This window comes from Zingiber officinale, chromosome 2B, assembly GCF_018446385.1.
Source record: "Zingiber officinale cultivar Zhangliang chromosome 2B, Zo_v1.1, whole genome shotgun sequence".
Classification (NCBI taxonomy): domain Eukaryota; kingdom Viridiplantae; phylum Streptophyta; class Magnoliopsida; order Zingiberales; family Zingiberaceae; genus Zingiber; species Zingiber officinale.
Window position 1 is genome coordinate 104521418 of NC_055989.1, and position 143703 is coordinate 104665120.

The 143703-nt window shown below is 41.9% G+C and overlaps 9 protein-coding genes across 12 annotated transcripts; 5 read left to right on the top strand and 4 right to left on the bottom strand.

The window, feature by feature from the left end:
• Positions 1 to 9795: 9795 nt before the first annotated feature.
• Positions 9796 to 13545, top strand: LOC122046628 (probable mitochondrial adenine nucleotide transporter BTL1). Its single transcript, XM_042607412.1, has 5 exons — positions 9796 to 10004; positions 10699 to 10793; positions 11603 to 11936; positions 12698 to 12935; positions 13045 to 13545. Exons 1-5 carry the CDS (start codon positions 9837 to 9839, stop codon positions 13293 to 13295), a joined length of 1086 nt encoding a protein of 361 aa, XP_042463346.1. The 5' UTR covers positions 9796 to 9836; the 3' UTR covers positions 13296 to 13545.
• A 1824-nt stretch (positions 13546 to 15369) lies between these two features.
• LOC122048514 lies at positions 15370 to 16024 on the top strand. The gene has a single exon (XM_042610074.1). The coding sequence runs from the start codon at positions 15485 to 15487 to the stop codon at positions 16022 to 16024; it is 540 nt and encodes a 179-aa protein (XP_042466008.1). The 5' UTR covers positions 15370 to 15484.
• A 326-nt stretch (positions 16025 to 16350) lies between these two features.
• Positions 16351 to 21494, top strand: LOC122046631 (cytoplasmic 60S subunit biogenesis factor REI1 homolog 2-like). The gene is made up of 5 exons (XM_042607413.1): positions 16351 to 16510; positions 17483 to 18070; positions 18155 to 18324; positions 19409 to 19627; positions 21199 to 21494. Exons 1-5 carry the CDS (start codon positions 16406 to 16408, stop codon positions 21356 to 21358), a joined length of 1242 nt encoding a protein of 413 aa, XP_042463347.1. The 5' UTR covers positions 16351 to 16405; the 3' UTR covers positions 21359 to 21494.
• Positions 21495 to 24817: 3323 nt separating this feature from the next.
• Positions 24818 to 25680, top strand: LOC122046632 (pathogenesis-related protein PR-1-like). The gene has a single exon (XM_042607414.1). It carries the CDS (start codon positions 24897 to 24899, stop codon positions 25407 to 25409), a length of 513 nt encoding a protein of 170 aa, XP_042463348.1. The 5' UTR covers positions 24818 to 24896; the 3' UTR covers positions 25410 to 25680.
• A 29888-nt stretch (positions 25681 to 55568) lies between these two features.
• On the bottom strand, positions 55569 to 57415 carry LOC122046633 (aspartyl protease family protein At5g10770-like). The gene is made up of 2 exons (XM_042607415.1): positions 56989 to 57415; positions 55569 to 56922 (listed from the first exon to the last, which is right to left on the bottom strand). The coding sequence occupies exons 1-2, from the start codon at positions 57170 to 57172 to the stop codon at positions 55685 to 55687; spliced, it is 1422 nt and encodes a 473-aa protein (XP_042463349.1). The 5' UTR covers positions 57173 to 57415; the 3' UTR covers positions 55569 to 55684.
• A 1115-nt stretch (positions 57416 to 58530) lies between these two features.
• LOC122046634 (protein GrpE-like) lies at positions 58531 to 64055 on the top strand. Its single transcript, XM_042607417.1, has 3 exons — positions 58531 to 58813; positions 61789 to 62307; positions 63745 to 64055. Exons 1-3 carry the CDS (start codon positions 58565 to 58567, stop codon positions 63964 to 63966), a joined length of 990 nt encoding a protein of 329 aa, XP_042463351.1. The 5' UTR covers positions 58531 to 58564; the 3' UTR covers positions 63967 to 64055.
• Positions 64056 to 64813: 758 nt separating this feature from the next.
• On the bottom strand, positions 64814 to 66229 carry LOC122049371 (class V chitinase CHIT5b-like). The gene is made up of 2 exons (XM_042610762.1): positions 65082 to 66229; positions 64814 to 64985 (listed from the first exon to the last, which is right to left on the bottom strand). Exons 1-2 carry the CDS (start codon positions 66226 to 66228, stop codon positions 64963 to 64965), a joined length of 1170 nt encoding a protein of 389 aa, XP_042466696.1. The 5' UTR covers position 66229; the 3' UTR covers positions 64814 to 64962.
• A 23202-nt stretch (positions 66230 to 89431) lies between these two features.
• On the bottom strand, positions 89432 to 95165 carry LOC122046635 (transcription factor TGA4-like). 4 transcript variants are annotated; one of them, XM_042607420.1, is made up of 11 exons: positions 95021 to 95165; positions 94845 to 94926; positions 92279 to 92447; positions 92128 to 92202; positions 91304 to 91363; positions 91138 to 91215; positions 91001 to 91064; positions 90490 to 90597; positions 90326 to 90381; positions 89930 to 90166; positions 89432 to 89807 (listed from the first exon to the last, which is right to left on the bottom strand). In XM_042607420.1, exons 1-11 carry the CDS (start codon positions 95094 to 95096, stop codon positions 89655 to 89657), a joined length of 1158 nt encoding a protein of 385 aa, XP_042463354.1. In that variant the 5' UTR covers positions 95097 to 95165; the 3' UTR covers positions 89432 to 89654. The 4 variants fall into 4 exon arrangements, with proteins under 4 accessions (XP_042463354.1, XP_042463352.1, XP_042463353.1 ...); XM_042607418.1 differs by having other exon boundaries at positions 90326 to 90597; positions 95021 to 95160; XM_042607419.1 differs by lacking the exons at positions 94845 to 94926; positions 95021 to 95165 and adding exons at positions 93586 to 93790; positions 94081 to 94336 and having other exon boundaries at positions 90326 to 90597.
• Positions 95166 to 96433: 1268 nt separating this feature from the next.
• Positions 96434 to 100145, bottom strand: LOC122046636 (elongation factor 1-alpha-like). Its single transcript, XM_042607422.1, has 3 exons — positions 100034 to 100145; positions 97672 to 98142; positions 96434 to 97590 (listed from the first exon to the last, which is right to left on the bottom strand). Exons 2-3 carry the CDS (start codon positions 98131 to 98133, stop codon positions 96709 to 96711), a joined length of 1344 nt encoding a protein of 447 aa, XP_042463356.1. The 5' UTR covers positions 98134 to 98142; positions 100034 to 100145; the 3' UTR covers positions 96434 to 96708.
• Between the last annotated feature and the right edge of the window lie 43558 nt (positions 100146 to 143703).

Sequence of the window (143703 nt, forward strand, 5' to 3'; positions counted from 1 at the left end):
AGCGGTTCGCGGACTATCGAACTAAATAAATTGAGCTTGGCTCAAAACAATGTTCGAACATGTTCGATTTCGGCTCGAATTCGATAAGTTCGAATATGAATCAAATATTTATCGTGCCGGCTCAAAAAGTTCGCGAACTGGCTCGATTCGTTTACACCCCTAGTCCAGTCGAACATGCAGCACATGTTCCATAACCGTTGGCGATATGCCTGTGATTTCCTTGGGCTCCCAGGCGAAGACATCATTACTGCGTGTTAAACACGCAACGAGCTCTGCTTTAATCTCTGGGGGCAGGTCGATTGCTATTTGAGTAGTAGCCTCAGATTGGCTGGGCCGAATTTGCACTTATTCTTTCTCTTCGTAGATCAAAGTCGGGGATGCCTCCTGAATGGTGTTAATTTCTAGCCGTTGGCTTTTTCGAGCAGTGTTAACTTCAGTCTTGATAATATCAATGTAGCACTTGCGTGCTGCCAATTGGTTCCCTTTAACTTCCCCTACTTGGTTGTCCACGGGGAATTTCATTTTCTGACAGAAAGTTTAAACAATTGTCCAAAATTCATTTCAAGTCAGCCTACCTAAAATGATGTGTGTTGAAGGTGCATCGACTACAAATAAAATTCGATCGACGCCCCTCATTAAGGGCTCCTCCCCTAAGGATATGGTCAACTTAATCTAGCTGAGCGATTGAACCTCATTGCCCGTGAAATCGTACAGTGGTGTTATCATCGGCTAGAGCTCGCTCTTATCTGCAGCTACTCAAACGTCTCCTTGAAGATGATGTTGACTGAGTTGTCTACGTTAACAAAGGTACAATATATATTATAATTGGTTATAACAACCTTGATTATTAAGTGTCATCATGGGATACTTCTACTCCTTTTAAATCCTTGGGCTCGAAACCAATCTGGGGCCCTTGTGTATACTCTTGGCTGCAACCAACTGCGTGGATGTTCAGTCGGCGGGCGTGCAACTTCCTCGCCTGATTAGAGTTTCTGTCGATCATACCTCACCTTAGTAGGCATTCAACATGCATATTAATTCATAACCAGAGGTAGAATCCACTACCTAACCGATGCACAACAAGGGATAATAATTTTTTGGGTAGGCTTTATTTAGATCACAGAAGTCCATGCAGACTCGTCACTTGTTTGCTGATTTAGATACCAAGGATTACATTAGCCAGCCAGCTCGGGAACTGTACTCCACGGATGTAGCCAGCCTCCAGCAGCTTATTTACTTCCGCACAAATGATCTTATTTTGTTCGGCACCGAAATCCCGCTTTCTTTACTTGATTGGTTGAGCGTCCAATCTAGGGGTGTAAACGAATCGAATCAAGCTGAATAAGAAGAAAAATCTAAGGCTTGAATTCGGTTTGAATTAGTTATATTCGAGTTTGAGCTCGATTCAAAACTTGAAAAGTTTAAAAATTTTTGCTTGAATTCGGCTCGAATTAGAGCTCGAGTTCGAGTTTGGCTCGAAAGATTTGAACATGTTCATGAACTATTCGAACTATTGCTCAAAAATAAGTACTTGAAAGGCTCAAAATTTATTTATTTAATATATAATTATATTATATTAATAAAATATTAAAGCTCGCGAGCGGTTCGTGAACTATCGAACTAAATAATTTGAGTTTGGCTCGAAAAAATGTTCAAACATGTTTGAGTTCGGCTCGAATTTGATAAGTTCGAATACGAATCAAATATTTATTGTGTCGGCTCAAAAATCTCGCGAACCGACTCGATTCATTTACACCCCTAGTCCGGTCAGACATGCACTACATGTTCCATAACCGTTGGTGATATGCCTATGATTTCCTTGGGCTCCCAAGCGAAGACATCATTATTGCGTATTAAACACGCAATAAGATTTGATTTAAACTCCGAGGACAGATCAGGTGCTATTTGAGTAGTAGCCTCCGATTGGGCAGGTCGAATTTGCACTTCTTCTTTCTCTTCATAGATCAAAGTCGAGGGTACCTCCTGAATGGTGTTAACTTCCAGCTGCTGGCTTTTTCGGGCAGCGTTAGCTTCAATCTTGATAATATCAATGTAGCACTTGCGTGCTACCAATTGGTTCCCTTTAACTTCCTCTACTTGGTCATCCATGTGGAATTTCATTTTCTGACATAAAGTTTAAACAACTGTCCAGAATTCATTTAGGGCCAGCCTATCCAAAATGACGTATGATGAAGGTGTATCGACCACAAATAAAAGTCGATTGACGCGTCCTCATTAGGGGCTCCTCCCCTAAGGATATAACCAACTTAATCTGGCCGAGCGGATGAACCTCATTGCCCGTGAAGTCATACAGTGGTGTTATCATGGGCTAGAGCTCACTCTTATCTATTTGCAACTCTTTAAATGTCTCCTTGAAGATGATGTTGACTGAGCTGTCTGTGTCAACAAAGGCACAACATATATTTTAATTGACTATAACAACCTTGATTATTAAAGTGTCATCATGGGACACTTCTACTTCCTTTAAATCCTTGGGCTCGAAACTAATCTTAGACCCTTGTATCTACTCTTGGCTGCAGCCGACTGCGTGGATGTTCAGTTGGCGGACGTGCGACTTCCTCGCTTGATTGTGTAGGACCGTTAGATTCGATAGAGGGGGGGGGGGTGAATATCGATTCGAAAAAAACGAGTATAAACGCAGCGGAAAAGTAAATGAACACAGTTGTTTTTTACTTCGTTCGAAGCCTGTGACGACTCCTACTCGAAGGCCCGTGGTCCTTGACCACTTTCGTTGGGCAATCACTAGCAATTCGGAATAATGATTACAAAAGAACCGTACAGGGAATGCTAATGAAACTGAAAAACAAATACCGACAAAAAGGGAAAAGAACGGAGCGTAGTGTCGGAGCTTTGTTGGCGTCGCACTAAGCGTCGAGCAGCAAGACCAGCAGTAGAAGAGTTCTCAGCTTGATTGATTGTTCTGAAGCTCCTGTCTGGGGCTTCTTTTATATGCGCTGGATCCCTTCCGGCGCCTAGAATGTGACGTAGCACCCGAGATGCTCCACGTGGCGACGACTTGGTGGATAGAATTCACCTTCCGGGCGCCCCAGCCTTTCCGGCGACTACCTTGTTTCAGAAAACTCCCTTTTCCTGCAAAACAAAGTTAGTCCGAGGTAAATATGTATCCTGTAAAACAGATTGTTAGCACAGTTAAGGTTCAACAGATGGATAAAAGAGTATGACTTAGATTCCGTCTTTCCGAGACCGGAATCTAGTCACGATCTCGACTTAGACATCCGAAATGGATCTAAGCCGGATCGACGCCTAATGTCCCCTTCCCGGGAACGCGTCCTCACAGTCACTCCCTTCCAGTGACTTACCTTTCTTACCTGCCAGACGTCCGGTCAGCCCGTCGACCCGTCTGGACTTCTCGCCAAGCGTCCGGTCAGCCCGTCGACCCGCTTGGACTTCTCGCCAGCTATCCGGTCAGCCCGTCGACCTAGCTGGACTTCTCGCCAAGCGTCCGGTCAGCCCGTCGACCCGCTTGGACTTCTCGCCAGCTATCCGGTCAGCCCGTCGACCTAGCTGGACTTTTCCTGCACACTCGATCAAAGTGTCAGACAACAACAAAACTAACTTAACCTATTTGTCATTCATCAAAACCTGGGTTAAATCGTTAGTGCTAACCGCACCAACAGATTGGATTCTCTGTCGGTCAGACCTCTGACAATCATCCCAATAGCCCCCCAGCGGGATTATTACAGTTTTTCTCTTGCCATATTGAGGGATGCTCCTATTGCACCTGAGCCCGGGGGGGGGGGTTCTCTTTCTGTTGGGTCGTTCTTTGACACCTCTCGGTGCCCTGGTAATTTCTTTGGGGTAGGTCGTTCGACTGTTGATAGCGTCAATGGTTTGGAGATGGTGAACGACGATGGAACCCTTGGTTAGCTGTCTAACGTTTCTCTAGATTGTAATGATAACAATCTTGAGTATCATGTGTCTTTGATCGGTGATATGTACAGAATTTTGGTAGAGCCCATCTAGGGTGTTCAGGGAATCTTTTTTGCTCAGCCTCCACACATGCTGGACAACTTGCAACTGCGGCTCACGCTGTTATGGTTGGGGCACTGCCCGGGGACCCTTGTGAGGATGAGGGAGGGGAGCTCAGTGCTCGGGAGCAGACACTGGAGTGGGTGTGATGACCTCCTTATTTCGAGCAGATTGAGCTTCTTCTACATTAATATACTTGGTCGCCGGACCAAGTAGATGGTCGAAGTCCCTTGGAGGCTTCTGTTGGTGCAGGTTGCACTAATAATCTGGTTTTGATATATGACAAATATGTTAAACTTAGATGTATTGTTTGTCTAACATTTCTATCAAGTGTGCAGGAGTTGACTGGTCTGAAGGACCTGACACCAAGTTGAAATCCAGCTAGGTTCGCGGACTTGATAGCTGGTGGAAAGTCCAGATAAGTCCGCGGGACTCGATATCTAGCGGAAAGTCCAGTTGGATCCGTGAGACCTGACAACCAGCCGAAGTCCATTTGAGTCTGTGGACCTGACAACTGGCGGGAAGACCTGGTGCGTCAAAAACAAGTCAAGTGAGTGCAGTTGGTAAGTAAAGGTAAGCAACTAGAGGAGAGATCTAGTGAGGACATGTTCCCCGTTGAGGAAACTGTAGGCGTTGATCCAACTTAGGTCTATTTGGAAAACCTAAGTTGAGATCTTGACTAGATTCTGGTCTCGAGGAGACATGATCTAATTACTACTCCTCTTTGCTGAGTTGTACTAAATTTGTTTTGTAGGATGAACATATTTCTGTTGCCTAGGACTAACCCTTTTTTTATAGGAAAAGGAGCTGAAAAAGGGGTCCGGGCACTCGGACCAGTCTCGCCCCGGCGGGTGCCTAGGGCGCCCTGGTGATCTGAGCGCACGGACCATAAAATTCATCCACAAGTTTATGTGAAGCGCGTCGACTGGCCGAGCCACGTGGTCCAAGCACCTGGAGGGGTTCCAGGCGCTCGGAATTGACCTATTTAAAGGCATTCGACCAAGAACTTCAAAACAACTACTACAAATTTCTCTCTGCGTGCTTCTCCAAAAAGGATCCGGCAACACCAAAAGGTTGCTGCGAAGTTCATGGAACGAGAGATTGTACTTTGTTTCCTTTCTGTTTGTCGGTAACTTTTATTTCTAGTTCTTGTACTCAACTCTTGTAACACTTTTTGCGAACTGATAGTGATTGCCTAACAAAAGCACTCGACGAGTGCGGGCCTTGGAGTAGGAGTCGTCGAATGCTCCGAACCAAGCAAAACTTGGTTTGTTAGCATTGTTTTCTTTTCTTCCGCAGTGTACTTATTTTTAATTTGCTTGCAATTTTTTGACGAATGTTAGTCACCCCCCCCCCCTAGCGTCTTTCCGTTCCTACAACTTCTTAATTAGGGAGCGAAAGAACTCGTTGTCTACCAGCCCTTGTGAGAAGATGCTCACTTGAATCTCAGGGGTGGCCAAGGGGACGTCCATGGTCACCTGGTTAAATTTTTTGATGTAGTTCCTGAGCATCTCCTTGGGCTCCTGCTTGAGTGAAAATAAGCTTAATGTAGTTTTATGGTATCTGCGGTTGCTAGCGAAATGGAGAAGGAAAGCCTTGCAGAAATTCTTGAAGTTGCAGATGGACTCAGCAAGAAACCAATTAAATTATTTCTTTGTCGAGCTTGAGAGTGTAGTAAGGAACACTTGATAATTTACCTCATCTGTATACTGATGGAGGATAGCAGTGTTTTCAAACTTGAGGAGGTAGTCTTCTGGGTCAGTGATCCCTCTATATTCTCCGATCGCTAAGGGCTAGAAATGATTGGACAATTTATCCTCCAATATCTTTTGCGAGAATGACATACTGATTCGTCCAAGAGAGTCGCCGCCCATCGGGGCTTTCCCTTTGCGCCAATCCCGCACAGGCGCATCTCTAGAAGACGATACTTGGAACCTTTCTTCTCGGCCCATCTCCTCAAGAGGAGTGTGGAATAGTGCTCGATGATATGCTATCACGGATGGTGGCACATGCGATAGGTTTATTGGTTGTATGGGTGGTTGTACGAAGCTAGCCACTGGTGGAGGAGGAATTGGTTGAAACCCAGTTGAGCCTTCTACTCGAGTTCCTCGTTTAGTGTGAAAACCCATTCTCGACGTGGCCGAGTTATGCGACAATGTACCGGCGGTAGCCGCTTGTTGTTGTTGCATTAACCTTTGTGCTTGGGTGGCTACCAGCAACTCGAAATCTTCCTGAGACAGAATGACGATGGTGAATCGTTCAGCTTCTTCCATCTCTACATTTTAGATTCAGATGAAAGTTTTCATAGATGACACCAAATTTGATCATGTGTGAAAGCGGTGGAGATGGCGCGTTAGGCAGGTGGCACTGCTGTTGGCTTGGAGAAGACCTTGAACTGGAGAAAAGGTTGCAAACTAGAGCGAAAAGGGGCTTCGAGTGCCTTCTTCCTCTCTACGCACACGAAAGAGATCCAACGGAATGTTAGAGTGAGGACTAGGGAAGAGGTCTCTGACGCAGGTCCTTCGACGCTTAAGTCAATAAGGTGGCCAAGCGAAAAAATGGAGAAGGACCACAGTAAAATGCGAGTGTATGATTTAAAGTTGGTTTAGAATGTATTGCATATCTCGTCAACGGAGAGGACTTCCCCTTTTTATATCACTTCTCATAACCTCCATAATAATGAAGTAACAAGGAATATTAGCTGTCAAAAACTGTCGGGTAATGGAAGTTGTATAGTCTGGAAGGTATGCAGTCACCCTCCGAAGAATTTTCCATTAATAGTGTCTGAACCATCTTTTATAACTTACGCCATTAATGACGTAGTTAGGAGAATATATTATCATAATGTGTTAGCTAATGGAAGGTGTAGAGTCACCTTCGAGGAAGATTCCACTGAATGGGTATATTGTAATATAAGAATATTCTCTGACAAATAATCGTTATTCTTTGACGAGTTGTTGTGATTCTCTAACATTGTTGTCTCCTAAAAAAATCCGACCGGCCTTGCTTTCGACCAACTATATGATAAGGGATTTATACCCTTAGAACGTGGAGCGCTGTATTATAAGTCCAACCGTCTATGGGACCAGTCATCTGTATATGAGAGTTGTATTATAAGATTGAGTTTGTAAACTGAAAGTAATATTGCAGAAGTGGGGGGTTGGACTCCATATGGTCGATCGGTGCATTAAGATCAAACGAGTTTATTTTGATCGACATTGTAACTGATCGGCTTGTGTAGGAGATAGGGTGTTGAGCTTTATAAACCCGACCAGCTTTATGACTGATCAATCGTATGAAGGACTGATATATAAGTAGTACATTGAAGCCCATAAGTTCGTCCAACTATATACTAAGTGAATATGCTGCAGCAATGGGGAGTTGTATCTCATATGCTCAATCAACTCTGGGATCGTTTGGGTTTAGTCTGTATATCTTGACACTGAACGGAGAGATAGGTCCATTAAGTCTGCCTGGCTCTTGGGTCGTTCGACCATATATTGAGAACAAATACTAAGCTTAGATACGCCCGACTAACCTTTTAACCGGTCGGTTATATAACAGAGTTATATAGTGTTGATCGTAATTTCGATCGGTCTTTGTGCCGGCCGGTTGTTTACAAGCAGAGTACTAGATCCTTCAAGTCCGACCGGCTTTTACGTCGGTCGTCCTTGTACTGAAGGCATTGGCGCTGAGTAAGGAGTTAAGACATGATGAGAGTGATGCTTTAGCAACCACTTTATATTGACTTTGACTATCACCTTATCTTGACTTTGATTATCATATCATTTCTGGATCTACTTGTAACATTCCGTATCGCTTACATTCTCGAGCATTTGTTTCTCTTCTAAATCTGTGGCTTCTTCCAGACAATGCTTATCAGCAGTTTAAAGCTGCGTGCTGGTTATTTGCAGCATAACACTAGCAAGACCATCTCTTAGAAGGGATATTACCGATCGAACAAAAATAATTTCTTATCCAATTATATTGAATGCCACCAACCTTACTTTTAAGTGTTCTACTTTTGAATTAGTTTAGACTAAATGCTCATTTTTTTAAAAGACCCCTTAATTATCACATTCTCTCCTTGAGGTGATCTTCTTATTTGCTTCTAGTACACTCTCTTCTTTAACATTCCTCTAGTTTTTTGGCTACGGTTTCTAACATCTTCATCTTAGGGTTTTCCTTCCCGTTAATCTACATCTTTTTTTCTCAAGATTCTCTCCACTATATTTGGCAAAAGTAGGCATTTTTAAAGTTAATATTTATTTGTTGCTATTGTGAAAGAAACAAATATTTCTTTTCTTATAGCAATTAATGCAGGTTCTTTGTATTAGATCCTTCAATGGATTTTTATCCTCAAGAGAAAGATTTTAGTGATCACCTTTTGATGGTAATGCAAAGTGTAAAAAAAATAGGCTGTCATTAGTGTTATTATTATTTTAATTAAACAAATGCTCGCATTAAATAGCCAGAGGATAAAAAATTAATTAAAATACCATAAGTTTAGTTTATTACCTAAATTAGGTTACTTAACTCTCATAATACTCAAATTATTTATTATATTCCGAAATATATAAGTTTATCAATCAGTTTAGATTGAAACATCAATGTACTTTTGGAAACTTTTGATATATTTATAGATTAAATTGAAAGTATATTTCTAAATTTTTATTCTATTAATTTAAAAATTTATTGTTCATAATTTATATTAATGAATTGAGGATATAGATATATTAAGGAGATTTTATTATTTTTTAGTTTGAAATGATTCATAAATTTATAGGTTCAACCTTCAATTTCATCCTCTTGGACCATTTAAAATTTTGATATTTTTAATCAGGAGAGTTTTAGGAATTTAGTTAGTGAATATTATTATCCTAAATTTTATAATCATACATCTTATCAAGTTTTAAAAAATTTACTAATCTCATTTACGCTATTCCGAGGGTTTAAATATATTCAGGAGATTAAGGGGGTGCTTGGTTAATGGGTTTGGGAATAAGGGAGTGGAATGATAGTAAAAGATAATGTTTGGATTGTGGGTTTGGGAATGATATTTTGAGAATGATTACTAGATTTATGAGAATCAACCAAACTCATATAACTTAATGTGTTTCATTTCCATTTCTATTCATATTCCATTCTACTATTAAATTTATACACTTAGTCATTTTCATCATTTAACTAAATTCTTCTAAGTTGCGAATATTATGAAAGTTGGGATAATATCTAAACTCGCCAACTTAGTAAAGTGCGGAAAATTTTAAAGTAATTGTTTTTTAAATAAAAACATTTAAATAATAATTGATTCTGACGCGGTTCCTTTTGCCCAATTATTGCTTTCTCGGAAAAAAGTATTCCTATCGCACAAATCTCACCATTTTCAAGCCTCACTGTATACCAGTGGTAGACGAAAAATTTAACGTGGCCACTAAGTCTTTTGTCTAATCAAAAGAAGGTCTGAAAGCGGGTAAGAATAAAAGGCCAGTCCACACGCATTGGGATAAAAACATGTTTTGCATTTTAAGTAAATAAATTAAGGTATTTCATTTAAAGGATTTTGATAATTCCCTCCCTGAAAAGCATGTAACTAAGACCGTGCCTTTTTGGGCAGCCGCTGACGTTAATTTTATCAGGTTTAAGAGAAAATTTCATTTTAACCATAATATTTAAGTTTATTGTTAAAACAGAGTTCAAAATTTAGGAATTAAATTTTAACGTGGTGATTTTTACAAAGCAGATAAATCATGGGGGTAAAAAATAAACATTCCCTAGCTTTAAAAGAGGAAATAAAGAGAGAGGTGGCCGAGCCGTCGGATGCGATGAATTTGGAGGCGGAGTCACGGAAGAAGCGGGAGGTGGTCGTTCTGGGTTTAGCCGATGCATGCGGCGATGTGATGCCGGTTCCGAAGGAGGTAGGGGTTGACAAGGTCGCCCCCGCGGCCGTCGAGCTCGGTTTCCAGGGCCCCGATATTGGTGTCGCGTTCAAGGTTTGTTTTTTTCTCCGATTATTTTTGTTTTTGTTTTTGTTTTCTTCCTTTTTGATCCGATGGTTTTTGGTTCTTGCCCTTTGATTACTCTTGTTCTTCTGGTCAAAGTCGCCTTGCTTTCGATTTAAAGATCTTTTTTTTATTCTCAATCGGCTGGTGTAATGAAGGATCTCGTTCTGTTTTCAGATCCTAAGCGCAAGGTTTTGTCTTTTTGATATTTCTCTTTTCTTTGTCACTCCAGGTTGCACTTTTTTCGAGTTCATATCCTTTTATTTCCAATTAGTCATGAAAATCGCACTTTTTGTTGCCATTTGGCTCCGCGTTCAGAACGTACTGTCCTTGTTTTTTTTCATTTATTACGACTGTTCTTCATGGTAAAGTGATCAAATCCCCTTTTGCTTGGGTTTTAGTATTACCTTTTTATGCATCTCACAGTTAAAACACCTTCCTTCAAGTTATAATATACTTTTGTTCTTATTTTCTAACATCTATTTTGACACGATCTCTAACCAGAGATAGATGCTGTCTGTTCATATGCTTATATTGGCACTCCTTATTTTTGGTTGTACTCTCGAAAAAATATTTTATTATTTCGACACTCTCTGTTGTGGGAAAAATTGAATATACACGTAATCGTTTTCCACTTTAGGCTGTGGTTTAACGGATGTAATTTCGGTCGTTTGTTTTGTCCCAGAACTTCTTTAGGCGTAGAGAAGTTGGCGAATTTGTTAGCGGAGCATTAGCTGGTGCTATGACTAAAGCTGTTCTTGCTCCTCTAGAGACTATCAGGTCTGGTTCTTCTTGTTTGACTCTATTTTAGCACTTTTATCATAAACAAATAGTCGCATTTACTTAGCTGTGATAGATCTCATTACATATTTACGTGTTATTTTGGGGAAGTTGGTTCTTGCATGGGATATAGATTTGCACATTTTGATGAAACTTATTGTACCATCTATCTAATGTGGGTAATTACATCATACTAAGTAAAATTTTGTAATTAACTGATAAGGATAGTTCCATAAAGATTTAACTGTGGCCATTGATAAGGTTGACTAGTTTCAATATGTTACTGCCACTGTTAGTAGAATCAGTTTCTATTATGTTATACATTTTAGTCAAGCATGGTAGTATAAGATGGAGGAGTATAAATGTCTAAAACTACTCTGTGCGGTTCATCATTTGTATATTTTGCCTTTGAATCTTGATGCTTCTCAAATTGTGTCTATATTACTGTAAGATACATCCCAGGGGTTACTTGTCCAACTCGTTTCATCGTATCACTCTTTTTTTTTTTTGTTTCAAAACTATTCAAAGTTGGTCTAGATGCTTATGTATTATGAACTAAATTGTTTTCGTTGTGTCTAATGATTTATTTTTATTGTAACTTCTCAAGAAGCTGCTGTCTTGTATCTTCTTTTTGTTGCTATCTGATTTAATTGAATAGCAAGCATATGCAGTTTCAAAATGGGAAGCTATGTCGGTGAAAGTTGGTTTTGTTTTTCATGATTTTTTTGTGCATGTTTCAGTATGCTGGTTACTTGATTTTGTTATGAATTTCATCTGAAGTGGATTGGACACCAATGGCACTGTTGCAGGACAAGGATGGTAGTCGGAGTTGGATCCAAACATATTGCTGGTAGCTTTCTAGAAATTATTGAAGAGAATGGTTGGAGAGGGCTTTGGGCAGGAAACACTGTTAACATGCTTCGCATAATACCTACGCAAGCAATTGAGCTTGGTACATTTGAATGTGTAAAACGTTCTGTGACATCTGTACAAGAGAAATGGAAGGAGGATGGAAGCCCAAAGTTAGAGATTGGTCCAATGAATCTAGATTTGTCCTTTCTGTGTATGTCTCCAATTGCTGTTGGTGGAGCTGCTGCTGGTATTGTGAGCACAATCATCTGTCATCCTCTTGAGGTTCTAAAGGTATATTAGATCATGATGCAAAAACCAATGCTGATCCATCATTTGCTGTTTTAAAAATATTAGAAAATTTTTCCTGTGTCAGAAGCCCAGTTAAACCATTGACGACAACTACTTTTCCTACTCTTATGTTATTCACTTAGATTCGCAGTTCTTTAAGAACTCCATGTTGGATTATTACCATGCCCGGATGTCTTTGTGTTTTTGTACACACTAAAGAGTGAATGTTTTCATTTAATTATACACAATTTTGTAGATATAACTTTTTATGGCGCTGAAAATTTGTATGAATTGATGGTTTTTTTGATGTTGAGAAGGTGATTCCAACCCTGCTATTAAACCTACTTATATACTGTTTATCTTCCTTGTGATGATGATTACTTGCTGTACCTGATAGCTGAGTTTCAGATAGACGAGAAATCCGCTTGTTTGGGTTTACATTAATTGCAGAATTATAGTTTCTGAATCAATGTCTAGGTTACGAATTATATTGTTCAATCAGTTTGTTTCTTCAACAAGATATGGCTCTATACTTGTGCAAAAAAGGACAAGATATGGCTCTAAGGAAAGTTGTCAGCTGCTGTGTTTCTGTTCTCAATCCCTAATACTTATCGTGCATGATTCCTTTCTCATAAAAAAAAACAGACTTCTTTTGATGGATTTACAGCGTTCTGTTTCAGTTAATGCTTTTAATCTGTTGCTTTGATGTACTCTTTTTAACATGGATACATTTGCTTATCTTACTTTCTGTCCAACAATTACAGGATCGTTTGACTGTGAATCGAGAAGCTTACCCCAGCATCACTCTCGCTCTTACTAAGATATATAAGAATGATGGGATTGGCGGTCTGTATGCTGGTTTATCGCCAACATTAATCGGCATGCTTCCATACAGTACTTGCTACTACTTCATGTATGATACCATGAAAACTCATTACTGCAAAGCCAAGCAGAAGAAGTCGTTGAGCCGTGCAGAGCTGCTGATGGTAGGCGCTCTTTCTGGTATGTATTCAAGTGCAGCTACATAAGTAACTTAATGAGATTATAGCCGCATCTATTAGTTTGCATTGCTCAAATCATTTAGCTGACCGCAACCAATTTTTATTGTCAGGTTTTGTGGCAAGCACAATCAGCTTTCCACTAGAAGTTGCAAGAAAGCGGCTAATGGTCGGATCCCTGAGAGGAAAATGCCCACCTCACATGGCGGCTGCATTGTCTGAGGTTGTTCACGAGGAGGGCTTGCTGGGCTTGTACAGAGGTTGGGGCGCCAGCTGCTTGAAGGTGATGCCTGCATCAGGGATCACTTGGATGTTCTATGAAGCATGGAAGGAAATTCTGCTGGCCGACCGACCTCACATTTAAATTTGCAAAAAAAAAGATTCTTGCCATCGATTGCTGCTTGTTGCAATTCCATCGTGGCTACTCTGTGGAGGGTGATGCCTTTTTTTCTCACAATTTCACCTGCTGCAGATTGAGAAACAAAAGAGTACTGATAACATCATATTGTTGGAGGCTGATGATGAAAAATTTTGACTCTGGAATTCGATCTGTAGACTTTGTTTCTAATGTATCGATTGCTTGGTGAATGAAAAAAGTAGTTATTTCCTTCTCATTCATGTTCAAGCATTTGCCACTTCCATTGTGATGTGTGTTGGATGAACACCGAGCCAAAGATTAGTCACCTCCTTGGGGTCTTGCCCGATCAATGCTCGTGTACAAGAGCTCCCTCTAGGGGAGACTCCCTTGCCGAACTGGCTCTCTTCGACCTTAACCTTAGACAATTCCTTACAATTGCAGTCACCGTACAATGTTGTGCAAAACTAGCCCTTTAGAGATGGTTAAAGTCAAGTGCAACACCTGGCCAATAGCCCGACCATGCTGACTTCGTCGTTGTCCCCTCTAGTGCCCAACCTCTTTCCACTCGACCAGCCAACTCCTGGCTCTCCATTCGTGTAGTGGATTATGCGGCGTGTATGGCAGTTTGCGTGGCTAGCGTGTCAGGCCACGTGAATATTACCATCAATCGGCTATATAAGGCTCAACGATGGTATTCTTGTTTGAGATCGCTCTCGGGTAAGTCAGCAAAAAGTAACTATCATGAAGAAAGTTACAGATGACACAATGACAAAAGGGATCACAAAGTTGTTACAAACACTTAACAAGAGATTAGAACGAGTGTTAAAGTTGGACTCGGCATTACTACTGCGACGCTCAAATTAGTATGGAGGCTAAAGACAGATGCAAAACAATGGAGCCGTAGGAGAGTTTCAATGTATGTGCACGCGTACTGGCCCCTGCAGGTGCGGGCAGCTCTTTAAAAAGTTGTGAATATGCACATCTCTCCAGGACAGGCGCGGTTGTTCTCCACATGTTCTAAAACGTATGCTTCTATTACACATGTTCTCTCGATACCTGACACTGTTCTTCACATCCGTGAGAGAAAAGCTTCTATGAATGAAGCCATATAGGTTGTGAGTCTGCACTCAGGATGGATAAAAAGACGAAGCCAAGTTAAAAATGAAGTTTGAGGATATGAGTCGATCCAAAGGAGTTGTAGTGTCTGAGTCCAAGGAGCCGGGTTGATCGAGTTGGAGGAGTTTGGTGGACCGATCTTGAGGAGCCGAAGGGTCTGACTCCGAGGAGTCGAGTTGTATTGAGTTGAATGAGTCCAATGGGTTGATCTTGAGGAGTTGGGTGGACCTAGTCAGAGGAGTTTAGTGGGCCGATCCCAAGGAGTCGGAGGGTGTAAGTCCAAGGAGTCGAGTTAATTGAGGTGGAGAAGTTTGGTGAGTCAATCTTAAGGCATCTGGTGAACCAAGTCAGAGGAGTTTTGTGGCCAATTGCAAGACGTCGGGTGGACTGAGTCGGAGTCTGGTGGGCTGATCTCGAGGAGTCAAGTGAACCAAATAGGATGTGTTGGGTGGACTGATTGGGAGGAGTTGGATTTAACCAATTTGATATAGGCCACCCTATCTTCTAGATAGATGGTAAGTAAAAGTATGATTTTCGTCTCCTACGTAGAGCATTTGGCTCATCCCTCTTCTCCCTTGCGCCCACCTGTGAGCCTTTAAGTTCAGCTTAAACCTAACTTAACCGTCGGAGAGATCACAACGGCCATGCCAGCGGCCACAAACGCATGTTGACTCGTAGGACCTCGGTCTCAGCCGGCTGGACCACAGACACAACTGTGACTCGAAAGATAGGAAGGGAGAGGAGCCCGAGTCATCGGAAGGTGACACCATCAGCTACAATTATTTCGGAAATGCGCCATTAATTAGATGAGTAATTAAATACACCGGTTTCATTGATTTAAGCTTGTTCTCCAAAATAGTTTTTTTAAAAAAACTTCCAAAATAATCTTATAGAACTAGTCTTTTGCGGTCTCCCAACAATTTCGTTCCCCAATGCACCACAATCTCCCATTGATCTCCGAAAATAATCAGAAACTCAAAATCTCACACCGATAAAAGAACATTTGTTGAATTGTTCTCTTCTCTCTCTCTCTTTAATCTCAAGAACAAGAAGAAGGTTGCAACGAACGAGAATAAGCCATGGCCGGCTTCACCAACCTTGTCCTGCTCCTCCTCCTCGTCGCCGTGGCGTCCCTCGCCTTGGCGGAAGATCCTCCGTCGCCGAGCACCCTTCAGGAGACCTGCGCGCACACGCTCTTCCCCAAGTTGTGCGTGGATCACCTCTCCTTGATGCCCGAGAGCCACAGCGCCGACGCCCACCACATCGCCGAGCTCGCGATCCGCGCCGCCGCCTCGACGGCCTCCAGCACCTCGACCTACATCGACAATACCCTGGAGGCCGCCGTCAACGACTCGACGTGGCAGCAGTGCCTCAACGACTGCGCGGAGAGCTACATCGACGCGGTGGAGCAGCTGGACGACTCGACGGGCGCCATGGAGTCGAACAAGTACCCGGACGTAAAGCGCTTCGTGGCCGCGGCCGTGGCCGACGTGGAGACCTGCGAGGAAGGCTGCAAGCACGCGCTGTTCCCGGAAAAAACCAAGGTGGCGGAGATGAACGAAGTGGTCAAGAATCTGTGTGCCGTCGTTCAGGCCCTCGTCGACCGCTTGCACAATTGAGTGCTCGTCGATTACGTAGACGCCATTCGATATCTATCTAATCTACATACGTGCATGCGATCGTAATTCGTATCTTATTGCGAGCTATTAGTGATCATTGAATTCTTTTGCTCGATCTTTCAATTCCCGAAAGCTAAAGCGATTGATCTCCAAGTATCAGTGAATCGCACTTTCGATTATAGATCTTGAATTATTGGCACGTTATTCAAATTGCTCTGTAATTCAACCAATTTTGTACAACAGTTTTATTATGGTCTAGGCCACTCGATAATGGGCCCCATAATGGGCCTTTCTATCCAAACAGATTATTTAATGAAACGCGTTGCTTCGCCGCCGACTACGATTCGACAGAGCTCAGCGGAGGTGGAGAGAGAGGGAGGGATGCTGACGCTTACTTGCAACTCTTGCAACAAAGAGTTCGACGACGAGGCGCAGCAGAAGGATCACTACCGGTCCGAATGGCACCGCTACAATTTGAAGAGAAAGGTGATGGATTTTACTTGCCTCCTAGGGTTCGGCTTCCGACGATCCGGATCCTCGAGTTGATCGATTTTTTTTTTCTTACTTACATATATCGGAGTTTTCCTTTCTTGTTTATGTTTATTGGTTTGAATGATTGGGTTTTTTTTTTTTTTTGAATGATTGGGGTTGTGGATTAGTAGTCTTCCGGAATGTTATGGGGCTTCGTTCAGATTCCGATCCTTGATCTTTGGCGTTCTCAGTTTTATCGAATTCTTTCACATGAATAGGGCGTGTGGTCCGGAACAAAACGGTTTTGTGGTACTTTCCTTATTTTGTGTTGTGCGATGCCACAAATTTGATATTCTTTTGTCTTCCCCTCATCGTGGAAACAAAGCTCTCATGTTTGTTGTCGTTTTGAAAGATAAGTCTCGTAGGTGACTTTCTTGTGGAGTGTCTACCATGAATATTTTTTGGGGATACGACATTCCAAACATGACCAGTGAATTATCTCAGTGGCATAAGTCACTGGCACGTTAACGGATGCTTGGATTATGTTAGCTGTTATCCCATAAATTGGCTATTTGCTAATCTTCACTTTGAATAAATACCTTGAGCTTTTGCTTTTCTTTACTTGTCCCGTGGTCGAAGTGTAGAACATGTTAAAAAAAAAAAATATTAATGTGCTTGTCTTTCGCAGGACCTTCCAGGTTTTTGTTAAAGTTGTCAGAGAATATGGTAGCTTGAATTATTATTATAATAATATTTGATATCTTTGGTTTTGGGCATTCAAATTTAATCATATGATTTGTGTATAAAGATTCGAGTGATATAACTAAAGGATAAACTCTGAATCAGCAGAAAGTGTCCTTGCTAATAGAGTTTCAGCTCAAATCTTTGACAGTCGTATTAACCATAGTATTTGTTTTAATGAAGTTTTATTAAAACGTCCTTACATGTGAAAAAATGTTAAAATAAATTTGATGCCATATGTCTCAGGTTGCAGGAGTCCCAGGAGTAACAGAAGAGTTATTCCAAGCTAGACAGTCAGCTCTTGCTGAAGAGAATAGCAAGTTGAGTGCAACACCAATGCTCTATGGATGTGCTCTTTGTGGCAAGGAGTATAGAAGTTCAAAGGCACGAGCTCAGCATCTTAAATCACGAGCTCATGCTATGAAAACATCAGAGGAGGCAGGCTCTTCAGTTGCAGGCATCACTACAATAAAACCATATACCCTGCGAACATCAAATAAGATAACTAGTAAGGCTCAAGTTATTGGAGAAAATGAGGATGTTGAAACAGATGAGAGTGAGGATGAATGGGAGGAAGCCAATCCTAATGACATGGACGTTGCTTCTGAATCTTTGTCATATTTGCATGTTGGGGAAGTCGATGGTGCTTCTGATGATGAGCAAGTTGATGTCATTGATGAAGAATTGGATACTTCTTGTTGCTTTATTTGTGATCAAAAGTATGACAGCATAGAAAACTGTATGGTTCATATGCACAAGAAGCATGGTTTTTTCATACCTGATATTGAATATTTGAAGGATCCCGAGGGCCTTCTTACATATGTTGGTCTCAAGGTGGAAATTTCATTTGCTTTTCGTATGTTCAATATCCTACTTCCAAAATTTCTTCCACTGGAAAATCATTCTCTCTTCTGGCAGGTAAAGAGGGATTTTACATGCTTGTACTGCAGTGACAGATGTCTTCCCTTCCAAAGCTTGGAAGCTGTAAGGAAGCATATAATTTCTAAAGGTCATTGCAAATTGCGTTATGGAGATGGTGGTGATGATGAGGATGTGGATTTGGAAGATTTCTATGATTATAGCAGCAGGTTTATCTCCTGGGCTGTCTTAATGATTTTGGCTTGTTTTTTAATCATCAACAATATCATCAAACCATAATTTGTCCCAACTATTTGTGGTCAGCTATATTTTAAAATGATTGCAAATCCATATGCTCTAAAATTATTTTCTATGTCTCTAATTTAATTTTTGACCCCATTTACAAATCAATCTAGAGCCCATGAGTCCTGATTTCAAATTATATTTACACAAGACCATGGCAATCTTTTTTACATTTTAGGTTGTTTCCTTTGACATTCATCTGCGCCTTCTATAAGTGACTCCCTGAATCTGCTAAATGAATAAAATGATGCATCAACTGGACTATTAGGGAGTTGTAACCCGACTCTTTTGTTGTATTCTGAAATCAAATTTATCAGAAGCTAAAGCAAGGACTGATATAGAAATTATGTTGAGCTCATTGTTGAGCTTGCTACCAGAACAGGCAAAACATGAAGGGTGATTACCTAGAAAAAATATTTTGAACATAGTAGCATTATGAGATAAGTGACTTATTTGAGTATTTGCTTTATCACTTGAACATTTTGATTATTGTGAAAAAAATCTTCTCTATGTTTGTTCACTTTGGTCTTAAATTAAACTGACAACAATGAGCCAGGTTAGCTCTAATTTGTTCAGTTGCATGAATTTTATCCTTCAATTGAACTCTGTATAGGTGAATGTTTGACAGCAATACGCATGTCTAATAAATAATTTTTACATCAACTAAAGTTTTCATGGGTCTCCCTCTATCTCTTATGAATTCACTGTTCCATTCAAATGGTATAATAATCTGTTGATACTCTTTGAATATGCTTGTACTATATTTAATCTATTTTCTCTGACTTTATCATCTTGCTACATTTAATTCCTTTTGCATAACAACGTTTTTGCTTTGCTTTTCTATTAACCATGCACATCCATTTAGAATTCTCGTCTCCACTACACCGTTTGTTTTTTTTAGACAAGTTATAATCCTTTTGTATATTAATGTTGTTTTACATTCTATTCAATCTGAATTTGCTCCGACTGAGATTTATTTTCAACATTTGAATATTGTATCCTTTTTCCTAGTTATGCGGATACAGATGGTAAGCAATTGATGTCAGTCGAAGACATGGATAATAGTGTTGAACTTGGAAGTGGAGGTGTTGAGCTCATCATAAAACAAAAAACAGAGACTGGCGTGCTTGTTCGAACTTTGGGATCTCGAGAATTTCTTCGTTACTATCGCCAAAAACCACGGCCATCTCCTACACGTGAAATTGCATTGGCTCTTTCTTTAGCAACAAGGTACTGACACCTTTAATTTTGGATGCATTTGGAAAAATTTTGGTTGCTTGGATTGACATTCCTCTACAAAAAAGTTTTCTCTGCCAAGTTTCTTGATCTCCTTCTTGATGGCATTGTTTCTCTTGATGTTTTGAAGTTATTTGATGGATATTATTATCTTAGGATTTCATGCTATGTACATGCTTGGATTTTTGTGGCCCCTTGGATATTTGATATGTTAACAGCATGATATCTAATAAGGTATCATGGCACTCATCTTTGACTCTGACATGCTTTAAGATGATTGGATACCTTTGCTATGTGCAACATACTTGGATTCTTTTGTTGTTCATTGTGTTGGTATGCCAACAATCTATGAGATCTAATATAAAAAGGCATCATGGTGCTTATCTCTACATCTGACAATGCTTTAAAAAAGAATGAAAGATCTGTTAGTTAAGGCTTTGTCAAGTGGCGAAGCTTTGGAAACTGCTGGATGGTTATTGAATAATTAAATCTGATCTTATTCAAGTTGCCGTTTGACAGTTCTGAGTTTTTTTTTGTATAATTGTAAACATACTAAAAGCTGAAGTTTTAACCAATTGATGTCTTTTAACCTTTTAAATTTGATTCAAAATGTTGTTTTTCCCTCTTTTTTTTTTGCCTGGTTGTTAGTCATTCAATGGCTTAGACTTTATGGTTTATTTGGATCATTTTTTGTTGAATTAATTCTAGTACATTTTTTTTAAAAGCCAAGGAGCTATACAAGGAGAAACATTTTTTTTTACTGAACATAGACTAGATGGTGACTAATGTATAGTGTCTCTCCCCCTTTCGTCTCTGAATGTGAATACATATCATGCTAGAATCAATTGTTTATTGGAACTATAAAGATCCATCAGTTATGACTGATTGGCGAGTGAGCAGACATTTGGACATTTTGAATGCACATGCCTTTTGAATCTTATCTTGCCATTATACTTTATGAAGTCTATCACTATATCCAACATTTTTATTCCACTAGTAAAAATAAGATTTGAATTATTATATTATTTTTTTCTCATTTGGGAAATATCGTCCCATATTTCAAGTCTCAATCTCCTGAGCAATTGGATTGGTATATGCTTAGCTTCTTGCATTTGTGCTGATTTTAGTTCTTCAAGGCATTGACTGTTATATACTATCATTCATATTTCTACTCTCATTCTTATTATTTCTTCTCAGTTGGACATTTAACCACTACTCCTTATCTAGATCCATACTTTTTAAACTGTGGATCTGATAATTATTTTCTATTTTCAAATTTCAATTATATTCAAGTATACTGCTGTCTTTTCTGTTTAATTTAAAGGATTCCTGTCTTATTAATTCCTCTTTGTTTTTTTTACTTTGTTTTTTTAGTATATCTAGCTGACAATTGATTATTCCTATCTGGAATTGAATTCTTGAAATGAATAGTCTTTCAATTCACCATATCCACTAAGGCAGTTTGTTATCTTGGCATTCTTTATTTTCGAAGTTATATTCTGTTTCCTTATTGATGGAAAGAGGTGTTTCTATAAGAAACAACCTAACAAGAGGCATCGTTGCAGGTATCGAAGCATGGGCTTGGCAACTGTACAATCAAAGGAGCCAGTTGTTAGGATGAAAGTTATGCGGGAGATAAACCGGCGTGGGATAGAATCCATGCGCTCAAAGATTGGAATGAAGAGTAACGTCATTAGAAATCTCCCCAAGAATGTGCCATATTAAGGTAGTCGAGAGAGCCTTTCTAGTTGCTTTTTGTTCACTTCGGAATGAGGAAAACTTGAATGGAGCAAAATTTGCATTACATGTTAAGAACGTAATTCATATTTGTGTGGTTCTGTTTGATAGATTTTATTCTTTATGTTATGTGCTGTAGTATTTATGATGGTTCAAACTATAACATAATAATTAACATCAGCGCGGCCCTGCACTGTGCCCTGCATCAACTGACCGCTATTATTTTCTTTCCAACTCTTATTTCCTCTACATGCAAAGATTAGCCGCTTGGAAGGCTGGACTGGGTTTTTTAACCTTTTTTTGTCTACACACTGAATTAAGTGGAGTCAGAAAGGCATTTTGGTTTTGGTTTTGGTTTTTCTCGATCCCACTGGTGGTCCAGTTTGAGTTTTATAATTATGCTTAGCATCATATCATAGAATGCCAGATTGGGTTGGCCTGTCCGACCAGAAAAAAATCAGGCTAAATTTTGATCCTGATAGGCTATAGAATTGGCCAATAGCAATGCATCAGCACCCACTTAGCTAATAATCTGAAGTTGTATGCTTAAAAACATGCACAATTCATTCGACAATCATCAATTTGCCATTCAGTCTGAGGAAATGAACTAGGAAATCATGAATTTGAGATATTAATTTTTGTTCACCGGGCAGATATGATTATAGGAATAACTGTGAGATCAATCCGCTGAATTAGGAAAACCATTTCCTAGTCTACAATCGCAGGGCTATAGAGAGTATAAATTATAGTAAAAGGTGATTACTTAAATCCAGACGTCTCTCGTAGCTCATTCTCAGATTATTTGAAAGGAGGTAAATTATAGAGTCAATTTATAGCCGACTATAAAGAGTACAAATGATATGAATCTAGATGTTATCAGCAGGACAATAACTGTGCATAAAACCAAAGTTATGAGTAAAATTAACAACCATAACATTAATTCCTCGCTGTAGCATTAATTCTTGTAGAAGGTACGAAGAAACAAAATTGCTTTAAGAACAGAACACAAAAGCAAAGGACAAGTCTGAAACTGAGACCGGAATGTATTTGAAGTTCCACATATGTTCAACTCGGTGACCTCCGTGGAATGCTCTTGCGCCGGTGCCGCTTTTCCTTGGCATGGTTGCCTTCCTGCACGTGAGTTACCTCCGTTTCGCCTGAAGGAACCCCTTCAAACTCAGGTCTCTCTACCTTCTCCATCATTTCATTCTTCCCCTCTAAATCTTCCTTAATTATCTTCTTAGGCCTTCCTCTTCTCCTCTGTAGCTGCACAAAATCCAAACCATCCTCACTTTCCCCCGCCACTATCTTCAACTTTCTCTTCCGCTCATTACCCTCATCCATGGTATGACAGTTGCTAACATAGGTTTGTTTTTCAGTAAGATGGTTTTAGATTTGAAGGAGTTTCAGTAAGATGGTTTAAGATTTGTAGAGGAGATTTAATGACACCTCTGTTGTGAAACCCATTAATGGATCATAGTGGGTAGGGCAATTATAAAAAGGTAGGTGGTGGTTCAATGTGAAACAAACTCCAAGTGCATGAAAGTGTTCTGGTTTGGATTGTCTTGCTTCAAATTATAAATGAGTAGAATTATCTTTAAAAATTAATAAGGTAATTAAGAGAAATATGCTGAAATGGAAGCACTCAAATTCTGAACCTACAGAGAGTTCTATCTATCCCAAATAAAGTTTCTTCATTGATGTCTCAACCTGTAGCACTTAAAAGACAGTTCAAACTTGCTGATAGGTCAAGTTCTTTTCGGGTAAGATTAACTTTCATTGAATTTATGGTTGGTGCGGTGTTGAGCCTACTCACTCGTATATATACATATAGAAGCAATGAATGTGCACCACGAGGACTAAAACCAGTTGGCTAATGGCCTACATGATCATCCCACATTTCATTAGAGGGACCTTTTACTTCTGACAGATCTAGAAAAGGAGTTCATTGATGAATAGTTGAATACAAACAATGTACATAGGGAATTATATGAATCATTACATGCACAAGCACAATATTCATTTCCTGTCTTGAACAGTCCGTGACTGAGACAGGTACACTTTGGTGTTGTTTATCTAAGCACTTTGGATTCAGACATCTAGGCATTTCTTTTTTTATGGAACTCACCCGAGATCATATTATTTGATGTACCTCCTTTTTTGGGTGTTGCTCACTTTTAGATGGATTAGCTCTGAAAAACCCACAGATCAACATCCAGTGTAAAATTCATAAAGCAGGTTTGAAAGTTAAAAGGAGTTAGATAACAACGTATGAAAGCTTAACTGTTCTGATATCTTGCTCATTGAACATGTTCAGCTCCTCTCCCCTTTGTCTATTAACTTCAACCTGGAAGTGTGTCAAGGATTGGTCTTTCCATGAAATGTACCGAGTAATCATCTATATGATTTAACATTTTTTTTTAGTGTACCACACTGCACTAGAAAATGATTATCTTACATCCAGTAATCCCATCATTACGGCACATTCTCAATCAGCATCTTCGATCATTTCTGGTAAACCATGCAAATACAGCACATTGTTGCATCTCCAAAGAAAAACGAACTGGCAATCATTTACATGAAAATTACACACCAATCATGTGGATGGGAGACTAGGTTATATTTAAGTACTGAAATCAGAGTTATTGTTCGTGTCTGAAATTCCTATGCGAGAACCTGTCCATGTTTTTGGTTGTGTACAATAGAGTTGAAACAAACATCGGCCGTGCATCTCATTACCTACTTGCATGTTCCAGTCAACCAAGAACAACTGCAGGGTAGCAGCTCAGAAACCCACCTAGTGCACGAGGCACTACAACCATTATAATCCTGCACTTTAGCTCAAGTACCACAGCAACAGAGCCAATACTCCAAGTCATTGTATAGCATTGCAGTTCTATTGTGGTAATAAACCCAGTTGGACTTCAACTGTTTCAAATAATTACAAGGCGAGAATGAGTTAGTGGTGAAGTGGCATGAAAGCTTTTGAGAAGGTAGAAGCCCCGTTTGGCTACTCAGTGGGTCCATTATTGCTAAAGCCACATGCACAAATGACCTTCACTCTTCAAAGTTTGTGATTTTCATGAAGCTCAGACTCTGTCAAAGCTTGCTTGTGGCCCACCAACATAGTCCTGGTGTAACATCTCTAAATTGCTTATGAACTACATGTGATCATGACTTCAAATTGGTCCCAAATAGCCAATAAATATTCCTTCTGCCATGTTATACCTAGTGAAAGATTGCATCAAATTATCTCTCTCACCATCCTCCTAACATTTTCATCAATCGTCTACTATCCATCAAACCTCCCCCAGAACATGACATGATTAAATGGTATTCCAAGAGATTATTTTTAAGAAAAGATGGTGCTTTTTTTTTTTTTCAATCCTAGTTGGATTTTAGAATCTAAGGCTTCCATCACTGAACATGGGTGCCACCAAACCACCACTCAATCTATATCTACTCCCACTACATAGTGAGGCATTTTAACAAATAGGTACGGGGCGTTAGCTCACTCACCTCGGTCATGGTGAACTCCAAGGTTCCCTTTTCCCTGCTCCTCGTCGTGGGGTTCCTGCTCTGTTGCGGCCAGGTCCAGGTCGGTGCCAGGCGGCGTCCGCGACCGGCGGCAGCGACGCAGTTCCTGCGTTCGCAGAACGCGGCGAGGGCGGCGGTTGGGCTGCCGCCGCTGTCGTGGGACGCGCGGCTGGCGCGGTACGCGGCGGCGTACGCGGGGGCGCGGCGGCGGGACTGCGCGCTGGTGCACTCGAGCGGGCCGTACGGGGAGAACATCTTCTGGGGGAGCGGAGCGCGGTGGCGCCCGGCGCAGGCGGCGGCCGCCTGGGTCCGCGAGCGGCGCTGGTACCACTACGGCTCCAACTCCTGCTCCGGCCGCGAGTGCGGCCACTACACGCAGATCGTGTGGCGGAGCACCCGCCGCCTGGGCTGCGCCATGGTCGAGTGCTCCGCCCGGCGAGGGGTCTTCGCGGTGTGCGAATACGACCCACCGGGCAACTACATCGGCGAGAAGCCTTATTAACCGCCAAGTTTTCCCCGCTGTAAATGCCTCAAAGATCGCCTAATCCATCTCAATACTCGTTCAATTTGAGCCCTCGATTCTCGCATCGTCCATAAATTCGATCAATTGTGGAATAAAATTGGAATCCAACGGCGACAGGTGGTCGGTGATCTTCACTCGGTGGCACCAGCAATTGTAGTTGGCGTTGTAATGAAGTTACAGAGTAGCATGTGAATGTTGGGAGTTGGGACCAATAAACTTAAATTTTGGGCTTTAAATGCTTAATAATCTCACACATATTTAGCACGTCTAAATCACCCATCTCCATAACAATGTCCATCTTTTTCCCAGAATGATTCAAACTCCATTCATGATCAATTTCTTACAATTTATATGCGTACATTGATTGAACAGTAGGATCATCATATGAACCGGCCTCCTCTCTTTCAAGAAGATGGACCTTTGCTTCCCTCAATGATTCTTCAGGCTTGTCTGCCACTTGTCCTTCCCAGACACAAACAAGAGGTTCATCATCTCAAGTCTCAACCATGAATCAGTATTGGCTCGGAGACATCACGCTTTACCCGGGCTAACATTCACCGCTGATTTACCTCCTCTTAGGATCCCTGTGGGACCAGGCCTAGGGGGCCGCTGGGCGACGGGACTCACCTTTTTTGCACAATGAATCAGTATTAGCTACTCAAGAAGTGAACTTACTAATTAAGGTATCTAAACAAGTTGAGATTGTTTTATAGTCTCCAGTTACCTCTGTCAGCTATAAAGTGGAAGTTAATGTTTATGTTGGGAGGGCTGAGGACACTAGCAGACTCTGCATAGATCCTCATGAATACTGCTGTCATTTGGTCGCCGTTGGCAGTCAAAACTTTAATGCTTCCTGCTCATAGATTCCAGTAAAACTAGGGGTCAGGGGGAAACAGCAACTACAATAAACATCATCTATTTACGGTAGCAAAATGCTGGACATTTCCTTCCATGTGAAGTAGACCTAGTCACAATATATATTAGCACTTTACGATTTATCACCTCCGGATTATTCAATTCGAAAAGTGAGATATCTAAATTGTATATAAAAAAAAGGCTATTCACAGTGACAACAATATACCAAAACAGACTTAGTAACAACAATTCTTCGAGTACTATGACAACAATAAAATATGCTACAGATAATAAAAGAAAATGACACCCACTTTTAACAAATCATTAAATGAATTACCCTTCTATAAAAAGGTATTGCTAAATGGTCAAAATCTGAACAGTCATAATACATACATGCATATATATGCATGTATATTTTAGTAATATCACATGTATATATTAATTACATACATATACATGCATGTATTATAATTGGGAGATTGAGACTTCTAGCTGGTCTGACCAACAAGATTTACTCTTTATAAAAATCAACAAATGGACGGGTGCTCCATCAAGAATATCTTTACTTGTTATAACAATTAAAAATGTTCTTTATTTCCAATATTATTTCCAGGTCCAAAGAGTCAGCCCTCGCCGAGTGGGAGCGCGTCTACCTCCCAATCGACCTTGGCGTCGTCCTCCTCGACATTGCATTCGTCCCCGACGACCTAAACCACGGTAAAACCTTATGTTTACCTTAGAAACTTGATTCCTTTCCTTGTATGCTTATACCTCATTTCCATTTGTTCTGGCGCAATTCGCAGGGAATTAGAACAGAGGAATTGGTTGAAATTAAATTCCTTCCAACTATCTACTTGTAATCAAGATAAATTTATTTATTTTTTCTTTTATTTTCACTATTTCTTCCAGCCTAATAAACAAATTAGTGATCATATCGGTAAAATTAAACACTAATCTAGTTAGTATGAAACTCATATATCACTACATTTTTAATTATTTTGTTGTCCTTGGTCATCTTGTCAATGAAGGGAATATTTTTGAACTCGAATGTGATTATTATTATTATTATTTTAGTAGAAATTTTATAATATTTTATTTTAGATATAAAAATATAAATATTATTGAGTGTTATTATACTAGAATAATAGTAAAATTATTAGTTAATTTAAATTTAAACATGTAATAACGCATGTCGAGTGTTGATGATTGTATGTATATGTAAAATTATTAATCTATTTAGATACAAATAAATGCCTTTTTAGATATTTTTATAATTATTAATCATGTACCATAAAAATTCAAGATTTGTTTTTAGGATCACATGATTCTACGATCCAATCAATATCAATCTGATCCTAACCCTAAATTCATGTTGCATAGGATCATGATCCTATGAATTATGGCCCCCGTGGGGTGGCCGAGTTAGTACTCAGGTGAAGAGTTGCTCTAATGGGTCTTGGGTTTGAATCACTGTGACAGCAGTGGAGCTGCCCCGTGCAGGTGACCCCCTCACCTAGGAGATCTCTCGGCATGCCAAAAAGGTCCTCTATAATTTACATCCCTTCTACATGCTATGAAGTTGACAATAGAGGGGCGCTTAGAGTGAATGTAATTACTTTTTCTACAATGATCCTACTTAACAATGGTTACAAACATATTTTATGCATAGTAATTTTGACTAAAATGAATTAGTATTTTTTTTATATGGTAGTAAATAATGAGTAACTTACATATACTGAGTGGTTGTTACAATAACATTGAAATAAAAAATATTTTTTATATAAAATATTTAATGGCAATTTACCAAACAGCTCATGCCCAATTCAAAATTTACCAAAAGGTTCATTGTAGTTTTGTTTTTACTAAAGGGCATAGTCAAATGTATGTCATTCCCCTTCTACCCCTCCCGCCAAACTACCCTTTCCATACGCCATTTTTTAAGACATTCGAACCCCATTTTAATCATTTTGATTTGAAAATAATATTGATGGTTCGGATGTTGACGACATCAACATTTTTCTCCTTCCCTCTCTCAGTGCGTGCAGATCTTATATTTTTTCTTAACTCTCCGATTGCAAAAATCTAGCGCTCTATTTTAGTGCCGAGATCGTCCCCCCACGAAAACCTACGCAAGTGTGTTCGTGTGTTCCTTAAGCAGTGTCAAGGGTTTCTGACAAAATCCACACTAATTGCCTCTCTACAATGAATGGTTTAGGGTTTCCGTCAATACTCTCTGATGCAGTGATGAAGGGGGGCTCACCCGAGGGAAGTTAGAGTCAAGAAGGGCAGCCACGACGCAGTGGTCAAAGTCAATAGTCAAAGGACAAGCTTCTGGTGGTCGAACGGCCTGCTTGTCCACCCGATTGGACAACTTCTCCGACCGGGTGGAAGACAGTTTTCTACGCTTCCGTCAATATAGGAAGGGTAGTAGGTTCTCATGTTCGCAACAACCGCAGAAGGGATCATCTGCCCGGATTGACTGTCTGGCCGGAATGGGAAGAGCTACTCAGCCACGTGGCTGTAATAACGGATTGCCCAAGTGGTTGGCCGGTGGCCCCAAGTCTAGCGACTCCCTTGCTTGGCCAAGCAGTGGGACCCCTTGCCTCACTCAGCAAGCCTTTTTGGGAATTTGTGCCACCGACATGGGGGTATGGTCAGGCGGCGAATCATATGATAGAAGATTCTACCTTCACGTTAGGGATATGTACATCCGTTAAGGTAAGGTATCAGAGATGTTTTACTGACACGTCCTTTCATAGGACGAGTATGGAAGTGTGCAGGTGCCTTGAGGCGTGTGCCCATACATTTTTATGGCTCTATATGCCTTGGGATGCATGCTCACATGCCACCACAGCTCTTTATAAAAGGGGGTCTAACCACCAGAAGGGGTACGCGTGCGCGTTCTCATTGTTGAGAGCTTTCGTCCACTATTTTACTGTTCCCCTTTGCTGTCGATGACTGACTTGAGCGTCAAAGAGACAACGTCGGAGACCCCTTCCTGGCCAGGCACTAACATTTCTATTCTTGCAGATCGGGCGTAGTCTTCGCATAGTCAACCGAGGAGCCACATCCCCAGCCGACCATCTTCATCATGTTTGGACAGGATCATATTTGGTACTGTCTGCGGGAACTAGCCTGCACCCAAACCATGAAGATGGAGGACACTGGACAACTCACCACCATCACTTTGACGCAAGAAGATTTGGATTTGTTGGTCAGTGTCTAAGTAGCCAAGTTGTTGCAGCTGCAACAAGAAGCAACAGCTGATGGCCGAGCAACAAACGAGCTGGCTGCGTCACTAAGAGGGCCGTGAGCCGACCAGCGGAGCCAAGATGAAGAGCACGCCTGTCGGCAACCGCATTACCAACCAACCGACGTTTCCCATGATGTGTCGAACATGCCAATTCCCTTTTATCGAGCACTGTTTCGCATGCCCTCGGAAGAGCAAGGATGAGCTGAGAGGGCGGAGGGATCCTCCTCAGAGAATGCGCTCGCTCGAGATGGGTGAAAGGGAAAGGCACCCCGACTGGACGATTCCCCTGAGCGGATCAATCAGCAATTCTCCCAGGAGATTTTGGAGGACCAACTGTCTGCCAACTACCGACCATTGACAATCAGGGAGTACAACGGTATGATCGACCCCGAAGATCACTTAGTCAAATTCGATAACCAAGCTACTCTTCATCGGTACACAGACAGAGTGAAGTACTGGGTCTTCCTCACTACTCTGGTTGGATCGGGGCAACGATGGTTCCGGCGTTTGCTAGTCAGCTCTATACGCAACTTCAAAGATTTTCAAGCAACATTTTTACAACACTTCGCTAGTAGCCGTCGCTACCAGAAGACGAATGTTAATCTGTTCAGCATCAAGTAGGGGCCCAAAGAAGCATTGCGGGCCTACATCAATTGGTTCAACCAGGTGGCCATGGACATCCCTTCGGTCACCCCGGAGATACTGGTCAGTGCCTTCTTGTAGGGTCTAGCAGAGGTGAGTTTTTCTGCTCACTCATTCAAAAGCCCCTAGACACTTTGATCACCTGCTCGGACGAGCCACAGAATACATCAACGTCGAGGAGGCCCAAGCGGCGCAAAGGAAGGAGTCGATCGCCGAGCTGACCACCACTTCCGAGCAGCATCCCTCAAGCCATAACCACCCGCCAAAGGGACCCCAAGAAGGAACGTCTCAGCAGCACTAGGAGAATCGAGCATCTGCTGTATAACACGTTAAAGCAGAACGACCCAAAAGCTCAAAAGGGTGAAAATGGACGCCCCTGTTCTGCTCCTACCACCGATCAACAACGCATAACACATGAGACTATTATGATATAAAAGCAGGAGCAGACTGATCGGTCCCACAAAATTTCTAGCACAGAACTCCCTCACTCGAGCGCCAACAACATCGTCGGTCGAGCAAAAAAAGGGAGGAAGCGAGTCCTAGGGTCGAACAGCGTCGGGATCAGGCCCATCGAAGAAGAGAGACTAGTCCCTCCTGAACCTTGGTCGAACGAACCCGGCTCTCAGTGTGGGAGGAGGAAAATATAAGCAATGCCGCTCAGGGAGAAATCAGGATGATTGCCGGTGGCCCGACGGACGATGACTCCAACCGGACAAGGAAGTCACATGCTCGATGACTTGAAATTCATGCTGTTGGATGCAGTAAAGAGAGGACAGACAGACCGGAGATCAGCTTTGGTCCTCGGGACTTGGAGGGAGTAAAAGTCCCTCATGACGACACTTTGATTATCTAAGTGGTAATAGCTAATTACTGTTCGCTGAAATTTTGTAGATACAGGCAGCTCAGTGAATATTATCTTCAAAACGGCATTCGACAAGATGTAAATCGACCGCAATAAGTTGCAGCCTATGACCACTCCTCTATACAGGTTCACCGACAACGAAGTGTTGTCGATTGGTTAGGCGCGACCAACTATATCACTTAGAGAAGAGTCACTAAAGCGGACAAGGACCACGAACTTCATAGTGGTGGATGCGCCGTCGGCGTACAACGTCATACTGGGCCGACTGACCCTAAATGAATTCCGAGCGGTCGTCTCCACCTTTTGTCAAAAAATCAAATTCCCAGTGGGCAATGCTGTCGGAGAAGTCAAAGGGGACCAATTGGTTGCTCGACGATGTTATGTCAAGATGGTCAAGTCAGAGACCAAAGCCGCATGGAAGGCACAACGGTTGGAGGTGAATGTAATCCTCAAAGAACCTCCAGCACTGGTCTACAATGAGGAGGAGGTCCATATTCACTCCAGCGGACAGGAGGCAACAACCTTCGTGGCCGTCGATTTGCCTCGGGAGAAGAAGGCTGACTTGGTTGAGTGCCTTAGGCGAAACTATGACGTCTTCACCTGGTCAACCCACGAGCTTCCAGGAATATCGCCGAGTGTGGCTTAGCACAAGCTGTATGTCTAACCAGATGCCCGCCCGATCAAGTAAAGGAAGCGCGACTTCAGTTTGGAGTAGAACTAGATAATCTAGGCAGAGGTCGAGAAATTACCTGAAGCCAGCCACATTAGTGAAGTACAATTCCCAAGCTTACTTGCAAATGCTGTGTTGGTTTCCAAGCCGGGCAACAAATGGCGGGTGTGCATTGATTTCCGTAACCTGAATAAGGCTTGCCCAAAGAACTTCTTGTTAGGATCGTTGGCCGACTAGAAGGAGGCTTGAATAACCCTGCACAAATAAAACAAAATGAACCCTTCTCGGACTTTAAAAAACACTTGCATAAAACAATTAAATAAACCAAAGGATAGAGGCTCAGAGGATTTACTTGGTTACAGCGGGAGAAGTTGTTAATCCAAGGAATAGAGTAGCACTAATTTCTCCTTCAGGCGGAGAAGTCTCTTTACAGCAGTGTAAGCACAGAAAATGAGAAGCTAAATGAAAACTAAGGTGTGTACAAGTGTTGATGCAAGAATGCTTATTGTTTTTTAGCTTCTGGACCAATGCTGTATTTATAGCCTTGATCGGGGCGCTTGGAAGGGTTCCAAGTGCCTGGAGTAGGATAGAATTCTATCCCCGACACGTAGGTCAAAGTCCACGTCGAATATGATAATATTTGAGTTCCAGGTGCTCGGACCCACAAAGTCAACTTGGTTGACTTTTTCGATCGGGGCCCTCTGCTCCGACTCTGCTCGCCTCGGTCCGGGTCTTCCGCTCCGGCTCCCGCTTGCTTGGGTGATTTCGACCATCCAGAATAGGGCTCACCCGAACCCAACTTCCGGCCTTCTCGAACAACTTTCCGCTTCGGCTTCTCGTCCCTCGAAAACATCGCGCGCCTCCTTCTCGTCCGCCCGCATACTCTTCCGCAGCACTTCGTCCCTCAGATGCGCTGACCCCATTGGCTCTCTCCCGTGCCGTCCTTCTCGCTAGCTGCGTCTTTTACTCGACTTCCTGTGCTCCTAAACTCTTGCACACTTAGATACAAGGTTAAACACAACAGGACCTAACTTAACTTGTTTGATCATATCAAAATAACCTTGGGGTGCTAACAATCTCCCCCTTTTTGATGTGAGCAATGCAGGTTAAGTTAGGGTAAATAAATATAAAATAAAAGCAATAAATTTGTAATTCAAAAAATTAAAAAAATTTAATCTACCTCCCCCAGACTTAATCTTCCCTTCTCTCCCTTTGATCACATAAAAAATGGGGTACAAAAAAAAAATCTAAGGGTAACTTTTATAAAACTCTGATTTTCAATTAATTTTTTAAAAAATTTATTAAGATTTTGAAAATATTGAAAATAATTTTGATAACACTAAAAATGCAATAATTTTTAGAATTTTTTTTTAGAAACAATTAATAATTTTCTCAGTTAAATAAATTTTCAAAAACTAATTTTATAGGAATTTTGATAAAGTAAATCTGATACCAAAAAAAACTTTAAGTCTTAAAAAAAAATCTAAGAAAATTTTTCTAAATTAAGGATACTACAAAATATTTAAGTAACTATTAAAGCATTATTTTATAATTAAATGCTTTATCAGTTAGTCAATTAAACATGTTATTTCAATACTTGGCTTCCAGGCTGTGGCGAGGCACTAGACCTTCTTATTTATTGGAGCAATAATCACTTTCTAGACAAAGTCTCATAAGGAAATTAAACGTTTAATGTACTCTCTGAAAGTCCTAAATCCAATTTTAATTAAGACAAGTCTTTGAAAGCCAATATAGGTTTCTTCCAAATGGGTTAATTAGGAATTTCTTTGGAATGTATTTCTGAGAAATTTTCCTAATTTATCCTTTATGATATTTAAAATATCAGTTCAAATTATGTCTTCTAATATTTGTATTATATGTGCATCTATGATTTTTCAAGTTTTTTTATTTTTTTTTGTAAATTGTCATTTTCTAGCTTTAATTTATCAAAATCTTCTAATGGACAAGATTTTGCTAGAATTACTTTTAATTCATTAATTTCTTTTTTTTAATTTGCAACAATCTTTTGATAATAATTTAACGAATTTAAACATTTTATCAGGAGGAAGAGATCATATACCTGACTTATCTTGTCGATCTCGTTGTCCGTGGCTCCCCTTGAATTGCTGCTTTCTTCCAATATTGCTCCCCCTTCATCGATGCTCTTGATGCTCATTTCGGAAGAGCTTTCTTCGTGTTCGTCTTGATGACTTGCCATCAATGTAAGACCGGAGAAAGCCTTAACTTCCGATTCAGACGACGTTTCGTCTCACGTTGCCTTTAAAGTCTTGTACTTGCTCGTTTGGACAGACTTCTTTCCTTTGTTCTTATCCTTGTTCCTTAACTTAGGGCAGTTGTCCTTAACGTGCCCTTCTTCGTTGCAGTGGTAGCATCTGATTGTCCTTTTCTTTCTACCCTGTGGACGGTTAGTTTTCCTTGATTTAAATAACTTTTTAAAATGTCTTACCATCATTACCATTTCCTCGTCGTCGAGAGAGAATTCTAACTCATGTTTGTCTCTCGTTGCCTTGAAGGCGATGTTGTGCTTCGGCTCCTTCAGACCTGCACATCTTGATTCATGCACTTCAAAAGTTGAAAATAATTCTTCTAAGGTAATAGATTCTAAGTCCTTAGAGATATAGAAGGCATCTACGAGTGATGCCCATTTTGTATTTCTATAGAATGCATTAAGAGAGTACCTTAGCGAATCTCGGTTGCTTACCTTTTATCCGAGATTCGAAAGTCCAGTGATGAACTTCTTAATCCTCGAGTGAAGTTGTGCAATCGTTTCGTCTTCTTCAAATCGTAGGTTGGTGAGCTGGTTATGAAGTAAGTCCCGTCTCGCTAGCTTGACTTCGGACGTCCCTTCGTGTAGCTCAAGGAACTTCTCCCAAAGCTCCTTTGTTGAGTTGTAGGTGCCGATCCGGTTGACATCTTGTGGCAGAAGGACGCTCAGCAGATGGAACTCTACTTTGCCATTTGCCACGTAGTCGACCTGCTCATTTTTCGTCCACTAGTATTCTTCCTTACCCTCAAGTGCTACAAAACCGAACTTCATTATTAAAAGTAATTCAAAGTCAGTTTTAAAGAATACCTACATTCGCTTTTTCTAGCTAGTGAATTCTCCCTCGAACTTCGGTGGGTATATGCTCGGTTCGGCCATTGATTTGGTGCTTCGATCGGCAGTTTATCCTCTTAAAGTGTCCTGGCTCTGATACCACTTGTTAGGACCGTTGGTCGGCTAGAAGGGGGGTTGAATAGCGCTGCACAAATAAAACAAAACGAACCCTTCTCGGACTTTAAAGAACACTTGCATAAAATAATTAAATAAACCAAAGGATAGAGGCTCAGAGGATTTACTTAGTTACAACCGGGGAGGTTGTTAATCTAAGGAATAGAGTAGCACTAATTTCTCCTTCAGGCGGAGAAGTCTCTTTACAGTAGTGTAAGCACAGAAAATGAGAAGCTAAATGAAAACTAAGGTGTGTACAAGTGTTGATGCAAGAATGCTTATTGTTTTTTAGCTTCTGGACAAAGGCTGTATTTATAGCCTTGGTTGGGGCACCTGGAAGGGGTCCAGGCACCTGGAGTGGGATAGAATTCTATCTCTGATGCGTAGGTCGAAGTCCACGTCGAATATGATAATATTTGAGTTCCGAGTGCCCGGAAGGGTTCCGAGTGTCCGGACCCACAAAGTCAACTTGGTTGACTTTTTTGGTCCAGACCCTCTACTCCGGGTCTCGCCTCGGTCCAGGTCTTCTGCTCCGGCTCTGCTCGCTTGGATGATTTCGTCCATCCGGAATAGGACTCACCCAAACCCAACTTCCGGCCTTCTCGAGCAACCTTCCACTCCGGTTTCTCGTCCCTTAGAAACGTTGTGTGCCTCCTTCTCATCCGCTCACGTACTCTTCCATAGCACCTCGTCCCTCAAATGCACAGAGCCCTTCGGCTCTCTCCGTGTCGTCCTTCTCGCTAGCTACGTCTTTTGCTTAACATCCTGTGCTCCTAAGCTCCTGCACACTTAGACACAAGGTTAAACACAACAGGAGCTAACTTAACTTGTTTGATCACATCAAAACAACTTTGGGGTACCAACACTTCTATCCTCTACATGAGGTCTCTAGCCCATTGTACATGGAGTTTTTTCAAGAGTTTGATTGTACTACTAAATATTTAAAGAAACTCATAAGGAAGCCAAGATCAACTAACAAGCTACACTATCAGTTGTATATCTTGTATTTTTTTAAAATTGTTCTATTTTATGGTAGTAGAAGCGTTCTTAGAATACCTGTGCTATCCTTAATTGACTACATAGATGATTTTGACAAATTAGTCAGGTTTAACTGGTGCAATACGGTGTACGGTTTCATGGCTACTCAATTAGAAGCTATTAGTTTGGAGCTTACATTAAGGTCAAAACCACTTGTTACTAATTCCACGCCCAAGGCCACCTTGCTCAAGGGATTTCTGAATATTATGATTGTAACTAAGATTATATTTAGCTCACAATATTTTTTGTGAATACTATTTAATTTTATAATCACATTGTAGGTATGGGTGAATGAGCACATCAGTATCATTAACCTAGACCATCCTGAACGATTTCCTAGACTCATTCAATGGAGTTGGCCTAACTATCATGTTGACACAGTTAAAAAGATGATAGACCATGTGATTACAAAGCAAATTGTTGTAGATTTTGTTCCTACAGAGTTAGAGCTGGTTTTGGTACCACACTGCTCTCCTCCAACTCAAGAACCTAAATTGGTTGGCTAAGGGTCTTCACATAAAGCTAAAGAAGATATACTGTAGTGCCCAGAGATGGTAGACCGTAGTGAGTGTAAGGAAAAGGGAGAACAAATTGAAATGTTAAAGAAACAATTATGTACAACTGTTAAAAATTTAGAGGATGTTAAAAGGGACATGGCAACTACCATAAATGAAAAGGATAGTCTCTTAACAGCAAAGGATATTTTAATTGCTGAGATGGATTGTTAGCTTAGAGATAAAGATCTTCAAATAAGGGAACTTCTTGATTTACGGGATAGGAGTGCCAAAATTGCTGATAGTAATAATGTCGAGGTGGACGATAGAATTTTAATTGTAAAAAATAAAATCATAGCTGATGCCAAAATTAAAATAAAAGAGCTCCAAAAACTACTGCAAAGCAAGGTCTAAAAAGAGTCATGAGCAACCCCTACCATGGATAAAGAGGACATAGAACCTAATCTACCAACACATACAAAAATAAAAAGGTGTGACAATAAGAGTGTGAACCCACTACCAACAAAATTTGGACTAGACCCCCAAAGAAAGAGAACTGAGAAAAAACAAATATATGAGTTTAAAGAGAAAGACAAAGAGATTATTGAGCATATAGATCTAGAAGTTCCTATCCCATCAAAGATGGTAGACACAATTCATCAAATTGAAAAATAAAATGTGCTGAAATTAAGAAGCTCAAAACTAAAATATTGAAGGTAGGGTTGATTGTAGGTAATTCGTGTTGTTGTTAATCCTCAATGACATGTTTGTCTATGAATTTGTTCAGCAAGCGAAGATATTTTTTAAGAAGAATAAATATTGTCTGATAGTAGATGCATTATTGAAGCTTAGTTAATTAAAGCGAGTTTGTTGGTAGCATAGTTGCATAATGATGTAAAATAATGATGATTTATGGAGTTCCATGATAATAATAGTGCTAACTTTTTATTATGTTTTTGTTTGTTTATGTAGGGTTATGGCGCTCCAACAATAATTTCTCATTAGATATGTAATATTTTGTGACAATATTTGATTGGATTTAATACACCCATGGAGATTTCATAAATGCTTATTAGACAATTATACTAATGAAGCCAAAACCTCTAACTCACCATACTACCTATCCATATTTTGTGGGGTTGGGTTTAATGTAAGTATTTGAGCACCTGATCTTGTTTATTTTTTATTGGATGTAGTCACTAAAAGTTTATCTTTTTTACATAAGATTTGTTTTCAATGATGTACGTGGATGCATTGAAACAAAGTATTAAAATTGATGAAGACAAGCTCATTAGATATATTTTCTATCCTCTAAATAATCAAGATGATCATTGGCATCTAATGGTCATAGACATGGAGGAAGGTCATATAATTTATTATAACTCTCTCAACATCACATAAAATTACACTACTATATCTGAGAAAACTGTAAGTATTAAGTTCTATGTATAGAAAATTACAATAAGCATTGGATATGTATTAATTAATAATGTTATTTATGTGTAGGTGTTGTTTTTTAAGGAACTAAACTGGTCATACTATTACATATGACATCGTGGTTGAGAACCTATCTCTAGGAGAGACTTTAAATTGATTCAAGTAAATAGCTCCACACAAAGTAAATCATAGTATTTGTTTATGTTTCATAATCTTTTCCTGAAATTAGATTCTTACAAGTTAAATATTGTTTTCTTATAAGTTAGATTGTATTTTTTTTTGGTGATGCGCTATATAGAGAGTTTGATGTTTCAGAGATCAACTGAATTTATACAAGCTAAAATGAAAGCCTATAGATTTATGGTTGGACATCAAATTATGAGAGAAAAAAACTCTAAGGGGAAAGTGTGATTGTTGTACATCGACTATAAAGGCAAAAATTTAAATTGTATATTTGTATTTAAAAAAATGTAATTTGATGTTGTTGTAATGATACATTTTTCTTAATGTTGATTTTATTGTATCAAATTTGAGTTGAACAGTCCAAATTTTTGTTGAAGTTCTCTGAATATTAGGACCTGGCTCATATCAATGCCCTTATTGTAATTCTATGCAAATGGCAACCTCAAGAGAAAATATCTTTTAGACTAAAAGAATTGAAAGCATAAAAAAATTGATTCTTGTTTGAGACAACCTCAAGTTTGATTTTTAATTGTTGAAAACACAAGGTTATGCAACAGAAATTTGTTGTTATGCCGAATGTTTGTGTTATTGCTAAAATCTCAATGCTTACAATTGAAACCTAATTTACATTAGATTATATGGTGTGAAGTTTTAGATATCGAGATAGAAATCTTGGTTCTGATCACCGAACACAGTGCCCATGGTATTTGGATATCAAGACTAGAAAGGGCCTGATATTGGATCATATCAGACTCACATTCAAGCTGAAAATTATCATAACGTTGGAGTACCTCTGGAGAGCCCTAAATAAATAGTGGATGACACCATTGGAGTCTTTCCAATACCAGCAACTCATAAGACTTGAAATGGGTACAATCAGACCTACCTAGGTCCATTAGTGGATTTTGTTCAAAACCTAATGATGGACCTAGGGTATTTGGATTTATGTAAACTCGCAATCACTAGGAAGGGTTGAGCTAGGAGAAGGTAGATAGGGTGTCAAAACTTAGTTCTAACTACTAACAATGAAATTCTTATGGCGTGTCAGTTGGCACAGAATAATGCACCCTATGGATTTCAATGAACAACACTCCATATCGAGTTTTAATTTATAAAAATAACAAGAACCATTTTGTTTAAGTTATAACTTAGTAAGAGTTTAAACCAAATATACAAGACTATTTTAAATTTCCTAGTGCACCCTAAAGACTTGAAACCCACTGTTGGATTTGAATTTCTAAAAAATCACAACCGCTAGCAAGTTTTTAGTTTACAGAATAGAGATATGGTGTGAAGTTTTAGATATCATGATCAAAATCTTGATTATGATCAGTGAACAAAGCACCAAGGTCCCAACGTATTAGACCCACTTTGAGCTTGATATGGAATCATATCAGGCCCACATTAGGCCTTATACAATCCCATATCAAGCCCACATTCAAGATGAAAATTATTATAGCATTGGAGAGCCTTTAATAAGCAATGAATGATACCATTGGAGTTCTTGCAACACCAGCAACTCACAAGACTTAAAATGGATGCAATCAAACATGTCTAGGTCTATCAATGGATTTTGACTAAAATGTGCTTATGACCTAGGGTATTTGGATTTCTGCAAACTCGCAATTACTAGGAAGGGTTAAGCGAGGATAAGGTAGATATGGTGTCAAAACTTAGTTCTAACTACTACTAATGAAGTTCTTGTATTGTGCTAGTTGGCACGGAACAGTACGCCTTATGAATTTCAATGAACAACACACCTTGTCGAGTTTTACTTTATAAAAATAACAAGAATCATTTTGTTTAAGTTATAACTTAGTAAGAGTTCGAACCAAATATACATGACTATTTGAAATTTCCAAGCGCACCCTGTTGACTTGAAACACACAATTCGACCTAGCCTATTTGAATTTATGAAAAATCTCAACCATTAGGAAGTGTTTAGTTTACATAATATAGATATGGTGTGAAGTATTAGTTTTATCTTTCTGGGATTGGTTTACAGTGATATTAACTCTTTTCACTAATTAGCACCACTGTGCCAATTTAGATATTGTAATTTCTATTTTGCTAGGTAATAGTATTGTTGTTCTTGTGACCATTTAGTATACTCTTTACATATCATAGATAACACTGTATTAAACAACAAATACTATATACAAATATATAAAAGTAACAAAACTCTACACAATTATTTTTTCCAAGACTATGGATGTACTATGATCCGGCGATAAGAACAGGGGACCCTCGTTGTAAGGGGTCAACGCCACGTGGAAGTCAAAGAGTCGGGCGGTCCATCGAAGAAGGTCGGACCAGCTAGGCCGACCGGAGAAAGGGGGCTGACCGACCGGGCGGCCTCCCGGTGTTTAGCTGAGGGCAAAAGGCACCCCTATGGAAGTCGGGGTTCCGGCGCTCATTGGGCAAGATCGTAGGGCCGAGCGGACAGCACGCTCGGCCGAAGACATGAAGCATACTGCTAACAGTCGCCACACAACGCATTACCGATAATTTCCCAAGTGTACCATCAGACATGACCGGTCGGACGTAAGGCGGACGTGGGCCGGTCGGACGCACGGCAGGAGTTCGGGGAAAAAGATAAGGGACATCTTCTGACAGCTGGCATGCTTCGTGATATAGTCATACTCCAAATCACGCGACGTGGGGTTCCGCTGTCCCATCGAGGACATGCTTGGACTGTAGCAGTATGGGTCAGGTAAGCTCACTGACAAGCCCTTACTGGGGTATGGGCCACGGACACGTGTACACCTCGATATGTGTGCACTCGCTTCTCCGCTGCCCTATATAAAGGCCCTCATCCGTCGCCGGAGGTACGGGTTCTAATTCTTCGAGAGCCACTTTTCACTGCTTGCTTGCCTGACTTGAGCGTCGGAGGGTCGTCGCCGGGAACCCCTTCCCGGCCCGACTTCTGTGCAGGTTCGCCGGAGCTTCGTGCAGCTAGTCGAAGATCCACACCAGCAGCCGGGGAGCGCCACATGCCCAGCGTTCGTTGGTTCAGCATTCGGACAGGATCAAATTGGCGCCGTCTGTGGGAACGCTCCTACATCCGAACGGAAACAATGGACGAGACTGGACGACAACACACGGTAACGCTCTCCACGGAGGAACTCGACGCTCTGATCGAATTGCGGGCCGCCAAGCTTGTGGAGCAAAAACAGAAGGCAACAGCCGAGCGGCCAGAGCAGCAAGCAACCTCAGTCTCTGGTGGTCGAGCGGAAGCACCTCAAGCCACCGTTGCATTCCACCGGGCCCTATTCCGCACCCCCGAAGCTGCACCCACTCATAGAGATCGGGGATCTTCTTCGGATGAAATGCCGAGACGAGATGACAAAAAATGAAAAGCCCCTCGAGCGGACTCATCAATCGCCAATTTTCAGATGCTATTCTACGAGACCCTCTTCCCAAGCACTACGCGCCTCCGACGATCGGCGAATACAATGGAACCACCTATCCGGACGATCATTTGGGCAAGTTTGATAATACGGCAACCCTGCATCAATACACAGATGGGGTGAAGTGTAGGGTTTTCCTCACCACCTTATCTGGATCGGCTCAACGATGGTTTCAGAGGCTGCCGGACGGATCCATCACCAACTTCAAGGACTTCCGGACGGCCTTCCTCCATCATTTTGCAAGCAGTCGGCGCTATCAGAAAACCAGCGTTAGTCTGTTCGCCATCAAACAAGAAGCCCGTGAATCGCTCCGAGCTTACATCCGCGGTTCAACAAAGTGGCCATGGATATCCCAACGGTCACCTCGGAGACCATGATGAATGCCTTCACACAAGGCCTCGTGGATGGGGATTTCTTCCGATCGCTCATTCGGAAGCCGCCCCGAGACTATGACCACATGCTGCACCGGGCCAACGAATACATCAACGTGGAGGAAGCACAAGCGGCCAGGAAAAAAGAAACTCCAACCGAGCGGGCCCCTCCTGCCGAGCGAAAACAGCACGTTGCTCATCACCCGCCCAGAGGACCGAGGGCCGAAGCAATCCGCTCCCCCCATGCCAGGTCTCACGTGCAAGAAGTAGCTGCCGCTCGGCCCAAGCCAAAGAAGAAATGGACCCCGATGTTCTGCTCCTTCCACCGGACGGATACGCACAACACAAGGGATTGTCGAAGTCTTCCTTTCGTGGCTCATCCCGTTCCCCGGAATGGCGGCCGACGGTCTCCCTCAGTCGACAGGCGACAAAGAACTCATGAGGCCGATCGAACGCGAGCTGATAGGCGACAGCAACAGACTCCCGATCGGCATCGCTCTCCAAGGCAGGAGAATCGCCGAACGTCAAGAGAACGGTCTCGACCATCCGCTCGGGAGGAAGAAAATAGAAGTAATACTTCCCGAGGCGAGATCAACATTATCACTGGCGGGCTGACCGGAGGAGACTCCAACCGAGCAAGAAAGGCGAGCGTCCGACAGCTCCAGATCCATGCAGTCGGCTGTAGCCGAGAGCGGGCGAGTGGACCCGAAATCAGTTTTGGGCCTAGGGACTTGGAAGGAGTTGAAGTACCCCACGACGACGCTCTGCTCATCAAAGCGGTAATAGCCAACTACACTATTCACCGCGTTTTTGTTGACACAGGAAGCTCGGTCAACATAATATTCAAAAAGGCGTTCGATCAACTTCAAATTGACCGTGCCGAGCTGCTGCCCATGACAACCCCCCTCTACGGGTTTACGGACAATGAAGTCCTTCCGGTCGGACAAATCCGGATGGCTATTTCATTGGGAGAAGAGTCGCTCAGAAGGATGCGTACAGCAAACTTCGTGGTGGTCGACTCTCCCTCCTCATACAACGTCATTCTGGGATGACCGGCGCTCAGTGAGTTCCGAGCGACTGTCTCTACCTTCCACCAGAAGATCAAGTTCCCCGTCGAAGACAAAGTGGGAGAAGTACGGGGAGACCAACTGGCGGCTCGGCGATGCTACGTCGAAATAGTCCGAGCTGAAGCAAATTCCGCTCGGAAGTCGCCACGGATCGAGGTGAATGCTATAACTGAAAAACCTCCCTCTCTAGTTTATGAAGAAAAAGAGGAAGTGCAGATATACCCGACCCGATCGGAGGCCACGACATTCATCGCATCCGACCTGGAGGCGAATCAGAAGAAGGAGGTGATCCAATGCCTCCGGAGAAACCATGATGTCTTCGTCTGGTCGACACATGAGCTGCCCGGAATTTCACCAAGTATAGCGCAGCATGAGCTACACGTCCGACCGGACGCACGGCCAGTAAAGCAAAGAAAAAGGGACTTCAGCGCCGAGCAGAATTCCATCATCCGAGCGGAGGTGGAAAAACTCTTGGAGGCCGGCCATATCCGCGAGGTGCAGTTCCCGAGCTGGCTGGCCAACGTAGTATTAGTCTCCAAGCCGGGCAACAAGTGGAGAGTATGTATAGATTTTCGGGATCTCAACAAAGCTTGCCCGAAAGACTTTTATCCTCTGCCCCGGATAGATCAGCTAGTGGACTCTACGGCCGGTTGTGAATTAATATGTATGCTCGACGCTTACCAAGGCTATCATCAAGTGTCGCTCGCCCGTGAAGATCAAGAAAAAGTCAGCTTCGTGACGGCCGACGGCACCTACTGCTATAATGTGATGTCGTTCGGATTAAAGAACGCGGGAGCCACTTATCAACGCTTGATGAACAAAGTGTTCAAAGAGCAAATCGGGCGGAATCTGGAAGTTTATGTGGACGACATTCTCATCAAGTCCGTCTGAGCGGCCGATCTCTTCAAAGACATGGAGGAAACCTTCCAAACACTACGCAAATATGGAGTCAAGCTAAATCCCCAGAAGTGCCTGTTCGGAGCAAAAGGAGGGCGTTTCTTGGGGTACATAGTGACCGAGCGGGGCATCGAAGCAAATCCCAGCAAGGTGAAATCTCTATAAGACATGCCGCCTCCAAGAAATACAAGGGAAGTGCAGCGTTTGACCGGTCGGATAACTGCTCTGTCCAGATTCATCTCCAAAACCGCCGACCGGAGCCTTCCTTTTTTCAAAATCTTGCGCAAGGCCAATAAGTTTCATTGGGACGAAGAATGCGATCGGGCGTTCGAAGATTTGAAGACATATCTGAGCTCTCTCCCGGTATTAGCCAAGCCGACTGCGGGTGAGCCCCTTTATATGTACTTGTCTTCAACCGAGCATGCAGTTGGCTCGGCATTAGTGAGGGCGAGCGAAGAAGAACCTGTGTATTTCCTAAGTCATATTCTAAAAGATGCTGAATCTCGCTACACTGGAATCGAGAAGCTGGCTTTCGCTCTGGTTCTCGCCGCTCGGCGCCTTCGTCCATACTTCCTGGCGCATACCATCATTGTCAAAACCAATAGCCCGCTCGGCCGTGTATTATTGAATCCAGAAGCATCCGGGCGGCTCATCAAATGGACGACGGAGTTAAGCGAATTTGACATCCAGTACCAGCCCCGCTCGGCAATCAAAGCGCAGTCCTTGGCAGATTTTGTGACTGAGGTGCAGAATTCAGAGCCAGAAACTATGTGGAAAATATTTGTGGACGGATCATCCACTCGGCTCGGAAGCGGGATTGGAATACTGTTGCTCTCCCCACAAGAAGAAAAGATGCACTTATCCGTCCGGCTGAACTATAAAGCTACAAACAACGAAGCAGAGTATGAGGCCCTCATAGCCGGCTTGCAGGCAGCGCGGCACGTGGGTGTCGGTCGGGTAACGCTTCATTCGGATTCTCAGCTGGCTGCTCAGCAACTCTCTGGTACCTTCGAAATCAACAGCGCTCGTCTCAAACTCTACGCTGAAGCCTTTGAGAAGCTTAAAGCCAATTTTAGAGAAGTCATTGTTCGGAAGATACCCCGATCAGAGAACCAAGCGGCCGATGAGTTGGCCAAACTTGCGAGCTCAATAACGTCGATCGCCCTTCAGCAGCCAATTGAACAAGTATTGTTGGTGGCGCACGTCGACCGTATGGAAGGCCTTACGTTTCCAAGAGACTAGAGGACACCCATCACGGAGTTTCTGCGCTCGGGCGCCACACCGTCCGATCAGAATGAAGCTCAGCTGCTAAGGAGGAGAGCCGACCGGTTCACACTCATCGGCGATCAGCTTTACAAGAAATCTTTCTCACGACCGCTGTTGAAGTGCGTGAGCTCGGAGGACTCGGCTTACATCCTCCAAGAAGTACATCAAGGATCCTGCGGAGGACATCCGGGCGGACGATCGCTGGCTAAGAATATCCTGTTGGCCGGGTACTTCTGGCCGACCTTACAAGCAGACGCCACTCGGACCGTGTCGACGTGCCTTTGATACCAGAAATACCACAACTTCTATCACCGACCAGCAGAGGAAATGAAGGCATCAACAGTCTCACCGTTCGACCAGTGGGGAATGGATATCGTTGGTCTATTTCCTATGGTGACCGGACAGCGGAAATTCCTATTAGTGGCGGTCGATTATTTTTCCAAGTGGGTGGAGGCCGAGCCACTAGCCAGGATCACCGAACAAATGGTCAAAAAGTTCATATGGCAGCACATCATCTGTCGGTTCGGCATCCCTCGCCGACTGATTTCCGACAATGGACGGCAGTTCACAGGAAAATTGCTTGAAAATTGGTGCAAAAGCTATGACATCGATCAACACTTCACATCTGTAGCTCATCCCCAAAGCAATGGTCAAGCCGAAGTAGCCAATCGGGAAATTCTTCGCATTCTGCGCCCTCGGCTCGACCATTTGGGAGGAAGTTGGGTGGATGAAATGTCGGGCGTCCTATGGGCCATCAGAACGACTCCAAAAGAAGGAACGGGCGTCACGCCTTTTCATCTGGTATACGGCGGCGAAGCGGTGATTCCCGTCGAAGTCGGTGTCGAATCCGTCCGGATCCAGGATTACGATGAGGGCAACGCCGAGTGGAGGAACATGGAGCTGGATTTGGTTGATGAAGACCGAGCCAAGGCGTCCGTCCGGCTGATGGCGTACCGTCAACGGATGAAGCAAAACTACAACAGGCGCGTAATTCCCAGATCATTCCAGGTCGGCGACCTTGTCTAGAAGAAAGTCAAGCCGGTCGGCGACGTCGGCAAGCTTGAAGCTCCATGGGCGGGTCCCTTCAAAATCATCAAAAAGCTCCGCTCGGGCGCTTACTATTTGGAGGATGAAGACGGACGATAGCTGGACCGACCTTGGAGCGCAAATCATCTCCAGCCTTATCGAGCTGGGTGAAAGGTGCACTGATGTAATTCATTTTTGTGTATATTCTAGTCGCCCATGTCCTTGTAATGCAGGAAGCAGAAATGAATTAAAAGGATGGCTAGTATGCCCGCCGAGCGGCTGTGTTAAAGATTAGCCGTGAAGACCGTCGAGCTCCGATGTTAAATATCGAGAGACGAGCCGGCGTCTATAAATCCTCCGAGCGGAAGACCTTCGAGCTCCAACCTTAAATATCGAGAGACGAGCCGGCGTCTATAAATCATCCGAGCGGAAGACCATCGAGCTCCGACGTTAAATATCGAGAGACGAGCCGGCGTCTATAAATCCTCCGAGCGGAAGACCGTCGAGCTCCGACGTTAAAAATCGAGAGCCGGCGTCTATAAACCCTCCGAGCGAAGACCGCCGAGCTCGACGTTAAAAATCGAGACGAGCCAGGCCTATAAACCCTCCGAGCGAAAGACCGTCGAGCTCCGGCGTTAAAATCGAGACGAGTCGGTGTCTATAAATCTTCCGAGCGGAAGACCGCCGAGCTCCGACGTTAAAAATCGAGAGCGAGCCGGCGTCTATAAACCCTCCGAGCGGAAGACCGCCGAGCTCCGGCGTTAAATAGAGAGACGAGCGGCGTCTATAAATCATCCGAGCGGAAGACCGCCGAGCTCCGGCGTTAAATATCGAGAGCAGCCGCGTCTATAAACCCTCCGAGCGGAAGACCGTCGAGCTCCGACGTTAAATATCGAGAGACGAGCCGGCGTCTATAAACCCTCCGAGCGGAAGACCGTCGAGCTCCGACGTTAAAAAATCGAGAGACGAGCCGGCGTCTATAAACCCTCCGAGCGGAAGACCGTCGAGCTCCGACGTTGAAAATCGAGAGACGAGCCGGCGTCTATAAACCCTCCGAGCGGAAGACCGTCCATGTGATACATTCCGGCGGTAAGAGCCGATCGACGACAGAGCCTGTTCTTTAAGGCCAACATACGGCCGAGTGGCTCGCTTAGCAAAAATAGATGAAAAACCCCTTTTGAGGTAACGTGCTAAGCAAAAGACGGTTAATACGAATTAAAAATGGAAGCGCGTGAGCGAATAACGTCCGCACGCCGAGCGACTATGCAGTCGCATGCTGAGGCATTTTTTGAAAACAAGCGGCTTAAGCTCATGTTATAGTATTAAGCCGATCGGAGGGGTTTTAAAGAACACTTTAAAGATGACGAGAAAAATTTCTTGCCCAAATCCAAAGTTGCAAGAACAGAAAGATGATCTATTTACGCTAAACGTGAGGCAAACAAAGGAAACTACAGCAAAAATAAGTTGTGCCGAGCGGCAAGGATACAAAAAAAGATTCATTGTTTGGCCGAGCGGCCCAGTTACATGGGGATTCCTACTCTAGATATTCATAAAGCATCGAGGGGATGTTGTTGAGGAGAGCCGTTTGATCTGCGGCCGGGATAACAGCGGACTCGGGAAGATGCCCCTTCGACTTCAGATACTTGGTGGTGGAGGTCATAGCCAGGTCGAAGGTCGTGTACATCCGCTCGCAGACTTTCTCCGAGAATTCGGGCGAGCGGATGTAATTCTGTCTCAGAGCGGCAACTCGGCTCGGCTCGGCCCCTTGGTATTCTTTGAAGGCCAATTGAGACGCGGTAAGGGACTCCTGCAGAGTCTTCAGCTCGTCCTGATGCCTGCTTGCGTCGGCCGCACGGCCCGCCTTCTCCCGGTCGAACTGCTCTGTCAACTCCTTTATCTTCAGCTCCAGGCCTCGAGCCTCTACGTTCTTCTTCTCCAAGTCGGAAATGGCCGTATTTTTCCGAGTGGTGGCCAAGGTTATTTTTGTGTCGAGCGACTTGACTTGTCGCTCGGACTCAGCCAAGGCATGGGCCTGATCGGCTGTCTTCTTCTGCTCGGCCGCCAGCAGAGTTTGAGCTTTCTTCAGCTCCTTTTGCAGCTCAGCATACGAGGGGCCTTGAGAGCCGGACGGACCGCTAGCCGCCTTCAGTTGTCTCAACTCCTCGTCCACCATGGCTAGGCGATTGGAGACGGCGATCTCCTCCACCCATCTCTGGCAAAAGAAAATTGTTAGCAGCCGATCGGAATAATGCAGGCAGAGCTTCAGAGAACGATCTTACCCCCATGTCCTCCTGCATGTGGCTATTGGCCAGGTTGCGGAGGGGGATCAGCGCGACGCGCTCCCGAGCGTCGGCCCACATCTCGGCTAGAGGCCCCTTCAAGGTGATGGTGTGCTCGGGCACAGTCGGGCGGTCGGCCTCGGGCAGCAACTCTTCAGTTGGGAGATGAAGAGAGACTCGGATAGTGCGACCGTGGCCGGGGATCGTCCGACCGACGGTTGGAAGGGGATCAGAAGCAGGAGCAGAAAACTGGGAATGAATGGTTGAGGGTTGGACGGAATGACGAGCGAGCGGAAGGGTGCTGATCGGAGTAGCCTCAACTGGAGCAGCTGGCTCGTCCCAGTCAGAAGGCGTCCGGTCGGACGAAATGGTTTCGGCCTCAGGCGCCTTGCCTCGAGCGATTGCGGTGGGCCGGTCGGAGGGTTGGACCGTGGAGGTGGCAGAGCGCAGCAGAGTCTCCACCCGGCGCCTCTTTTGTAGAGGCTGCTCTTCCTCCCGAGCGAAACCTTCCTCGGGGGCAGTTGGTTCTCCGGGGGGGTGGCTCCGCTTGCCACGTTCTGTTGAGAAGCTTGAGCGGCCGACTCAGCTTGAGTCCCGCTCTCTCCTTCATGGGAGCCGACCGGCTGAATACCCAGCGCTTCCATTTCCTTGGCCGCCGCGGCCTCTAGCGTCGCCGCCTTTCTCTTCAGAACGCCGGCCATCACCGAATCCATGACGATGTCAGCTGCAGGAGAAAGAAAAGAAATCAGTTAGCAATTAAAGCAAATGCCCAAGCAAAATTCTTACCGAATCCGGTCGGAAGAGGAGTCCGTATAGGACTCAGGCCGAAGATGTACATCACTCCTTCGTGAAGAAGCTTGTTGATGTCAAGTCGCAGACCGGCTAGTATATTTGCAACGTGGAGATAGTCCGGTCGGGTCTTGAACTTCTTCAGTTCGGGAGTGGGAGGTAGGCTGACCTGCCACTGGGTCGGGAAGTTGGCCCGATCGGGCATACGGATGTTGAAAAAATAATCCTTCCAATATTTATTGGAAGTAGGTAACTTGTTGAAGAAGACTAAGCCAGGTCGAGCTTGGAACATGAAGGTGCCCGGCTCGGCTTGCTTGGGATAGTAGAAATAAAAGAAGACCTCCCGTCGGAGGGGGATGTTGTGAATTTTGAACAAAACAACAACACCGCAGAGAAGACGAAAGGTGTTGGGTACTAGACTGCCGAGCGGCACACCAAAAAAATTATAAACATCTACGATGAAAGGATGTACAGGGAACCGCAGACCGGCGGTAAATTGGTCGTGGAAGACACAGAAGGCTCCGCGCAGCGGCCTGTGCAGTCGAGCGGAAGGACCGGCTAAAAGAAGTTCGAAATCGCCGGGAATATCAAAATTATCAGTCAGGATATCAAAGTCACGCCGATCGAAGCGTGACTGCATGGTGGTGTACCATGGCCCAAGGGGCTGGTCTTCCAGATGAGAAGAACTAGCCATGGTCCGATCGGAAGGAATCGAAAAGGCAAAAAGGCAAAAGGAGGAAGACAGCGAACGAAAAGATATCCCGAGGATGAAAATATGGAAAAGGAATGTAAGGAAAGCACTGGAAACAAGGAAAGATGGCCTTACGATGAGAAGGAGCAGAAAGAAGGCGCCGGAGGTCGTCGGAAAGCAGAAGCGGAATCGCCGGAGCTCCAAAGCGCTGGGGGCAGGGGTCGAAATCGCAAAGGCAAACGCGAGAGAGAAGGAAACGAAGGATTTATAGGGTGGAGGCCGGGCGGTCTACACCGTCGGATCCAGGTCGCGGGAATCAAAGCGTGCATCGGGCCGTCCATTTCGAATCACTTCGATCACATCAAAGCACCATGCCACCGCCGCCGTGCGATGATGGCGTTGCGCCACATGGCATTCAACCATTCGAAGCATTTAATGAACGCATGCTCAGCCTTAATGTCGAAGATTGGCGCAGATTACGAGGAGATCCGAGGAAGGCCACTGGTGATTCACTCAAGGCCATCTCTGCGGTAGGCCGATCGGAGAATACTAGCCACCCGGCCAGACTCGCAGTCCAGTTAGTCGGACTAATCGCCTCCTTCTACTAGACTTGAAAGGGAGGCAAGTGATCCGGCGATAAGAACAGGGGACCCTCGTTGTAAGGGGTCAACGCCACGTGGAAGTCAAAGAGTCGGGCGGTCCATCGAAGAAGGTCGGACCAGCTAGGCCGACCGGAGAAAGGGGGCTGACCGACCGGGCGGCCTCCCGGTGTTTACTGAGGGCAAAATGCACCCCTATGGAAGTCGGGGTTCCGGCGCTCATTGGGCAAGATCGTAGGGCCGAGAGGACAGCACGCTCGGCCGAAGACATGAAGCATACTGCTAACAGTCGCCACACAACGCATTACCGATAATTTCCCAAGTGTACCATCATACATGACCGGTCGGACGTAAGGCAGACGTGGGCCGGTCGGATGCATGGCAGGAGTTCGGGGAAAAAGACAAGGGACATCTTCTGACAGCTGACATGCTTCGTGATATAGTCATACTCCAAATCACGCGACGTGGGGTTCCGCTGTCCCATCGAGGACATGCTTGGACTGTAGCAGTATGAGTCAGGTAAGCTCACTGACAAGCCCTTACTGGGGTATGGGCCACGGACACGTGTACACCTCGATATGTGTGCACTCGCTTCTCCGCTGCCCTATATAAAGGCCCTCATCCGTCGCCGGAGGTACGGGTTCTAATTCTTCGAGAGCCACTTTTCACTGCTTGCTTGCCTGACTTGAGCGTCGGAGGGTCGCCGCTGGGAACCCCTTCCCGGCCCGACTTCTGTGCAGGTTTGCCAGAACTTCGTGCAGCTAGTCGAAGATCCACACCAGCAGCCGGGGAGCGCCACGTGCCCAGCGTCCGTTGGTTCAGCATTCGGACAGGATCATACTACATACAAAATATATTGATCCACTTCTCCTTACAAAATATATAAATCAAGCAAAATATTCTTGCATACATATACCAATAAGTCACAAACTAGGGGTTGACGGCATTCTACAAGACCTTCGATTATGACCCAGTTATTTGCAGCGGCTGCATTTGATTTCTACCTTCTCGTTATGTTTAGACTCAATTCGTGTCTTCTTTCGCTTATCGGGTTGTACAAGACTACGGGGACATAGAACTATAATGTTGTATACTCCCCTAGGCCAAAATTCCTTGCTTCGACAAGAGTAAATACGATCCATGTAAGTGACATTCTAATTTTGTGAATGAAAGCAATGCTCACAATCTGGGAGTGTATCCATGTTCCAATGAATAATAACGACAATAGCATGTGAGCAAGGCAGTCCTGAATTTTGAAACTCCCGACAGTTACAATATTTTTTTTTCCAAATCAACAATGTATGAAACACCTTGTGTCTCTATTTCCATTTTAGATTAAGAGTAGGGGTGGACTTTATATGATCTAGCTTTCTCTCTCCTTGAATCCATTTCTTTGGTAGCATGAGGTGTCAAAGCAATATACTATTTCAATACTTCCTCCCTACGGTTAAAGAACCATTGTGCTACCTTTCTTCTGGTATTATCAATTAACCTGTTTATGGTAAGTTCACGTATATGCTTGAACAAAGCATTTAAACTCTCTACACAATTAGTGGTTAATATTGTGTACCTTCTCTTACTAAAGTGTGCATTAGCCCATCTTTTAGCATTAATATTCTGAAGCCACTTATGAGCATCTGGATGTTTTTCAAGCATATACTGCATTATGAGATCATATCATAGTATTGTGTTTACTCGTGTTGTTGTCCAAAACAAGTCTAAAGTTGACCAACTGTCAGTATCTGTTACCATATTGCAAGACATGTGATGATAATAGAAAGCATGATAAATTGTTGGGTAGACTTTCCTCACTACTGATATAATACCATAATGTCTATCTGATACAATGCTCATTGACTGTACATCAACACCAAAGAAGCTCTCCGTATGATCCAAAAATCACTCCCATGCAGACCTACATTCAACTTCAGCGATTCCAAAGGCAACTCGGAGAACATTGTCATTACCATCGATTTTTGTAGCCATCAACAATACACCCAGATACTTTTATCTTAGATGTGTGGCATCAATTCTGATCACTTTGCATAGATAAGACTTGAATACTCTTCAACAAGCTCCAAAACCCCAAATATAATGCTAGAATTGATTGTTACCATTCCTGTGTAGTGCCACATAGGTTTCAGAATTCCTGACTCTTAACTCACGCAGATATAGTGGAAGATCTTTATATGCATGGTCGTAATCTCCAATAACCTTTTTCATCATTTTCTCTCGGGCTATGTATGCTTTTCTGTATGATATGGTCACTTGAAACCTAGATTTTATATCTAATATAATCATACTTGATTTGTATTGTTCATTGAAACAAATTACTCTTCAACAAAAAACGCTACAAATGAGTAAAAGCATGCTTGATGATCAGCACTTTCCCTAATAGTGTCACATTAGTGTTCCTTTATATTTTCATAACAGTGAACTCTATATCCCCGACCAACTACTCTCCATGTACATGGTTAATAGAAGCAGACTGCTTTAACTCTATTTTTTCGGCTGTCAACTGGTTATATCTCATATGTTTAACCAAGACGGAAAAATTATCCAACAAAAAATTCATGCTCATCTGTTGCCTCTCCAATTGGCTTTTGTAGCAATCAAGAATTCATAATATATGAATCATCAACTATTAGTAACTCCTCTTCTAAGTTACCGTACTGCTCTGGGAAAAATTCATATTGTTCAATCTGCATATCATCAGCTAAGAATTCTTGTACATCTGTATTGCATTGTAATTCCTCTGCAATCCAGATATAATGCTCTTCCTCACTCCAAGTAGGCTCAAAGTATTCAACAAGTATCGTATAAGGATTCAAAATCTCATCTTCTTGGTTACTTGTTTCTTCATTTAGATCAAATATCAAATTGCTTGTATTTCTATTTATATTCCGCATACCACTATTCGCAAAAGATGATGGAATATTAGTTCTGGATAATTCTACTACATTAGCTCCATGTCCCACGATAGAATTTGCATCAAGCTTATTTCATATCTCAGAGAGAATTTCTTCAGTAATATGATCGTCTATGAAAAATAAATTATAAACTAAGTTAGCAAAGTTACAACTTCATAATCAAGTGTTGCTATAATTCAAAGAGCAAGTAACAATATATATGGTATATATACTAGATTTTCATAATTTATCAGTGAATTTTGACATAATCACACTAATGGACATAGGGTATTTAGATTTTTTGTAAAATCCCAATCACTATGAAGGGTTGAGCGAGGAGAATGTAGATATGTTGTCAAACCAAAGTTTTGATCAAGAATCATATCAGACCCACATTCAAGCTGAAAATTATTGTAACACTGGAGCACTTCTGGAGAACCTTAAATAAGCAATGGATAACACCATTGGAGTCCTTACAATACCAGAAACTCACAAGACTTAAAATGAGTGCAATCAGACATGTCTAGGTCAATTAGTGGATTTTGGTCAAAACCCACTAATAGACCTAGGGTATTTGGATTTCTGCAAACTCCTAATCACTACGAAGGGTTGAGCGAAGAGAAGGTAGATATAGTATCAAACCAATGTTTTGATCAAGGAACAAAGTGAGTCTGATATGGGATCATATCAGGTCCAACATGTTAATACATACCATTACCAAGGTCTAGTTAAAATTTAGCATCACAATAAAGCATCTCGCAAACTGATTAAGTAATGGAGGACACCATATTACAGGTGTTGTTCCATAATTCTCCACCACACATCCATGACCACTATAAATACAATTTTTGTAATCACCTTTTGCCACAAACGTGTACACTATTTATTTTTTACAATACAAACCAATTTACAGTGGCAAATTGATACGTGCATCGCTAAATCTTTATTTGTCTTCTTCTACCAATTTCACTCTTGCTTGAAATTTATCCTTCAACGACGATGTTCTTCAACAACGTTGTTCTTGAATGTTGTTGTCCTTTGAAGTTGCCTCTTGAACGACCTATGACAATACTCTTGCTCTAGTTACTCTTTTGCAATCCCGTCAAACTACAGGAAGGTAAGCATAAAGAGGTTCGTGATGATATCATATTTATAAGAACAAGAAGAAATATAGACAGAGAGAGAGGGTGAGACACATGATGAGGTGATGTGTATCCGAATCACAGAAATCACATTCTAATAAGAATGTGGTTTCGGATGTCTTAAAAAATAACATCTTTGGTAAATTCTAAATTCGACATGCATCTTTTGATAAATTACCCAATATTTAATGGGACATCTTTGATTATTTTTTTAAAGGATTTTTTTTAGACAATTTACATAATTTAAGACTTTTTTTATTTGTATTTCCAAGAGAGACCAGTCCAATTTGGAACCAGTAGTGTGATAAACAAAGATGGATGACAAGTGATGCCTTTTTCCCATCTTCTGACTCACTCCAAGAGCAGTAGTTTAATATCAGTTTCTTGTCCATCAGATGATTCAACAAATTAATGGTAATAATGCTAACAATAGTCTTTTTTTTTGCATTTAATTTTAATATATTTTAAGAGAGAAAAAAAGAGTGCAAACCATTACGACGATGACTGTAAAACTCAAGAAATAAACTTTTTAAATTGACTTTTCTACAAATAATTTTTAGCTTTTAACATTGCTTTTCGACCCATAAACTTAAATTAAATCGAGGATTTAACTATATTTACAGACTTTTCTCCGGTTCTTCAGTGTGCATCGATATCTGCATTTTTTAATTCATTATATCTTCCTCAAACATACTAAAAATTTCTGCAAACAGACAAAAACATTGAATCTTTCATGGAGACAAGAGGAAGAAATCAATGCATCGAAGTTGAGAACAGTGCCGTGGCCCCAGTTCTTCAAGAAGCATTTTATTTTCTTTTCTCTCTTTTTTTTATTATCATTTTTATGTCTCAAGTTTAATTATATCAGTGAGTTGATTATATGATTTACAGAGGCTTTATGCTTAATCCATAGTATGTTTGCTCAAGCAATCATTGTTCAAAGAACAGCTATAATCAAATCATCAGCAGAAATGTTTCTTGACTTCTCTTAAACTGATTCTGATGATAAATTCTGAAAGCTGATCATTAAATCAATAGAACAGTGAGTAGTTTGATGAACATACATTTACAGTCTACGACACAGTCACAAACACAGTAGAGTTTCATAACCAACAACATCTTTACAAAGTTCAAACTTTTGATCAACTATACCCACAATTCTCCTCTGCAAATCCTAACCTCGATCCCACGGTATCATACACCACCCTCAGATTCTTCTGCTGGTAGTTCCCAATGATCCCAACCTCATCCTCATAAGCGAGGCTCGCGAAGGCCAAGCATGCTTGAGATGCATCTTGCTTCACCAAGTAGAGCACACCACTGACGTCCACTTCAACCTCTGCATCCCCTTGGAACGCAAACCTAATGTTTGGGATGCTCACTTCCTTGTATCCAGCCAAGTCGAAGCAAGTGTCTAGTATTGAAAAGTCCGGCGCGGGCGGGAACCCGGAGAATTGCCTCGAGAATTCATCCTTCACCAGTTTGTAGACTGAAGGGGCAAGCCGAGTGATCACTGTCCCGGAGTCTATCAACACCTTGGTGCTGAATTGGTCTTGAAGTGCCACTCCACCGATGCTCATGCCGGTGAGGTTGAGGAAGTAGGAGGATGAGTCAGGAAGCATGTTAGTGAACACGACTGGTGTCAAATTCTTGAAGGTATCGTAGGCACTGCCCAAGATCAAGGAGCCCGATGAGTCGAATTCCTGAGTTGGGAGACAGTAGGAGAAGACACCTCCGAATCGAGGTGTTGTTTGAGAGATCAGAGAGAGCTGAGCCCTGCCGAGCCCCATGAGACCGGAAGTCCCGCCGAACATGCCTCCGTTGCTTCGCCCACACCCGAACACAAACCCTTCCACTGAGACGCTAGCCAAGCTGATGCTGTCCCTGGCCAACACGCCGTTGGTGTAGGATCCATCCCCGTAACTGAGCTCGTAGTTGCAGCTCGGCCGGTCGGAGCCGCACACGCCGGAGATTCCAGTGGCCGCCCGTAGGGAATCGCAGGTGGAAGTGTTGCACGGGATGGGCTGGTAGGAAGGTGAGGCGGCAGGGTCGAAGAGAGGGTCTTCCTGGCTGTAGCAGGACTTGCACGGCACGCACTGAACCCAGGTCAAGTCGCTCCCGGTGTCCACTATCACCGTCATCTGCTTGCCGGCGAGCTCGATTGTGACGATGTAGTTCTGAGTTTGAACCTTGGCTCCGGAGTTGAGAGGGAGTCGAGCTTCTAGTGAAGCTGCTTCTGCTCTGTTTGCCACTGTATTGCCCAAGCCCAACCGGGACTGCAAAGATCGAACTCTGGCATTGTCGCCGGCTAAAACCTTCCAAGTCGCGTCCTTTCTTCCTTGTTGCTTCACTTCTAAGATTGTTGCACCAGCTACTCTTCCTGTCACAAAGACAGTAAACCTTAAATTTGTTCAAGGCTGAGCAGGTATGAACTAATTAAACTCACTCGATCTCTGCGGAAGGCATTTCTCAGAAGTTTTAGTAACCTCGAGCTGAAATCGCGGCCGCAAAACAAGAACTTTCTTCTCTCCAAGAAAAGAAACACCACCGCCTGCAGCAACCACAAGAACAAGAGGAAGGAAGGCAAACCAGGAGGTGGCAGCTCTGATCCCGACCATCAGAACACTCATCGAAGAGTTGGGAAGGAGAGGAGGAGGAGGAAGAAGGAAGAAGGAAGAAGGAAGAAGGAAAAGGAAAGGGAATAGGGAGGATGGACGGAGAGATTCTTAATTGTAGTGGAATTTGGCATGGAAACAAAGGAGAAGGGGCTGGCAAATCGGACCTACTCCACAGTGGATGGCAAAAATTATTGGGGCTTCACGTGCATGACCTCCCACAGACACAGAGCTCAGCGCAGTGCTCTGTCCCATTAGGTTGGTTATCTGCTGCCATGGCCATGAAGAATTCCTGCAAAGTATTTGGGCACACTGCCTCGTGATGTCATCCGGGAGCTTTCTTCTTCCTCTTCCTGCAACAGTAAACCCGTGAACAGGGAATGCCGATGCTCCAAAGCACCATTGAAGCTCGTTCAAATGGATGAGGGATTGAACTACAGCCTTCATGTTTAACTCATGAGTTGATTGATTAGCCTCGAGCTTTCAATGTCGTGGTGGTGTTTCCTATGTTTCCTCATGATCGAGGAGACCAGGGCCTGAGCAATGTGGGGGCATGAGGACGGCATCGAACAGGCTCCCATGGCCTCGATCCTGAGCTGAGCTGAGCTGAGCTGGGAGATATAAATGAGATGGATAATTTACAAAATCATCCACTAAGTTTAAGAAACACTCACATTTAACTTTTTCTCTAAAATACTCAAATAAAAATTAAAAAGACATCCTAAATAATAATAATAATAATAATAATAAATCAAATGGACACTAAAATAAATTGAAAAAAAACACTTATCGTATGCTTTATTTTTATAATACCTCTTATTTTAATGCTATTACACCGCTACTGATAAACAATATAAAGTGTAAGCATTATCTACTATCTATTTTTTATTTTTAATATTATTGTAGTTACTATGAGTAGCTAATATAACATGTAACACTTGATATAATAACATTGTAGTATTATAACAACTACTTAAAAGTTTTTATGACTATTTAAAATAATTTTAATATCATTTTGATGGTAAAAAATATTGATATAATAGTATTTAAAGATTAAAATATATGATTCAATATTTTAGGATTTACAATTTAGTTATAAGTACTAGCAGCTATCGAGTATTACAATATGATAAATCATCTATTTCACTTTAATCAAATTAAAACTTAAAAATAAATTCTAAAAGAAGATTTTTTTTAAAAAAAGGACGTCCATTTCATGTATATTTTTCAATTTTGGACTCTTTAATTTGTCCCTAAAATACTCTTCCAACAATGAACCGGTTCGGCCTATATTGATTTGGATCGGACCGGAATAAATCGGTTGACTTTTCGTTAAACTTTCCAGCTAGATCGACTGCAGGATAAATCGTATGCCTCTGCTCCGTCTCCGCTCTCTTTCTGTCGCTCATGTCAATGGCTGCCGTGCTGAGAACGCCGTCGCTATTCGTCTCCTCGCCGGCGGCGGCGACCCGCGCGGCTCATGCGCAGGCACCGAGGAGTCTTACGTACCCTTTGTCGAGGCAGAAGCCGTCGTGTGCTTTGAAGCCAAAGCAGGCCTCTGCCGTTGAATCCCCTCTCCGCTTCCCTAGGTTTCGGCTCTTTACCGCGTACGGGGACCTCACGGAGGCGGAACAAAAGGATGAAACTCCGGAAAAGGTACCATCTTTTTGTTTTTCCTTTTTTCTAATTACTTGGGTGTAAATGGGAGACCTTGTTGCTGAAATTGCTGTTTGTGAATTGATTGGTACTTCTCCGTTTTTGAATATTTATAATTCATGGAGGGTTTCTTATTTCAGACGATTTGCGCATTCGGTTAGGTATATATTACTTAGTTTTGATGTTGTTTGTTTCATTGTATAATACATCTTAGTTTGATGGCCAATTTTAGAGGATTTTCGATAGGATGCCAGTGAATGATGATTTATGTTTTTTGAAAGAGGTTCTAGGAACATTTTCCCATCAGATTGGAAGATCATAAGAAGCTAGTTTACTGACTTGCCCAAGTGTGAATTTTCCCTTTGATTTGTTGTGATGAACAAGCTGAATTTTGTATTATTTGATAGGATTTGAAAAACAAATTAGGGGACATGAAACAGGACAACAATGTCTCACTGATTTGTTAGACTGGTCATAGCAATAATATGCTGATCTTATATGAGAGTGCCGCCCTGGCTTGTGGATTAAGAACTATTCCAGTTCTCTCTGTTGTGTTTTTACTCTTCTTGAATACCTAGATTCATGAATTCAATCATCGTTTGGGTGTTTGTTATTCTAAATTGCTTGTCAAAGCTTAGATTTGGAGACCATGTTCCTCTGAGCAATATTTATACTGCATGTTTGGTTTTCAAGAATAGCTAATTCTTGCGGGGTAGTCATTCCGGAGTTTGGTTACATGACCCTAGAATACCAAGTTAGATAGAATCTTTATTCCTTTGCTCTTATTGAATGCAAATCAAAGTGTGGAAAGATGGTTTGATTATATTTTTTGTAACCTTGTGTAGATTGGGTTCCTTCCTAACAGCTTAAACCTTTGGAATAAGTGTTTATGAGTTTGGTTGTACAAAGTTTATATATGTCTTGCACTCTTGCAATTTGGTCCTCAATCAAGCTTGTTGGGGCTTGATCTCAAGGGGATGCTAAACCAAAAAAATGAAACATGATCCTTTTTCTAATACCTTGTACTTTGGGATATTCATTGTTAGAATCATCATAATGACCAAGCTATTTTGGTCCCAAGTCCCAACTTAAGCTTGGGATACTGAATAGCATGGCTTATAAATTGTTCCCAGCTTTTGGCATGGGCAAAACTTATAGTATCTCCCACTGTTCGGCATTTGAAATGGTCTAGAACCACAATCCTAATCTTCCTCGCTGTTTATTTTCATTCCTTGATGAGATCAAGACCAGCACTATTTTTCCCTTCAGAGCAACACCAACAAATGACCAATGCTCATCTCCCCTTCATGTAGGGCGAGTCCTTTAACATTGATATGTGTGACTCATCTCCCTTCTTATCGAGGTCTTCCTCCTCAAATGAATCTCCAGTGCTCCTTCTCCTCTTATTAGGGTGAGACTAGATCCCCTTCTATTGCAATCAGGGCTTTCTCCTTCTTCACCTGTTATGGCTTTACACATGAACCAACATCGCATGCAGCATGGCCTGCACAACATGGGTACATCTCATTTTAGTTGGGAACTGATACCATGGCATGGAACTAGATTTAAACCTTGCTCAATGGTAGGATCATAGTTGTGAAAAGTGTGCGCCTAGGCGCGCCATTTGTGCTTGGGTAGTGACCAAGGCATAGTGCTTGAATGAAGTATGTGTGCTTAAACACACATCTTTGAGAGGTTATGATGCACTTAAGGCATGATTTTTCTCACTTTATTGAAGTTTTTTTTTTTTTTAAGAAGTCCAATCCATACCTTTAAATACCCCTTAAATTAATTTGGTTGCATTAACTTGCATGCATGCGGCACATTTTCTTGCTTGACTCTTCCTCTCCCTTGGAAAATGAACATCAACCTAACTTAGTCCCTTGAAAACTTATATCTTATCTTGCATGACTCTTCCTCTCCTCTAAAAAATCAGCATCAACCTCCCCTCTCCTCCACTCCCTTCTCAAATGTGAAGTCTTCTCTCATCTACAACATTAGCATCAATCTTCTAAATTTGGTTACACTTTTTTGCTTTGATACTTTTGTTTCGTCGTAATGGTATATTTTTTTCCTCACAGATTTAAGTTGATAAGTTTTCTTATCGGTTTTATTTTTCTCTCACAGAATCAAATTATAAATTTGTTTAGAAGTACATTCTAATGCTTCTGTTTTTTCGTTCCTCATAAATTCAACTTGTAAATTAGTCTAGAATTTTCATTCCACTAATTTTGTTTTTTCTTTAATTTGAAGTTTGATTTTGATTATGAAGATAAACTATTTCAATATTTGAATGTTAGTGAATTTTATATTTACATTATTGTTTAATAGTTTGTGAAATATTTGAATTTTGTTAGTGAAATATTTTGGCAGAAATTCCCTATATATGTTTGAGTTGTAAAAATTTATACCGTGTCTTACTTCGATAAGACGTGTGCCTCACCTTGCGCCTAGTGCCTCAGGCCCACAGCACCTATATGCTTTCAGACATCTCACACCTCAAATAATTATGAGTAGGATAATATCCATTTGGCCAACACCAAATATTTGGAATATACAATAGTGAGCTAAGGGGTTATCCAATCAAAGCTCAATAATGTCTTTAGCTCTCATGCTTTCACATGTTAGCCTGGATTCAAGAATATTTGATATAATTGAGTGCAAATATGTAGGGGAAAAGCCTTTTAAGGAAATCTAGGAACCATTTCTGAAGATTCTGACTAATATTTAAGGGTGAGATACATGGAAACTAAGAAAGAAAGGAAGTGGCTCTTGAGAATCTTTAGCAGAAGAGAAAAAGGATGAAATTACGAAATGAGGAAAAGGGAAAACTAAGGGCTATAGCAAGGAAATTGAGTTAACATGTTTTTTTAAAGCTTAAGTTTATGTTCTACTGTGAATACTGTTTATTTTTGAGTTCATGCATGTCATCGGGGAAGCTCAGTACATCCATACTAAAAGTCCTACTCTCACAGGAGCATTCCGGTGAAGAAGTTTCTTCAGATGATGAAACAACTGATGCTGAAATAAATGACGCAGAAGAGACAGTTGCTTCAACTGTAATGTTGTCTCTGCAGGCATACAAAGATGCTTTGGTTAATAGAGATCAATCTAAAGTTGCTGAAATAGAGTCCATTCTTCTGTCAATCGATGCTGAGAGGAACACTCTTTCATCTAAAGTTGCTTCTCTATTGGAAGAACTGTCAACAGAAAAGGACCGAGTTATTCGGATCAGTGCTGATTTTGACAATTTCAGGAAAAGGACAGAGAGAGAGAGACTTTCTCTGATGACCAATGTGCAAGGTGAAGTAATAGAGAGTTTATTGCCTGTGTTAGACAGCTTTGAAAGAGCTAAATCACAGATAAAGGTGGAAAGTGAGGAAGAAGAGAAAATTAACAACAGCTATCAGAGCATTTATAAGCAGTTCATGGAGATCTTGGCATCTCTTGGTGTGGAGTCCGTCAAAACTGTTGGGTGTCCATTTGATCCATTGGTAAGTATTTTTGGCTTTCTTTCTGTTGAAATAATATGTTAGACGTGATGCTCATTTGGCATAAGCTTGCTTTTCTTGCCAAATTTGAGAAAAAAAATTGGCGCCGTTAGATCATTTTAATCCCTGTGTGCATTTGTCATGGGAATTATGTAGTTCCAAAGTAGTTAAAATTTAGGGTAACTCGACCAACAGCTTCTCACAGGGGCAATTTTACCTTAATTTACATTTCTAATACTGGTTTATTATATCAAGTTTAAAAGAATATAATGAACTTTATCCTTAATTAATTGTTTATGAATGAATGATACTGATATCAAATAGAATAATTATTTGGGGGGTATGTAATTGATAGAATAAAACAAGAATACCGATTCCTTAGTTTGGTTTATGGACTGGAATAAATGGATTATTTTCATTTCTATATTTTATCTGAGTAGTGATTCAATTATACTCTTAGTCCGTGGAATCAGTTTTTGCTAAGGAACAGAGTTATTCAGAGAGAATAAAATTGACAAAGAATAAAAATGTATTCTCCTTGGATTGATGCATGGAATTGAATAGATTGATCATTTTTGTATTTGGTTGTAGTATGTACAAATAATAGATAAGAAGTAAGTCACCACAATGATAAAATATTCTTTCAAGTATAGTAGTTCACTTGACTCATTTGGTTTGTGTGTTCAGTTCTCACCTACGCATTTGTTCTGCTCAGCCCATCGATAATCTAATAGACCTCTTAACTCATCGAAATCCTGCTGACCCATTTGCCTTGTCTGGTCCTCAATCTACTCTTCCGACTTGGTCCTATTGCTTTTCTTGCCAATTTGTCCATATTGATTGTATCCACTTTCTTTTTTATAACTAAACATAGGAGTCTGTTGGAGTTTTTACAGAATAGAATAACTATTCCAATGAACCAAATGCCCCATTACTGAAAACACACTTCAAACTGAAGCCAGCAAACATCTAAGTTTGCTTTGGTTAGAAGGGGTCCTTTAGGACCATATTTATTCATATCAGTGGTAATTGTATTAATTTTTCCTATCATCCTGCCTCTTCATCTAAGCCTGGGAGAGGGTGTTGTTATAAGAAACCACTAATATTGTTCTCTTCTCACTTCTTTCATTAGCCAATCTGGCTCTTGTCTCGTATTGTGACTGCAGTGAGAGAAGTCCTCTTCACATTCTTAGTTTGTCACAGAGTTTTCAACCCAACCAACAGGTTGCACGCTTCTTTTTCATCTGTCATCACCAAAACCTTTCTTGCACACCAATTCCATGAACTATGCATCCAACAAAGGTCCATTCTATTGTCTCTATGAAATGCTTCCTATTGCATTTAGTTTCTTTATATATACTTGTGCATTTAACTTCTTTGTTTTATACTTGTGGATATTTTTTTTCCCTTTGCTTACAAGTTTGTAATTTGCTTTTGAAGCTTCACGAGGCGATAGTGCAGGAGGAATCATCGGAGTATGAGGAGGGCATCATAATCCAAGAATTCCGTAAAGGGTTCAGACTTGGGGAAAGGCTGTTGCGCCCATCAATGGTGAAGGTCTCTGCAGGTCCAGGCCCAGAAAAGGGGGGAGACGGTGTTGTCGCGGCATCAGACAATGGTGAAGAAAGTGAAAACATTGAGGATGATGAAGATTCCGAGTAAATTGCAAAATTAAATTTCTGCCCAAAAGCTAAACTTATTCAACAAACAGATGTTGTAAATTGCGGTTCCAGAATCTTGCAAGTTTTTCATTTGTTGAGAAAAAATCGGATAACTTTATGCTGCATTGTAAGTTTTGAAGTGAGCATTCAGCTAATTGTCATTTATACTCTTTAAGCAACTTCTCTTCGGATGCTTCTACAAAGGTGTGTTGTATCCAGAGTTTCTCAAAGTTGCTTGAGTTATCCTAGTCCCACATTTTGCCCTTGATTTTTATTTTGTAAGATTGATTGATAGGTCAGGTATCTAAACCTTTACAAGCCCAATTAATTTGAAAGGTGGGTGGCTTTTTCTTAGTTCGTCCATCGGATAAATTTGAAAGCACAAGCAGTTTCTTGTCCAACAGTTGATGTGTCAGATTTTTCATCCTCTTAGATGAAAATGCATCCGGGGTAATACACCCTAGTTGAAATTTGAATTGTGGGTGTTTGGTCTTACCATCTGATTAATCATAGGATAAACTGTTCGGTTTGACATTCTACCCACTAAGTCATCTCGGCTTCACTAGTAGTGAACTTGGAATACCTGGGAAACACATCCTGTCTCTTGCCATCCCACCAAACTTTGACATTGTATTGATGGGGAGATCATGAAAAAAAAATTGATAATATCGATCATTATCTAATAATTTTGAAGCCATTTGTGGTTTCAGAAGGGTTCTAATGATCATCTTGTTTATAAATTAGAAAATACTATCATAAATTTTAAAATGGAATGCTTAGTTTCATAAACCCAAGGTTGACCTCAATCCTTTGATTTAATCAGCCGGCCGAATCTAAATTTAAGAATGATAACTTCAATATAACTGTTTTATTCTTCATTTTTGCTGATTAAACACAAGCATCTGATCCAATTTTACAACACTAATCGAGGCACAACAAGAACAATTCGAGGAAGAACAATCGACAATCTGAAGACTCGCTCTGCATTTCGATCTGTTCATCGTCCCCACGCATGCCAGGCTGCCAGTAAAGACCGTGTCAATAATCAATATCCATTCAATTTGCTCATTTCTGTAATTTCTTCAGCGGAAATTAATCGATAATTCAAGTGATTACCTGATCTGGTGACGCTCTGGCGGCTGTCGTCGTATCCGATCGCCCAAAAGAAGTATCCTCCGAGGCGGCGGCGGCGCGCGAATCCGACCTTCCTGGCCACCGACCACGCGTCGTCGTAGCCAATCCAGCTCGTGCCGGCGTAGGAGTAGGCCGCCGTCAGTACTTGGTCGTGCACCACCGTCGCGTTGTTGTTCCGATTGAAATCCACCACCTCTGAGTACAATAGCACGCCGTTATCTCCTGGACCCACGGCCACAGCCGGCGCCCCCACCCCGTGCTCCGCCGCGTTCCTCAGCTCCCACGTCCGCCCGTAGAGCGGCATCCCCAGGACCACTTGTTTCGCCGGCATCCCCGCCGCCACCCACGAATCCACCCCGTAGCTGCCGCTGATGTTGCTCCTCGGGTCGTACCACGCCGCGTGCTCCCCTGTCGCGGACGTGTCCCACGAGCCGTGGAAGTCGTAGCACATCACGTTGATCCAGTCGAGCGCCGCCGCCATCTGCGGCACCGGGTAACTCCGGCCGTCGCCGAGCAAGAACCGCGAGGCGAAGTAGACGGCCGCCGTGAGCAGAAGCCGCGGGCGCCCCGTGGTCGCGGCCTCCCGCTCGGCCTCGGCTCGCCACTCGAGGAGGAGCGTCGCCAAGTCAGACATCTCCCCGGCGTCCCGCGGGAACTCCCAGTCGAGGTCGAGCCCGTCGAGGTCGTATCGCCGGGCCACGGCGATGGTGGAGTCTATGAAGGCGGCGCGTGCGGAAGCGCGGGCGGCGAGGATGGAGAAGGCAGAATCGCTGTCGCCGCCGCCGATGGAGAGCAGGGCTTTAACGGGCGGGTGGGTGAGGCCGCGGTTTCTAGGGGCGTGGGCGGCGGCGGAGAAGTTCCGGAGCATGAGGTCGTCGTCGGCGGTGACGTTTAAGCGGAAGGTGGATGACTCGACTTGGACGAAGGCGTAAAAGAGGTGGGTGAAGAGGGAGCGGTCGACGGAGGAGGGCGGCGAGTAGGAGAACGTCCACGTCGGCCAGTAGCCGGCCTTGATCGCCGGATCAGGAGCACGGTAGGCGGTAACAGAAGGCGAGAAGAAGAGAAAGAGAAGGAAGAAGGCAATGTGTTCTTTCCAAGCCGCCATGGTCGGAAGCTCGAACTCAAACATGACCGGGGAGTAGCAACACCATGGACGAACTCGCAATTTATACGTCTCAAACCGCTGGTTAAAGTCAACGTCGCTGACTAAACTAGTCAAAGAAACGCATTCAATCCCAAGGAGCCGACCATAGTGCAGCATGGACCAGTTTGAGTTTCTAGATGCCTAATATCTAGATGAGCATCCATATCTGGTGACGACGAGAGCGTTATGAAGAAAAAATAATAATAATAAATTTGAATAGTCTCGTGATTCAGTCCAATAAAATTTTTCAATTCATCATTAAAATAAATCAAAAAATAAGAGTATTATGAATCTAGATGATAATTTACATATTCTAATATAAAATTATGTAAAAATTTTCAAGTAGTACGAATGATTAAAATATGAAATATTATCAGTACATCCAAGTATAACTTTCTTCATATTTTAACTATCTATACTAATTATTAATAATTATTTATAATTTATTTTTTTCATATCAATCTTAGAACGGATTGATAGCATGAACAAATCATCTTTTATCAAATGAAATAGGGAAACTTTGCCATGTGATGAGAGAGTTGCGAAAAGAATTTTGTCCATTGACATTTTCCTAAAAACAAAAGGAAAATGTCAAAAGATTATCTCCGATGACAAGTCATCCTTTGACTCTCTGGGCAATTAACCATGCCGTTCATAACTAACACTTGGTCAACAGGACGACTCTGTAATAGAGATGGAAAGATAAGATTTGAGAAGAAGAAGATGATGAGTATCAAAGTCAACTGGGAGTTAAGTGCATGAATTGATCAGATACGTTGAGAAAAAGGAAGAGCACAATGGCGCATTGAGAATTGAGATCAAGGCGACGCGAGTGGATAAATAATGGATTGGGTAGGTTTGAATTTTATTTAATTTATTATCAAAGTAAAACCTCCTTAACACATTTTTATTTTTAAAAATATCTTTATTTTAATATTGTTATAGAAATTAGACACAATAGATATTACAATTTAATATGAACATTTCAACTATAATCAATATAAATAATATTAATTATTATTATTATTTTTAATTTAGGTAGCTTTGGGTTTAACCCCACACATTAGTATAAATTTAGAAAGTACAAGTGGGAATTTTGACATAATACTTGATTGTCACCGGTTGTTTAAACTCCTAGAGTATTTAACATAAATTTAGGAAGCAGTGAGTCATCGCCGATCTGGAATTGAAGAACCAGGAGACTCGACGGCTCGCACAAAAGCTTAAAGAAGTCGAGAACTATCTGATCACCGATCGATTGGAGAGGAGTCTTTGAATAAGAAGTTCAAGGAGATTGAGGACGCTCTGGAGGCCTCCCGCACTGCTCTGAAGACTTACCAGGAGGCCGAGCCCAGCCGCTTCAAGATGATGATGTTAGAGTGTATACTAAAAGCCTAGCTTTTGTATAAACATTTATTTTATAAATAAATAATCACATTGGTCAAATATCTACATTTATATGCTAAGTGTAGTTGTTCAATTAATTTATATTGTAGATAACATGGTGTGTGGTGTCACACACAGAAGATCATGTTATCAATTCCTTATAAATTATAAACAGTAGCTCACGACTAAGATAGAAAGGAACAAACCATTGGAATAGTCGTAGTGTACTTTGATATTAGTTTATCTTAACTATAAAAATTACACTAGTACACTCTAAGTGTATTGAGCAGGACCTTCCAATGGTTTGTTCCTTTCCATTATGGTCGTGAGTTACTGTTTATAATTTATAAGGTACTGATAACATGATCCTCTGTGTGTGACATCACACACCATGTTATCTACAATATAAATTAATTGAACAACTACATTTATCATAAATGCAGATATTTGACCAATGTGATTCTTATTTCTAGATAAATGTTTATACCAAAAGCTAGGCTTTTAGTATACACTCTAACAAAAGTAACCCTAGACAAGGACATTGGACTGCAGTAAAGCATATATTAAAGTACCTTAGAGGAACTAGAGATTATATGCTAGCTTACAAGGCAGTTAATTTGGTCCCTGTGGGTTGCATGGATTTTGACTTCCAATCGGATAGGGACAATAATAAGTCAACCTCGGGGTTTTGTGTTTACTTTAGGAGGTAAAGTCATAACTATGGAAGAGTGATAAGCATAGGTGTTTTTCTGGACTCCACCATAGAAGCTTAGTATATGGCAAGCCTCTGAGGAAACCATAAAAGCTGAATGACTTAATTACCTCAAGATAGACTTAGATATGATTTCTACTTTGTCCAAAGATTATTACAATTTATTGTAATAATAATGGTGTAGTAACAAACTCGAAGAAACCATGAGTCTATAAGGCAAGTAAACACAATAGAGCGCAAGTACTACCCAATACGAGAAATCGTATAAACGAGGAGAAGTTGTTGCCGCCTAGAATGCATCAGATGATGACCTATAGATCTTTTCACTAAGGTCCTTAAGGCGAGAGCTTTTGATGGACATGTTGAAGGGTTGGGAATCAGATGTATGGCAGCAGATATGGCAGCTTAGTCTTTTAGTATAAGTGGGAGATTGTTAGAGTGTATACTAAAAGCCTAGCTTTTGGTATAAACATTTATCTAGAAATAAGAATCACATTGGTCAAATGTCTGCATTTATGATAAATGTAGTTGATCAATTAATTTATATTGTAGATAACATGGTGTGTGGTGTCACACACAGAGGATCATGTTATCAGTACCTTATAAATTATAAACAGTAACTCACGACCATAATGGAAAGGAACAAATCATTGGAAGGTCGTAGTGTAATTAGGTATTAGTTTATCTTAACTATATAATTACACTAGTAAACTTAGAGTGTATTGAGTAGGACCATTAGAGGTCGTTTCTTTTATACTGACTTTATAAAGAAACAAAGACCTCAGTTATTATGGAAGTGTGTGCTCTTAATCCTAATATAATAACAAGCACATATATTTGATATTTATTTCTTTAATTTATCAATGGGTGAGATTTAGTTCGATGAATCAATAAGCCCGATAAGTTGGGAAATGATATCACTTATAGTGTGTATTGTTGATTATAGAAGGAAATTGTGTCCTAGTGATCTAGGTTGAGAATGTCCTCAAGAGGAGCTCATAAGGATTGTCATGTTAAACCCTGCAGGTGGACTTAGTCCGACATGACGATAAGGTTGAGTGGTACTACTCTTGGACTAAGATATTAATTAAATGAGTTGTCAGTAACTCGCTTAATTAGTGGACATTTGACATCTTAAACACAGGGAGGCTAACACACTCATAATAAGATGGAGCCCAAAATGTAATTTGGGATTGGTGTGGTAGTTCAATAATAGTTCTTTAGTGGAATGAATTATTATTGATGGAATTAAGTTGTGTGTTCGGGGCGAACACGAGAAGCTTAATTTCATCGGGAGACCAAAACCAATTCTTCCTCTCGGTCCCTATCGTAGCTGTTGGGATCTCTTCGTACGGCTAGAGAGGGGGGTGTGAATAGCCGACCCCAAATCTTTGCTCGTTTCTTTCTACAAATTAGGTTAGCAGCGGAAATAACAAAAGGAAACGAAAACAAAACAAACCAAACCTCAACTCGTCGATGTAACGAGGTTCGGAGATGAAACTCCTACTCCTCGGCGTGTCCGTAAGGTGGACGAAGCCTATCAATCCGTCGGTGGATGAGTCCCCGGAAAACCGGCTAATACAATATACTCCTTGTGGGTGGAGAAACCTCGCCACAAACGTTTGCAACAGCAAACAAAGAGTACAAGTACAAAGAATAAGCAAGAAATACAATAAGAATACACAAGCACTCTACCAATCTTGCTTTCTCGTCGACTGGAGTCCGGATGAAGCAGCTTCAAAAACTCTTTCCAGTCGGGGAAGCTCACGCGAAGCTTTCGAAGGAACTCAACAGAGCTCTTATCGCAGCCCACAAATCTTCAGCAGAAGAGAAGAGTAGTACAGCAGAAGCTCTCACCCCTTTATACTGCGAAGAAGAAACAATGAAGAAACTAGGCGTTGCGTCAGCGGCTAGAACCTGATCGATGCGTGGACCGATCAGTAACATCCTGATCGGCGGACCAATCGGGAAGAAGCCTATGCTTGTTCCATCTGATCGGTCCATGGACCGATCAGAACTCTGATCGGTCCACAGACCGATCGAGAACCTCTGATCGGTCTACGGACCGATCAGCTTCTCCGCCACCGATCTCCTTCGATCGGTCTCCAGGATCAGATAACTATCAGTAGCATACTGATCGGTCACTGATCGGTCACCAGACCGATCAGATGAGCCATGTATCATTGGATCGGTCCGCAGCCCGATCCAAACTTTTCAGCCCTAAACCTAAGGCTTCCACACCAACATCCGGTCAACCTTGACCTGTTGGTACATCATGCCTAGCATCCGGTCACTCCCTTGACCTGCTAGCACTCCCCGCTAAGTGTCCGGTCAATCCCTTTGACCCACTTAGACTTTTCAACACCAGAAGTCCGATCATCCCTGATCCATCTGGATTTTCCCTTGCCTGGTTTCACTCACCAGGACTTTCTCACTGCCTGGCTTCACTCACCAGGACTTTCCCACTGCCTAACATCCCAGTTAGGACTTTCCCACTGCCTGGTTTCACTCACCAGGACTTTCCACACTGCCTAACATCCCAGTTAGGACTTTCTCACTGCCTGGCTTCACTCACCAGGACTTTCCAACTGCCTAACATCCCAGTTAGGACTTTCCCACTGACTGGTTTCACTCACCAAGACTTTCCACACTGCCTAACATCCCAGTTAGGACTTTCTCATTGCCTAACATCCCAGTTAGGACTTTTCAACTGCCTGGTTTCACTCACCAGGACTTTTCCCGTGCCAAGTCTCCATACTTGGACTTTTCGCGTGCCAAGCTCCCTGCTTGGATTTTTCCAATGCCAAGTCTCCATACTTGGACTTTTCCAATGCCAAGCTCCCTGCTTGGACTTTTCGCGTGCCAAGCTCCCTGCTTGGACTTTTCCCGAATCAGGTCAACCAGGTCAACCTTGACCTAAGGTTGCACCTACAATCTCCCGAACACCTATTCTTGTCAAACATCAAGAATACAACTCTCTTTTCGTCAAACATCGTCAAACATCAAAACACAACTCGAGTCAGGTCAACTCGAGTCAGGTCAACCAAGTCAACCTTGACCTAAGGTTGCACCAACAATCTCCCCCTTTTTGATGTTTGACAAAACCATAATCAAGTTAGGTTAACCCGATAACCTAACTTAGGTTTTCAATCATCTTCCAATGTCCAATGTTCTTTCCTTGAACATTCTCTGGACATTCTCCCCTTAGGTTAACCCGATAACCTAACTTGGGTTCTCCAATAATTCTCCCCCTTTTTGACATACATCAAAAAGAATTCCAATGTTCTTCCTTGAACATTCCTTGACATTCTTTCCCTAGCTTAGGTTAACCCGATAACCTAACTTGGGTTCTCCAATAATTCTCCAATGAACACTCTCCCCTTTTTGACACACATCAAAAAGAAAAAGGAGAGTATCAAGGTCAAGAGTTTCTTCCTAATGAAAATCTCATACCTTTCATTGAAACTCTTAATTTCCCCCTTGATACTAAACTCAACAATCAACTTAGTGATAATCCCATATCACTAATCCTCAAAAGTCTTAAGGAGTACAAACTCCCCCTAAAAGTCAACTCCTCTTGACAATTAGGTAAAACTCCCCCTAAAGGTCAACTCCCCCTTGACCATTGCACCAACAATGTCTTTGAGAGTTCTAAACCTTTAGAAATCCACAAAACCCAACTTCCAGCTGAAATTTCAGACCAACAGCTGAAAATCAGAAACTGGCACGCACTGATCGGTCCCCAGACCGATCAGAATCCCCCTGGATCGGTCCCCAGACCGATCCACGCTTCACTGATCGCACTGGATCGGTCACCAGACCGATCAGAACTTCCCTGGATCGGTCCGGTGACCGATCCACACTCTGAAATCAGAGATTTCTGATTTCCCTTCCCGGAAATTCAGAAACTCCTAATAAATTCCAGAAAATTCCAAAAATCGTAAAATTTTGAGGATACACTCCTCATACCATATACTATCACGGAAAAATAATTTTCTATGAAAATAGTTTCCATTTTTCAATCTTGATACAAAGTTCAAAAACTTTGAAATAGTTCAAGTTTAACTCAACTTTGTATCACAATGTTCAATGATGAATGCTATCACTAGGAAAGCTTCATCAAGGTTTTTCAAATCAATTTTAAAATGCTTTTAAAACCATTTGAATTTAGGACCATAATCTTAGGGCTAAATGTACATGACTTGTACACAAGCTTTCCCTATGATCCTCCATTTCTTGAATTAGGCTCATCTAGGTACAAGAACTATGCACCTTGATCCTAACTCATGATCCTAATATCTCACACACATCTAAGGTGTATCAAACCACATCCATGTCAATTTTGATGTGAGATATGGGTTTAGGTATCTTAGACTAAGGTCTCATGCATTTTCTAAACACAACTTTGATCTCAATATCAAAATGTGTTTTTCATCCTTAAATCAATTCAATTGATTATTAATGCAAGAGATGATGACATGGCATAAAATGGTATCATAAATGAAAACATGTGCCAATGTCATGATGTCATGGCATAAAGTTTGAAACTTAAATAAACATGACATAAAAACTAGCCTAAGCATTATCATGACATTTCAAATGATCATAAATTAAATATGATGTCATGACATGGCATATGGCAAACAACCATGGTAAGTTAACACAAATAAAATACCTAGATTACCTATCTAAGTATCCTTAATCACTTAGCTAACTTAAATTCTAATCCTAGATTGCCCATATATCCCTAAGAGAAAACCAAAATCCCAATTATGGTATTTCTCTAGGTTTTCTTAAATTTTGTCAAATAAGATTAAAATCGATATTTTTCAAATATGGCACAATTTACTCTTCAAGGAGTAAACGATAATTCCTTTTCATTTTCAAAGGTTCACAAAACCTTGAAAATGCTCCTTGAGTGTCAATTTCCTCAAAGTTGGGTTAACTACCCTTCTTATTGGAGTTGACACTCTCTAACCCATCTATGGGATAGAGAAGATACTCCTAGGAACCCAATATCTATGTGAGCTCATTGGGTTCACTAAATATTCACTAGGGATGACTTCCCTAGCAACCCTCCTAATGACCCTCCTAGGCTTTGAAGCCTTGGTCATTTGGGACTCATCAAGATCAACTCTAGGGGTGACTCCCCTTGTGACCTTGGTGGTGGTCTTCCTAGCCCTAGGTTTTGTTCCATAATCGAATGGAACACTATGATAAGTGGGCTTGACCACTTGGGACTTAGGTTTGTGACTCAAACCTTTCTTGTCCTTGGACTTGGGTTTTTGACTCTTAAACCCTAGAGATGACTTCTCCATGTTCTTAAGAGTCTTTTCCAAAGTATCAAGTCTTGACTTCAAGACTTGATTCTCCTTCTCTAATACCTCAATTTTTGATTTATCACTCTTCCTTGAGGTATTCCTAGGCATATGTCTAGTTGATTTAGGATTCCTACCTAGGTTATCCTTAGCCTTAGATGGGTTGATCCTAGGGTTAGCCTTTCTAGAATTATCCTTATCTAGATTCACATGTTTAGCTCCTAAGCACATGTATTGGTTCCTAAAGTTAACATGCTTATCATTATTAACAATTACAACAAAACTACTAGCATGAGTTTTATTAGAATTGCAATAATGAACCTTAGAGATTACCTTAGGGTTTGCCTTAGCTCCCCCTATCGATGTGCTCGGTCTCTTGTCCTTGTGAGATTGCCTCCCCTCGGATATTGTCTCCTATAGTGTCCCCTTCGCTTGCATTGGAAACACACCACGTGCTCCTTGCCCTTGCGTGTCGGGACTCCGGCTTCCTTGACTTTTGGCGCCGGTGGAGTCTTTCTAACCCTCTTTGGACACTTACTCTTGTAGTGCCCAAATTCCCTACACTCAAAACACATTATATGCAATTTACTTGAACTTAAAGTGTTTGAGTTACCTAGGGTTGAGGATGAATGGATGCTCTCTTCTTCATCCCTCCCGGAGGTAGAAGCTTCTTCTTCGTGCTCCGATCTTGAAGAAGAACTCACTTCCTCTTCTTCTTTAGATGTTGAGTAACCCTCAACTTCCAATTTGCTCCCTTCATGATGTGAGCTACTTGGCTCACTAGGCTCCTCTTCATGGCTTGAAGTGGAGCTCTCTTCATGGTACTTGGCCAAGTTATCCCATAATTCCTTGGCATTGTTGTAACCTATCTTACACAAGATGTTAGTAGGCAATGAAAATTCAATTATTTTCGTTACCTCTTCGTTGATTTCGGATTTGTGAATTTGTTCTCTTGTCCACTCCTTCTTCTCAAGTGGTTTTCCTTCCTTATCCACCGGAGGAGTAAATCCTTCTTGTACACAAAACCAATTCATTATGTTAGTTATAAGAAAATACTTCATCCTTACCTTCCAATACGCGAAGTCGCCGCATTCGTAGAAGGGTGGAATGGTGACGTCTTCTCCATAGAGATCCATTCTCTAGCTTTGCTCCCACGGGTGTTGATCCGTCGAAGAGCGGCCTTGCTCTGATACCACTTGTTGGGATCTCTTCGTACGGCTAGAGAGGGGGGTGTGAATAGCCGACCCCAAATCTTTGCTCGTTTCTTTCTACAAATTAGGTTAGCAGCGGAAATAACAAAAGGAAACGAAAACAAAACAAACCAAACCTCAACTTGTCGATGTAACGAGGTTCGGAGATGAAACTCCTACTCCTCGGCGTGTCCGTAAGGTGGACGAAGCCTATCAATCCGTCGGTGGATGAGTCCCCGGAAAATCGGCTAATACAATATACTCCTTGTGGGTGGAGAAACCTCGCCACAAACGTTTGCAACAGCAAACAAAGAGTACAAGTACAAAGAATAAGCAAGAAATACAATAAGAATACACAAGCACTCTACCAATCTTGCTTTCTCGTCGACTGGAGTCCGGATGAAGCAGCAGCTTCAAAAACTCTAACCAGTCGGGGAAGCTCACGCGAAGCTTTCGGAAGGAACTCAACAGAGCTCTTATCGCAGCCCACAAATCTTCAGCAGAAGAGAAGAAGGAAGGCAGTAGTATCCCTGTAGAAGCTCTCAGCCCCTTTATACCTGCGAAGAAGAAACAGCGAAGAAACTAGCCGTTGCCACTGATCGATCGGTGGGACCGATCAGTAACATCATCTGATCGTGCGGACCAATCGGGAAGAAGCCTATGCTTCTGTTCCGTCTGATCGGTCCATGGACCGATCAGAAACGGACCAGAAGCTAGACCTCTGATCGGTCTACGGACCGATCAGCTTCTCCGTGCCCGATCTCCTTCCCGATCGGTCTCCGGACCGATCAGATAACCAACAGTAGCATAGCACGCACCGATCGGTCACCGGACCGATCGCGATGAGCCATATCATTGGATCGGTCCCCCGATCCAAACTTTTCAACCCTAAACCTAAGGCTTCCACACCAACATCCGGTCAACCTTGACTGTTGGTACATCATGTCTAGCATCCGGTCACTCCTGACCTGCTAGCACTCCCCGCTAAGTGTCCGGTCAATCCTTTGACCCACTTAGACTTTTCAACACCGTAAGTCCGATCATCCCGATCCATCCGGATTTTCCTTGCTGGTTTCACTCACCGGGACTTTCCAACCGCCTAACATCCCAGGTTAGGACTTTCCCACCGCCTAACATCCCAGTTAGGACTTTCCCACTGCCTGGTTTCACTCACGGGACTTTCCACACCGCCTAACATCCCGATTAGGACTTTCTACTCAGGCTTCACTCACCAGGACTTTCCAACTGCCTAACATCCCAGTTAGGACTTTCCCACTGACTGGTTTCACTCACCAGGACTTTCCACATTGCCTAACATCCCAGTTAGGACTTTCTCATTGCCTAACATCCCAGTTAGGACTTTTCAACTGCCTGGTTTCACTCACCAGGACTTTTCCCGTGCCAAGTCTCCATACTTGGACTTTTCGCGTGCCAAGCTCCCTGCTTGGATTTTTCCAATGCCAAGTCTCCATACTTGGACTTTTCCAATGCCAAGCTCCCTGCTTGGACTTTTCGCGTGCCAAGCTCCCTGCTTGGACTTTTCCCGAATCAGGTCAACCAGGTCAACCTTGACCTAAGGTTGCACCTACAATCTCCCGAACACCTATTCTTGTCAAACATCAAGAATACAACTCTCTTTTCGTCAAACATCGTCAAACATCAAAACACAACTCGAGTCAGGTCAACCAAGTCAACCTTGACCTAAGGTTGCACCAACAGTAGCCTCTTGTATATAGAGATTTATATCCACCACATACCCACCTTCTTACCCAACCAATAGGGGTCGGCCAAGCTAAGCTTGAAGCTCAAGCTTAGGGCCGGCCAAGCCTAAAGGTTGGCCTTAAGGTGGTCGGCCAATAGCTTGGAGCCCAAGTTTAGGTGGCCGGCCACATCATATTATAAAGGATTTTTTATTAAAATTATTTCTTATGTGGATATCATAGTTTTAAAAGAGAGTTTAAAAATTAAATCTTTCCTTTTAAAGCTTTCTACAAAAGATTAAGAAAAGATTTGAAATCTTTCCTTATTTGTAGATTGAAAGGAGATTTTATTTTTAAGAAAAACTTTCCTTTTTGACCATGATAATAATTTAAAAGAGAAGTTTAAAAATTAAATATTCTCTTTTATTAGTTTCTACAAAAGATTAAGAAAAGATTTGATATCTTTCCTTATTTGTAGATTGAAAAGAGTTTTTTAATTTTTAGAGATAACTTTCCTTTTGGAAATTATCTACATGTTTAGAAGAAGAATTTTAATTTATAAAATTTTCTTTTTATTAACCAATCATGAAGGGATAAAAATTATTGGAGAAATTTTTATAAATTTCTAGAAACAAATTATGAAGTTTTAATTCTTGTGTGAATTAAATTTTCCTTGTTTTGGGGAATTAGAAGTGGCCGGCCATTATTATTAAAAGAAGAAAATTGTTTTTTAATTAAAATAATTTTTCTTTTTTATGACAAAAGAATTAAGGAATTTTTTATTAAAATTTCCTTATTTGTCAAGACCAAGGATTATAAAAGAGGGGGTAGAGGTGCCTTCAATGGGGATTAACTCTATTATTCTTCTCTTCTCTTTTCCTCCTTGGTGGCCGGCCCTAGCTTCTTCCTCTTCTCTTCTTCTTATGGTTGGCGGCAACCTCTCTTGGAGCTCTTGATGGTGGCCGGTTCTAGCTAGGAGAAGAAGGAGAGAAAGGTGGTTTTGTTTCTTGCATCCCTTGGAGCTTGGTGGTGGTGGCCGGACCTCTACTTCTCTTGGAGAATTGTGGTGGCCGAAACTTGCAAGGAAGAAGAAGGTGCTTCGTGGTTCTCATCTCGGAAGATCGTTGCCCACACAACGTCCGAGGTTAGAAGAGGAATACGGTAGAAGATCAAGAGGTCTTTTTAGAAGGTATAACTAGTAATTTTTCCTTTCCGCATCATGCTAGTTATTTATGGAAATAATACCAAATACAAGAGGCTTACGATTATAGTATTTCGAATATGTTTTTCGAAGTTGTGTTCTTTTATTTTTCTTTTCCTTGTGATTTGATTGTTCTTTTTGGTTGACCTAAAGTTATTTTAGGAAATTAAATATTAGCTTTCCATAAAAGGTTTTGTCTAGTCGGTGGTGGTTGTTCCCATATCCAAGAAGGCCATGTGCCTCGCCACGTCAGTACTGGGAACCAATTATGGAAATTAATATTTAATGGAATTAATAACTTAGGTAATTTGGATCAAACGTGTTAAGTTCCGCAGGAGATCCAAGTCTAAACCTTAAAGAACAAATAGATTAAGTTTTGGATCAAATGTGTTAAGTTCCGCAGGCGATCCAAAATTTAATTTAAAAGAACACATGATAGCTAGGAAAAGGTTCAGACCTTTGTACAAAATTTTTGTACAGTGGAACCTCTAGGTTTTCCGAGTAGCAACCATCAACTTTGATATCTGCTAACTATGCCCTTGGCAAAACAGATTTCTGATCTCGTGTATAGCATACATTAGGTTGTCTAACTGCCGAAGCATAAAGAACTGCCTACATGTCCTCAATCTCCTTTGATGTCATCGGAGACATCTCTTTAGATAAAGACACTCCATGCTTAAAAGGTAAGAAACCTTTCTAGGAGTTTTGCATGCTTAAAATGAGCAAGGATTTTTCCGATGTATCAAGCTTGGGATAAGTAAAATATATTTTTTCTTGCGATCCCTTATTACTTTGATCTCAAGAATATATACATTCTCCCAAGTCCTTTATATCGAATTGTTTGGACAACCATACCCTTACTTCTGACAACATTTTGATATTGTTTCCAACTACCAAAAGTGTTATCTACGTATAGTACAAGAAATATCACCACGCTTCCATCACACCTTTTGTATACACAAGACTTATCCGGTTACTAAATCCATAGATCTGGATTACTTTGATAAACCGGATGTTCCAAGACCTTGAAGCTTTGCCTCAGTCCATAGACTGATTGAGCTTGCACATAAGATGCTCTTAGCCCTTTGCAATGAACCCTTCTGGCTACTTTATATGGATGCTTTCTTCAAGACTTCCATTAAGGAATGCTGTCTTGACATCTTCTTGCCAAATAGATAAAAGAATCCGGATAGACTTAAGCATGACTACCAGTGAAAAAGTTTCCTTTTTCATCAAGCCTTGCTTTGAAAGTTACAACCTTCCTGTCTATCCCTCTTTTCCTATTATAGACCTTTTTACACCCAACGGCTTTTACACCATTTGGTGATTCTACAAGCTTCCAGATTTTATTAGAATACATATATTCTAATTCTTTAATTCATTACTCTTTGCCAAGATGCTGCATCTTTATCTTGGAGTGCTTCATCATATGACCGGAGATCAGGTTCATGTCCTCCAGGGATCGAGTCCAAAAACTCTCCCAAAACATGAACCTATTTAGGTTGCATAACAACCCTCCCACTACAACAAGACACTTTCTGTAATTGTGTATCAATTTGTGATACGTGTTGCAGTTTTCTTGTGGTATCTCATCTTGTACAGTTGGTACTAGGTTAGACATGTCCTTTATTATTTCCTTAAGAACAAATTTACTTATGAGCACGTGGTTCATTATATAGTCCTTTTCTAAAAAATCAGTCATTGATGCTAACAATGACCTTCTGATTTTTAAGACTATAAACCTACTTTTGTTTATCTAGGATAACTTACAAACAAGTGAACTCCTATCCAACTTATCATTGTCTCTCTTTAACATATGTGCTGGATTACCCGAATCCGAATATGCTTCAAAATAGGTTTTCACCTATTCAACAATTTTATATGAGTAGAGAGTTCTAACTTGGAAGGTACTATGTTCACTTTCGTTTTCAGAGTTTATCCTTAAAACAAATTTGGTAATTTTCTGAATAACTCATCATCTATCTAATTATTTCATAAGAGTCCTTTACCTTCTTTCTACTACACCATTCTGTTGGGGTGTACCAGGTGCAGTTAGTTGGGATTGAATCCCTACTTTTGATAAGTGACTCCTAAATTCTCCCAAGAGGTACTTGCCACTACGATCTTACCATAGTGACATTTACTTTAACATTTCTCCGCATCAGCCTTGTACTCTTTGAACTAATCAAAGTACTTAGTCTTGCGGTACATTAAGTAAATTTATTTGTATCTTGAATAGTTTTCTATAAAATAGACGAAATATTCAATACTACCTCTTGTTTGGATAGTCATAGGATCACACAAATCAGAATGAACCGATTTCAACATATCTTTGACTTCATACCCCTTGGACTTAAAAGCTTCTTGGTTATTTTCCTTTCAAGTAAGACTCGCAGGTTGGAAAGATTTCCACTACCAATGAATCCTACTTAAGTATAACCTAGCTTTAGGTGCCAAAGATATAATTGGTTCATTTCCGAAGGTTGCTTTCTCTTAAAATTAGAAGATGTGTTACTAATTTCCATTTGTTGCATCGTGAGAGTTATTGGATTATAAATTGTCAACCATCATACCAGAATAGATAACTTCCCTATTTTTCTTGATAACAACTTTGTTATCAAAATAGACACAATATCTATAATAGTTTAGAAACTGAAATCAGTTTCTTTATAAACTTGGTACGTAAAGACAATTACTTAAAATCCATATTTTATTCTTATCAAAGGATAAACATCTCCCACTGCAACAGCTACCACTTTTACAGTAGTGCCCATGTGGACGGTGATTTACCTTTCATTTAGTTGTCGGGTTTCCTGGAACCCTGCAATGAATTGCAGACATGATTAATGGCATCTTGTATCTACACTCCAGGTTCTGGTAGATAACACCACTAGACATGTTTCAACTAATGAATTAAATACACCTAAATTGTTCTTAGTTCTAAGACAGTCTACCTTAATGTCCAAGTCCTATTTTCAATCATTACAATTGAGACTACTAAGTCTTTTCTATAGTATGACTACTAGGGATTGACAAACATCCTAAGAATCTCAAAAATATTTGGTCAAGATCAACTCCTTAAAATCTCCATGAATTTTGTGTATACAAAATCGAAGAGGAGATTTTATTCATTAATTTTATTATCTCGTCAACTTTACTTTATAACGAATAAAATTAATAGTTGATCTGTCTTTGATCAAATATTTGGTCAAAACTCTTTGAATTTAAAATAACATTGATTCCTCAAACAATATTATTTAAATTTACCAACACCTCAAACACCGTGAATTTTGCATGCCACGTTAGTGTGGACGTATACAAATTCATCATTTGTAAGAGGAGGGTTTTACCCATTGACTATCTTGTCAATATAACTTTTTGACAAATAAAATTACCTCAAACACCATGAATCTTGTATGCCACGTTAGTGTGGACGTATACAAATTCAAACATTTGTAAGAAGGTTTTATTAATTTTATTATATTGCCAATCTAGTTTTATGACAAATCAATAGTTGGTTTCCCTTTGGTCACACAAGTGATAGTAGTGACTCTGTTGGGGAGGATACTATTAAATGTGTCTAAGTGTATACCATTTCTTGACACTAAGTCCATTAATAAGATTATGCCCCTTCCGTTGGGGAAGATCACACGCCTTTAATTCCCATCATCCAAAAATGGAAGTCTGTTCTAGTGATCCACAAACAAGCTCATCCGTTATGGAGGAAGGCACTCAGAGCCAACGCGCAAGCTTGTTTGCATCACTTACAAACCAGTAATGGAGACCATGGGATTTACTTAAAAATCCCTCTCTACTTAGTTATTTGTAAATGAGGAATTTTAACTATGCTAGCCTACTAAATATGTAAACCAACATGCACACACAGCACAATATAAAAGCAATAAATAGAAAATCTAATTTTCAACTATTATGACTTTTATCTCTAGTTGTCCTCCGTGTGTTGTCATCCCAAGCTGCTGCCATATTTGGCCACCGCCACCGGGACTAGCTGTCGCATCCATCTTGCTCCTAGTTCCGCTGCGCCTCTGGTCCTTAGAAGGTTCCACGCTTTGCAAGATTCGATCCGCGACATAAATAGAATTTTACATTTTTGATCCTATATTCCATAAAAGGAATGTACATGTATCTAGATCAAAAATAAAATCCTAATAAAACTAAATACAGCTCCTGCTGTATTTTATAATACAATCATGTACACACATATAAATGCCCTTGACATGTCCAAGGGTCCAATCACACACATAATAACTAAAAGTCATAATAGTTGGATCCTGCATCCACAAAGTTAGCACATCCTACTATTAACCTGCCTAAATTATGTATGACATGTGCATAATTAAACTAATACCAAATACACAGAGGCAAAACCCTAGCTCTGATACCAATTGATGGTTGCTACTCGGAAAACCTAGAGGTTCCACTGTACAAAAATTTTGTACAAAGGTCTGAACCTTTTCCTAGCTACCATGTGTTCTTTTAAATTAAATTTTGGATCGTCTGCGGAACTTAACACATTTGATCCAAAACTTAATCTATTTGTTCTTTAAGGTTTAGACTTGGATCTCCTGCGGAACTTAACACGTTTGATCCAAATCACCTAAGTTATTAATTCCATTAAATATTAATTTCCATAATTGGTTCCCAGTACTGACGTGGCGAGGCACATGGCCTTCTTGGATATGGGAACAACCACCACCGACTAGACAAAACCTTTTATGGAAAGCTAATATTTAATTTCCTAAAATAACTTTGGGTCAACCAAAAAGAACAATCAAATCACAAGGAAAAGAAAAATAAAAGAACACAACTTCGAAAAACATATTCGAAATACTATAATCGTAAGCCTCTTGTATTTGGTATTATTTCCATAAATAACTAGCATGATGCGGAAAGGAAAAATTACTAGTTATACCTTCTAAAAAGACCTCTTGATCTTCTACCGTATTCCTCTTCTAACCTCGGACGTTGTGTGGGCAACGATCTTCCGAGATGAGAACCACCAAGCACCTTCTTCTTCCTTGCAAGTTTCGGCCACCACAATTCTCCAAGAGAAGTAGAGGTCCGGCCACTACCACCAAGCTTCAAGGGATGCAAGAAACAAAACCACCTTTCTCTCCTTCTCCTAGCTAGAACCGGCCACCATCAAGAGCTCCAAGAGAGGTTGCCGCCGGCCATAAGAAGAAGAGAAGAGGAAGAAGCTAGGGCCGGCCACCAAGGAGGAAAAGAGAGGAGAAGAATAATAGAGCTGATCACCCGTGAAGGCACCTCTACCCCCTCTTTTATAATCCTTTGTCTTGACTAATAAGGAAATTTTAATAAAAAATTCCTTAATTCTTTTTTCATAAAAAAGAAAAATTATTTTAATTAAAAAACAATTTTCTTCTTTTAATAATAATGGCCGGCCACTTCCAATTCCCCAAAACAAGAAATTTATAAAAATTTCTCCAATAATTTTTATCCCTTCATGATTGGTTAATAAAAAGGAAATTTTATAAATTAAAATTCTTCTTCTAAACATGTGGATAATTTCCAAAAGGAAAGTTATCTCTAAAAATTAAAATCTCTTTTCAATCTACAAATAAGGAAAGATATCAAATCTTTTCTTAATCTTTTGTAGAAACTAATAAAAGAGAATATTTAATTTTTAAACTTCTCTTTTAAATTATTATCATGGTCAAAAAGGAAAGTTTTTCTTAAAAATAAAATCTCCTTTCAATCTACAAATAAGGAAAGATTTCAAATCTTTTCTTAATCTTTTGTAGAAAGCTTTAAAAGGAAAGATTTAATTTTTAAACTCTCTTTTAAAACTATGATATCCACATAAGAAATAATTTTAATAAAAAAATCCTTTTTAATATGATGTGGCCGACCACCTAAACTTGGGCTCCAAGCTATTGGTCGGCCACCTTAAGGCCAACCTTTAGGCTTGGCCGGCCCTAAGCTTGAGCTTCAAGCTTAGCTTGGCCGACCCCTATTGGTTGGGTAAGAAGGTGGGTATAAATCTCTATATACAAGAGGCTACGATAGGGACCGAGAGGAGGAATTGGTTTTGGTCTCCCGATGAAATTAAGCTTCCCGTGTTCGCCCCGAACACACAACTTAATTCCATCAATAATAATTCATTCCACTAAAGAACTATTATTGAACTACCGCACCAATCCCAAATTACATTTTGGGCTCCTTCTTATTATGAGTGTGTTAGTCTCCCTGTGTTTAAGATGTCAAATGTCCACTAATTAAGCGAGTTACTGACAACTCATTTAATTAATATCTTAGTCCAAGAGTAGTACCACTCAACCTTATCGTCATGTCGGACTAAGTCTACCTGCAGGGTTTAACATGACAATCCTTATGAGCTCCTCTTGAGGACATTCTCAACCTAGATCACTAGGACACAGTTTCCTTCTATAATCAACAATACACACTATAAGTGATATCATTTCCCAACTTATCGGGTTTATTGATTCATCGAACTAAATCTCACCCATTGATAAATTAAAGAAATAAATATCAAATATATGTGCTTGTTATTATATTAGGATTAAGAGCACACACTTCCATAATAACTGAGGTCTTTGTTTATTTATAAAGTCAGTATAAAAGAAACGACCTCTAATGGTCCTACTCAATACACTCTAAGTGTACTAGTGTAATTATATAGTTAAGATAAACTAATACCTAATTACACTACGACCTTCCAATGATTTGTTCCTTTCCATTATGGTCGTTAGTTACTGTTTATAATTTATAAGGTACTGATAACATGATCCTCTGTGTGTGACACCACACACCATGTTATCTACAATATAAATTAATTGAACTACATTTATCATAAATGTAGACATTTGACCAATGTGATTCTTATTTCTAGATAAATGTTTATACCAAAAGCTAGGCTTTTAGTATACACTCTAACAAATCTCACAGTCCCTAATAATGATCCATTGCTAGGGATGTCGCTGCTGGAATAGGATTAACTGCTGGAACCCAATAAATAACCTACACTTCACTGTCCGTATCAAAATGAAACTCAAGAAATCATTTTCAATTCAATAACTAAATTTCCAAAATAACCTGAGCACCTTACCTTCTTTTCACCAAACTACTACTGTGATCCACAGCCGAAGAAGTAAGAGCAGCACATCCCTCTTTTGGTCAGAACAGAACCACAACTTGGTTGCTTAGAAGAACCACCCAATCAATAACGTTCAACTTGGAGGACCAACAATTGTTCTCCAACGTGTTGATGCTTGGTCAACAACATGATCATCAAGGTTGAATCAGCTTCTTGAGTTGGCTTCACGTTCCAATCAGCAACTCTCCAATCAGCAACGCTCTTCATGGTCAGAAATCCAACGTGAATTACTTCACGTTGCTGTTCACAGGCGGCGTGGAGTGCTTCTTGGGCGATGGCAGCAAGAAGAGAAGAGAGAGAACCGTGTCGGCCGAGACTAGGGCTCAGCTTGGAGGGCTTCGGCAGATCTAGGGCAGAGGAACTTGGTCGGCAGTCGACGCTCAGAAAAGGAGAAGAAGGGTCGGGGCTAGGGCTCTTGTGGCCGACGATGTCTCGGAAGGGTGAGGGAGTCGCTGGTCGGCCGGGGCAGAGGAAGCCGCGGCGGCGCTGGGTCGGACCTGGTGGCCGGCAGAGGTGGATGGGCCGAGAGGAGGCACTAGCGTCGCAGGATAGAAGGGAGGCGACACCACTGCTTCGGCTCACGAGGGCTTCACTAGCCGAGAAGAATTGCTCCGGTGTCGAAAAGGAATCGGACGGAGCGGCTCACAGAGAAGATAAGAGGAGAAGAGGCGAGGGGGAACGACGGTTTTGCGTCGCCAGTTGGGGAGAGGGCAATTAAGGCACGGCTCGCGTGGGAAAGAAGAGAGGCGGAAGAGTTCGACGAAAACAAGAAAAGAAAAAGAAAAAGAATAATTAAATTCAACTTTTCCTCGCTTAAATTGGGTAGCCTAAACATGTTTTCCTGGCCCTGTTTTTATCCCCGTAAACTCATCCATACGAGCTCCGAAAAATTCTCGAAAAATTTCTAAAAATTCCAGAAAATTCCCCTTATTATTATCTGCTCTTTTCCGGTATTTTACAGAAGATCAAGAGGTTGTTGCTTACAAAGAAAGGTATAACTAGTAATTCTATTCCGCATCATACTAGTTTTCTTTGTATGGATTTTGAAATACCAAACACAAGAGGCTAGTGATTCTAGATTTTCGGATTTGTGATTCGAAGTTGTGTTTCTTTTGTGTTTTTTTTTCGATCTTGTGATTCGATTGTTCTTTTTGGTTAAACCTAGGGTTACTATAAGGAAATTAAATATCGAATTTCGTTGAAAAGCTTTGTTGAGGCAGTGGTGGATGTTCCTATACCCAAGAAGGCCAAGTGTCTCACCATATATGATCTGGGAGCCGATCTCTGAAATAAATATTTAATTGAATTTGTAACATGGGTGGATTTGGTTCTATCATGTTAAGTATCGTTTGCGATCCAAGTCTAAACCTCTAAGAACAGATAAATTAAATTTGGAATCAATAATGTTAAGTTCTGTTTACGATTCCAAATTTAATTTCTAAAGAACACAATAGGTTGTTCAGGACTTATACAAAATTTTTGTACAAGGGAACCGGTACGATATTCCTAGTTGCAACCAACAGATGAAACAGGAGTATCTCCGCTCGGACCATTTTACTGACAAAGTTGTCCGGCGGATCGTCCGAGTGTTCGAGCTAGCTGTTGATGGGACCCTCCAGCAGCTCAAGGCGGGCGATCATCTCCCCAAAGCCCTGACAGACGACATTATCAACCGTAGTCAGCTAAACGAGTCCATGCCTAATGATGTATTTGGCTATAAAGAGTGAGCTGGAGTCCTATAAAAGTTTTGAGTCTTAAATGTAATCCTGCCGCTCGATAGTACCCTTTTGTGAAATGAACGGTTCGCCGCTCAGCGGGGCTTTTCCTTATGATTTGTTTGCTTTCATGTTTGGCATCGATTTTTCCGCTCAGCTATAATCATGGCCTGTCTTCGATCTATCCCGACGACTCACGGGTCGTCGATCGGTCATTTGCCAAAGTCAAATGAGGTTCATACCTGCTCCTGGGTTTAAGGTCGTCGCTCGACCATTTATGAGGACTCGCGCTCGATCATCGCCATTTGACGATTTGATGAAGTCGTGGGTTTAGGGTTGCTGCTAGATTACTGATGGAGACAGGGGTTTAACGTCGTCGCTTGACGATTTGTTGAAGACAAGGGTTTAACGTCGCCGCTCAATGGTTCGGTGAAGACAGGGGTTTAACGTTGCCGCTCGACGATTGGTGAAGACAGAGGTTTAACGTCGCCGCTCGACGGTTGGTGAAGACAGGAGTTTAACGTCGCCGCTCGACGGTTGGTGAAAACAGGAGCGGAACGTCGCCGGAGCACCAACTACACAGGAATTTCTAACAGCCTTCGCAGAAAACACGAGAGGGAGAAGCCGACACCGCAACTTTATAAAGCTTGAGCTCGGTCGACCGAGGTCGTTCGATCCAGGTCACGGAAGTCGGAGCGCAAATCCATCAATTGAATTCAAACCACCAAACATCACATCAACATCTGTCGCTTCGGGCGTGCGATGACGGGGGCAGTGTTACTTGGCACACGCCTACAGGGTAGCATTTAATGAATGCCATTAATAGGCATGGGCGCGTGCTCGGCTTTAATGGAGATGATTTGCACGAATTCCGAAGGGATTCGGATGATGTCAGCATTGACCGCTCTCAGCCAAGGACAGAAACTGCAAATTTCTCTAAGGGCGAATGAGAGAAGTACCGATTGGCCTCGAGGAGCAATCTTAGGGTTGTTCGACACCCTCGAGCAGGTCGGTCGAGGTCGAACTAGTATCACGGCCTATCGGCCAACCGATCTTCAGATTAGATCATCCAATCAGTCGGACTTGCAGCCTCCTTCGACTAGACTTGAGGGGGAGGTATGTGATCCAGGGATAAGGAGGGCCTCGGGCAGCAGGGTGGTCAATGACATGGTGGAGGTCAAAGTCAAGCTGGTCAACGCCCTGGTATCATCGTCCGATCGGGTATCCCCCTTTTTCCGACCGGGAGGAAGAACCACCGAGCCTACAATAAGCAGATGTTAGCACAGCTTGGTCATGTACTGAGCTTCCGACACTCAAGCAGACGAGGTATGTGCCGAGCGACGAGTCCGCTCGGACTCACATCGACAAAACATTGACGACCGAGCAGACTACACTCAGACACAGCTCTGGCCTACATAACATGGAGTCGGGACAGTTTGATGTTGGTCGAGCGGTCATTCCGCTCGGCCCGGGGATAAGACCCGTTGAACGACCAAGGGCTGGTCGAGCGGCCATTCCGCTCGACCCACTAACAGACAAAGGGAGGATTAGTCGATATCCTCATAGGGACTCGTGCCACCAACAGACGGCATGTTGGTGGCATGAATAGGCAGATGATCATACGGCGGAAGCTTCCACTATCTTGTCAGAGATATGCTCGGGTTGTTAAGGTATGGTGTGAGGGACACTTTTCTGACACACCTTCTCAAGGTATGCTTGAAGGAGCGTGCATGCCTCGAGGAGTGTGCACGCGCTTCCCCGGAGCCCTATATAAAGGGCTTCAAGTTTTGACGGAGGTATGCATAATTTCTACTGTAGCTACAGTTACTCTGTCATTTTGCTTCCTCGTTTCTTCTACATCTTCGGTGTTTGACTTGAGCGTCAAAGGGTTATCGCCGGGGAACCCCTCCCGGCTCGGCACTGACGTTGCTGTGATTGCAAGCTTCATTGACGAGGAGTCCACCAACGATCAACTGGAGCGCCACGTCTCCAGCATCTATTATCTCGACTCTTAGACAGGATCATTATAGATAATTTTTTTTTATAAATACCGACAAATATTATATTGTCTTTACAAGATTATAATTATTATAATTATGGTAACTTTACAACAAAAATAGGTGGAGAAGGAATGAGATATTTTTTATAATAAATGAAAAAAAGGATATTTTTTACCACTTCTAAAAAAAATGCTTCTTTTATTTTATTTTAAACTTATTTTATTTTATTTTATTTTTAACCTTAATTTGCCGTGTAGAAGGGTAGGTAGTACTGACCGGTAGGTTTGATTTGAAATGTAGTTATGTCCATCCATTTATAATTACACTAATTAATTAGCTCCAGCCACCGGCTGCCTTCAGCAACTGGTACGGTAAGATGCACGTGCGTCCTCCCAATCCCGACCCTCACGGCGGTCATCCGCCGCCACCGCCGCATGAGCCGCCTCCAGGCCCAGGAGGGCCGCCTCCAGGCCCAGGAGTCACATCCCGGTCCGACACCACTGCCTCCCGGCCCAGGAGCGCCGCCACCGCGAGGCGGTGGTGCCGTTCCTCCTCCTCCCCGTCCGAGGCGTCCTTGATATTTAGGCATTACGTGTATAATTTGCCTGATCTCATGCATGTATCAATCTCATCAATAAATAAATAAATAAATAATATAAGCAGGATTTGTTGTACTGGATTGTATATGCGTATGATTTTCCCTGTGTAGAAAATTAATTGCAGAGGAAGTGGGATCATATATTTGTACAATATACATAGAAAAAATAAGAGGGAAAAAATAAGATAAAATACGAAATTTACGATCATAACTAAAAGAAATGGTGATCTTGGAGCGATTTAGCAGCTGCCTGAAAAAGCAATTTTGAGGACAAATGTCTTGGAGATGCCATAGATATTTACATATTGACGCTACTTGGTCTGTATGTTTCAAATTAGTCAATACCTTATGTTTACAAAATGGTAGGCTCGACGAGCCCACAGCGACAGAAGGGCAGGGAAAACCTGTTACAATGAACCGGTTCGATAGATCACACTAAGCTGGTTCGCGGGGACGAGCAGCCCACAGCGAGCTAAGGGCACGAAGGCGTTGGTAGTAGTCGCCGAGGGCAAGTAGACCTCTTGCTGCTTGTCGGATTGTGAGAATCTTGTACATCTGCTGCAAGGCTTGTTGCCGAAGGTTATCCGCCTGAACCAAGATCAACATTAGACATAGATAATCATTCTTGAGAAACAAGGACTAACCGGGAAAAAAACAAAAAAACAAAAAAACAAAAAAACAAAAAAACAAAAAACAAAAAGGCTTCGGACCTGGCTCACGAAATTTACAAGAGCCTCCAGGTTCCCCATAGCATTCACCATCTGTCCCATGTAATTCGCAACACCATCGGAACCAGAGGCATCGGATGCTAAAATCTCAGCTAGAGTTTGTTGAAGTTTCTCCATCCCTTGCGAAAGAGCATCCTCGGCTTGCTGAGAAGATTGCTGCAAGTTATATACCGCGTGCATTTGCTGCTCGGTCAGAGGATCTAGCTGTGGTAAGAGAACCTAAAACCAAGAACCAAATCCATGTTAAACTGCACCAATTGAAATTTCATCTTTAAGTTTTGAAGCCTAATGTTTGTTAATATGCTAGACTATGTCACTGAAACATGCTCTAAATGGCATAGCATTGATAATTGATTATTAATCCACAAAAAGCAGTACCTTCAGAAGTTCTGAAGGGCGAAAACCGCCAATCCATAGGAAAAATCGTTCAGCAGCTGTCTTCCACATGCCAGACATAAGATAGAAGACATCAGATTTCGCAGCAATTGCTTTAATTCGAAAGAGATTGTCATAGTGACTCAATCCAGTCTCAACGAGCATACGAAGCTCTATATCGGATACATGTGCTTGTAGTGCAGCTCTAAGTTCATTGGTTTGTCGGCTCTGTTCGTCTACCCAGTGTGAATATTCCATCTCAAATGCAGTAACACCTGATACAGATCGAAAGTAAAATTCATTTAGGTGTATATTAAGCTAATGCATGTTTCTTCCAGTTTCGTATTCATGCTACAAGGTGCTATAGTTCAACAGCTAATGCATTTATTTACTAATTATCTAATTGTTACTCGTGTCATATGTTTGAGTCTTTTATTTTGTGTATGGCTTACTAATGCAAGCAATTGTTGGTGTTGATGCAAGTAATTGTCGGTGTTGATTTGTAGAATGATTCACAAGATAAAAGGAAAAGGGCAAATTATCTATCCTTATTCTATCGGGTTCTTGCTGTTAGAAATACGTTCAATTGAAACTCTTCCAACTGGCACTATGTTACAGAAATTGTTTTGACATTAATAAAGATATTAGAGAGGTGAATAAATATAATGAGTACTTCACCTGAGTTAACACTGGCTGATAGGCTAAGAGTTGATTCTCCTAAACTCCCACCTACGTATGCACCCTGCAATTGAGCAATAACTAAATTGTTTTTTTGGAATAAACACCTGTATGTTTCCTGTAGAGCATCCTTATACCTGCTGCCTAGCTCGACCAAGCCCCTGCTCCAGCTGAGCTAGTTTCAAACGACTTGATTCCAATTGTTGAACATAAGCCTAAAAGGGCATAATATAAGATTGACATATTAGGTGCCACCATGTGAGACTTTAGTAATCAGAATCAGACAATCACAATAAAAGGTACCTTTTTTCTTAGACGACTTTTTCGAGCAGCCTCTCTGTTCTGTGCCAGTCGTCTTGATACCTATACAAATAGTAGTCATATCCATGAACATTACAGTTCTACATAGCCAATATCTCACAGGTTGAAATATATAAGTTACTAAATTACTCTGAGTTCACATCTCTATAGATAAACCTTGTTGAAGTTTTTAATCAATGGAAGGGCTTTATCACATGTGTGATAATGAATACGAGTGATTATTGACTAGGAATTGAGAACTAAGACATAAGTCGTAGTAGCAACCTCCTTAGGAGTAAAGGTAACGGCTCAAAACTGGACAAAGCCCTATTCAGTGAACCATCCTTTTAAGGTAAAAACCAACAAATTTAAGAAAAAATATTGTCAGCAAAATTGAATGAGAAAGAAGCTTGTGGGTACACAAGAACCTTCCTCTACTAGAAAATGAAGCTATATGTGTATCCATTAGTTTGAGTCTGAGAACAACTAAGAAGTGATCCCAATAATTCTTCTTCAAATCAAAACATTCTTTTCAGATTCAGCCATAAAACTATATTATTAAAAAAAAACATAAATGATAATGAAAGATTTCAAATGAATTTCAAGTGTTGCTTTCTGCGAATCAAGTTAGTTTCCAGTGTAATTTCCTTTACTCATTTTTAAGATGTTCTGCTAATTTAAAAAAAAAAACATCTGACTCTTCCAAAAATTCAATGAAATATGTTCTTCATTACTAGAACACAATGAATAAAAAAAATTTGTCACCGCAGAACAGGTATTAACTTTTTCATATTGTGTGGATAAATATGGTATGGTAAGTTAGCTACCTTATCTGCAGGCTTCCTGGCTTCCTGGTCATATTTTTTCGATTGTCGTACTGTGGTATGTGGACCATCTTCTAACTGTAATGCCAATATAAAAGTCAAGTAAATCAACTAACAGTGTTGCCGCCAGATAAACTGATTTCACATCTCTTACCCTACTATCGAGTTTGACATTGGTCTCCACCATCGATGATGATGCTGTATTTTGGCTGTTGTCAGCATTTAAGGAATTTTCCCACATGATTATCTGGTGATTTGGTTCATATCTTACCATCTTTCTAGGGGACACAAATTGAGACAATGCAGAGCTCATCCTACTTGAACTGCGAGTGAAAGAAATGACACAGTTTACCCTAAAAGGTGAATACTCTGTGGAAATTTCAGAAAAAAAAAAAGGCCATGGCATCATAAACTAAACTTAGAACATCTGTAAAATTGATGATTGAGGAATAAATGGATACATAGATGTGTGCACAAAACCTAGACAATGTCTTAATTCCAGACAATAAGCTAAGATACAGTTGATTGAACAAACATATAACTTCACATGATCGAAATATTGTGCAAAGACAATGCCCAACATTATATTTTTGCTCCTAGTAAATTTGTTAGCATTTGAAATGTCATAGAGAAGAAAAGATGAATATATGTAATGCAATTTTAGTACCATGAAGGAACAGTTAAGATGAATGGACATAAAATTCGAATTTTAGATATCGTGGATCCATTATGCAATAGGAAAGGGATATCAAAGATGCATAAATAGGATAAAAATGAGTTGTCAAAATGGAAAGAAAAGTTTATCTTATATGATTGTCATATTTCTCTTATGCTAAATGGAAAATTTTAATAAACTATGGAATGACCTGCCATATTCTATGAATTAAGTGTTGAGTTGTTAAGAAGCAAGGTGTACAAAAAATTAATGTAGCATAGATTAGAATACTGAAGTGGATATGTGGAGAAAATACTAATATTTTAAAGCATGATATAGTTAAGTTGAATTTTCAAGTGATCTAAGATGCAAATGGAGCTCATAGAAAATATTACTCAATGTGACACCCAAATAATTTAATTAATTCGAATATTACGAATGATATATCTTTGCACGGAGCTAAATAAAGGGATAAGATTCATATAACTGATTTCTGATGATGATAGAAGGGGGAAAAAAGAGAAGCCTATTGCAATATCTGGCAAGCCCCAATTCACCTTCCCTAATTAGGCTACTATATTAATTAAAAACAAAGATATTCATCTGGCCTAGAAAAATTTCTTCATCATAGGCTTAACTACTTTGCCAATTTGAGCAATGAAAAATCACAGGCAATCTCAAGGAATGAGAATCACCAGCGAAAAACCAGATAATCATCGACCTAAAGTAATTAGAGAATATATATATAGGAGGCCAACTAGTCAACAACAAGAAAAAAAAATAAATGTCATCGTCTTTCTTTCTACCTATGCATGAAATCACCATGCAGACAAACATGCTGTGATTTGAGGTCCCAACAATTCATGGTCGAGTACATCCAGAAATCTCAAAATTGCCTCAAGCTATTTATCAGCTTCTTAACGCGCAACATGTGAACCCTGCTGAGCTTCCTGCTTTTGTCCAAATCTTATCCCAAGGAAACGAATATGATCCTCTTGTTGATCTTCAACACTAGACAAACGACAGTAAGTAGGTAGTATCTGCTAAGCCCAAAGATCCCAGCTTTGCTAGAATCGGTAACCCAAAAAGCAAGAAAGAAGCAAAAAAAATTAAATGATTTTTTTCCAAATCAAACTCAAACCAACCGTCCACCACTGGATCCAATTAGAACAAAGAAAAGTTGCAAATATTCTACCCTCACCAACGACTATCTTTCTGTGTCATAAATGTCCAAACATCCAAACACGGGCAAGAACATCAATTAAAAGACCGAAAAGGGGAAAGGTGGGGAATTTTGATACCTAAATGCGGCGAGAGCTTCTCTCAGCGAGGCTAAAAGCATCGAGGCCAGAGCCGGCGCTGTGGAACCCTACCTCCGAGCCCTCATAGCCGACTGCGATTGCTTGCTTGCCGGAGAAGGAGAGAAGTAAAAAACAAAAAAAAAAAGAAGCGAGAGCGGAGGACAAAGGCACGAGCTCGAAGCGGAGGTCGAAACCTTCGAAAACGACCGCCGCCTCTTTTCCTCCGTTCTCCTTCGCCATTTCCATTTTATTTTATTCTATTGGACAAATTATGACACGATAATTAATACTCCGCCTTAACGTCCAAGTCAACGTTAGTTCGTGAAGTCGGGAACGAAGGAGAACTGGCCTCCGTTGCGCTTCGCCGTCGGCGCACGTTAGTCTGCCACTTCATCGTGATGTCAGTGCTCATCCCATTTGTTAGGTAAGTGTCGTCCGACCGATCAGTCAGCTTACCGCCCCCACTCTTTATCTCGAAACATTTTCATTTTACCCCACACAGCATTAAAATTACCAATTTACTACCTGAATATTTTCATATTTCTTTTTAAACTTCACTTGGATGCAATATAACTACTATGCGCGATCTTGATCCACTTCATTTTTTTAAAATTTTTTCTTATTATTAAATTACAATTATGAAAAACGATTGAGAAAAACAGAGGTTCAGTTTTCATCATACAAGTAAATATACAATATGGTTTATGAAAGTATTTCTGTACTGAAAAAACACACCATCAACAATCAACACACACAACTCTTACCTAAGAGTGAGTTGATGGAAGGTGTCTTCAAGACAGTCCTGGTAAAGCTCCATCACACTCCAGATTGCTTCTACAGCTTCATCTGTTATTAAAAGAAAATTTTATAACTTTCAGATATGATTCATATCTTCTTAATCTAAAAGAAGAAAAGAAAATACAAAAGAACAGAGATTTACCAGAGCTAAAACTTAAGTGTAAGTTGGACTGAGAGAAGCTTACGAGGAGTTTACTATTGCAGCAATTGCCAGGCATAAATAGTGGAGAAAGGAAAGGAAAAAGACACTTTGTTATTTGTTTGTAGGTAAAGCTTGATGCAAATGGCTGGTGCTTTCATTCCATGAATCATTAGTATTTTGTTCAGCAGTCATAAAATCTTTGAGACAAGTGCTTCCCAACGCTGTGGCACCAATGAAAATATGTAGGACAATTGTCCAACTTAGGCTTAAAGAAGGAGCATAAGAGGTAAGAAAGAGAGGTGTTCATGGAGAAATCCTTTGTTTTTTTTTCACCTTTGGCTTTTGTGAGTGCCAGGGAAATTGCTCCACCTTTACAACTCTTTATCCAATTGCGTGCCGACCAAGTGTGCCTTCTTTAGTGGCAAAGTTGCACCGGCTTTGTGAAAGATCCTACATGGATATCTATTAGTTAATCAAAAGAAGATAAGGTTAGTTGAAGTATTATTTAGACAATTATTGGAATTCCTTACAAGGTATCCAGTCCATAACACAAACACCTTGGCAACCAAGCTAAGTACATTGAAGTCCGTTAACAAGCCAAGCTCAACACCTTGGCAACCACATTTGCCTCGAACTACCTCAGGCTCGTTAGCCTCTTCCTTAAGAAACTACATCCACCTCAACCAAAGTGCACTCCACGGTCGAATTCAACAACTTTGCGAAATGCCATAAACCCCCCACTCAGTCTCAACCTAATTTAGACAGCACATTTATCTGATTGTATTTCGATAGATCATCGCTTTCACTCTATTATAAAAATGACCACAGCACTCTCATCCAGTACCTTTGAGGGGTAAATTATAGTGCTTGATCCTTTTGAACCATTTGTAGATAATTCCTGTTCTCTTTTGTAATTTATACGTCGATCATGATCGACATCCAGATTCTTTAGTTCATAATTTCTGATCTCTTATGTAATTTACACGTCAAATTGGGATTATAATCCAGCTAAAATTGACCATAAACTTCTCTTGATTTATCTTTCCACTAGGTTATTATGTTAGATCGAACCAAACGGCCTCCGTAAGCCTCCGTAATAGATAGACTGTATGGTATCGAGCAAGGAGCAATCCGTCCACCGCCGTTTGACCCAAAACTATAATTTAAGTGAAAAAATTAATTCAGAGGAGATCCCAACCAATTTTAACTGAATTCCGACCGCAATTCTCCTATGTACAAATTACGAAAGGGATCAAGAATTACGCATAAGAGGATACTAGCTCCTAATAGACACCCAATAATATACTGATTAATGGAATCTGCTTGACCTTTTATCAGATCCATAGCCAATCAGATTCATAAACTATGCAACTAATTCAAAACACAAACAAGATTAACACACTAAGACACGCATATATAAATGTCAATTTATTCATGCAGAAATTAAACAGAGACCAGTACCGTTTTGCAAAGCACAGGAACAGAAGACACTCAGAGACTTGTAAAAATCCGATTGGTTTTTACAAATAGAAAACATAAATAGAGCTTAAAGCCCGCCACCGCCTATCGAGCACCCAGTTCTGCATCCAGACACCGGATAGCATGCCCGCAAACTCATTAAGCCGATGGAAGGGAATGACACGACAAATACCGACGACTCCAGACAACTCTGACTTGCAATCCTCAGTTCATTTCTTCTTCAGGGCTGCTTTGGTGACCTTGGCACCAGTTGGATCCTTCTTCTCCACGCTCTTGATGACACCAACTGCAACTGTCTGCCTCATGTCCCTGACAGCAAACCTACCGAGAGGAGGATACTCGGCGAATGTTTCAACTACCATTGGCTTGGTGGGAATCATCTTCACAAAACCAGCATCACCGTTCTTGAGGAACTTAGGCTCCTTCTCAATCTCCTTGCCAGATCGCCTATCAATCTTGGTAAGCAACTCGGCAAATTTGACAGCAATGTGAGAGGTGTGACAATCCAAGACTGGAGCATAACCATTGCCAATTTGTCCAGGATGGTTCATGATGATAACTTGTGAGGTGAAGTTAGCAGCCTCCTTTGCAGGGTCATCCTTGGAGTTAGAGGCAACAAAACCTCTCTTCAAATCCTTCACAGCAACATTCTTAACGTTGAAGCCAACATTATCACCTGGTAGAGCCTCCTGGAGTGCCTCATGGTGCATCTCCACGGACTTGACTTCAGTTGTGAGTCCTGAAGGACCAAAAGTCACAAGAATACCAGGCTTCAAGATTCCAGTCTCAACCCGACCAACAGGGACAGTTCCAATGCCACCAATCTTGTAAACATCCTGCAAAGGAAGACGGAGGGGCTTGTCTGTTGGACGCTTGGGCTCATTGATCAAGTCAAGGGCTTCAAGAAGTGTTGGGCCCTTGTACCAGTCAAGATTTGTGGATCTCTCAATCATGTTATCCCCTTCAAAGCCAGAGATTGGAACAAAAGGAATCTTATCAGGGTTGTAACCAACTTTCTTCAAGTAAGAAGAGACTTCCTTCACAATTTCATCATATCGTGCCTTTGAGTATTTTGGAGTAGTGGCATCCATCTATTAGAAATGAAAATGATAAGTTGTTAGTTAGCAACTTAAAAAGCTTTTCTACTATGTAACATAGCATCTCAACGTTACCTTGTTGCAGCAACAAATCATTTGCTTGACACCAAGAGTGAAAGCAAGGAGTGCATGTTCACGAGTCTGCCCATCCTTTGAAATACCAGCCTCAAAACCACCAGTTGTCGAATCAATGATGAGAACAGCACAGTCAGCCTGAGAAGTTCCAGTGATCATGTTCTTGATGAAATCACGATGGCCTGGGGCATCAATAACTGTGCAGTAGTACTTTGTTGTCTCAAATTTCCACAGAGCAATATCAATGGTGATACCACGCTCTCTCTCAGCTTTCAGCTTGTCAAGCACCCAGGCATACTTAAATGAACGCTTGTTCATCTCAGCTGCTTCCTTCTCAAATCTCTCAATAACACGCTTATCAATACCCCCCAGCTTGTAGATGAGATGTCCAGTGGTTGTAGATTTCCCAGAATCAACATGGCCAATGACCACAATGCTAATGTGAACCTTCTCCTTACCCATGGCTTATTTCTAGCAGAAGATCAAAAAAAGGCAAGTAAAATCAAATTAATAGCACAGTTATACACACAAATTAAACAAATAGAAAAAAAAAACTAGAATCAAACTAGGACATTGAAAAAATCATTTAAATCAAACTATGGCAACAAGGACGTGAAAAAAAAATCCAATGAAAAGCAATAACAATCAACATCAATACAATAATAATTTAAGTTTATTCAATTAAAAAAGTGAGAGAATTAAAGATGATCAATTATATTAAATATTTTTCTAAATTTTTTCATTCTAATTCTAATAGACTTGCAGATAACTTTCAAACTGTTTGAACAAGGAATTGGAAGTAGAAATTGCTTCATATAAAAAATAAACAAGCACTTAATCGACAATACTTTCAAGATATATAAGAAAACACTTGCGTCAGAATATTAAGCCCACTACACAATAGAATCCAAGAGAAGCAATATTTTAGTGTTAACACTAAATTGATTGCAAGCTTACAAATTTGAGTAAATTATCATGAAGAATTCATCTAAAAATATTCACAATGTACATAATTTGCATTAATTAAAGGCACAAAACAAATGAAATGCATAGGATAACTATAATCATTGCTACTACTCTTTAAAATCAGATTTTAAATCACCCACTAAACATTAAAAATGATATTTGATTATTTCGTGAGATAATAAAGAACCCTTTTAAAGCTAATCCACTCACTGACAACATTCCTAAAACTAATAACAGCTAGTAAGTGAGCAAAGAAACAAAAGAACTAGATTCTAAAAATGCCCAAAACACCTCTCACTCTAGTGAATATTTCTAACCAGAAAACAAGGCTAAACAGATATTTCACAGTAATCATCTAAAGATTCTTGTTTGGATGTGATAAACAAAATCAATGAAACAGCATACTGATGAGAAATCTACTCATTACTAGGTGTTTAGATGTGTTATAATTTTGCAGGATCATTGTTATGGTCAACTAAATGCAAAAAAAACACATTTATCATTAAAAATTATAGGCTGATTTAATAGCTAACAACATAGCATAAACCTTCGAGTAGTTTTACTTACATGTCAAACCAAAAAACCAAACTTTGATATTCAGAAAGATATATGGTGGCATTGATTTACGACTATGACTAGAAAGTGTAGTGATATAATCTATCAACATATTACTAGCACAAGATATCACTTGAAGTGTCTGAAACTAACAGATAAATCTTCAATGTTTTAAATTAATATTTTAGGTAAAATAAGATGATTCTTAATTGAAAGATATTTAAAAAAAAACAATTAGCTTTAATTTCATCCTTATAAGGTGATGTCAGCTCAAAAAAAAAGAAATACAGAAATTTAGATCAGATGATTACAAGGACAAAAAAAACACTTCAATAGTCAAGAAACACAAAAAAAAGTAACGCAGAAGAACTACGATTTAATTGCAAAATAGAGGATCCAAAAGTATATAAAGGGGCAAGGGTATCAGAAAAAGATTTTGCTAGCACGAGTAAAGATCAAATCAATCGTCTGACAATTAAGATGATCCTCATTAGGTTTATCCAAATGATCCAACTAAATCCAAAGATGTCAACGCACGATCTAGTATCGAGAGGCATAACACAGTTAATTGTTGCAATCAGATGTTTCAGGAGGCAAACTAACAAACAGCAACGCAATAACGACAAACTAACTATCTGAATTAAGGAAATTCGTAGATCGAACAAACTCATTATCTAAGTTACGAATACTTACAGATCGAATAACATTGACCGCATCCATAAAACCGGAAACAAAAAGGCCATCCAGAAAACCGAATACATCAACTCCAATAGCTCAATCATCAACAGAACTAGGAATGAAACACACAATCGAAGGCGATCAAGGATAAGAAATCTCATACCGAAAACGAGAAGCAAGGAGAGCGGCTACTTCCTGGCCTCTTCGACTCGATGAAGAAAGAGCACGAAACCCTAGCGGAATAATTTATAGAGTCAGTATCACGATTATAACCTTAGGGCGTAGGCAATACGGAGGGTAAAATAGGCATTTCGTGATGGCAGCATTGCTGTGCTTAAAAAATTTGAAGCGCACGTCTTTAGCATTCCCTCTCTCATACCCGCAAATAGCAAGTCAGAATCTTTGGGACCCAAGTGGTATTTGTTAAATCTCTTGAATTCTTGTATACAGTATATAATGCGTATGCCACGGATATCCAGCGAGCGGGTGAAACAGAGACCGTTTATTTTTGATCGGAAGGCTGTGAGAAGAACCAGATTTTCGTGACGGAATGCTGCGTTGGCAATGTGTCATCGCCACGTCAGTGTTGCATGGACACGTAGACATTTTTCTTTGGCAGCGTTTCATTGATGAGATAAAATCAAAGGGGAATAAAATAATTTATAAGGAAAGTATTCTTCCTAAGTAAAGCGCAGGTATAATTTCTTTTTATAAAAATTGCTCATTTAAAAGTAATTTATCATTAATTCTTCATAAAATAAACTCATATCATAAAAATATTTTTTAAAAATTATGCCTAAAATTTGTCTAATTGTTGTACGTCTCTAATAAAACTTCCTCCAATAGCATAAACGAATCTGTATGGATCAATAACAAAACTTTCTCTTAAGTGATTCTGAGTAAACTAGAAAACTTGCCTTACTTTTTAATGCGACTAAGGTAGGAAACTCTAAGACTATGGGGCATTGATCAATAATAGTCAGGGGCTCTCCAAATTAAATCCTACCACAGTCCTATCTTACTGGGTGAGTATATATGCTTGACCCATGTCTAGTCGTGGCCCAATCTAAATGTATTAGGAATTCGAGCAGGACCGACTTTTAAAGGTAAGGTGAAAAAAAAAATCTTGTATTCCTATAAAAAATTAATAAAATTAATACTATAAAAATAATTTCGTTAGAGAATATATAATTTGAGATTTATAATAATGAAAAATATTATATTTCATATTACAAATAATCAGTATTATTTTCGTTTGAGATCATCAACTGATGAACCATCGGTAAGTTGTCGCTACACGCTGAGGAAGATAAAGAGAGTGAGAGCCAAACTACTAGAGGCGCCTGTAAAGTTTAAGAGAATGAGAGTTAGAATGGAAGTGAGGAGGTCCCCTGGCTCAGTCACTTTGACGTTCAAGTCAATTTTCGACGATAGATAAATAGAAGAGATGAATAGTAGAAGAAAATATATGTATTAATTCATGCATATGTAAAATATACCTTCACCCACATACACGGGCGGAGCCAAGTGATGGAATACCCGGGCTATAGCCCGGGGTCCAAGGCAAGAGAAAAAGAGAAAAACCTTAGGTTTACTATAGAAAAATGAAAAAAAAATTGGACAATAGTAGAAATCAGCCCGGGTGTCCGTGTCGGCATAGCCCGCAGCCCAGGTGAATCATCCGGGCTGGCTCCGCCATTGCCCACATATGTGGGCTCCTTGTATAACACCGAAATAATATTCTCTCTTTATTAATTAGATGTCATGTCACAATAAAGAAAATGTCTTATCACTCTCCGTTGTATGTGAACATCCAAGCTCCATAACTTGTATAATCATACCGCTCCATGTGCGCTGACAATCCACATATTGTAGCATTTATGGCATCAACCCATGCATAGGAGTCCATTGGGCCTAATGACCTGACCCATTAACGGAAGATTAACTAGGGTGTTGCAGGTTGTCAGGAGAGCTAAGCCCCTTGAAGTCGGATGAATTGACTGGAAGAATTGGAGGAGAGCTACACTAGGTGGACAGATGAGTCTGGGGAGTTGAGCCTCTTGGAGTCAGGTGGGATGACAGCAAGAGTCAAAGGAGAATTGGCTGAGCGGAGCGATGAGTCTAGGGGAGCTGAGTCCCTTGGAGTCAGGTAAACCGACTAGAAGAATCGGATGAGAACTAATTAAGCGGAGTGATGAGTCTGGGGTAGCTGAACCCCTAAATCGTAATAGAAGGGTGTTAAGCTGAATGGAGTGCACCTCAACCTAACTAAACCATCGAGTTGGGGGCTGTTGAGTTGGTGGATATAAGTTGAATGGAGATGATCATAATGATCCCCTTAACTCAGACTTCCACCTCAGCAAGATTGTTAACTTTCCCCCTGACTTCCTCAGTACACGTAGAAGTCCCCTATTACTCCCCTTATCAAGTATCATTACATCATAGAAAATGGAAAACAAAAAACTATTATAATAACTACAAAATAATGATCTTCTTCCATTTTTATCTGCAAAGTCATCAATCAATCTTTCACAATTAATTTTTTCTAGAAATTCACTTTCAATTGAAATCATGCGAAGGCATTCAATTCTGTCTGGGTCATGGTTAATCTCAAATAATATTTCAACAATTTGAATTTAGAAAAACTTCTTTCTACAGATGCAATAGTCACCGGAATAGTCAATAATATCTTATATGTAATGAATAAATTTAGGAAAAAATCATTCTTTGCAAAAAAAAAAACAAAGTATTTCACTGTTGTTTTTGTTTTCTTTGGTAAAATATGTTGTATGATTTTCAATCCTTAATATAGGTTGATCCGGTAGTAAGAGCGGGGCCCCCCCCTTGTGAAGTCAACGCCAAGTGGAAGTCACCGGGACAGCCGCCCATCCGGGTCCGACCGGACGGACGGCCGGCCGGTGTAATTGAATACCCGGATGGGTCCGGTCGGCTTGCCGACCGGACGATATACACTGATGGTTGGAAGGCATCCTGTCAAATCAGGGTTCCGGCGCTCAGTTGAAAAGGTCATGGGCCGAGCTGACCTCTAGGCCGACCAAAGCCATAAGGCACCACTGCTTATTAGTCTCCACAAAGCACAAGTAAACCCCTGCGGATGTCCAGCCGGATGTTGAGGGAGCTGTCCGCCCGGGCGACAGGTTTGGAGCTAAGGGGAAAAGGACAAGGGACTTCTTTTTCTGACAACTGGTAGTTTTCACGTGTGGGCCATGCTCCAAATTTTGTGACAGGGGATTCTGCTGTCCCATCGAGGACATGCTTTGACTATAGCGGTATGGGTCAGGTGAGCTTTCTGACAACCGCATACCGAGGAAAGGACAGAGAACATATATGCACCTCGGTATGCGTGCCCTAACCCTTCACAACTCTATATAAAGAGCCTCAGACTTCACCGGAGGTACGCATTCTGAGACTTTGGGAGCCACCTTTTTCATCGTCGCTTGCCTGACTTGAGCGTCGGAGGGTCGTCGCCGGGGATCTCCCTATCCCGACTTCTGTGCAGGTTCGCCGGAGATTCGTGCAACCAGGAGGAGACCTACATCATCGACTAGGAGAGCGCCATGTGCCCAGCGTCCGTTGGTTCAGCGATTCGGACAGGATCAATTTGGCGCCGTCTGTGGGAACGCTCCTGCATCCGATCAGAAACAATGGACGAGGCTGGACGACCGCACACGAGAATGCTCTCCACGAAGGAGCCCGACGCTCTAATCAAGGCAAGAGCAGCTAAGCTCATGAAGCAACGGAAAGAGAATGCGCAAGCCGAGCGGCTGAGCAACAAGCGGCATCAGCCTCCGAGGGCCGAGCGGAAGCATCGACTGCCACAGTCCCGTTTCCCTCAAAAGCAGATATTTCGTCTCCCGAATTCAACTTATAGCAAACCCCTCTTCGAAAACCTCAAGAGCGGGAGTTTGATGTCAAGCGATGAATTGACCACATAGGAGGAAGATGGGTGGACGGGCCGTCGAGCGGCTTGGGATTTGGATCAACCATGAAGCGCACATTATCTCCAGCCTTTCCAGGGTAGGGTGAAAGGTGCGCCAATATAATGTATGCTGTGTATTTTCTGTTTGGCTGTATATTCTAAATGTAGGAAGCAAAATGTTAAAAAACGCAATTGGCATTATCGGCCGAGCGGCCTATCTTCATGGTGTATAAGATCCGAGCCACCGACTCAATAAAGAAGGCCCCGAGCCGTTCGGCTGGAGGTAAATTATCCGAGCCAAGCGCTCGGAGAAAGAAGGCCCCCAAGCCGATCGGCCGGGAGGTTTGTATCCGAGCTGGGAGCTCGAGAGCGAAGGCCCCCCAGCCGATCGGCCGGGAGGTTTGTATCCGAGCTAGGAGCTCGAGAGCGAAGGCCCCCGAGCCGATCGACCGGGAGGTTTGTATCCGAGCTGGGAGCTCGAGAGCGAAGGCCCCCGAGCCGATCGGCCGGGAGGTTTGTATCCGAGCTGGGAGCTCGAGAGCGAAGGCCCCCGAGCCGATCGGCCGGGAGGTTTGTATCCGAGCTAGGAGCTCGAGAGCGAAGGCCCCCGAGCCGATCGGCCGGGAGGTTTGTATCCGAGCTGGGAGCTCGAGAGCGAAGGCCCCCGAGCCGATCGGCCGGGAGGTTTGTATCCGAGCTGGGAGCTCGAGAGCGAAGGCCCCCGAGCCGATCGCCCGGGAGGTTTGTATCCGAGCTGGGAGCTCGAGAGCGAAGGCCCCCGAGCCGATCGGCCGGGAGGTTTGTATCAGAGCTGGGAGCTCGAGAACGAAGGCCCCCGAGCCGATCGGTCGGGAGGGTTATATATTTAAACTCGTAAGCGAATGACCCGTGCTGTTCGGCCGGGCATAAATATTGTTCGAGCGCGGGATATGATACGAAGGCTAAGGTCGCTCGGCCTGGTAAGGAGTTAGCCTTAAAAGGTCGTCAAGCTCCGACGTTAAATATCGAGAGACGAGCCGGCGTTTATAAATAATCCGAGCGGAAGACCGTCGAGCTCCGACGTTAAATATCGAGAGACGAGCCGGCGTCTATAAATAATCCGAGCGGAAGACCGTCGAGCTCCGACGATAAATATCGAGAGACGAGCCGACGTCTATAAATAATCCGAGCGGAATACCGTCGAGCTTCGACGTTAAATATCGAGAGACGAGCCTAAATCGGCAGGAAGACCGCCGAGCTCCGACGTTAAATATCGAGAGACGAGCCAGCTCTATAAATAATCCGAGCGGAAGACCGCCGAGCTCGGCGTTAAATATCGAGGAGGGGCGCTCATAAATAATCCGAAGCGAAGACCGTCGAGCTCGGCGTTAAATATCGAGAGACGAGCTGGCGTCTATAAATAATCAGCGGAAGACCGTCGAGCTCCGACGTTAAATATCGAGAGACGAGCCGACGTCTATAAATAATCCGGCGGAAGACCGCCGAGCTCCGACGATAAATATCGAGGGAGGGCGTCATAAATAATCGGCGGAATACCGCCGAGTCCGGCGTTAAATATCGAGGCGCCGCTATAAATAATCGAGCGGAAGACCGTCGAGCTCGACGTTAAATATCGAGAGACGAGCCGCCTATAAATAATCCGAGCGGAAGATCGTCGAGCTCCGACGTTAAATATCGAGAGACGCGTCTATAAATAATCCGAGCGGAAGACCGCCGAGCTCCGACGTTAAATATCGAGAGACGAGCCGGCGTCAATAAGCGGAAGACCGTTGAGCTCCGGCGTTAAATATCGAGGGACGATAAATAATCCGGCGGAAGACCGTCGAGCTCCGGCGTTAAATATCGAGAGCCGAGCTGTCTATAAACGTCCGAGCGGAAGACCGTCGAGCTCCGACGTTAAATATCGAGAGACGAGCCGGCGTCTATAAATAATCCGAGCGGAAGACCGTCGAGCTCCGACGTTAAATATCGAGAGACGAGCCGGCGTCTATAAATAATCCGAGCGGAAGACCGTCGAGCTCCGACGTTAAATATCGAGAGACGAGCCGGCGTCTATAAATAATCTGAGCGGAAGACCGACGAGCTCCGTCGTTAAAAATCGAGAGCCGCACCGACCGGCTATAAATATCCGCGCCGACGAGCTCCGTCATTAAAGATCGAGAGTCGCGCCGACCGGCTATAAATAATCCGAGCGGAAGACCGTCGAGCTCCGACGTTAAATATCGAGAGACGAGCCGGCGTCTATAAATAATCCGAGCGGAAGACCGTCGAGCTCCGACGTTAAATATGGCGTCTATAAATAATCCGAGCGGAAGACCGTCGAGCTCCGACGTTAAATATCGAGAGACGAGCCGGCGTCTATAAATAATCCGAGCGGAAGACCGTCGAGCTCCGACGTTAAATATCGAGAGACGAGCCGGCGTCTATAAATAATCCGAGCGGAATATCGTCGAAATTGCGATTATCCGTATTCTCCGCCGATATCGTTCGACCGATTCCAAGTTCCGCTCGGACTCAGGGCACAAAGGTTCTGGTCGGTTTATAGCGAGCGACTCTTGATAGCAACACAGAATGATAGTCGTCCGATCGGAAGGGCTTGGCAAAGTACTTGCAAGAATGCCTCTCAAATGCCGAAGGTGTGATAATAGGCGAGCGGGTAACACACATATTAGCAAAGGGACAAAGTGCAAGAAGATAGAGTGCACGAAAGGAAAGCATTTCATTGAAATTAAAACCTTGGGCCGAGTGGCCTAAGTACAAAAAGGTTCATATTCAGCCGAGCGGCGCACCAAAATAATTACAGACATCTACTATGAAAGGATGTACAGGAAACCGTAGACCGGCGGTAAATTGGTCGCGAAAGACACAGAAAGCGCCGCGCGGCGGTCTGTTTGGCCGAGCGGAGGGACCAGCTAGGCGAACTTCGAAATCCTCGGGGATTTCGAAATTGTCTGTCAAAATATCGAAATCCCGTTGTTCGAATCGGGACCGCATGGTAGTGTACCATGGGCCAAGGGATTGTTCTTCGGGATGAGAAGAACTGGCCATGATCCGGACGGAAGAAATCAAAAAAGGAGCGGAAAGGCCAGAGGAAAACAACCGACGAAGAAAAGAAGTTTCAAAGATTGGAGCTAGGGAAAGAAATGCGAATGAGACACCGGAAAAGAGGGAGGAAAGATATAAAACCTTACTGCGGGGAGAGGGATTAAGGAAAGGCGCCGGAGAGCGTCGGAGGGCAGAAACAGGATCGTCGGAGCTCCAAAGCGTAGAGGGCAGTAGCAGAAGTCGCGGAGGCGAGTGAGGGAGAGAAGGAAACGAAGAATTTATAGGGTAAAGGCCGGGCGGCCTCAACCGTCGGATCCAGGTCACGGGAATCAAAGCATGCATCTAGCCGTCCATTTCGAATTGCTTCGATCACATCAAAATATCATGCTACCGCCGCCGTACTCTGATGGCATTGCTCCACGTGGCATTCAATCATTCGGAGCATTTAATGAGAGCATGATCAACCTTGATGTCAAAGATTGGCGCAGAACACGAGGAGATCTGATGAAGGCCATCATTGATTCGTTCAAGGATATCTCTACGGCTGACCGGGCGAAGAGTACTAGCACGGAGGGGCCGTTCGGCTAGATTCACAGTCCAGTCAGTCGGACTATTCGCCTCCTTCGACTAGACTTGAAGAGGAGGCAAGTGATCCAGTAGTAAGAGCGGGCCCCCCCCTTGTGAAGTCAACGCTAAGTGGAAGTCACCGGGACAGCCGCTCATCCGGGTCCGACCGGACGGACGACCGGCTGGTGTAATTGAATACCCGGATGGGTCTGGTCGGCTTGCCGACCGGACGATATACACTGATGGTTGGAAGGCACCCTGTCAAATCAGGGTTCCGGCGCTCAGTTGAAAAGGTCATGGGCCGAGCTGACCTCTAGGCCGACCAAAGCCATAAGGCACCACTGCTTATTAGTCTCCACAAAGCACAAGTAAACCCCTGCGGATGTCCAGCCGGATGTTGAGGGAGTTGTCCGCCCGGGCGACAGGTTTGGAGCTAAGGGGAAAAGGACAAGGGACTTCTTTTTCTGACAACTGGTAGGTTTCACGTGTGGGCCATGCTCCAAATTTTGTGACAGGGGATTCTGCTGTCCCATCGAGGACATGCTTTGACTATAGCGGTATGGGTCAGGTGAGCTTTCTGACAACCGCATACCGAGGAAAGGACAGAGGACACATATGCACCTCGGTATGCGTGCCCTAACCCTTCACAACTCTATATAAAGAGCCTCAGATTTCGCCGGAGGTACATATTCTGAGACTTTGGGAGCCACCTTTTTCATCGTCGCTTGCCTGACTTGAGCGTCGGAGGGTCATCGCCGGGGATCTCCCCGGCCCGACTTCTGTGCAGGTTCGCCGGAGATTCGTGCGACCAGGAGGAGACCTACGTCATCGACTAGGAGAGCGCCATGTGCCCAGCGTCCGTTGGTTCAGCGATTCGGACAGGATCATAGGTCATCTCTATCCAAATCTAAAATATCTTATCTTGTATCCTCCTTTCTTTGTAGTTTCCTTTTAAAATTCTTGCAATACGTTTTCAAGGCCTCATCAATCAATGAACTCAACTCTTTAACTATGAAAAGGAATCTAAAAGGATCTTCATATTTCTCGTATTACTCAAATATTTTTCTTTAATGACCCAATTATATGATCTACTATGTACAAGAAATAATGAAATCTAAAAGCTACCTCAGCAGATTCTTAAGGTATTTTAGAAGTTTCACATGTAACTTCATCAAAATATCTTTTTCTATATATTCATTTATTTTCAAGAAAAACATAATTAATCTTCATTATTGAAGTAAGTTCTTTTGTTGTATTGATAGCTTATCTAAATCTAGATTCTTTGTACTCTCCCAAAAAAAGCAATTAGCCCCTTAGTCATAACAATGTCAATAAGCATGTTTTTGTTATATCTTAGAGATGTTCTAAGACAATCACCTTATAGTATATATTATTTATTGAATAAATAAAGATTCACTATTTGAGTGTACATATTATATATATATAATTGAATCTTAAACTCACTTACTGAATGTCTACAATATGATTCATAGCATGAGAGAATTTGTTATTAGATCACGACTAGTGAGCATCTCTATATGTGCAATTATGAATATATTGAAATCTTCCCTAATCAACGAATTGATGTGTTCAGACATCATTAATTCTATGAGACCAACACAGGTTATACTCCTTGGTCTAACCAAACAGCTGTTCCTCACTGACTAAGATATTGGAATGTTGAGAGTTAAACGTGGATGTTACTTATCGTAACTAGTCATTGGAGTGATCTGTTGTAAAACTCTATATGGTTCTCTACATATATGAATATGCCAATGAAGTTTTGACTGCAGTTCGAGTGCAAGTTTCCTTCGAATTGAGGTATTCGAGTTATCTTAGTCATGGAGACTTATGTTAGGATCTCTTCGTACGGCTAGAGAGGGGGGGTGTGAATAGCCGCCCCAAATCGCTCGTTTCTTCCTACAATTCGTTAGCGCAGCGGAAAAATAAACTAGAAACGAAAGGAAGAATGTCAAACCTTAACACAGCGATGTACGAGGTTCGGAGATGATGCTCCTACTCCTCGGCGTGTCCGTAAGGTGGACGAACCCAATCAATCCGTCGGTGGATGAGTCCCCGGAAAATCGGCTAATAAAAACTCCTTCTGGGTGGAGAAACCTCGCCACACTTGTTTGCAACAGCAAACAGGAGTACAAGTACAAAGAATAAGCAAGAAATACAATAAAAATACACAAGCACTCTACCAATCTTGATTTCTCGTCATTGAGTCCGGATGAAACAATGAAATTAAAACCCTAATGAAGGATTCGATCCGAGGGAAAGCTCACGCAAGCTTTGGAAGGAACTCAAACGAGCTCTTATCACGACCCACAAATCTTCAGAAGAGAAGAAAGAAGAGAGAAGTAGTTGCACCAAAGCCTTGATCTCCTTTTATAACTGCGAACCTGCACAGTGAAGATAGAAGCTAGCGGAGAAGGCGAGCGACCGTTGTGACTCAAGCGGTCGATCGTGGACCGATCAGCTCCACCCGATCGGTCCAGAACCTCCGACGGTCGGGGACCGATCAGGCCCTCGATCGGTCCCAGACCGTCGATCGCTCCACGAAAGTGCCCAACTTTACATTGCGTTTCTGATCGGCGTGGACCGATCGCACAACCTGATCGGTCCACGCACGATCCCACCTCTCTCATTGCGTCTCGATCGGCCGTGGAGACCGATCAGGCTTCATGCTGATCGGTCCCCAGACCGATCAGTAAGCTCAACTGCGCTTTGCCTTCTGTTTGTTATCTGATCGGTCACCAGATCGATCAGATACACAAACGTATCGCTGGATCGGTCTGCAGACCGATCCAGAGCTTGGTTTTTCCCAAACCAAGTCCCAAACCTTCAAACCAATATCCGGTCAACCTTGACCTATTGGTACATCATGCTTAGCATCCGGTCACTCCCTTGACCTGCTAAGACTCCCCACCAAGTGTCCGGTCAATCCCTTTGACCCACTTGGACTTTCCTCTTCGTGCCAAGTATCCGGTCACTCCTATGACCTACTTGGACTTCCCATCACCAGATGTCCGATCACCCTTGATCCATCTGGATTTTCCCTTGCTCGGCTCACCAGGACTTTCACCTAGCTTCACTCACTAGGGTTTTCACACCGCCTAACATCCCAGTTAGGACTTTCACCGCCGGCTTCACTCACTGTGACTTTCCAACCGCCTAACATCCTTAGGACTTTCCCACGCTGCTTCACTCACCGGGACTTTCAACCGCCTAACATCCCGTTAGGACTTTCCCCCGCTCGGCTTCACTCACCGGGACTTTCCACACCGCCAACATCCAGTTAGGACTTTTCCGTGCCAAGTCTCCATACTTAGACTTTTCGGTGCCAAGTCTCCATACTTGGACTTTTCCTGCAAGTCTCCATACTTGGACTTTTCGCGTGCCAAGCTCCCTGCTTGGACTTTTCCAGTGCCAAGTCTCCATACTTGGACTTTTCTAGTGCCAAGCTCCCTGCTTGGACTTTTCCGTTGCCAAGTCTCCATACTTGGACTTTTTCCCGAATCAGGTCAACCAGGTCAACCTTGACCTACGGTTGCCCCAATAATCTCCCAAACATCTATTCTTGTCCCATATCAAGAATACAACTCTTCCACGAGTGTCAAACATCAACATGCAACTCAACTAGGTCAACCTTGACCTAAAGTTGCACCGACAATCTTCCTAAGTCAAACATCAAAATACAACTCGAGTCAGGTCAACTCGAGTTAGGTCAATCAGGTCAACCTTGACCTAAGGTTGCACCAACAACTTATACTTTGACATCTTAAGTAAACATCTCTTTTAGGAGGTGTAGATCTGGGATGATTAGGTATAAGTTGAAGTGCTCAAAGGTGTTTGGATAATCTACAGAGGATTCATCGTTCCTTGATAAGAGACGTATACCCTATGACCACTTGTCAAAATTGTTATTCAAAGTCAGAACAATACATGTTAAGAGTATTGTACTTTTGAACACATGTCTAAGTAATTTGAATTCAAAGGAAGAAAAAGTATTATAACTTGGGCTAGATGTGATGTAGTCAACCTAGTGGAAATTGGCATATAGACCATATTCTGAACAAAGTGAGTATAAGATAAGTGAAAGAAATAAGACATAATTCACTATAGTTGCTGAAAGATTTTAGAGGTGATTTTGGAATCAACCATTAATTTTTCAGTCAATTGAGGATCGTAATGTATTACTATTTGTCATTCATGATCTATTCATAATTAAATGGTTAATTATGAATGATCAACATAATCAAGAACCTATTGGGTCACATGCACTATGAGTTTATCTGAAAAACTTAAAATGAGTTTGAGAATTGGATTCTTAGATCGAGAGAGATTGAGTCTGATTGGACCAAAAGAAGGGAAAATATGAAAAAAAAAAAAAAAAGGCTTGGCACAATTAGTAGCTCAAATGGGCCATGTCTTTTAAAGACAAGCTAGATCCTTTTTGGTGTAATTATATATAAAATTGGTTTAATTTAAATTAAAAGAGAGTTTGGTTATTGAACCAAAGGTTTTGATTTTGAACCAAACCTTGTTTGGTCTTAAACTAAACTTAAGGCTATTGATATGGGTTACAGGTTAATGGATATGGGTTTTGAACTTGCTCATTTAACCCGATAAGAGATCTATAAGTAAGATTAGCGAGGAGAGAAAATTAACTCGCTTTTGATTAAAACTTAATTATTAGGTTTTATTCCCTCTCTCTTTTCTCACTTTGTCGTCGACCAAATAAAGGAGATAGCCCCTTTGTTTTGTCGTCGCCTAGCCCTGATGCCGACAACCCTACCGTTGGGTCTCTCGGCTACCACCATCCATCTGGTGAGGTTGTGACCCCACTGGAAGCCACTGCAGCCGCCCAAGGGGCTACTGCTCTTGCTATCTGTGTGCGTCACTGCTCAACAGCTGACTCCGTTGGATGTGGTTGTGTCGCCAACCCTTTTTCTGGCCCAACGCACTTGTTGTCGGTCAAGAGGTCGCCGATAGTAGCGCCACACTAATCGAACAACAAAGGTTATTGCTGGTACTAGGTGTCATCTTTGGCGTCTCTTTTGTCGGGGCCTCTCTCTGTTTGGTGTCAACTGGTTGCGTATGCCACCGAGCACCAAACTTCATCTTCACACCCAAGGCTAGCACCTTTCACGAAGATAGAACTTATGACTTCTAAAGTCGTCTCAAAAATTGTTTGGTGTGGACACGAATAGAGGCAAGGCTTCGATAGCATTGCTTGGTTGATGCTCTTTCCACTCCACATCATCAATCAAGTATAACTAGTTTAAATTTATTTTCATAAAATTTTATTTTATGATCATATTTGCATAGATGTATTCTCATACGCGTGTGGTGCGTGTAATGTAATAATTTAGAATTATTATACTATTTTTATCTTTCACTGTGTAGGTTTGCAAAACATATTTTAGTACGCACCCCATCGGGCTACCCAACAGTGGTATCAGAGTCTAATCGTACTTCGACATGATCGTAAAATAATTTTACGAGTCATAGTCATCGTTAATTATTTTTGAAATATTTTCTATTTTGTCTAAAATTTTAATTTTGAAAAGTTTCCTAAATTATTAAAAAAAAAAAAAAATTTCAGAGTTTCCAAAATTATTGAGAAAATCTAATTTTGGGAAAAAAATTCTAATTTGTTAGGAAATTCTAAATTTTTAAAAATTTATTAATTTATTAGGAGATTCCAATTTTAAAAGATTTCTTAAATTGTTAAAGAAATTAGATTTAGAATTGGTTCCTAATTTAATTAAGAATTAATTTTTTATTATAATTAATTTTTAATAAGATATGTGATTAGATTTGGAAATTGTTTCCTAATCTAATTAGAGGTTTTTTATTTATGAAAATCAAATCTTTAAAACATTTTATTTTCAATAAAATTATGACAACTATGACATTATTAATGTCATGTTCATGTCACAATATATGTCATGTAGATGCATTTATTATACCATAAATTATATCATGCATGCGATATATCATGTTATCATTTATGTCATGGGTAGGATGTCATATAGATAGTATATTTACATGATAATGATGAGACCTAAATCTCTTAATTAGGTCAAAAATTAAAGTATACATCTTCCGTTAATATGATAAGAACCATAGTTTAATTTCTTATTTGGGTTGTTGAACTCACTACAAGATCAACCTAGAATTAGATATCCTCGAACCATTAAGATATAATCTCGTGATTATCAGGCCAGATTTAACTTGAAGTATTAGCTTGTTGGACTCACTCCAAAGTTAATATGGATATGGGGTAAAGTTGGGTGATATAGATATGATGTGTACTTGTTGATGAGTTAACAACTCAATATTTATGCGAATATCAATTAGTTGATAGCATAATATGATATAACACATAATTGGTATATGTGATATCTACCACTATAACTAAGAATGACTTGTTAGATTCACTCCAAGGTTGTTCTTATCTATGGTGGATATTAATCTCCTTGAAAAATCTACGATCTCCTAAATTTAAAGTAAGGTCTTTTGAATTCAATAAATAACTAGAATTCCTGCATATATGTAAATTATTTACATTATAAAATGATTTCCCTCATATTTTCTTGATTTTGTATTTTCTAGGTTACTAGATTACACAAAACATTTTTGAATTTACGCTCAATTTTGGACATGAATAAACTGACTGGACCGAAATTTTTGAACTAGTTTTGAAACCTAAGAATTGTTTTCAAAGCTGAAAAACTAACATATGTCCTCGAAGAGCCACTTCCCACGAGTCTAGCGGATGATGCAACATTGGACCAAATGTTAGCTCATCAAAAGTATACAACTGATTCCAAGTTTGCTAGTTATATCATGCTAACCTTGATGCCTCCTAAACTAAAAAACCAACATGAGCATATGAATGCTTATATGATTGTTTTTCATCTTCATGAGATGTTTAATGAGCAAGCTAGATTCGAAAGGTTTGAGGTCACTAAGCTTCTCTTTAGCTCAAAGATGAGGAGCGTTCATTCACAATGCAACATATACTGAAGATGAACGACTACATTGAGCACTTGAGATTACTTAGATTTGCGATTGTTCATGAATTAAGTATTAACTTAATTCTATATAGTTTACCATAGTTTATGATGGTTATTCACAGTTTGTTATAAACTATCTAATGAACCATATTGAATCCACAATTCTAGAGTTGATCAACATGCTCAAAGAAGTAGAGTCATTTGTTAAGAAGGATCATAAGGCAGTGATGTTAGTTGACTTCTTGAAGAAATGTTCCAAGAGGAAGTCAAAGCATCAAACCAAAAGGAAGAAGAAGGCCAATATAGTTGAATTGGCTATAAAGGACCCATGTCACCATTATAGCAAGACGCGACACTAGCGAAGAAACTGCAAGATCTATCTTGAGTCCACAAAGAAGAAGAAGTCATCTGATGCTCATATGCTTCAGGTATCTTTGTTATTGAGTGTCATATTATTTCTCTGATACCTAGATATTGGATAGAGGATGTGATTCACATATATGTAATGACATGCAGAGGCTAAGGAATAGTAGAAGACTGATCAAGGAAGAATTAAATTTGTGAGTTGACAATGGAGTAAAAATTGTAGCTATAGAGTCGATGTCTTTTTCTTCTATAAATTGAAGTAAAACTTCTCTAATTTATTGAGTTTGAAGTACCACTTCTTTCACACTTTCAATACATCTTTCCCATTGAGTGATTAACAATAGCTTGAGAGTTAAACCTTTTACTGTCACATGATCCATCAAAACCTTTCACCTTTTTGTAGAATGAAAAAATATTATGATCCTGTTTGAAATCGGGGGAGATGACCCACTGGGCAAGTAGCTTTAATGTTGTCTGGGAGAAGAATTTGAGCTGGAAGATAGTGTTGGGCGATCCTCTCTGCACACACTAAAGAGAGAAAAAAGGGGAATGTTAGAGTGAGAACTAATGAAGGGGTCCTTGGCGCGGGCACTTCGACGCTCAAATCAGGACAGTAGCACCAACAAAAAGGGTCAAAAAAGATGAACAATAGAGTAGTATGGATGTGTATATGCGCACATGTAAGTGAGCGTACCTAGCCAGTGAATTTTTATACTGTCTCTTATAACCTCCATAATTAATTAGGCGACAAAGAATATCTAAGAATATCTTGTGTCAAAATGTGTTCGGGGATTAAAGATATACAGTCATCCTCCAAAGAAGCTTATGTAATATGTATATAAACCATCTTTTATAACCTCTACAATAATGTGGCTAAGTATGCCTGATGTCTGGTAATAGAAGATGTATAGTCACCTCCATAAGAAGGTTCCATTGCATGTATATGTCAGAGTATCGAAATATTCCTTAGTGGGTAGCTGTTATTTTTTGATAGGTTATTGTTGTTGGAACCTCAAGGTTATTTTGGTGTGATCAACAAGTTAAGTTAGGTCCTGTGTATTTTTAACCTTATGTCTAAGGTTGCGTTTGGTAGGATGTAATCTGCCTTGTAATGTAATCCAGATTACATTACAAGGTTGATTATTTTGTTTGGTTTCATTTTTAACTTGTAATGTAATATAATCTGGATTACAAAATGTAATGAAGTTTTGTAATCTGGATTACAAAACAAACACATTGTAATCCGATTACATTATGAGGTCACCTTTTAACAAAAATTTGAATGTCAAATATACCCCTAATCTGTCGCCGCCCATCTTCGCCCGCCGCCACTGCCACCGCCCCCCGGCGGTTGACGACCGGCGGGCGCCGACGACCATTATCGACAGGTGGCAGCCTACGACCGGCGACGGTCGGTGACCGCCGATGGCCAACGACCGACGACCGACGACCGCCGGCGACCGACGACCGCCGGCGACCGACGACCGCCGGCGACCGACGACCGCCGGCCGGCGACCGACGACCGCAGCGACCGACGAACGCCGGCGATCGACCGGCGGCCAGCGACCGACAACCGGTCGGCGGCCGACGACGCCCGGCGATGGCCAGCAACCGACGACAGCGGCCACCGCAAGCTCCGACAAAGATGTAATGTCCGCCGATAGAAGTCGTAGGATATTTTTGTCATTTTATAATAATACGGATTACATTCCTTATAAAAATAATGGACACCAAACAAAAGAATGTAATCACCTTTGTAATCAAAGATTACATACATTTCATTACCAAACGTAGTAATGTAATCAAGATTACATTACATTACATTACAAATTTGATTACATTACAAGCTCAATTACATTACGCCCAACCAAACGTAGCCTAAGTGTGCAGGAGCTTAGGAGCATAGGTAGTCGAGCGGAAGATGCAGCTAGTGAGAAGCACGACACGTGGTATGTCCGAGGGGCGAGGCGCTGCGGAAGACTGCTCGAGGAGCAGAAGGAAGCGTGTGGTGGTTCCGAGGGACAAGAAGCCGGAGCGGAAGACTGCTTGAGGAGCAAGAGACACAGCTAGCGAGAAGGTCGGCATGGGATGCGGCCGAGGGACGTAGACTGCGGATGAATATGCTGGCGGACGAGAAGGAAGCACGCGGCGATTCCGAGGGACGAGAAGCCGGAGCGGAAGCCTGCTCAAGAAGACCGGAAGTTGGGTTCGGGTGAGCCCTATTCCGGATGGCAGAGATCACCCAAGCGAGCGGAAGACTCGGTTTGAGGCGAACGGAGCCGGAGCAGAAGACTCGGGTTGAAAAAAGTCAACGGGGTTGACTTTCCCAACCGGGGCACCCGGAACCCTTTCGGGCGTCTGGAGTTGACTTTTTGACCTGAACGAGTCAAACGCGGTCTGAACGTTGGGGGATAAAGTTTTATCCCCCCCAGGGCGCTCAGAACCCCTTCGGGGCACCCCGACCAAGGCTATAAATGCAGCCTTGGTCCAGAAGCTTTTCAACAATTCCAAGCAATTCATTTCAGCCACTTGTGCGCTTCTTTTTAGAGTTAAGCTTCTGTTTTTTGTACGTCAACGCTGTAAGAGGCTTCTCCGCCTAGAGGAGATTTGTTAGTACACATTTCATCTGCCTTGGATTAACAACCTCCCTGATTGTAACCAAGTAAATTGTGAGCCTCGTCCTTTCTGTTTTATTTACTTACTCTTTATATGTAAGTGTTAGTTTAAGAAGTCAAGAAGGGTTGTATTTATTTTTCAGACTATTCAACCCCCCTTCTAGCCGGCCGTTGTGATCCAACAAGTGGTATCAGAGCAAAGATGCTTCAGGAGGACTAACTATTAATCGAAACAAAGATAATGGTCAGACCAAGTATCTACCTGCCGAAATTTGAAGGGGATTTCGCTACCTAGAAAAAGCGAATGCAGGTATTTTTTACAACAGATTTTGAGTTAATTCTAATAATGGAATTTGGTTTTGTAGCTCCAGAGGGCAAAGAAAAATACCAATGGACGAAAAAGGAGCAGGCCGACTACGTGGCGAACAGAAAAGCAGAATACCATCTGCTGAGCGTTCTTCTGCCACAAGAAGTCAACCTAATCGGCAACTACAACTCCGCGAAGGAACTTTGGGAGAAGTTCCTCGAGCTGCACGAAGGGACGTCCAAAGCCAAACTTGCTAGATGAGATCTACTTCGCAATCAGCTCACCAGCCTGCGACTTGGGGAAGACGAGACAGTTGCACATCTGCACTCGAGAATTAAAGAAATCGTCACCGGACTTTTGAATCTCAGAGAAAAGGTAAGTAACCGAGATTCACTCAGGTACGCGTTAAATTCTTTCCCGAGAAGTTCAAAATGAGCGTCACTAGTAGATGCCTTTTACATTTTGAAAGATTTAGAAAAAATTACATTAGAAGAACTCTTTTCGACATTTGAAGTGCATGAATCAAGATGTATAGGTATGAAGGAGCCTAAGCACAACGTCGCCCTCAAAGCATCGAGAGATGAACCTGAGTCGGAGTCTTCTCTCGACGACGAGGAAATGGTAATGATGGTAAGATGGTTTAAGAATCTTTGTAAATGTAGGAAATCTAACCATCCGCAGGGGAAAAAGAAAAGGACCATCTGCTGCTACCACTACGACGAAGAAGGGCATGTCAAGGACAACTATCCCAAGCTAAAAAACAAGGACAAGGACAAAGGTAAGAAGCATGTTCAAAAGCACAAGGCCCTAAAGGCGACGTGGGATGATACGTCGTCCAAATCGGAAGTCGAGGCATTCTCCGGGCTTGCATTAATGGCGAGTCATCAAGACGACAACTGTGATTCAAGCTCTTCCGAAATGAGCATCGATGAAGGGGGAGCTACGTTGAAAGAAAGCAACACTTCAGGGGGAAACACAGACAACGAGATCGATAAGGTAAGTCAGGTACGATCTCTTCCTCCCGATAAACTCTTTAAATTTGTTAAATTATTAACAAAATATTGCTGCAAATTATAAAAAAAAAATAAAAGTTTAAAAGTAATACTAGCTAAATCTTGCCCTCTAGAATGTTAGGATCTTGGATGGCTAGAGGGGGGTGAATAGCCTCTTCAAAAGCTAAAACTTAAAGATAAAACTCACACGAGTGGTTAGCGCAGCGGAAAACAAGTTAAGAACAGAATAAGAATAAGAGAAGAAACAAAGCAAACCACAGTGACTCAAGTGTTTACGAGGTTCGGGGATAACTTGCCCCTACTCCTCGGTGTCCGTAAGGTGGACAAGCCGATCTTCGGTAGATCAACCCCGGTGAACACCCGGCTATGAACTTTCTCCTTCTCGGTGGAGTGACCTCTCAACAAAATCTCAACAGGTATGTAGAATATAGCACAAGACTTACTGAGCTTGGTGACTTAGGAGAATGAAAATTAAGCTTACAGTCACGCGAAGGTCAGTGAAACAGAGAGCAAGTCGAGACAGCCGCTTCTCAGCCCCGAGCGTCAAAGCTTTTGCACCGATCGACAGAGGTTTTTTTTCTTCCCAAAAAAACTTCTTCTTAACCCTCTCTTCAACCAGCCTTTTATGTCTCTGCCATCTCTGCCTTTCGCCCGCAACGGATCCCTGCCAAACTGCAGCAAATCTCTGCATCCAGCCATAGCATCGCCAATCACGCTTCTTTCTCATCTGATCATCTGAGCTCACACCAATGGAATTCTGGTCTTCACTGGTGTCTCTGAGCTCCACCCAATCACCATGAGTTGAGCTGATCGATGCCAGATCACCGCCAGATCGCAGCCACGACTTTGCTGCTTTAACAGGTTTACAGTGGAACATAGCAAAAGTCTCTCTGGTATCCTCTACTAATGAAGCTCAATTTGAAATCAACCAATTGCAAATTACCAGTAACCTGCACCTCAAAATCTTGCAGCAGATGGTTAGAAATATTTAGGCAAAAGCAACTTTGAATCAGAAAGAATCAGAGAAAGTGCATGCAAAACAGACTATAATATGGATCGGTCTGCAGACCGATCCATACGTTCAAATCTCTTTTTCGATCGTTACTGATCGGTCTGCGGACCGATCAGAACTAACTGATCGGTCCTCGGACATCGATCGGATGTCAGTGAAGCCCGATCGGTCTCGGGACCGATCAGCATCAACCGACCGGTCCCGAGACCGGTCGATGTCATCTGATAGCATCACGGTATTCGCAGATGCTATCGAGTTCTCACCGATCGGTCGGCGGACCGATCGACTGATACCCACGCGAACACTGGATGGATCGGTCTGCCGAACCGATCCACTGCTTAGTGTCACCGGATCGATCTGCCGACCGATCACCCGTGCTCCTTGTGCATCTGGATCGGTCATCGACCGATCCAAGGTCAGTATTTAAGAGGCAAGCTTCCAAGCTTGCTACCCTTAATCTGACGGTCGAGACCGAGCTACCGAGCTCTTCTCCGACTATACATGCCAAGTTTCCATACTTGACTTTTCCCAAGATGTCCGATCACCCTTGATCCATCCGGATTTTCCCGCCCGGCTTCACTCACGGGACTTTCCAATTGCCTGGTTTCACTCACGGACTTTCCAATTGCCTGGTTTCACTCACCAGACTTTCCAATTGCCCAGCTTCACTCACAGGACTTTCCAATTGCCTGGCTTCACTCACCAGACTTCTCCAATTGCTCGCTTCACTCACTCAGGGACTTCTCTAATTGCACGGCTTCACTCACTGTGACTTCTCCGTGCCAAGCTCCTTGCTCGGACTTTTCCCAATCCAATCAGTCAACCAAGTCAACCCCTATTTGTAGTTAATTCAATATCGATTGAAATTAAATGTCAACATCAAAACAACATCCGTGTCAGATCAACAATCTCCCCTTTTGTTGTTTGACAACACGATTTAAGTTTAGATCGAAAATGCTTTCATATCCATAATTTTAGGGAAATCGGGACCCTCCCTAAGACGGATATATCTCAAATATCTTCTCCCCTTTTCATATTGAGTTTACAATTCGTCTCTAAACTTCAAATACTCTCTCCCCCTTTGTCAAACACCGAAAAGGTATATATATAAAAAAAAATATGAGGACTGACAAACACCTCCCCCTTAAACCCATATCATAATCCACAAAAAGAAGTAAGATATGATAGAACTCAAGCAATGTCATATACATAGCATGAAAAAGATATCATAGGAGTACAAAACGCATGAAAATAAACATAATGTCTAAAATAGCAACCATCCAGGACAGGCAATCAACATCGTATCTAGAACAAAGTAGCACAATCAACAATCAATCACATAATCAAAATCAACTCGCATCCTCATCATGAGGAGCAGTGTCATCAGCAACAGGATAAGAGAATCCCTGAGGGGGCACGCCGCTGCCTGAAGATGGATCGTCTGTAGAAGGCTGAGGTGGTGGGTGGCTGGCCATCCATCCCATAAACGCCTGATGAGTAGCCAACTGATGTCTCTGTAGGGTCTCAAAGCGTCGGTCAATGTGGAGACGTAGACCAACGAACTCAGCAGCCACCATCTCCTCGTGGCGATCAAATCGGTCCTCCAACTCCGCGATCTGCCAGCGCAGATCAGGGTCCGCCTCGCCAATGTCAGCAGGAGGAGCAGCTGCAACCTGTCGTGGTAACTCACCTAAAGCTCTCCCATCCTTCCACTGAACCTCCCCATTTCGCCCTATGATTCCAGACTTGGAAAATGCTCGTTTCCCAAGTCGGCAATCCTGCCTGATCATTTTGATTATTCTACCCTTAGAGACATCAACCTGAAGGGTCTCAAGCCAATCAGTAATTATATGCCCATAAGGCATATAAATAGTGAAGCCGCTAGGCTGAGAATATGATATGATCGAGGAGTAGATGCTTGACATGATATCAAAATCGAGACGCCGACGCAAACCATAAAGCATAAGACAATGATATGGTCGGATCTCAGATAGTGGTTTAGATGTGATAGGTAGAAGACAGTTCGTGACAATTTTAAAAAGAATGTAGTCTTGAGGAGATAATCTCAAGGCTGCAAAAGTAGGGAAGTCAACATCTAGCTCATCTAGCCCTAGTCTAGGCTGTCTGAAGAAGTACTCATAGATTTCGTCAGATGAGATATCAAACGGTGGAGGTAACTCTTCTGGTAAGTCAGGAAATATCGAAAAGACATCACCGGAACACCTCCCACAATCGAGATACTCAAAGAAGGATGAGACACTGAAATCAAGAGTCCGCTTAGCAACTCTTGTTTTATAACCTAGATCATTAGTCTGATGAAGGTTATTATAGAACTCAGCGACCAAGTCCTAGTTGATATCCCGTTCCAAGTAGACTAGTGAATTGAGTTTGTAGTAGGCTATGACTTCTGAAACTTGTGGGCAAAATTCGTCCATGAATTTTCGATCCACGGCCCTACAAGGGAGTAATTTGAATGTCCTTTGTTGAAAAGCTTCCTCATCCGGCGGTTTGGGAATCTACTGGAGCTAGCTGGTTGGGGTCGGGAAGAAGCAGCAGGAGTTTTGGATTTGGATGTCTTGGTTGGTTCCTTAGAGGTTCCCTCACCATCAGTGGGTTTCTTCCTAAGGGGACACAATGGGGTGAAATGGGGAGCACCGGAGCCACCGACAATTAAGAACCGAGACAACAAAACACCAAATTCAGTGAGAAACATAATGCTGCCAAATTCTAGAAAGGTAAGAAGTTACCTTGGTGCCATTTGAACCTTAGTATAGGGCGAGGGCTGGAGCTTCGGCGTGCAAAGAGAAGAGAAGGAGTGAACTGGTGGGAAGAGTCGGCTAGGGTTCGTGTGAATGAGGGAAAGAAGAATCGGGGGTTTTAAGGGTTAAGATGGGTGTACAGTGAAGAAAAGATCGGACGGTTGTCCGATCAGAAGGTTTCGGAAGCCCACAGATCGGTCACCAGACCGATCAGGGAACCTCCTGATCGGTCAGTAGACCGATCAGGAAGTGCGAAGCTGATCGATCCTCGGACCGATCAGGGAACTACCTGATCGGTCCGTAGACCGATCAGAGATCGATCAGTAAGCCCAAGTTACAGACTTAACCAATGGAACCACTGATCGGTCCATGGACCGATCAGAAGAACCCTATGCGTATCAGATTATCCTGATCGGTCCCTGGACCGATCAGTGAGCCGCACAAACATACCCTGATCGGTCCCTGGACCGATCAGATTACAGACAGTAAGGTTGGGAAGTTTTTGGATCGGTCGATCCATCTTCTCCTGATCGGGCTGTAGCCCGATCAGTGTCTGATACTGAAATTTTCAGTGATTTCAGTAACCGAAATCCTTAGATATGTTTGATAGGTCGTAGAAGTTTCTCCAGTAAAACTGTCAAACTCAATATCTAGAACCCTGAGAATCTACAATCATAACTATGTCCTAACGATGGGCTCTTATGGTGTGAATTTGTTTATAATTTGAGACTTTCATATTCGACTACAAACACTGAGATTTCAGACAAGTTTCAAGTTTGTCAAAATAGACAACTTGTCCTAATTTGCAATCAAGGCATGAAAGCTGAAATTCTTGATTCTTGTTATGTTTAGTTTCAAGTTTGTCAAAATATATCCAATTTGTTATTATTTCCTTTAATAACCTAGCGTTTTATCAATCAAGGTCATGACATGAACCAAGCAACAATACCAATCAACACATCAACCATCAACCATGATTAGAGAATTTCTAGGCAAATGTCCAACCAAGATTCCTTGGTTGGAATATATGAGTAAGATCTAGGAACCAAATACACATGAATTGTGTAATGGTGTTCCCCAAACTCAATTAATGTCTCTTCAACCTAAATATTCAAGGGATGCATGATACATTTTGAATAATTTGGTTGATCCTAGCATCTCACCCCATTTCTAGCAAACAAAAACATTTTGTTAAACCTTATAGTGTATGTGAGATGTTCCCAAGTTGCCCAAATTTTTGTCCCAATTACTCTTGTCATTTTAATAGTCCTTATTGATTATGGTGAAACTCTAATGACCTAAGGAGCCAAACACATTCCCAACTCCCTCCTTAAATGACTAAATTCATTTTCCGGAAGGGGTTTGGTGAAAATATAGGTTTGACTTTGACTCAACATATGTGAGTGCAATGTCTCCCCTAGCTACATGATCTCTTATGAAGTGATGACGCACTTCAATGTGTTTAGTCCTCGAATGATGGACTGGATTTTTAGTTAGGTTGATCGTGCTAATGTTGTCACATAGCACTTGTACACCCTTATAAGAAAGTCCATAATCCTCTAGGGTGTGTATCATCCACAACAATTGTGATACACTCTCTCCCATGGCAATATATTCAGCCTCGGTCGTGGAGAGAGCAACACAATGTTACTTCCGACTTGACCAACTAACTAAAGATGACCCTAAAAATTGGCAACCCCCACTCGTACTTTTCCGATCCAATTTGCACCCAGCATAATCGGAATCGGTATAACCTATCAAGTCAAAAGACTCGGTACGAGGATACCAAAGACCTACTCTTATTGTGCCCTTAAGATATCTCAAAATTCTTTTAACTGCAATTAAATGAGATTCCTTTGCACAGACTTGATACCTAGCGCACATGCCCACAGCAAAAAGTATATCGGGTCTACTGGCCGTGAGATATAGAAGACTACCGATCATGCTTCTATATTGCGTTAGATCAACTGGTTTTCCACTCTCATCATTGTCAAGGCGAGTGTTTGTCGCCATTGGAGTGGACACTTCCTTAGAGTCACTCATATTGAATTTTCTGAGCATCTCTTGAGTGTATTTTGCTTGATGGACATAAATACCATCTCTAGTTTGTTTGATTTCGAGTCCAAGGAAGAAAGTCAATTCTCCCACTAGACTCATCTCAAACTCACTCTCCATGTGAGTGATGAACTCATTTAAATAGCCCTTGTTGTTTGAGCCACAAATTATGTCATCGACATATACTTGGGCTACAAAAATATTTTCACCATCTCTACGTAGAAATAGTGTTGGGTCTATTTGTCCTCTAACAAAGCCCTTCTCTAGTAGATATGTTGACAACCTTTCGTACCAAGCTCGTGGTGCTTGTTTAAGCCCATAAAGTGCTTTCTTGAGCTTGTACACGTGATTTGGAGATTCGGTATTCACAAATCCCGGTGGTTGTTCAACATAAACTTCTTCCTTAATGAGACCATTTAAGAAGGCCGATTTTACATCCATTTGATAGAGCTTGAAACCTCTATGTGCAGCAAAAGCTAGCATTAAGCGAATGGACTCTAATCGGGCCACTGGAGCATATGTCTCATCATAATCAAGGCCTTCAACTTGACTATAGCCCTTGGCTACAAGTCTTGCCTTGTTTCTAACTACATCTCCCTTTTGGTTCAATTTGTTCTTGAAGACCCATTTGGTTCCAATAATGGTGGTCTTCTTAGGTCTGGGAACCAAGTCCCATACTTGGCTCCTTTCAAATTGACCTAATTCGTCTTGCATAGCTATGATCCACTCAGGATCATGCAATGCCTCATCAATTAATCTAGGTTCAATTTCTGAGATCAAAGCGACCTCATTGGACTCATTTCTAAAGAATGACCTAGTCCTAACCCCTTGATGGATGTCTCCCACAATCTGGTCTTGGGGGTGACTAGTGTCTAACCTAGACTGCCTTGGTGCTGATGGTGCCTCATGAGTGGTCTCACTTGGCACAGACAAGGACTCAATATCAGGCAATGGATCCACCTGAGTTCTTTGTTGTCCTTGCTCATCATTATCAGAGTCAATTTCGACTCTTTCGATGTTTTGGTCATTCAAACTTAGCCTTCTAAGTTTGAATTGAATTTGTTCTACATCCCTTGATTGATCATTTAAATTAGGGATTTCTTCAAAAGCTACATCAGAGGACTCTTCAATCAATTTAGTCCTACTGTTGTAGACTCGATAGGCTTTGCTGGTGAGTGAATACCCGACCAGTATCCCTTCATCAGCCTTAGCCGTGAACTTCCCAAGATGATCCTTTGTGTTTAAGATAAACACCTTACAACCAAACACCCTAAGATGTTTAATTGTAGGTGGTTTCCCAAACCAAAGTTCATGAGGGGTCTTTCCTAAGAATCTGTGTATTAGGACTCGATTTTGCACATAGCAAGCTGTACTCACAGCTTCGGCCCATAAGTAGCTCGGCAAAGAGTACTCATTGAGCATGCTTCGTGCAGCTTCCTGTAGGACTCGGTTCTTTCTCTCCACAACCCCATTTTGCTGTGGGGTCCTTGGAGTAGAGAACTCATGTCTATAACCCTTCTCTTGACAAAACTCTAAAAACCTATGGTTTTGGAATTCACCACCATGATCACTCCTGATGGTTTTAATTGTGGTTGATTTTTCATTTTCCGTTCTTCTACAAAAAGAAATGAAAATATCTATGGTTTGGTCCTTATGTTTCAAAAAGAAGGTCCAAGTATATCTAGTGAAATCATCAATAATCACAAGACAATATCTACTTCCATTCAAAGATATTACACTACTGCAATCAAATAGGTCCATGTGCAATAAGTCTAACGGAGTAGAAGTACTTACAATGCTTTTACCTTTATGAACCGCTTTTGTTTGCTTACCCTTTTGACATGCATCACATAGTTTGTTCTTTTGATATTTGATGCTTGGTAAGCCTCGCACTAATCCTTTGTTTGCTAGCTTCCGGATGTTCTTCATGTTTACATGTGCCAACCTTCTATGTCATAGCCAAGACTCTTCTTCTTTTGACATGAAACACTTAATCAAAGCATTAGTAGCACTTTTAAATGATACTTGATAAATATTGTCTACCCTTGTGCCTACTAGTACTGTGTCAAGTGTGTCAATGTTTTTAACCAAACATTGACTTGAATGAAATTCAATTGTGTAACCCGTATCACACAATTGACTGACACTTAGGAGATTAAAAGTCATTCCCTTGACTAGAAGGACATTCTTGATATGAAGACATTCGGATATATGAATGTCTCCAACTCCTATTACCTTAAGACTACCATTGTTACCAAAGGACACATTACCTCTACTTTTGTTTTGAAGAGAAGCAAATAGAGATTTGTCCCCGGTCATGTGCTTGGAGCATCCACTATCAACAAACCAAGTTGATAGGTGCTCCCCCTCGATCAATGCCTACAAGATACGAAAGATAGATGTTTTAGGTACCCAAATCTTGGGACCTAATGCATCTACAAGAAGTGACCTAGGAACCCATGCTTTGGTCATACCCTTCCTAGTTCCATGAACCCTAGAATCATTTGATCTATGGTATTGGGTCCTAGACACTAATGAGATAAAACTCGATTCTTTGGGTTGATAACCTATCCCGGCTTTGTTGTAGACTGCCCTTTGGGCATTTAAGATCATGTCTAATGTCTTAGAGCTAGTTGAGAATTTCTCAAGCATTTTCTTGAGCTTCTCAACCTCACTCTTCAAAGCCTTGTTCTCATCTTCAAGAAGCTCTAGATGGAGGTCATCAACCTCATCTTCCCTAAGAGCCTTTAGCATTTCTACTTCTTCTTTTAACAATTTATTTTCTGTTTTCGACTTTTTAAGCAATGTAGATAAATGAGTAATAGTCTTATAACATTTTTCTACATGAGAAGAGGTTACCTCTTCATCATCCGAGGATGATGAGGCCGCGTTTGAAGCATCACTTGAGTTGCCATCGCTTCCGGAGTCCTCCCTTGCCATGAGTGCTAAATGGCGAGTGCTCTTCTCCTTCTTCTCTTCTTCCTCGGATGAGCTTGAAGATGACTCATCCCAAGTGGCCTTAAGGGCCTTCTTCTTTTTGCTTCTTTCTTCTTTCTTCTTGGCTCGTTCTTCCTTCTTCTTGGCTCGTTCTTCCTTCTTGAGCTTAGGACACTCACTTCGGTAGTGCCCTTTCTTACTACATTCATAGCACGTAACGTTAGATTTATCAATGTTCGGATCATTAGGTTTACCTTTGTATCTTCGGCTTCTTCTCATGATCCTCCTCACGAAATTCGCCATTTCGCTTGATGACGATGATTCGCCTTCGTCATCGGACTCGGAGGAAGAGGTGGATGAGGAGATCTCCTTTTCTTTCTTCTTTTCCTTCTTTCTTCTCCCATCCTTGCTCCTTTCTCCTGCAACAAGAGCAATACCTTTCTCCTTTTGGCCTTTGTTAGCAAGTTCATGTAATTCCATTTCACAGAAAAATTCATCTAACTTGACAATTGAAAGATCCTTGGATACCTTGTAGGCATCTACCATAGATGACCACAAGGCATTCCTAGGAAAAGCTTTAAGTGCATACCTTACAAGATCGCGGTTTTCTACATTTTCATCTATGGAATGGAGACCGTTAATGATCTCTTTAAACCTACCATGAAGTTCACTTACATTCTCATTTTCCTTCATGGTGAGGTTCTGGAGTTGGTTGAGGAACAAGTCTCTCTTGGCAATTCGAGAGTCCCGAGTTCCTTCTTGAAGCTCAATGAGCTTGTTCCATAGATCTCTTGCACTAGTAAAAGGACCTACCTTGACTAGTTGGTCCTTGGCGATTCCACATTGCAAGGTGACCATGGCCTTGGCATCGGCTTGTGCTTTGCGGAGTTGTTCGGTAGACCACCTTGACGATTCGAGCTCCTTACCTTCCTCATCTCTTGGTGGTGTGTAGCCTTCCTTGACTGAGAACCACATGGCAATGTCCGTCTTTAGGTAATACTCCATGCGTCCCTTCCAGTACTGGAAATCTGCCCCTTCAAAGTAAGGTGGTCGATTTGTGCTAAAACCTTCCCTCATGGCCATCTCTTTGCTCTTAGGTTGTTAAGCCGGATGAAGAGCTCCAAGCTCTGATACCACTTGTTAGGATCTTGGATGGCTAGAGGGGGGTGAATAGCCTCTTCAAAAGCTAAAACTTAAAGATAAAACTCACACGAGTGGTTAGCGCAGCGGAAAACAAGTTAAGAACAGAATAAGAATAAGAGAAGAAACAAAGCAAACCACAGTGACTCAAGTGTTTACGAGGTTCGGGGATAACTTGCCCCTACTCCTCGGTGTCCGTAAGGTGGACAAGCCGATCTTCGGTAGATCAACCCCGGTGAACACCCGGCTATGAACTTTCTCCTTCTCGGTGGAGTGACCTCTCAACAAAATCTCAACAGGTATGTAGAATATAGCACAAGACTTACTGAGCTTGGTGACTTAGGAGAATGAAAATTAAGCTTACAGTCACGCGAAGGTCAGTGAAACAGAGAGCAAGTCGAGACAGCCGCTTCTCAGCCCCGAGCGTCAAAGCTTTTGCACTGATCGACAGAGAGTTTCTTTTCTTGCCCAAGAACTTCTTATGTCTCTGTCATCTCTGCCTTTTGCCCGCAACGGATCCCTGCCAAACTGCAGCAAATCTCTGCATCCAGCCATAGCATCGCCAATCACGCTTCTTTCTCATCTGATCATCTGAGCTCACACCAATGGAATTCTGGTCTTCACTGGTGTCTCTGAGCTCCACCCAATCACCATGAGTTGAGCTGATCGATGCCAGATCACCGCCAGATCGCAGCCACGACTTTGCTGCTTTAACAGGTTTACAGTGGAACATAGCAAAAGTCTCTCTGGTATCCTCTACTAATGAAGCTCAATTTGAAATCAACCAATTGCAAATTACCAGTAACCTGCACCTCAAAATCTTGCAGCAGATGGTTAGAAATATTTAGGCAAAAGCAACTTTGAATCAGAAAGAATCAGAGAAAGTGCATGCAAAACAGACTATAGTATGGATCGGTCTGCAGACCGATCCATACGTTCAAATCTCTTTTTCGATCGTTACTGATCGGTCTGCGGACCGATCAGGAACTAACCTGATCGGTCCTCAGACCGATCAGGTGTCGCGCGCACAAGCCTGATCGGTCTCCGGACCGATCAGGCATCAATCTGACCGGTCCCGAGACCGGTCAGTATCGATACAGTAGCGCAGTATGCTACTGAGTTCTCACTGATCGGACAGCACAGTATGCTACTGAGTGTTTACTGATCGGTCCGTAGACCGATCAGGGCACACTTAGTGTCACTGGATCGGTCTGCCGACCGATCACCCGTGCCACTTGTGCCACTGGATCGGTCATCAGACCGATCCAAGGCTGTGATTTAAGAGGCAAGCTTCCAAGCTTGCTACCCTTAATCCTGACAGTCCAGAGACCGAGCTACCGAGCTCTTCTCCGACTATACATGCCAAGTTTCCATACTTGGACTTCCCAATACCAGATGTCCGATCACCCTTGATCCATCTGGATTTTCCCTTGCCTGGCTTCACTCACCAGGACTTTCCAATTGCCTGGTTTCACTCACCAGGACTTTCCAATTGCCTGGTTTCACTCACCAGGACTTTCCAATTGCCTGGCTTCACTCACCAGGACTTTCCAATTGCCTGGCTTCACTCACCAGGACTTCTCCAATTGCCTGGCTTCACTCACCAGGACTTCTCCAATTGCCTGGCTTCACTCACCAGGACTTCTCCCGTGCCAAGCTCCTTGCTCGGACTTTTCCCAATCAGATTAATCAGGTCAACCAAGTCAACCCTGATTTGTCTGAGTTAATTCAATATCTGATTGAAACTTAAATCAGTGTCAACATCAAAACAACATCCAGGTCAGACTGTATCAACATAGAAGATTTAGACAAATCAAAATTAGAAAATGAAAATTTTAAATCAGAAAATGAAAATCTGAAAATTCAAGTAGATAACTTGAAAAATCGTGCATGCTCATCTAATACAAATTTTAGAAGATTTAATTTAAATTGGTATTTTCGATATCATAAGGGACAGATTAGAAATATTTCAAAGAAATATGTCCCTAAGAAATGTAGGTGATCGGTGGCCGGCTTGAAGGGGGGTTGGATAGATGACACCTCCAAATACTCGCTTCTTACTACGATGTTAGCTTGTGCAGTAGAATACAAACAAAACAAACAAGCTAAACACTAAAAGAAATGAAAAGACTAAGAAAGACAAGCAAACTACTAACACGTTTGTTTACGTGGTTCGGAGATAACTTGCTCCTACTCCACGGCGTGTCCGTAAGGTGGACGATCCCTCAATCCGTCGGTGGATTAATCCCCGGTAAACTTCGTCTAGCTCAACCTCCTTGTGGGTGGAGAAACCTCACCGCAACTCCAACCAAGACCTCTTGACACACAAAGATCTCTTGAGCACAAAAGACTTCTAATTAGACTTTAACCCAGTCTAATTTCATCAGGGATAACCAAGCTTCCAAGCCTTGGTTATATAGGCCGTGGGTTGAAAACCCCGCCTACCAGTCGACTGCCAAAACATGCAGTCGACTGCCCTTTGTGGAAATTCGACCGTTACATCCCAACGGCTCGATACTAGTTGATTGCTAAAACTAGCAGTCGACTGCTCCACACTGACCGAGTGAACAGAAACATTCTATTCGCTGCCAGTCAACTGAACCAGTCGACTGGTGAAACCAACAGTCGACTGGTACCCGAGTACATTCTCTCAGCACTCGGACCCTCACCCTTACTACTCACTTGACGCTTTTTTACAGCCTTGACCTCTTGCCTTCAAGCCTACTTCCTTTGGCTCTCTTCCCTCGGATGCATACAAGCCCGCGACTCGTCCCCAATGCCATCCTTCGCGTATGCGTCGAAGTTGCTTCCCTCGGCCCTTGTCCTCGCTGCCTTATCCACGGTCCCTCGGATGCTCCATCCTTCACCGGACCTAAAGCCATCAACCTGAGTCACATGTGTATCCTGCAGTCTTGCACAACTCAAGTACGCATGTCAAATACAAGGGTGAACCTAACTTAAACCCTTTGCCCAAACACCAAAACACATGGTCACACGGACCATTGAGATTGCTCCAACAAAGTAGGAGAAAGTTATCTCCGAACCACGTAAACAAACGTGTTAGTGGTTTGCTTGTCTTTCTTAGTCTTTGCATTTCTTTTAGTGTTTAGCTTGTTTGTTTTGTTTGTATTCCGCTACGCAAGCTAATATCGTAGTAAGAAGCGAGTATTTGGGGGTGCCGTCTATCCAACCCCCCTTCAAGCCAGCCACCAATCACCTACAAGTGGTATCAAAGCGAGATTCGCACTTCACTGGACTAACCGCCGAGAAGAGCAACTACAAGAAGATGACCGGCTTGATTGAACCTCCAAAGTTTGAAGGAGGAAGCCTTGGGGATATCACATTTTGGATGATGAAGATGGAAGTCTTCTTCAACACGGATTGGGACACCATGATGGTGATCAAGGACCCGTTCGAAGTCCCAAGAGACAAGAAGAGAAAAAGACTTCGACCACGACATTGGACGGAAGAGCAAACCTCATGTTCGGAGGCAAACTCAAAGGTAATATCAATCTTAATAGATATATTACCGTCTAATGTGATAATTGGTGTAGGTGAATATAAGAATGCCCACGATTTGTGGAGCAAGGTGAAGATGGTTCTACGGGAAGAACCTAAACCTACACAAAAAGAAGAAGAACCCAAGGAGATGGGTTTAATTGCTCAAGTTGAGGAGGAGCAAATGAAAGTTGAGTCACGCTCAACATCCGAGGAGGAAAAGGAAGATGAGATATCATCTACATCCTCAAGAATTGAAGAAAATTCCAAGACAAGTGAAGAAGAAGAAGAGGTTTTGGAAGTAGTCAACTTAGCAAACACCTCCACCGAAGCAAAGTCAAAAGACCACATTGTATGCTTTGGGTGCAATGAGAAGGAGCACTATAAGAGTAGATGTCCAATGGGTAAGAAAGAAGTATCTCCTAAACTCAATTAAATTCATTTAGAATCTAATTTGAGTTGTAGGAAGAAGAAGGAGAAGAAGCGCATTGTGTGCTTCACGTGTGGGGAGAAGGGACACTACCACACAAAATGCCCTAGGAAGGGAGAGCTCAAGAAGCTGGAACAATTGAAGAAATGGGAGAAGAAGAAGAGCTCAAGTCAAGGGGGAGCTTCAAGGGTAAGGGAGGTATACCCTAATTTGAAATGCAATTCAAATTTTCATTCCTCCTTGTATGCTAGGAAAAATAATGTTAATCATTATACGCCCATGCAAAATTTTGGATTTAAATATCATGATAGGAGTAGGGTAAATATGGATCATAACCCTAGGAGATCAATTCATGATAAATCTAGAAATGGTAGACCTAAGGAGACCCAAGGCATTAATCCCAAGAAGGGGAGACATATGCCTAGGAAAATGGGTAAGTCTAGGAATGCCCAAGGTGGACATATCAACTCTAGGGTTAGGGACCTAGAAAAGGAAAATCAAGCTTTGAAGGCAAAGCTTGATAAATTGCAGAAAACCCTAGAAAGATTCAATGTTGGATCTAAGGGTTTAGGTATGGTGTTGGGTAGTCAAAGACCCAATAATGATAGATCGGGTCTAGGATACCAATCTAATATCTCCAATGCTAAGGTAAAGTCTTATGCTAGGGTTGCATATGACTATAGCAAGGAGAATTCAATAAATGGCAAGGGAAAGTCATTTAAAGGTAAGGAGAAATTAACCAAGGACAAGGTGTCCAAGGTTAAAAAGGTTAGATTTGTAGGCCAAGGGTCACTGGAGGTGCACCGATGTGGCCTAGCTATTGTGGATGAGTCACCTAGGGAGGTGGCTAAGGTTAAGGGCTCTAAGAGAGCTCTAAGAGTCAAATTGGGACCCATGGCTAATGGATCTTAGGTGGGTTTTACTTGGGAGTCTAGAGGGGTCATGAAATGTGCCAAGTGGTTTGCAGATGGACTTGAGTCTCAAACCTAGGGGTTTGACACAATTGGGTTGTGTTTCATGCAAGAAATATGACATTGAAGTCATATAGCATGATATTTGATTTTGGATATACATATGCCATATAAACCAATGCTAGGGATGCATTGTGGGTTAGTATGGGCAAATACATCAAGAGAAAGTCAAAACTAGGACTTTAAATCAAGGTTCAATTGAACCATTTAGCTAGTTTTGGGTTTTATGTCAATCTTGGGGTTGGTGATAGATACATTTTTGAATGTATTTTTTCCAAGTAGACATGGGTAAAACAGACCTCTCCATAAAATTTGGGAATTTTTAGATGTCTGTGGAATTATTGGCGCATTTCTAGAATTGAGTTCAAAATGTTGAAAAGGGCTGAAACAACGTACCAGTCGACTGGTACAGTTACCAGTCGACTGGTAACAGTGAAAATCGAGCACAGAATGGTTCTATGTGCTGTTTCGATAAGGGCAGTCGACTGGGGCAGTCGACTGATACCAGTCTGATTTTGTTTTCAGCATTGGTTTGTGACCGGGTCAACTCGTTGAGGTGTATGAGATCCATGGAGTATGAATACATGAGTTTAGGGTTAGTTGCATGATAAGTTTTCAACAATTGGGATATTGTTGGAAAGCTTTTTGGATGTTAGGCAAAGAGGGAGAAGTAAGGTTTAGTTGGGAAAACCTAAAAATGCCTTTGCGTAGGGGGAGCCTTAGGATATGTTCTTAAAAAGCCCTGTGGGAAAATCCTAGCTTAATGGGGAGCTTAGGTGTAGGGGGAGCCTTGGATAGGTTCCAATGCATGGTGCATTGATTTGGTGGTGTAAGTCCAAGCGTGTAACCTTGGTAACGTAAGTCCATTCGGCGGTGTAAGTCCAAGTGTGTAGCCTTGGCATCGTAAGTCCATTGTTTTTAGCATATTGTTTTGCTATTATGTTTTTCCTAACTTAAATGTATTGCCAAATATCAAAAAGGGGAGATTGTTGGAGCAATCCCAATGGTCCATGTGACCATGTGTTTTGGTGTTTGGGCAAAGGGTTTAAGTTAGGTTCACCCTTGTATTTGATATGTGTACTTGAGTTGTGTAGGACTGCAAGATACACATGTAACTCAGGTTGACGGCTTCGGGTTCAGTGAAGGATGGAGCATCCGAGGGACCGTGGACAAGGCAGCGAGGACAAGGGCCGAGGGAAGCGACTTCGAGGCATACGCGAAGGATGACATTGGGGATGAGCCGCGGGCTTGTATGCATCTGAGGGACGAGAGCCAAAGGAAGTAGGCTTGAAGACAAGAGATCAAGGTTGTAAAGAAGCGTCAAGTGAGTCGTAAGGGTGAGGGTCCGAGTGCTGAGAGAATGTACTCGAGTACCAGTCGACTGCTGGTTTCACCAATCGACTGGTGCAGTCGACTGGTTTAGTTGACTGGCAGTGAACAGAATGTTTCTGTTCACTCGGTCAGTATGGAGCAGTCGACTGCTAGTTTTAACAGTCGATTGGTATCGAGCCGTTAGGATGTAACGGTTAAATTTTTACAGAGGGCAGCCGACTGCATGTTTTGGCAGTCGACTGGTAGGCAGGGTTTTCAACCCGCGACCTATATAACCAAGGCTTGGAAGCTTGGTCATCCCTAATAAAATTAGACTTGGTTAAAGTCTAATTAGAAGTCTTTTGTACTCAAGAGATCTTTGTGTGCCAAGAGGTCTTGGTTGGAGTTGTGGTGAGGTTTCTCCACCCACAAGGAGGTTGAGCTAGCCGGAGTTTGCCGGGGATTAATCCACCGACGGATTGAGAGATCGTCCACCTTACGGACATGCCGTGGAGTAGGAGCAAGTTATCTCCGAACCACGTAAACAAACGTGTTAGTGGTTTGCTTGTCTTTCTTAGTCTTTGCATTTCTTTTAGTGTTTAGCTTGTTTGTTTTGTTTGTATTCCGCTGCGCAAGCTAACATCGTAGTAAGAAGTGAGTATTTGGGGGTGCCGTCTATCCAACCTCCCTTCAAGCCGACCACCGATCACCTACAAGAAATTCCTAGTCAATCCAGTAGGCTGGAACCTATATTGGGTTCCAAAGTCTTGTCTGACTTGAACTTTAACTGATTAGATTTAGAGCTTTCAGCGAGAAAATTAGACATTAAAATTCCTTTATGGGCTTTGTCTAAGAAACTAGTTGTTGCTCCAATAATCAAAAAGGTCTAGTGCCTCGCCACGACCTGAAAGCCAAAATATTAAAATAAAAATATTTAATTAACTTTCTGATAAAAGTATTAAGGTGAAAATTTAATAATGCTTTAAAAAGTTGTTTAAACATTAAAAAAAAAATTTGTCAAATTTTTTTTTACTTAGAAATTTTCTTTTTGCGTAAAACTAAAAATTGCCTAAGCTAAAAGTTCATCTGAAATTAGAAATTTATGCTTAAATCTTTACTTAGAATTTTTTTTTTCAAAAATATTTTTGCAAAATTTCTTAAGTCAGAATTAAAAAAAAATTCTCTTACTTAAAGTTTTTTTTTAACTTAAAACATTTTTGCTGGAAATTATTGCAAATTCTCTAACTTAAAATTTATTCAACTTAAAATCTTTGTTAGGAAAGTTAGAATTTTTTTTAACCCTTAGATTTTTTTCAGAACCCCATCATTTTATGTGATCAAAGGGGGAGAAGGAAAAGTATAAGTCCAGGAGGACGTAGACCAGAATTTAAATTTCTATTTTTTTGCACTTTATAGCAAAATTAGTTAGTTTATTTTTTATGTCTATTTTTACCCTAACTTAACTTGGGTTGCTCACATCAAAAAGAGGGAGATTGTTGGAACCCCAAGGTTATTTTGGTGTGATCAACAAGTTAAGTTAGGTCCTGTGTGTTTTTAACCTTGTGTCTAAGTGTGCAGGAACTTAGGAGCACAGGTAGTCGAGCGAAGACGTAGCTACCGAGAAGGACGGCACGCGGTGCGTCCGAGGGGCGAGGCTGCGGAAGAGTACACTGACGGACGAGAAGGAAGCGTGAGGAGCAAGAGACGCAGCTAGCGAAAAGGTCGACACGGGATGCGATCGAGGGACGAAGACTGCAGATGAGTACGTTGGTGAATGAGAAGGAAGCACACTGCGATTTTTTATGTCTATTTTTACCCTAACTTAACTTGGGTTGCTCACATCAAAAAGAGGGAGATTGTTGGAACCCCAAGGTTGTTTTGGTGTGATCAACAAGTTAAGTTAGGTCCTGTGTGTTTTTAACCTTGTGTCTAAGTGTGCAGGAACTTAGGAGCACAGGTAGTCGAGCGAAGACGCAGCTACCGAGAAGGACGGCACGCGGTGCGTCCGAGGGGCGAGGCTGCGGAAGAGTACACTGACGGACGAGAAGGAAGCGTGCGGTGGTTCCGAGGGATGAGAAGCCGGAGCGGAAGACTACTCGAGGAGCAAGAGACGCAGCTAGCGAAAAGGTCGACACGGGATGCGATCGAGGGACGAAGACTGCAGATGAGTACGTTGGTGAATGAGAAGGAAGCACACTGCGATTTTTTATGTCTATTTTTACCCTAACTTAACTTGGGTTGCTCACATCAAAAAGAGGGAGATTGTTGGAACCCCAAGGTTGTTTTGGTGTGATCAACAAGTTAAGTTAGGTCCTGTGTGTTTTTAACCTTGTGTCTAAGTGTGCAGGAACTTAGGAGCACAGGTAGTCGAGCGAAGACGCAGCTACCGAGAAGGACGGCACGCGGTGCGTCCGAGGGGCGAGGCTGCGGAAGAGTACACTGACGGACGAGAAGGAAGCGTGCGGTGGTTCCGAGGGATGAGAAGCCGGAGCGGAAGACTACTCGAGGAGCAAGAGACGCAGCTAGCGAAAAGGTCGACACGGGATGCGATCGAGGGACGAAGACTGCAGATGAGTACGTTGGTGAATGAGAAGGAAGCACACTGCGATTCCGAGGGATGAGAAGCTGGAGCGGAAGCCTGCTCAAGAAGACCGGAAGTTGGATTCGGGTGAGCCCTATTCCAGATGGCAGAGATCACCCAAGCGAGCGGAAGACTCGGTCTGAGGTGAATGGAGCCGGAGCAGAAGACCCGGGTTGAAAAAAGTCAATGAGGTTGACTTTCCCAGTCAGGGCGCCCGGAACTGTCCGGGGCACCCGGACCCCTTCGGGGTCCCCGGAACCCTTCCGGGCGTCCGGAGTTGACTTTTTGACCAGAATGTGTCAATGGCGATCTGAACTTTGGGGGATAAAGTTTTATCCCCCCAGGGTGCCCCGACCAAGGCTATAAATACAGCCTTGGTCCAGAAGCTTTTCAACAATTCCAAGCAATTCATTTCAGACACTTGTGCGCTTCTTTTTAGAGTTAAGCTTCTGTTTTTTGTACGTCAACGCTGTAAGAGGCTTCTCCGCCTAGAGGAGATTTGTTAGTACGGCTTTTATCTGCCTTGGATTAACAACCTCCCCAATTATAACCAAGTAAATTGTGAGCCTCGTCCTTTCTGTTTTATTTACTTACTCTTTATATGCAAGTGTTAATTTAAGAATTCAAGAAGGGTTGTGTTTTTTTTTCAGGCTATTCAACCCCCTTCTAGCTGGTTGTCGCGATCCAACAAGTGGGATCAGAGCAAAGGTGCTTCAGGAGGACTAACCGCCAATCGAAGCAAAGATAATGGCCAGACCAAGTATCTACCCGCCGAAATTTGAAGGGGATTTCACTACCTGGAAAAAGCGAATGCAGGTATTTTTTACAACAGATTTTGAGTTAATTCTAATAATGAAATTTGGTTTTGTAGCTCCAGAGGGAAAAGAAAAATACCAATGGACGAAAAAGGAGCAGACCGACTACATGGCGAACGGAAAAGCAGAATACCATATGCTGAGCGTTCTTCGGCCACGTCCAAAGCCAAGCTCGCTAGACGAGATCTACTTCGCAATCAGCTCACCAGCCTGCGACTTGGGGAAGACGAGACAGTTGCACATCTACACTCGAGAATTAAAGAAACCGTCACCGGACTTCCGAATCTCGAAGAAAAGGTAAGTAACCGAGATTCACTCAGGTACACGTTAAATTCTTTCCCGAGAAATTCAAAATGGGCGTCACTAGTAGATGCCTTTTACATTTCGAAAGATTTAGAGGAAATTACATTAGAAGAATTCTTTTCGACATTTGAAGTGCATGAATCAAGATGTGCAGGTACGAAAGAGCCTAAGCACAACGTCACCCTCAAAGCATCGAGAAACGAACCTGAGTCGGAGTCTTCTCTCGACGACGAGGAAATGATAATGATGGTAAGACGGTTTAAGAATCTTTGTAAATCTAGGAAATCTAACCATCCGTAGTGGAAAAAGAAAAGGACCATCTGCTGCTACCACTGTGACAAGGAAGGGCATGTCAAGGACAACTATCCCAAGCTAAAGAATAAGGACAAGGACAATGGTAAGAAGTCTGCCCAAAAGCGCAAGGCCCTAAAGGCGACGTGGGACGATACGTCGTCCGAATTAGAAGTCGAGGCGTTCTCCGAGCTTGCATTAATGGCGAGTCATCAAGACGACGACTGCGATTCAAGCTCTTCCGAAATGAGCATCGAGAGCATCGATGAAGGGGGAGCTACGTCGAAAGAAAGCAACACTTCAGGGGGAGACACAGACAACGAAATCGACAAGGTAAGTCAGGTACGATCTCTTCCTCCCGATAAACTCTTTAAATTTATTAAATTATTAACAAAAGATTGCTGCAAATTAGAAAAAAAAAATAAAAGTTTAAAAGTAATACTAGCTAAATCTTGCCCTCTAGAAGATTTAGACAAATCAAAATTAGAAAATGAAAAATTTAAATCAGAAAATAAAAATATGAAAATTCAAGTAGATAACTTGAAAAACCGTGCATGCTCATCTAATACAAATTTTAGAAGATTTAATTTAAATTGGTATTTTCGATATCATAAGGGAAAGATTAGAAATATTTCAAAGAAATATGTTCCTAAGAAATTCCTAGTCAATCTAGTAGGCTGGAACCTATATTGGGTTCCAAAGTCTTGTCTGACTTGAACTTGAACTAATTAGATTTAGAGCTTTCAGCGAGAAAATTTGACATTAAAATTTCTTTATGGGGCTTTATCTAAGGAAGTGGTTGTTGCTCCAATAACCAAGAAAGCCTAGTGTCTCGCCATGACCTGGAAGCCAAAATATTGAAATAAAAAATATTTAATTAACTTTCTGATAAAAGCATTAAGGTGGAAATTTAATAATTCTTTAAAAAGTTTTTTAAACATTTTTTTTAAAAAAAAATTGTCAAATTTTTTTTACTTAGAAATTTTCTTTTTGCGTAAAACTAAAAATTGCCTAAGTTAAAAGTTCATTTGAAATTAGAAATTTATGCTTAAATCTTTACTTATAATTTTTTTTTCAAAAATATTTTTGCAAAAATTTTTAAGTCAGAATTAAAAAAAAAATTCTCTTACTTAAAGTGTTTTTTAACTTAGAACATTTTTGCTAAAAATTATTGCAAATTCTCTAACTTAAAATTTATTCAACTTAGAATCTTTGTTAGGAAAGTTAGAAATTTTTTTAACCCTTATCTTTTTTTTCGGAACCCCATCTTTTTATGTGATCAAAGGGGGAGAAGGAAAAGTATAAGTCCAGGGGGAGATAGACCAGAATTTAAATTTTCTATCTTTTTGCACTTGATTGAAAAATTAATTAGTTTATTTTTTATGTCTATTTTTACCCTATCTTAACTTGGGTTGCTCACATCAAAAAGAGGGAGATTGTTGGAACCCCAAGGTTGTTTTGGTGTGATCAACAAGTTAAGTTAGGTCCTGTGTATTTTTAACCTTGTGTCTAAGTGTGCAGGAGCTTAGGAGCACAGGTAGTCGAGCGAAAGACGCAACTACCGGGAAGGATGGCACGCGGTGCGTCTGAGGGACGAGGCGCTGTGCAAGAGTACACCGACGGATGAGAAGGAAGCGTGCGGTGGTTCCGAGGGACGAGAAGCCGCAGTGGAAGACTACTTGAGGAGCAAGAGATTCAGCTAACGAGAAGGTCGACACGGGATGCGACCGAGGGACAAAGACTGCGGATGAGTACGCTGGCGAATGAGAAGGAAGCACGCGGTGATTCCGAGGAATGAGAAGCTGGAGCGGAAGCCTGCTGGAGAAGACCGAAAGTTGGGTTCGGGTGAGCCCTATTCCGGATGGAGCTGGAACAGAAGACCCAGGCTAAAAAAAGTCAACGGGGTTGACTTTCCCAACCGGGCACCCTGAACTGTCCGGGGCGCCCGGAACCCTTTCGAGCCCCCAGAGTTGACTTTTTGACCAGAACGCGTCAATCGCGTTTGAACGTTGGGGGATAAAGTTTTATCCCCCCAGGGCGCCCCGACCAAGGCTATAAATATAGCCTTGGTCCAGAAGTTTTTCAACAATTCCAAGCAATTCATTTCAGACACTTGTGCGCTTCTTTTTAGAGTTAAGCATCTATTTTTTGTACGTCAACGCTATAAGAGGCTTCTCCTCCTAGAGGAGATTTGTTAGTACGCTTTTCATCTGCCTTGGATTAACAACCTCCCCGGTTGTAACCAAGTAAATTGTGAGCCTCGTCCTTTCTGTTTTATTTACTTACTCTTTATATGCAAGTGTTAGTTTAAGATGTCAAGAAGGGTTGTGTTTTTTTTCAGGCTATTCAACCCCCCTTCTAGCCGGTCGCCGCGATCCAACAATTGTAATTCCCTAACAATACTGTCCCTTAAAGGTAGTCTGACGTGTCATGTATTCGACTGGCTATATGATGGGAGACTTGCGCATGAGAAGTGGGGAGCTACACCTCATAAGCTTGACCGAATTTTGGGTCGATCGGCTATATACTGAGACTTGTATTGTTAAAAATGGGGAGTTAGGTCCCGTATGCCCGACCGATGCTAGGGTTGACAGGGTTTATTCTATGTATCTTGGCACTAAGGAGTGGGGAGTCGAGTCCCGGCGAGAGTGACTCATTCAATTGTATATACTCTTGACTTTGATCGTCACCTCATCCTAACTTTGATTGTCACATCATCTTGACAATTGATTTTACATTATCTCTAGGTCCGTTCACAATATACCATATCACTAGCTTCTCCTTCTAGTCTAGTCAAAGGAGGTTGCAAGTCTGATTAACTAGACACTTATGTTTTCTTGTGTCTTTTGTTATCTGATTGGACGCCCGATCTTGATTCCACCATTCGAGTTTTTACTAGGAACTTTACCCATTTAAATAATCCGTAGATGTGGTAAGAGTCAAGAACAGAGATACGAGGACATGCTCGCTTATGACTCGGTCAAACAACATAAGAATCTAGAATATATGCACGAGAGCATGCTCACTTATAACTTGGTTGGGCGACACGAGAATTTAGGACTTAGATGCAAGGGAAGGCTCACTTATAACTCTGTCGGGAGGCACAAGATTTTGGAGCAGGCACGAGGGCAGACTCGGTTATAACTTAATTGAGCAACATGAGCGTCTAGAATAGGTGCAAGGGAAACCTCACTTATAACTCGCCCGAGCGACACGAGAGTCTGGAACAGGCATGAGGGCAAGCTCACTTATAACTTGGCCAAGCAGCACAAAAGTCTAGATCTTAGGCATGAGGGCAGACTCACTTATAACTCCGTCGGGTGGCACAAGAGTTTGAGACAAGCGTGATGGCATACTCTTTTATAACTCGACCGACTGACATGAGAATCTGAAACTTAAGCGCGAGAGTAGGCTCGCTTATAACTCAGATGGGCGACACAAGAGTCTAAGACTTAGGCACGAGGGCAGACTCTTTTATGACTCGGTTGAGCGGTACGAGAGTCTGGAACTTAGGCACAAGGGCATACACGCTTATAACTCGGTCGAGAGGCATGAGAGTCTGGAACTTAGGCGCGAGGTGCAAGGGAAGACTCGTATATAACTCGGTCGGGCAACACGAGAGTCTGGAATAGGCACAAGGGCAGATTCACTTATAACTCGGCCGAATGACACGAGAGTCTAAGACTTAGGAGCGAGGGCAACCTCGCTTATAACTCGGCCAAACAGTATGAGAGTTTGGAACCTAGGCATGAGGGCAAACTTGCTTATAACTCAGTCGGGCAACATGAGAGTCTAGGACAGGCGCAAGGACAATCTCGCTTATAACTCGATTAAGTAACACGAGAGTTTGAGACTTAAGCGAGAGGGTAGACTCGCTTATAACTCAGCTAAACATCATGAGAGTCTGGAACAGGCTTGAGGAAAAGCTCGTTTATAACTCGGTCGGGCGGCATGAGAGTCTTGGACTTAGGCGCGAGGGTAAATTTACTTATAACTCGGTTGAGTGGCACGAGAGTCTGGAACAAGCGTGAGGGTAGACTCGCTTATACTCGACTGAGCGACATAAGAGTCTAGGACTTAGGCATCATGTATAACTTGGATGTCTTAGGGAGTGAAGGCACAGTATGTGACCTAAATGCCTTGGAAAATGGAGGCATGATATGTGACCCAAATGCCTTGGAAAGCGGAGGCATAGTGTATAACCTGAATGCCTTGGAGAATGAAGGCGCAGTGTATGACTCGAATGCCTTGGAGAGTGGATTCCTTGCTTTGATAAAAATAGGGATATATTTTAAATTTTAGATTTATCTGTTGAGCTGACTTGAACGGATAATCTCAATATGTTAAGCATGGATGAATGAGCCACTTCATATGGTCAAGCTACTGGTCAGGGCTACCAAGTGGACAGTACATTGAAATTTATCTTGAAAGGAGATGCCAAAAGGATTTGCTGAGCAGGGAGTCATGTCCTAGTGAATTGATGTAGGGAGTCATGCTCGAGAGAATTTGGAATAATCGACTGTGTTGCCATTTAGAGATATCGATCGAGTGACCATTTGGAGATATTAGTCACTGAGTTACCATTGAGAGAAGAGTCTCCTACCTAATAAGTATAGGTGCTACTGAATAAAGTGTTGAGGTGCAACAGACTCAACATCTTAAGACCTCCTCCACCCCGATTGGAACTATGCCAATCAACAATGGGGAAAGGCCAGAGAAGTTCACTGGAGTGAACTTCAAGAGGTGGCAGCAGAAGATGCTCTTTTAGTTGACCACGCTCAATCTAGCTCAATTCTTGACTGAGGACCCTCCCAAGCATGCTGAGGATGCTGATATGCAGACTAGCAGT

Bases quoted from the DNA above. Each gene is read 5' to 3' on its own strand.
- LOC122046631 (XM_042607413.1), top strand. From the start codon at position 16,406: ATGCTGACGCTTACTTGCAACTCTTGCAACAAAGAGTTCGACGACGAG. The intron at 18,071-18,154 runs GTGGAAATTTCA...CTCTTCTGGCAG, and splicing joins TTACATATGTTGGTCTCAAG to GTAAAGAGGGATTTTACATG. The intron at 18,325-19,408 runs GTTTATCTCCTG...CCTTTTTCCTAG, and splicing joins TTCTATGATTATAGCAGCAG to TTATGCGGATACAGATGGTA.
- LOC122049371 (XM_042610762.1), bottom strand. From the start codon at position 66,228: ATGTTTGAGTTCGAGCTTCCGACCATGGCGGCTTGGAAAGAACACATT. The intron at 64,986-65,081 runs GTAATCACTTGA...CTTTACTGGCAG, and splicing joins CCAGAGCGTCACCAGATCAG to CCTGGCATGCGTGGGGACGA.
- LOC122046636 (XM_042607422.1), bottom strand. From the start codon at position 98,133: ATGGGTAAGGAGAAGGTTCACATTAGCATTGTGGTCATTGGCCATGTT. The intron at 97,591-97,671 runs GTAACGTTGAGA...CATTTCTAATAG, and splicing joins TGATTTGTTGCTGCAACAAG to ATGGATGCCACTACTCCAAA.
- LOC122046628 (XM_042607412.1), top strand. From the start codon at position 9,837: ATGAATTTGGAGGCGGAGTCACGGAAGAAGCGGGAGGTGGTCGTTCTG. The intron at 10,005-10,698 runs GTTTGTTTTTTT...GTTTTGTCCCAG, and splicing joins ATATTGGTGTCGCGTTCAAG to AACTTCTTTAGGCGTAGAGA. The intron at 10,794-11,602 runs GTCTGGTTCTTC...GCACTGTTGCAG, and splicing joins GCTCCTCTAGAGACTATCAG to GACAAGGATGGTAGTCGGAG.
- LOC122046634 (XM_042607417.1), top strand. From the start codon at position 58,565: ATGTCAATGGCTGCCGTGCTGAGAACGCCGTCGCTATTCGTCTCCTCG. The intron at 58,814-61,788 runs GTACCATCTTTT...CTACTCTCACAG, and splicing joins AGGATGAAACTCCGGAAAAG to GAGCATTCCGGTGAAGAAGT. The intron at 62,308-63,744 runs GTAAGTATTTTT...TTGCTTTTGAAG, and splicing joins GGTGTCCATTTGATCCATTG to CTTCACGAGGCGATAGTGCA.
- LOC122048514 (XM_042610074.1), top strand. From the start codon at position 15,485: ATGGCCGGCTTCACCAACCTTGTCCTGCTCCTCCTCCTCGTCGCCGTG.
- LOC122046635 (XM_042607418.1), bottom strand. From the start codon at position 95,096: ATGCCTGGCAATTGCTGCAATAGTAAACTCCTCGTAAGCTTCTCTCAG. The intron at 91,364-92,127 runs GTAGCTAACTTA...CTATTTGTATAG, and splicing joins CCAGGAAGCCTGCAGATAAG to GTATCAAGACGACTGGCACA. The intron at 89,808-89,929 runs GTCCGAAGCCTT...ATCTTGGTTCAG, and splicing joins TTGTAAATTTCGTGAGCCAG to GCGGATAACCTTCGGCAACA.
- LOC122046632 (XM_042607414.1), top strand. From the start codon at position 24,897: ATGGTGAACTCCAAGGTTCCCTTTTCCCTGCTCCTCGTCGTGGGGTTC.
- LOC122046633 (XM_042607415.1), bottom strand. From the start codon at position 57,172: ATGAGTGTTCTGATGGTCGGGATCAGAGCTGCCACCTCCTGGTTTGCC. The intron at 56,923-56,988 runs GTGAGTTTAATT...TCTTTGTGACAG, and splicing joins ATGCCTTCCGCAGAGATCGA to GAAGAGTAGCTGGTGCAACA.